Here is a 144,179-nt window from a genome sequence, read left to right on the forward strand (position 1 = left end):
CTGCAGTTACTTGCTCCTGAGGCATATGTTTTGGAGAGTTCACCTAAACTAACAGCAGCCTGTCTTTGCCTGCCTTGTGAGAGCACCTGATGACCTGCATAATTAGTCAAGGACCATAACAGGAAGCTCAGTTTACAAGAGAAAATAGAAACTTGAAAATGGAATGGAAAACTAGTGGCCAAATACTTATTTATCAAGTGCTCTTTTATTTCCCAGTGTGAAATAAGGGCAGGCATGGAACACACAGCCGCATTCTCGGCAAGCTTTCATGAGGGGGAAGTGGAAGGCACGCTCTCTCTCTCTCTCTGGAAGCAGGTGTCAGCTCCAGGATGAAGGTTCTGTGACTCCTCCAGCGGCATGCATTCGCAGGAACTCTGGATGTGTCAGCCAGGCCTGTGCTGTTTGCACTCAGCCTCTTGTCACAGTTTCAAAATGTGTGAAAATCACCAAATTAGACAGCATCATGTGAAACGATGAACATTTTTCTTTCTTGTTTTTCATTGTTAGAGATTGTAATTGACCTGTGTAAGTGATTTCTGCCACACTGCTTAAAGAGCTGAGGTTTGATTAGAGCTGTGTTCACAGATAATGAAGAAAAGGGAATTTGCTTCAGTAACTCAAGTGTGACAGAAATGTCAACTATGAAAAACATAACATTTTTATCCCTGAAACAAAGAATAATTTCTGTGTTTTCCCCCATGTGGCACCATATGATCTACAAATCTGGTCTTGTTCAGTGCTCAGGAAAATCTCATAGATTAGGAATACTCTTGTTCTTCACTAATTACATTGCACAATACCAAACTTAAGTCTTTATTCCTTAGTAAATGGATTTTACTCTAGTTCTGAACTTCTTCATGGCAGTAAGCCAAGACATACAGAAAACCTTATTCATTGAGATGGACTCTAAGTGGGACTAGGGAAGCCTCACTTATTTTTGTCCATTTTCTCTGGTTTGTAACACAGGGTGGTTCTGAAATTTCAGTTTAGTGGCTAGTGCATCTTTCTTACTCCTATAAACTTTAGGTAAGACAGCTGCAGGTCTTAAGATTCTGCATTTTCTACATCAGCAAAACCCAGAGCCTTTGCTATGAAAGTGGTGTGATTCTGTTTAATCACAGTGTTATATAACTCTGCAGATTTGCCAAGGTGTGATGATATTTGAAGGTGAGAGTGAAAGCATTACATTTCCACCAAGCATTATACAGAGAAACTATGCACAAGGAAAGCTGAACTTCCACAAACAGGTAATGGGAACATAATGAACATTTTTTTTCTCTATACAGCATTTTGATCAAACAGAATTAGGTAAGAGTTTGTTATAAACTGAGACACTGTTATAATATACCTACTACGCTGACATAATATACCTACTAAGCTGGCAAGCAAATCCTGCATACTCTCTGTAGGTTCTCAATACATTCATAGCATGGGCATCCTGCAGAGACTTAATAACTCAGATGGACTAGTCCTCTATCATCACTTTTAGCTCATTTGAATAAAAAATGGGTATCTTCCAAAATTCCTTGAGTCATGTTCTTTTGAAATGTTCCTAAAGTTCTGTCTTATCATGATGTCAACATTATTAGTGGAAGTGCTTAGATGGTGTCTATAAAAACGAGCATTTCTCACAAGTATCCTTATGGAACAGATTGAGGCTTAGAAATATATTGTTGTACAGGGAGGAAATTTATGACAGCATGAAAATTTCCCCAGGAATCCTGAAATTATGTGATAACCTGAGATATTAGTGTGACTTATATTAGCAGATGACAGGATGCCAAATACAGTAAGTATGAATTAGGAATGCTGGTTGGAGCACAGAGCACAACATTACAAGAACACAGTGAAAAGCCTGTGAACAAACTCACAAATGTAAGCATAGAACATTGACTTCGAGGAGAGTGAGGAAACAGCAGCAGTTTAAAAACTAGAATTCATCCAATCAGATGTCAATACAGGAAAAAAGCAACTCATTCTCTATTTCAGTTCACAAATAAATAATAGTACTGGGTAGAAATGTGAAAGGCAACAAATAGCAAGGACTCTAGATGGAAACATTAAATAGTGTTTTTATTATTAAGAAACGAAGACCCCTTTTAAATGGACTTGAAAACCCTAACCAGATGAGTTTCATGTGCAGCCACATAACATTCCATTCAATCTAATCAAGAGCTTCTTTGGATAAAAACACAACATGGAGAAAATAAAAAGCGGGATTGATAGATGGTACAACAGGTAAGAGTTATTGTTGCTCAAGCCTGAAGAGTTAGTGTTGCTCAAGCCTGAAGAGTTATTGTTGCTCAAGCCTGAAGACTCAAGTTTAATCCCTGGGACTCAGGAAAAACCTCAGATGCATGTTAAAAATCTGATGGTTGCAGACTCACTTCTTTAAAATATAATTTTTTATTTATTCTTCTCCCATGTATTACAGCCTGAATACAGTTTCCCTTCCCTCTTCCCCTCCCATCCCCTCCCCTTACCTCCTCTCTCATTGAGATCCAGTCCTCCTCTGTTTCCCTTCAGAAAAGAGCAGTTGATATCTCAGGGATATCAACTGAACATGGCATAACAAAGATGTAACAAGACTAGCAGAAATAACAACAAAAAACCATTCCATTCTCCACACAAGTTTACTGCAATTCATTAAGATGCTCAGGCTCACTTCTAGTTCTCTTGCTGTTTGCATTGTTGTGCTGTAACTTTCTCCACTAAAGTCATGAACTAGAGTTAGCATGAACTGCTTCCAAACTTCTATCTAGATTTTTGACTTCCAATCACAAATAATAAAAGCTCAACATCCGTAGTCATCAGGGAAATGCAAATCAAAACAACTCTGAGATACCATCTTACACTTGTCAGAATGGCTAAGATAAAAAACATTGATAACATCTTATATTGGAGAGGATGTGGAGCAAGGGGAACACTCCTTCACTGTTGGTGGGAATGCAAACTCGTACAGCCACTTTGGAAATCAGTATGGCAGTTTCCAGAAAATGGGGAACCAATCTTCTTCAAGACCCAGCTATACCACTCTTGGGCATATACCCAAAGAATGCTCAATCATACCACAAGGACACATGCTCAACTATGTTTAGAGCAGCAATATTCATAATAGCCAGAACCTGGAAACAACCTAGATGCCCCTCAACCAAAGAATGGATAAAGAAAATATGGAGCATTACTCGGTTGTTAAAAACAATGGCATCATGAAATGTGAATGCAAATGGATGGACCTAAAAAAAATCAACCTTATTGAGACAACCCAGACTCAAAAGGACAAGCATGGTATGTACTCACTCATAAGTGGATACTAGATGTATAGCAAAGGATAACCAATTCACAGCTTCAGAGAGGCTAGCTAACAAGGAGAACCCCAGGAGAGACACATGGATCCCCCTGGGAAGGAAAAATAGATGAGATCTCCATGAGTAAACTGGGGATGAGGGAGACCAATGGAGGGTAGGGGGTGGGAGATGAGAATATAAGGAAACAAGATGGTCAAGCTGGAACAGGGATGGAATGGGAGAGCAATGAAAGAGATACCATGGTAGAGGGAGACATCATGGAGATAGGGAGAAACCAGGTGCTAGGGAAGTTCCCGGGAATCCAGAAGGATGACCCCAGCTTAGACTACTAGCAATAGTGGAGAAGGTGCCTGAATTGGCTTAACCCAGTAATCAGACCAGTGAATACCCTGTCATCATAGAGCCTTCATCCAGTAACTGATGGAAGCAGATGCAGAGATCCACAGCCAAACACCAGGCCAAGCTCTATGCACTCTCTAGTGTCCAAGAGAGTGAAGAGGGACTCTATGAGCAAGGGCATCAAGATCATGATGGACAAACCTACATGATGGACAAACCAAACTAGTGAGAACTCATGAACTTTAGATCAACACTTGTGGGGCTTCCACAGAACTCAACTAGGCCCTCTGCATAATCGAGATCTGCTCAAGGGGCTCCCGGGCAGTAGGATCAGGATCCATCCCTGGTGCATGAGTGAGCTTTTTGGAGCCCTCTACCTATGGTGGGACACCTAGCACAGCCTTGAGGCAGGGGGACAGGGTTTTGATCTGCCTCTGCTGCATTATTAGGCTCTGCTGACCCCCCATGGGAGGCCTTATCTTCTTGTAGGAGGGAATGGGAGTGGGTGAGTGGGAGTGGGTGAGTGGGAAAAGGCTGGAGGGGTGGGAAGAGGGAAGGGGGGATCTGTGGTTGGTATGTAAAATGAACAAAAATTTTCTTAATAAAAAATGTTCTTATTACAAAAAAAAAAAATAAAGTAAAATAAAATAATGTGAAATGCAAATCTGGCCATTCTAGTGTCAGATGTGGGCCTGAGACAGGAAATCTGTTCATAGAGCAGCTAGCCTGGAGCAAATAGAAGCTAAACAATAGAGCAACCCTGCCTCTACAAGCTGGAAAGAGACAACACACACACACACACACACACACACACACACACACACACACACACATGCAGCTTAAAGAAAAATAAAGTGAAAAGTGTAGCCAACAAGTAGATAAAGATATTTGTAAAACATATAAATTATTAAGGACTTGAATACAATTTAAAAAGTACAAGCTGCTCAATACAAACTTGCTAAATAAGTATACACCTCCTATAACAAAACACACAAGAAAGTACTACCTAAATCTAACACACTGAATTATTCTTAAATCCTTCCACATTTCATGATGCGGGGGAAGGGGGGATTGAATGCTATGTAATTCTTAGGGAAAACCCTCACTTCAGAAGAAGGGTAGCAGTAAGGATGCTCCAGATCTTTGTGCTGAATGGGTAGACTGTCTCTATGGTGCAGACCAGAAACAGCAAAAGCAGCTCAGATGTGTCAATCCGTGTTTTCTCATGCCCCTCTTTACATCCCACTAATATTTCTTATTAAAATAGAACTGGGCATCTTGGCTATAAGAATGGGCTCAAATTTTTCTTGCATGGTTTTACATCCCTAGGACAGTTTTATTTTCATAGCCCAATGGTTTGGGGAAAATACTGCACCTCTCTAAAAGAGCAAGTCAAAAAAACCTCTGAAAGTATGAGGAAACTGTGTTCCTTAAAGCAGCAAATGGACCTGGCATTCTTGACACAGTCACAGCCAAGCGGGACTCTGGGAACATCTCTTCCATCCCCTACAGTGTGCAACTACACACTTATGAACTACTTCCGTTTCCTGTTACTGTAGATACGGAGCAGTGCCTGTTGGCATGCTCCACCAAAACTCAGCTTCTATTCTGATGAAAACAGCAGCTATACAACCTAATCAAAGAGTTGCTGGATGCATCCTCTCTGAAAATGTCATATACATATATACATTTCCTTCAGTGAAATACAGCATGTTAGAGCTGGCTTGGTCAGGTGCTAGACAGGGAGGTCAGAGGAGACTTGGAATCAAAAGGAATGCAGTGATTTATTTCCATGGTGGTGGTGTGAGGTGGGCTTAATGAACACTGATAGAATTTTCTCAAAACTGTTTATGCCTCAGAAAAGTCATGTGGGATTTAATGATGCCACGTGAAGGGACCATAGCCTCTTTGTGTTGTTCATGACTAAAAGTTATCACACTCATCATTTGTATTTAATGAGTGTCAGCTTTATTTCTCCTTCATATTCTGAGATCAATCTTTTGTTATGGGACTCAGGCTGATGAGGTAGTAGTTCTTTCTATGAATCTCTTCAATATGAAGCAGTACATGTCTGTGCAACAAAAGAAAATGATAGCACCGCTTCCAAAAAGCAGGGATCAGAAATACCACATCCCTCCCCATCTTGTTTCATTGCTAGCATTTGTTGCATGGTGTGGGCTATAGTGAATTGCCCACAAAAGGGGTGTGTTAGCATCCAATAAGAAGAGATATCTAACAGAGACAAGCACTTAATGTCATATGAGTATTTGAGATCTTAATGTAAGTAATTCCACTCTCAGTGTGCCCTAGGCAGAAGTCAGAACTGCTTTTAACAAATTTTATTTCATGGACGATGGAAGGAAAGTAGAGTGATACCTATTGGTAACTTTCTAGGTTAAGTTCTTCTCATAAGGCCTTCCTACAGCCTCCAATATAGAGTATAAAGTAACATCAGCATTCCAATTATCCAAAAGGAAGCAATAATGCTAAAGAGAAACAATGGTATGCCAGAACTCATACTATACTAAACTACAGGTGAACATAATCCTTTAAATCAAGAACATGGGAAGCCATAGTCTTTCTCAAAAGGATTCATTAAGAACTCAAATGTAAAGCCCAGTACATTCAGTTGAGGCAGGTCCAAAACCTTCCCCCTGCATCAAGGTTGTGCAAGGTGTCCCACCATAGGTAATGGGCTCCAAAATGCCAGCTCATGCACCAGGGATAGATTCTGACCTTAGAGGGTAGGCTGGGGGAGGGAGACTGCAGGAAGAGCAGGAGAAGGGAAGAGAGAGGGATCTGTGGTTGGTATGTAAAATGAATAAAAAATTTCCTGATAAGAAAAAAAAAACTCAAATGTGTATAGCAAAAACTACATATGCATAGCTCTACTTTGTGGTTGACAGACTTCGAGGCATACCTAACTCCTAATTATACTTTAAAAAGAAACTAAAATCAAACTTAACATTTATGTGGGACCAACAAATAAAACTTATAGCCACATTGGGGCTAAAAGGCAAAGCATGCAGCTTAGCTTCCCCTCTATTTGATTCTGAAAAATGCTACAAAGCAGTAATCCTCAAAACAGTATGATGTTTACACAGAGTAACAGGAATAAACAGAATAGGGATGGAACAAGGTGGAGCCCAGGAAAGTGAGCCTGCACATCAAAAGTCAATGGATTAACTTTTAAAAGGTGTTCAAAATACACACTGGGAAGTAAAACTTCGTTTTTATAAATGAGGCTAGAAGAGCTGGAGATAGACATTCAGATAAATGAAATTATGCCCCATCCCTTAGCAGTTACACATACAAATACAAACAGAATGAAGGTGCAAGTGAGATGCTTGAAATTACTAGGAAAACAGATGGGTAAATGTTTCAGAACACTGGAGTGGAGAGATTCATCTGTACAAGACCGTAAAACATGGTAAGGGCAGGAAACAAAAAGAGACAGATGGGGTTCGAACAGTTGCAATGCTTCTCAAGAAGTAAGGGAACAATAACCAGAGCAAATAAACAACTTACATAATTGGAGAAACTATACATCAAAAAAGGATTGATGTCTAGAATGTTTAAGGAACCAAAACAGTTCAGTATCAGAAAAACAACTCAATTTTTAAAAATGATTTATAGACCTAAGAAGACATTTCCCACTAAAAGACGTGCATGACTTACAGGGTTGTTCAACAATACCATTTATGGGGAAAATGCAAACCAAATCCACTTTGCTCCAGTAAGCATGGCTGTTGTCAAGGAGAGTGAATAAGTGTTGGCAGGGACATGGGGACTCCTTGCACACCAGTCTGAGGATGAAAATTAGTGCAGCCATTGTGGAAAATAGGATGGCAGCTCCTCAAAAAATTAAAAGTAGATCATATGATTCAGTAATCTCAGTACTGGGTATATATAAAAAAAACAATGAGATCAGTATTTCAAACAGACCCCTATCATACTTCATTGCTACTTCATTATTGGCAAAAAGTCCACAATGAAGCCAGATTATCCATCATCAGCTGATGAATGGATAAAGAAAATGTAGTAAAGATACAGCGTATGATACTATTCAGTCATAACAAAAGTGACGATGTCATTTGCAGCAACAGAGACGGAACAGGAAATTATTGCATCAAATAAACTAAGCCAGAAACAGAAAACCGGCACCATGTGTCTTTCCCACTTGTGGAATCTGAGGAAGTCAGTCTCACTGAAGTCAAGTGTGGGGTGGTTGTTGATGGGGACGAGTGTTAGCAGAGAACCAGAAGGACTGTGGTGGGGGTGGGGAGGGATGGGGGTGGGAGGGTGGGGGTGGGGGCAGTGTAGGGTTAACAGAGAACAGGAGGAACTGTGGGGGGCGGGGTTAACAGAACAGGAAGTTCTGTTTCCGGGGAGGAGCAAACAGAGGCTGTCAATCAGGACTGGTCCAGCTTACTGGGCAGGCCACAAAGACAATGTACTGTACTTTTCAAAGAATTTTGAGGAAGTACTGAGAGGAAGGGCTTTGAAAGTTTTTAAGTATTTGAAATATATATATGTATATTTTTTTTAATTCAGCTTAACCATCATATAATTTAGGCACATATTAAAAAACTGTACTTCATTTATATATAAATTTAATATTCTGTATGAGTTAGAAATAAATGATATATAATGAAAATAACTACATAAAATAACAAAAATAAGCATAAATTCAATGTATAAGCAAATAGGAAAATATTTACACTCCATAAAATAAGTTAGATACAAATGAAACTTATGTATAAAGACTAAAAATAAGATAAAATAGGAGAAATTGTAAAAACAGCATTCAAATTACTATACCATTCATGTTATATCCATTATAAAGCAAATATACATAGAATTCTTATGAAAAAATCTGAATATTTTTAGCTTTTTCTGAATATTTTAGCTCAACAAAACAGAAATGAGTGGCATGTATGTCTCAACATTGCTTTGCTCAGAATCTGTAAACATGACATTTAATAATTATGTACAGGCATATAACAAAAATCTAGTAAAATATGTAACAATTATACTCACAGGTCTCTTCTGTTATAGCAGAATTAATATTTACTTTTAAAAATGTAGTAATTCTCTCTCAGTAATGCTGGTGGTAAACATTTTTACTTTTATTCTCTATGGTTTCTCTGCTCTCCATCTCTTTCTGTTGATTTGATGTACTCTTTAAGGCCTCACATACCACTGTGGAGCTATGGCCCTCCTGGGATTATATTCCTTACCTGGACGCTGGGTCACAGCCTCCAGAATGTGTTTATCACGGCCTAAATGGTCTGCCTCTGCCATCTTCTAGAAGAAAAGGTCATTTTCTTTTCTCTCCTTCCCTGTTTGACTTAACATACCCCGTATAGAAAGGAACCGGGAGCCGGGCATTAAATCAAGCACTCAGGGGAATGGGTTGTCTCTCGCCAGCCATGAGAACTTGGGTGCTGATCCCACATTGTGGCGCCACATCTTTAGAGCACTTTGAGAGGCATTAAATATAAGATTTTATTGTCTCGGTTTAGAATTTTCTTCACTCTCAACTATGGAGTGAATCACTGAGCCTTCTTCTAAATTATTCATTGCAGGTTATTGTGACCCCTGAAGCTAAGAAACTGTGCTTATCCAAGGTGAACTTTCAGATTCAAAGATGGAGAAAAAAAAACTTTCCCCCGCTGATTATGAAGAGCCTCAGCTGATGGAAAAGCTGTAAAAACAGTCCTGAAGACTCAGGACAGTGTGACAGTGTCAGACAAACACAGGACTGCTATAAAAAAAAAAAAGTTCTGGTTTGCTCAATGTACAATATGAAAATTGGAAAGAAGTTTTGCTCAGAAAATAAAAAACTGCTATAATAATCCAAGGTGTGCATATTTCCCCACAAGTAAACAATCATTTATCCCTTGGCGTTAACAGTAGGGTAAGGAGAAAAAAGAACTTTGTTAGCCACGTTTTTCTGTATTGACTTTCACACCCCTGCCTCAAGCCAAGAGCTGTCTGTGTCCACTGACTGTCTCTTGAGCCTACCTGACACTCTGTTCTGTCTTTTCAGCTCTTCTTCTCCTAACCGTGGTCCAAACAGAAGTATCCTTCAAGACCCAGCTCATATAATCTCCTCCTTTGTTCTTTATATATCCTCCAAAGAAAAATAACAAGGCCTCCCAAAATCCTCTGCTACCCCCTCACTTCTCTTGTGTTATTACACAGGTTTCTACCTTACACCACAATTATTTTAATTTTAAAACTAATCAGAGCAATGTCTTTTTTTTTTTTTGGAACCCATTGAATCGAGTTAGTACAGCCCATATATTCAAAAGTGTGGGGACATCCACTAGAACATGGAAAATGTCCTCGTGGCCACACCTTCAGAAATGTGATTCTCCCTCTCCAGTGACTGTCCACTGCCAGTAGCTCTTCAGTATGAGGTGGGGTCTGGGGATTCTCTACCACATCTATGCTTGAATTGGAGTTAGCTTGATCTGGTGTTGGTCACATCTGCTGTGAGTTCACGTCTGAAAGATAACATTTCCCTTTAAAATAATAATTCTCAACTGGTCTCTGCTTTCTGTTGCTGTGATAAACACTATGACCAGAAGCAATGTGGGAGGAAAGGGTTCCTTTTGCTCCACCACCCACAGTCCATCCAGAGGAAGTTAGGCCAAGAACTCAAACAACAAACTTCGAAACATCATGGAAGAAAGCTGCTTTCTCCTTGCTCCTCATGTCTTGCTCAGCTTGCACTTTGTCTAACTCAAGGCTACTTGCCCAGTGGGGACACAAAGGGTTAGAGCCTCTCTCCTCAACCATGCATGAGCATCAGGAGAGAGCACCAGAGCAGGAGCATCAGGAGAGAGCACTGGAGCATGAGCATCAGGAGAGAGCACCAGAGCAGGAGCATCAGGAGAGAGGCACCAGAGCATGAGCATCAGGAGAGAGCACTGGAGCATGAGCATCAGGAGAGGCACCAGAGCAGGCATCAGAAGAGCATGGAGCATCAGGAGAGGGCACCAGAGCAGGAGCATCAGGAGAGAGCACTGGAGCATGAGCATCAGGAGAGAGCACCAGAGCAGGAGCATCAGGAGAGAGCACTGGAGCAGGAGCATCAGGAGAGAGCACCTGTTGAGCTCATTAGCAACCACCCTCTTTGTAGTGCCTCCCAATTGTTAATAGATGAATGAGTGTCAAATATTCTTTTAGCCCTCCTCAGGCGCTGTACTCATCTTATTGTCTTATAAACCACATAAATTTGTTTCTCATAAATTTCAAACTCAAAGTATCAGGAGAGTCGGTGTACAATGAGAGTGTGTTTCCCAGTTCATAGATGTTGACTTCTCCCTGGGGTATGTCTTTCACAAGGACATACGTCAATTCTGAAGGTTCTGCATTTATGACTTAATTATTCTCAATAGCCCCCCCTCCCAAGACCAACTCCTTGAAGGTAAAGATTTGAATATATGAATGTCAAGAGACCACAAGCATTAGTATAGATTGTATTTGTTCATAACTGCAAAATTATGAAATTTATGTGGCTTTGTTGGAGTAGGTATGGCCTTGTTGGAGGAAGTATGTCACTGTGAGAATGGACTTTGAGGTCTCATACATGCTCAAGCCACACCCAGTGTCTCAGTGTACTTCCTGTTGCCTGTGGGTCAAGATGTGGCACTCTCAGCTCCTCGCCAACACCATGTCTACCTGCATGCCACCATGTCCCACCAGGATGATAATGGGCTAAACATCTGAAATTGTAAGCCAGCCCCAATTCGATGTTTTCCTTTATAAGAATTGAGGAGGTCATGGTGTCTTTTCATAGTAATAGAAACCCTAAGACAATACCTGAATAGACAAAGTCTAAAGGTGTTTCCCTGGCTGCTGTTTCTTTTGAGGTTGCCTGTCTATCAGCAATAGGGTTATCCTCTAAAGACAGGAGCTAGCCACTCCCCAATGGATGGGAATGTACTAACCATGAAGCGCTCCAGGCAGATATAAATACCCTTGCAGTGTGAAAATGCGGCTGGTTGTCTTTCCATTTTTGGTATGTAAAAGAGAAGTGAAGAACAGCCTTCGACAGCTAATTCAGTCTGTTAGCACCCTCTGAGGGTCAGGCATGTGTCCATGCCTTTTCTGAGTAGAGGAAGTGGGTGGGGAGCCTTGCACAGCAATCAAGATCAAAATCACAACTCCATGATAAGAAATGCTGTCAGCGTGGTAATGACTTGTTTAAACATTTATTAAATCACTTCACAACAAATAGTAACACATGAAGTGTTATCCTCACATTTCACAGCAACATCACTTCAAAGCAGAAAAAAGAGAGAAAGAAAAAAAGAAAAAGAAAGAAAAACACTAGCCAAACTGTTTTAAATCCTTCATCAAGTTATTATTTAGTTAATATTGAGAGGATTAATTTTTCCTGTTTGTTCACAAACAACATTTTAATAAACAAACTTGGCAACAACATGCAAGCATGGCTGCATTATTGGAGCTGAGAAAAACTCAGCTAATGCCTGAAATGAGGAAACTCGATGTTGGACTCTCCGCAACTGCAATCGTCTTATTTTATGCAACTTTCAAGCTTTCTTCATTTCACTCTGACTTGCAGACATCATAGATCCTAACAAACTTATTACCATTTTCAGAATAACAACTTAAGAAATCATGAGAATTTCATATTCCACAAGAAGTTTCCTTTTTTGTCACTTAAAAACATGCCTTTCAATGAAAAAGGACAATTTTTTTTTTAAACTACGCGTGCTTGTAATTCCAACCCTTAGGAGGCACAGACAAGAGGACTTAGAGTTCAGGTTCAGCCTGGGCTACAGAAGGAGCCCTATTCTCTAATCCATCCCCACAGATATCTCTCCTATTTCTATATGCATATTCCCTGACATACACATGCACAATCTAACATAGAAAATTTCTGGGGGAAAAATAAAAGCTATTAAAATGCTTCTTTTCATTATTTGGATTCTTTATCAACATGGTTTTCAGAATAAGGCTGTGCTACTAAAACGCAAAGTCATGAAGTCCAATGCTAAAAAAATAAAATAAAATAATTTAAAATAAAAACACTAACTTTAGGATGGATCCTAAAGTCCTGGTATGACAAGTGAACATAGCCAAAGACCCAAACCTCCTTCCCCATCCATTAGGGCAATCCCCAACTGCAGTTGCAGGTGAGTTACCAGGATGTTCACCGGATCCTCATTCCACTGTGTAAATGTTGAAGGAGTACAGGGCAAATCATGTCCCCTCTTTGAAGACATTACTGAGAGTTCAGTCAGAAAGAGTGAGCCAGGAGGATTATCACAAGGACTAGCCAGCCTCACCATATAGTGAGTCCTATGCCAGCTACAGCTGCTTACCCAGAACCTGTCTCAAAAACTAAAAACAAAAACAAATCTAAGAGAAAAATAAAACAGCAAAGCTTACCTCTATTCAGATGCTGTTTACATCTCTTATGTCAAACCTGTTGTCCTTATTCTCCTGAACTACAGGATAAAAGAAAAATGTCGTTTTGATTAGGGTCAACTATGTAACCCAAAGTTTTTTTCTTATATTACTAATGAAAATAGAAACAGAGAGACATTTGAAAGACTCTACCCCACTTCATTGTATGAAAAGTTTAACATCTGAATAAACAATAGCCTTACTTTTATTGTGGGATGTGGGACATGTTTTACCTTGCTCTTACTGTAGGAAGTGGGACATGTTTTCTCCTGCTCTTACTGTAGGAAGTGGGACATGTTTTCTCCTGCTCTTACTGTAGGAAGTGGGACATATTTTACCTTCTTTTAACCAAACACTTAATTCCACATGATGCAGAAGCTTCCTGCTCTGATGATCAGTGACTTCTATTTGCACCTCTATGATTTGGCAATTTATTCTCAGAGTTGTATGTTCTGATTTCTGGTCCAAAAGTTCTAAGTGAACTGATTCTGGCTGCTACAGAAACCTGGAAGCTACCAGCGTCCACCATTCATGGTACAAGAAACACAAACAGGCTGTGTTTAGGAAGCAAACAATTTTAAAGCAAGATTAGTTTCAGGAAGAGAGAACTTTCTCTGGATGGACCTAAATCACGTAAGCTGTGAAGAAGGGAGAGACATGTACTGAAAGAGGACAGCCTGTTCTTTGGACAACGATTTTGTAGTAGACTTAAGAACACACAAATACTGTCCTTCCCCAGTGATCTTCCAATATGGAACCTTACATCAATAGAAATCAAAATGGCATGCTTAGGCTAGTATACCACTGATCCAAACAATGCCCTGGGGTACAGGAAGAGGAGGCGAAATCCCAGTGAACCTGCAAGGAGATTTACTGATAGACCAGCTCTACAGGGTGAGATCCATCAGAGCAGGATTATCGGTGTGCACTCTACTATGGCCCCTGACATGTAGCAGGAACCAAATAAATGTTCACATGAGGAATCAACAAGCATTACTATTTATGTGAAGTTCAAACTATGATTGCATTGTATCAATTAAGCTTAATGTTCAGAATTTGTGTACATGTATATATGCTTCTGTGAAATCTGGCCACTTTTACCCCAACTCTCTCTTGCCTCTGACCTCCCATCATGACCACACAGAGTACTGCTCTCCAGACAATAAAACTTCCAAAATATTGACTACTCAGAGTTTGACTGAGCCTAACAGTTTAAGTAGGTTATGCAAAATGTACATAAACAATGCATCTTGGAACAAAGAACCAGACCTATATCCTTTGAGTCTAAATATTATGTTCCTGTCAATACACTGTGTTATTCTGAAAAAAAAATTAATATAAATTTAGAAATCATAAATTTCCCTCACATCTTCTAGAAGAAAAATAGATCCTCTGACTTCAACAATTTTTAAAACTCTGGTGTCACTGCCTAATAATCTGTCTCAAATGGTATCGAGGTACATTGCAAATAATTTAGTGAAAATAAAGTGTTATAGTTCAAGAATGGCTAACTTTTCCATGACTTAGAGTAGATTTCCTTGACACAAGCACTTAGCTATTTGCATTCCAGTAAAGTCTGGAGAGGGGGTGAATACAAAATTGCATGACAGTTAACAGCCATCATTTTCAAGATTTGCACACATCCTTGGACTTCACCAAAGAGATTGGATTTTATGGGAAAGAAGCATTTTTAGGTGTCTTTTGTAAGAATTTTTGAGTTACCATAAATATCTGGGATTAAACATTTTTTCTGATCACAACGAAAATTTATATCATTCAGTAATCAGTAGGATCAATAAATATATGAAGCAGGAAGAGACCTGAGGCTGCTTATAGAAAGGAGACAAGGTGTAGTCCTGCTTGTAGATAAGTACCAGTAGAAAGGGGTATAGAAAATTAAAAAGTAATTCAAAGAATCATCTTCACCTTCCAAGAGCCAGTACAAATTTATTTTATTCGAGGTAGTCTGCAACTACATAAAAAAGTATTGCCCCTCTCTACAGTGTTGTATACATATGTAAAATTATAAAAGTTTTTCTATAGCTATTAGTTGAATTCTTATATTTCTCTCAAACCAAAAATTCTCCTGAAGAACAGGAAAAAATTATTTCATTCACTTTTGTTCATCTGTAATTAATACTCACAAAATGTCTTTTTGAAAATAAAAATGTATAGTAAAAGGACAAAGACAACACAGGCAAGCTGATGAAGGCTGTAGACATAGTTCAGGCAAGAAATTATGCTGGCCTTAAGTAGAGTGAGGAAAAGGAAGCAGAGGAAAGGTGATAAAATGCTAGATTTGCACCATATGTTCAAAGTAGAGCCAATAGGCTCTCCACAAGCTCGTTGTCTATGGGTGAAAAAAAAAGAAAGAAAGAAAAAACAAAGCAATCGAAGAGTACCAACTTCTTGAATGGGACTGTAAGAGGTGTGGGGGTTTTGAAGCCTTGAAAATGCATCATGGAATAAAGGATGGAGCACAGGAAATGATATATGATATAGAGAATTGCAAGTGCTATGATATATAGGAGTGATCAAAGAAGTAGAAAGAGAACTAAGACAGAGTCTGTCCTTGAAGGTAACAGAAGGAGTTATTTTTAAGGAAAGAATTGCTTTTAGTGCAGTCATAGAGGTGAAATCCACTTACTATGAGAATAGAAGAAAAATAGTGAGAGAAAATAGAGAAGCAGTGAATATCAATAACTCTTCTGAAGGATTGTGTTGTAAACAATGAGCAGAGAAGTGCAGCAGCACGTGAGAGACATTAATTACCAGAGTGTTCTTTTTTGGGTTGAACGTGAGAAGTCCCCGAATTAGAGTTGGTGACAAGGAAGGCTTGTGATGCCCCATGGGCACAGGCACATCTCCTGGATGAGGTGGACACTGCAGTACTTGGATGTACAGGAAACATAGTCAGCAGATTCACATTAGGGAGACAGAAGGCTACAGATGTGGCTGTAAGTGCAGATGTGGTGGTTGACATGGTGACAGAACACTGAAGAAAACTGTTACTGGTCACTTGTATGACCTCAGAGCACTAGAAAAGAAGACTATTAGAAAAAATTGAGAAAGAATAGTTGAAGCTTGAAATGACAGGGAAAGAACGGTATTGGTAAAAACAAAGAAAACTAAGTTTAGGTCTACTCTATAGCACTGAATGTCTGATTGAAATAATTCTGGATTTAAAGTAAAATGAGCCTGGCTGGGGTTTTTCTCTATGTCAGTGCAGCTGCTTATGCTCAGGCACAAAGTAGGAATGGTTTAAACATTACTTCACCACTTACTGATTCTGAAATATTTACTTAATATCTACAAGCTCCTATTTTTTAAATTTACTTTTACAGGTGTGTTTTAAGACTCAAATGAGATAATATATGTATGCTGTAGTGATTAAAAGCTCAAACACTGGAATTAGTCTGATTGAGTTTAAATCCTAACTCCTATGTTAGTAAAAGAGAGACAGGTGAGACAAATAAAGGTGTGCATAAAATGATGCTTATAATTTCTACCAGGACTCCAAAGCCTGATATGAAGGGAAATAAGAGCTCAAAACAGAAGGAGTAAACTCAAGCCCAGCACTGGGGATGTTGGGCTTGACTGTATGTTTATACTTGTGGAGTCGAGCTATCAGTGCTGAGGACAGAAGATGACCAGAAAGTAGAATACTTAAACTGAGACTGTGGAAGAAGTTTGTGATAACTGCTCAGAAACTTGGAAGTAACTATCTGATGGAAGATGAGGTTAATGAAGAAGAAATCACAGAGCTATGTGCCTGATAGTGTCATCAATGCCACACTGAAATCAGTAAGAAATATGACCTACAGTGTTGCTGATAAGGAGGACAATGAGGCATAAGCTAAAGAATGCTAGAAAAAAAAAGATGTCTGCCTCAACCCACTTCGTTTTTGTGTGTTTGTTTGCTTGTTTTTTCCTATAGCTGTGATAAAGACAGTGATCAAAAGCCATTTGGGAAGGAAAGGGTTTTTTAGGTTTACATGTCCCAGTCAGTCACTGAGGGAAGCCAAGCCAGGAACTAAAAGCAGGGTAGGAACCTAGAGAGGAAGTGAAGCAGAGAACCTGGAGGAATGCTGCTTATTGATTGTTCCCAATGACCCATTCAGCTTGCCTTTTTATTCTGACTAGGACCACCTGACTAGGGGTGGGCAACCCCCAGTGGCCTGGGCCCTTCCACATCAATAGTTAATCAAGACAGTGCCCTATGGACCTGCTTACAGTTCAGTCTGATGGAAGCACTTTACCAAATTAGCCTGACTTGTGTCAGGTTGACAAAAAAAAACAAAAACAAAACTAACCAGCGCACCACTCAAATCAGTGAAAGAATCAGTATAGCTGGAGAACATTCTAGTCTCATTTCTGTCCAGGGATGTGATACCCAGATGAAAAGATGCTTATGGGAGAGGAAGTTTATTTCAGCTTACATTTCTGGGTTACAGTCCATCATTGTGGGGAAGTCAAGGCAGAAACTCCAAGCAAGTCAGTCATACAAGTCATAGAAACGCATGTATGTGTGCTCACTTTCTTGTTTGATTGTGCCCTGCTCCATTTTTACCTTTCTTACACAGCACAGGAAACCCTGCCTTGGGGATGGCACAGCCCAACTGAACTGGGTCTTCCCACATCAATGACCTTAATGAAGAGAATCGCCAAAGACAAGCCCAAAGACCAACCTAATGTTGACAATTCCTCACTGAGACTAGCTTTTGCAGATGATTCTAGGTTGGAAGAAGTTGTCAATTCAAATTTACCAGCACAATGAGATAATTAGAATTAATCTGATTTGTGGTATCCTGTGGTCTCCTCCTCCTTTTTTGATATTCAGCCTCTGATTTTTATCTTAGTTAATTCAGCTGAAGATCTGTCCATTTGCTTTTATTTTTTAATTTTATTTCATGTATTTACTGTGTGTGTGTGTGTGTGTGTGTGTGTGTGTGTGTGTGTGTGTACCTGTACCTGCACCATGGCACATGTATGGAGGTCAGAAGACAACCTGTAGGAGTCAGAATCTGTTCTCTCCTTCCATAATGTGGGCCCTAGGAAATTACCAGGCTTAGTGGTAGCTGCCTTTCCCTCACTGAGCCGTCTCATTTAGCCAACCCTAATTAATTAATAAATTAATTAATCTTTTTATGAAATACAAATTACAGATTCATTTATCTTTGTTATTGTTTTTCTAATCTTTATTTTGTTTCTCTCATGACCATTATAATTTTGTTCTTTCTTCTAACTTTGGGTTCAGTATTTTCTTGTTATTTTTTTTTTCAGGATGCTTGGGTTATAAAGCTAGGTGATTATGTAGCAATATCTCTTTCATTAATTAATTTAAAAGATAGCTCTACAAGTTTAGGGCTGATTTTTACCATAGCCCTGGGTATTTTATGCTTCCTTTTTGTTTCAAGATATTTTGCATTTGCTTCTTGACACATGGGTAGCTCAATGGTATGCTGGTATGATATTTAACTTTTAGACATTACTAAGCTTTCTGCCTGAATCCTTCCCCCTGTTTCTTTTGGGATGCTCATAATGCAAAGAATTTTTCTTGTTGGTATCTCAGCAGTCTTGCAGCACTTCCTCACTGATTTTTATTCTTTTTCTCTTTTTGTCTGACTGGATCATTTCAAAATGATCTACCATAGCATCCCTGGATTAATTCTCCTATTTTCCCAGGTGACTTCCTCTGCTTTATTTTTTTCAATCATTTGTAGCACGAATTTTAATTGGTCTTATTAATAAAATCTGGGAGCCAGCTATTAGGGTGAAAGCTGAAAGATCAGAGCAGCAGAGTAAGCAACAGCCACCACCTCTTACCTCACTCAGCCTGAGAGATGTGATCCTGTCTACATGAATCCTCAGACTGAATGCCTCTGAGTGCTCAACTGAAAGGGGGGCAGAACTATTTCCTCCCGTCTTATATTCCTTTCTTTGCCAGGCCATATCACTTCCTGTCTCAGCTTTCCTAGTTTTGGGATTAAAGGCACGTGGCTCCTAAGTACTGGGATAAAAGGTATATGCCACCACTACCTGGCCCCTGTGACTAACTCTGTGACTGGCTTTGCCCTCTGATCTTCAGACAAGATTTATTTGTTAGAGCATAGACAAAATATCACTCTAGTCATTGAATTTTCAGCTGCAAGCTATCTGCTTTGATTTTCACTTGGGTTCTAGTTCACTACTGAATTTTTAATTCTCCTCGTGTATTGTTTTCTTATTATCATTCAATTGTTTGCTTTCTTTTTATTAATCACTATGATACAAGAAAGTATAAACAAAATAAAACTTTTTTTTTTTTTTTTTTTTTTTGGTTTTCCAAGACAGGGTTTCTCTGTGTAGCTTTGCGCCTTTCCTGGAACTCACTTGGTAGCCCAGGCTAGCCTTGAACTCACAGAGATCCGCCTGGCTCTGCCTCCCGAGTGCTGGGATTAAAGGCGTGCGCCACCACCGCCCGGCCTCCAAAATAAAACATTTTAAAATCATGTTAGCTCAACATAGCAGGAAAAGTAATAATATATTTGTCACAAAGATAGACAAAACACCTAGGCATGGTGGTGCATGCCCTTAATCTCAGCACTTGGGAGGCAGAGGCACGCAGATCTCTGCAAGTTCAAGGCCAGCCTGTTCTACATAGTGAGTTCCAGGACAGCCAGAGCTACACAGAGGAACCCGATCTTGAAAAACAACAACAATAAAAATAGACAAAGCAATTCTAAATTTTTAAGGCTCCACAAATACTTCTAACAGTCAAAGTAATTGAGACCAGTTAGATTCACTGCAGAGTTATACCAGAACGTCAAAAAAGAATTTAGTGTTGTCTTGTTGTTGTCACTGGTACTGTTTTTCTAAGACAAGCTCTCAATACACAGTCCTGACTGGCCTGAAACTCTCCGTGTGGGCCAGACTGGCCACAGACTTCTTGCCGTTTGCTGATTCTGCTTACCAAGTACTGGGACTGCAGACACGGGCCCGCTCTTCTCAACTGAAAGTCATTACTCAAATAGCCAACCAAAAAGAAAGGAAAAGATAATAATAGAAATAATAACTCTGTGGTTCCTACTACTTGACATTCCCACCTCTGCATGTTTATTTAAGTGAATTAAAGTAAAAACCTTAATGAGGTATTTGCATTGCTTAGTTAAAATACAGAAATATCCTAAGTGCCAAACAGAAAGAAGGGGACTAGACATTGTAACAGATTTACTATTTATATAGTGATAAGCTATATGTGTACTTCATCTTACATATACTCTTATATGAATATGTGAATGGTGTTGGTTTATTAAAAGGAAGAACACATTGTCACTTGGCATATCAGTGAATCTGAAGGATATACGTACTAAGTAAAATAAGTCGAATAAAGAAAGACAAGTAATTTGTAACCGTATTTACTATAGAAAAGCTAAATAAAACAGCTAAATTGTAGAAGCAAAAAGTAGAAAGGTGGTTACCCAGAGCTATGACAGGTAAGACACAGGAGAGGTTATTTAAGGAGTACAGGGTATCAGTTACAGAGAGCAAACATTTTGCAGCTTTAATACACAGCAGAGTGAGGATAATAATGATACCTTACCATACGTGAAATTCTCTGGTAGGGCAAATCATAACTCTATTCATCACACAATAAATAAATATATGAAATAACAGATGGATTAATGGTTTTGGTTGCATGTGGACAATTTCATCATTGCACCAAGCTGAAGGTACTGAATATATGCAACTTTACAGCCACAAGAATGTAGACAGCTCCTATATCCCCCATAAATCTTGCAATGCTAAGTACAGAGACACAGGTATTTCAAATATATACACACACACTAAAAAATAATGAACAGTTGCTTATTTCCATCTAAATATTTCCTGGGGGTCTTGGGACCCAATCCATGACAGCTCTCTACTACCACAATGACCATTCTACCCGATTAGGGAAATTACCCTTTGTTCTGTTGGGAAAGGTTTACGTTTGCCACTGCCACTTATCAAAAATGGTGTTGAAATGATATAGACACAGTCTTGATAAGATTTTTAAATATCCATTGAAGCTATTTCACATCTGGAAGGGCTAAATTGAGGCAATCTTCACAGGAAAATTAAATCACCAAAAATAATACGATAATAAACCATTGCAACACATTGCAGCTTTATATCATGATGCTAAGCTAATGTGAGAAGTGCAGAAATCTCAGCTCTGTAACCATTCAGGACGGAATAAATAAAAACTTATGACAGAACAAATTAAGGAGTGAACAATTTAATACCATAATTAGTAGTGAGAAATGTAAAAATTAGTAATTATTGAAGAAACCATATGTTTAATGTATTAACTGGTGCTATTAAAACTATATTATATTCTTTTGTCAGATTATGTAATGAGTGAGATTTTTCCAGAGCTTAAGCTACTTCCTGAGAGGGAGGAAGATTAGGTTTGAAAGAAGCCTCATTATTTAGGCCATAGTTTACTGTACATTAGTTCTGTATTATTCTTTGCACATTGGGAGGTCTGATTCAATTGTAAAAATAGGATTTTAAAAGTGTTTGATGAGGTGTCCAAAAACAATATTTAGCAACTGGAAATTTAAGGTCAGTAAATAAATCTAGAGTCTCTATTTGTAGCATAAACATGCAAGATTTCAGGAGGTAAAGTTTGCAAGCTTCAGGTGTCCCAGATAGATTCTGAAACTTTTCTATGCTCAGAGATTCCCAGAATGCTGCATGACCTCACAATACTCCCTGGAGTGCCAGTATATGCTAGATGAAGCAATCCAAATCATGTTCTAGAACTTATAGGAACAACTAGGATAGTGGGTCACTTAAAATAGCCAGAATTTTCCTAATTTCCCATGGTTTATTATGGGAAAGAGTCATATGGAATCATATATTAATAAATCACAAAATATTAAATACTCACATGATGGGAATGTCATTCTGTATGCTGTGAATGTGTTGCTCTGATTGGTTGATAAATAAAACGCTGATTGGCCAGTAGCCAGGCAGGAAGTATAGATGGGATAAGCAAACAAGAAGAATTGTGGGAAGGCTGGAAGGCTAAGTCAGGAGACACCAGCCCACCATCCAGGGAGCAGCATGTAACATGTAGTGCACACAGGTAAAGCCACAGAACACATGGCAACATATAGATTAACAGAAATGGGCTGAGTTTAAATGTAAGAGCTAGTCAGTGGTAGGCCTGAGCTAATAGCCAAGCAGTTTTAATTAATATAAGCTTCTATGTGTTCACTTGGGTCCAAGTGGCTGCAGGACTGGCTGGTGAGAGAGATTTGTCCTGACCATGGGCCAGGTGGGACACAGGAAAACTTCAGCTACACTCACATAGTAGTAGGAAAGGAAAGGTGATGTGTGTGTGTGTGTGTGTGTGTGTGTGTGTGTGTGTGTGTGCGCGCGCGCGCGCGCACATGTACATATATTACCATATATCTGGGGAGTTACCTATACATTTTTGTGTTTATATGTGTATAGGTATATAAGAGATTTATATTTTATCAAGGAATATGTTAATATATACCTATAAACTTGAATGCACATGCACATAAATTAATTTAACTCAGGTTAAATGCAAAGAAAGAAATTTATAAGGGAATGTCTAAGTTACATTTCTATTGTGATAAGACAACTTATCAAAGAAGGAGTTTGTTTGGGTTTTTCGGTTTCTGAGGGTGAGTCCACGACTATCATTGTAGGAATTATGGCAACCGGCAGGCAAAGCATGGCACAGGAGCAGTAGTTGAGAGCTTACGTCTTGATCCTCAAGCATGAGGCAGAGAGCTAACAGGGAATGGTGTAGGCATGTGAAATCTCCAAGCCAGCACCCCTCTCCCAACACATTCTGACTAGATCATACCTCCCAATCCTTCCCTATCAGTTCCACATTGAGGGGGACAAAGTATTCAAATATATGAGTCTGTAGGGGTCATTCTTATTCAGACCACCACAGGGACTAAAAACTATAGGAAGTGAGATTTTTCTTTGAAAATTCAGCAAAGATCTCTGAGGAGGTCAGATTAGGAGCACTTGAAAAAAAGCTGTTTTCAGAACTGTGTAGGACAGAACATTCCAGACAGGTTATAGTAGGCACAGAAAATTTGGATAATGCAAGAAACCTGTATTAAAAACAAGTTAGGAAGGAAGATAACTGTCACATCTGCATTCTCCAATTTCCCTGAAAAACAAGAACAATTTGACTGAGGTGGAAGATAAAATAAGCATCAGAATCAGTTAGTTTACAAACAATAACATTAAGCTTAATGAGTGTGTGTGCTTATGTGTAAGTATATGTGTATCATGTACGTGTATGTAAATCTCACCAACATTTAATTTAAAACATTCCCAACAAAGCAGAGTATGGTGTTGCAACCTATCGTTCCAGCCCTGGGAATGCAGAGGAAGAAGACACCTCGGGAGTTTAAGGTCACCCCCAGTTACACAGTCAGCCTGCGTTACAAGAGGCTGAACTCAAAACAAATGAAAGCTTTCTATCTTTTCTCCCCCCATGAATCCAACAAGGTGCCACACATGCTTTGCAATCGAGCGCTAAATTACAACTATTTCTTGAGATTAAGAGTAGATTTGATTTCTAGCAATATCATGTAAATTTCATGGTACACTGTGCGCTTTGAGTTCTTGTTTTCTTTCATTTAGTAGGTTTGTGTGGCTCTTAGGTTCTTTCCCCCTGTGTGTCTTTTGTCACTCTTTGTTGCTGAGCTAGGCTCCATTGGACATAGATAGTCCACTCTGTATTTACGCACTCACTGATAGACGTTGGTGTTGTTCACCTTTGGTCCACTCAGCATAATGATGCTACAAGCATTAACAAATAAGTACTTACATGGACACAAACTTTAGTTAAATACCTAGGAATAAATGTATTTGGTCAACCATTTATTGACTATGATGAATAATTTTTGAATTCTCTACAGTTTGAATTACACAGTGTTAGTTCCTTGGTCAGAGGTCAATCTTACTGAATAATTAATGCTAGAGAGGCTGCTGGCATACTTGATGAAATCAGTATGTTACTTATTTCACTCCACCCTGACATTATAACTAAATTAACTAGACCCTCGAGAGGAAAACAGCAACTCTTGGCATTTGTATGGAAATTCAAGATGGTGAGAATAAAGTAGTCAGCTTGTGAGAGGCTCATGTGAATGATGCATAAAGTTAAGTTCATTGTGTTGATGCAATGTTTGTCGTAGAAAATATTTATTCTTATTCATGCAACTGAGATATGATTGAGTTTAGATATTTACCTTTAACAAACAACGTTCTTCTGCTTTTAGATTCTAATCATAAAATTTCCTTTCTGTGAAGAAATGCTTCCACAATACTAATTATTTGCTATCTGCCCATCATCTAAGTCTGAGAAATGGACTTTGCAGCTACACTTTTAGATCTCAGGAATCTTAAAGGTAAGAGAAACAGCAAAGGAAAGATGGTAAAGCTGATCAGAGACAATGTGCAATGACTTTCTGTATAAGGCAGAAACATGCAGTATACATGAAAAGAAAAAGGAACTAAAAATATCTATGTTATAAAGGAAAGCAAAGCTGAAGCAATTTGTCTGTGCCTCTTTCCCATCTGTGTGGCTCCTCCACTTAAACAGTCAATGTTGACCAATCTGATTTGCTTTCCTGCGATGATCACTGTGGCTTAGCTAGAAGCTATGCTGAGATGTCTAGATAAAGACATCTTTACGTAAATACAACGTGCATCTCACTTGAACACATATGCTTTGACATGTGATTTTTGTACACACCATGTCTTCCTGTCTTCAGGTAACATGGGAGCTGTTGACATTTACCTGAAGGGGAATGTTTTTCTGGAGCCCGGAAAATTATGCTTTCCCCAGAACTATACCGTTCGAGAAGCTGCAGTTAATTATTTGTTCTGGATCAGGAAATTTCCCACTATACCCAGGAATGAACAAAACAAACAAAATACTTTTTATATATACTGAATACTTTATAACTATACATATATCCCTGGACAGAGAAACAATATATGAACTATGGTCATTGTTCATGAAATAGAAGCTAAGAGGTTAAAATGGTATTTTTTCAGTGTTGGTAACTGCCTCTCATAGGAGCTAAACATGATGTTCAGATAGCCTTTCCTTCAGACTAGTGTTCAACCAGCTGACCACTCTTGACGTAAACATTTGCCCTGGCTGGATGTTCCTACTCCTGCATGATTGTCTGCCTGGCACCAAGATGACGGAAGCACAAAGCCAGAATCTCCTTATGTGGGCAAAGCCGCCTCTCGTGGCAGAGCCAATTTGGATCCTGTCCATTGGCAGGGATGTCCCAGAAGCAGCCAATTTTAGTTCAGTCTCTTTAAAACTATGGATTGTAAACAAACAGTAGGATTTTCCACAGTGGAGGGGATGTTAGTGAGAAGATACGGAGGAACTAAAGCTAGCCATTAGTTCACCAGAAGAACGGGGCGGGGGTTGAAAATCAGCTGGAAACTCCCTGCCACTGTAGAACACAACAGATAGTGCTTCAGTTTCACAAACTCTTTGTAGTCCTTTCTTCCTTTACTTTCCTATTCTCTTAATTTCCACACCTCCTCTTTTCCTGGCCTTTTATATGGATCAATCGGTGAAAACTAGACAACTTCAGTGGGTTGATGCTGAGTTGTAGGAAGGCAAAACTGCACATTGCCTGGTTTGCACAGCATTCACGTTTCCATGGATTTTTCAGATAGGTCTTCTATACTGACGATCTTGAAGAACCACAGTGGGTTAGATTCAGTACAGCTTAAGGACGCTCTAGCCAGAGCCTCTGTGTGAATCATGCCTTCTGGAGTCAAGCTCCACAGCACTATGCCTATGTTGCATGCCGCTGCTCAGCAGTCTCAACAGAGCAGTCAATTATCCAGGCGGCCAAGGGCGACCAATAAGCCTCGTTTCCAGCTGACGGTGGGTCGTAAGGCAACGTCCTTGAATTCTGTGAGTCCTGGCTTCTTCTTAGACAAACTGCAATGGTAATAATAATAATAACTGATGATATGTGTCTTATATATTATAAGAGCTAATAACTTCCAGTATGCAATACAAAAGCTATTACTGTTAGTCATATAATTAATTTATTAGTATGTTGCCGGGCGTTGTTGGCGCACGCCTTTAATCCCAGCACTCGGGAGGCAGAGCCAGGTGGATCGCTGTGAGTTCGAGGCCACCTGGCTACAAGTGAGCTCCAGAAAGCGCAAAGCTACACAGAGAAACCCTGTCGAAAAAAAAAAAAAAAAAAAAAAAAAAAAAAAAAAAAAAAAAAAAAATTATTAGTATGCTATTAAAGTGAATATTAAATTACTGATAACCAATTCACAATAGTGTGATCAAAAGAATTTGGCTTAGTAATTGCATAGTGAACTATGGGTCTTTTCTCTCCACATCTTCTTCAATACTTATGAGATTTCTTGATACGAGACATAATGACTGGGATGCAGTGATATCTCAGAGTAGTTTTAATTTGCATTTCATTCATGGCTAGTGATACTAAACAATTTTTAAAAAATTATTGGCTGTTTTTGTTTCTTATTTGAAAACTGTCTATTTAATTAATGTGACCCTTTTTTGATTGGCAGCTTTGTTTCCTTGGTATTTAACTTGTGGAACTCTTTGGAAGTTATGGATACCAGCTTTGTTTCAGAAGTAAAGCTGATGAAGATGGCCTCCCCTTTTGGGACCTCTCTGTTTGCTCTGCTGTGTTTTCCTTTGCTGTACAGAAACTCTTTAGTTTTTCATGGAGCCCCATATGCTAATACTGGGGGCTAATTCCTGTGTGATCTGGAAAGTTACTACCCACCCTGAGGTCTTAAAGAGTAGTCCTCATGTTCGCTTTAGAAGCTGCATTGCTTCTGGATTTAAATAGAAGTTATTGTTCCATTTTGAACTGACTTTTGCACAAACTTTGAAAATAACCTTGAAGTTTCCTCAAATTATCAAAAGCAGAACTCCCATTAACCCAGCTATGTCATTCTTGGGTATATAAGTAGGGAACTCATAGAAATATTTGTGCCCTATATTTATTGTATTTATTGCTGACTTAATCACTATAGCTAGGAAATCTGACCAACATAGTCTTCTGTCAAAAGATAAATGGATGAAAATCTGGTATGCGTATATATACCAGAATATATATATGAATGTAATATATATATGAATACTATTCATCTCTAAAGAAAAATAAAATCACAAAATTTCCAGGAAAATGTATGAACTTAGAATGTGTAGTATTAAGTACTGTCACCCAATTTAAAAAAGAAAGGAACTTCATGTTCTCCATATATATGCAGATTCTAGCCAAAGTGTGTGTGTGTGAGTGTGTGTGTGTGTGTGTGTGTGGTATAGCATGCAGAAAGGACAATAAGAAGGGTAATAATAGATGATGAAGAAGCATTGAGTGTAGGTATTGGACACCAGTCATGAAAGAGTAAATAAAGCTAATTGTTTACCAGTTTTAACTCTGACATAGCTTTTTAAAAATTTTTTGGTGGTAAATAAGTGCATAGAGGTGTATTTAACAGGGAAAGTGTAAAATTCAATGTGACACTCCACAGTTTCAGAATGGCTACTCTAAATGTATACAAATTCACTGAAATATATAGGCTTGGGATCCGTTTTTGATGTGTGATTTTTTTATTTGAAGTTCTTTATAAATAAAGGTTTAATAAATCTGCATTTAATAAATCTTAAAAGTATCTTTGACAGGCCTGGCATAGTGGCACACTCAGAAGTCAGAAGTAGACCAATCTTTGTGAGTTCAAAGCCAGCCTGATCTACAATGCAACTTCCAGGTCAGCCCAGCCAGAGCTGCAGTGAAACTTTGTCTCAAAAAACAAAAACAAAACAACAACAACAAAAGTCTTCTTATCAATTGCATCACAACAAATAAAATAACCACAAATGGACTGCCCATAATTTTTTATGTGCTTTGAGTTAACAAAAAACCACTCAGCATGTAAGAATCACTTTCTATGTATGTGTGTTTCATTGATTGCAGAAGCATTTATATGCAGTTAGAAATGAAACTCTACATTTTAATGTTAGATATAGTTATTTATATGACAAAATAAAGATATTTGGTGTACTATTTGTAGATGGCCCCTACCTAATAGCTCTGTCACTCTTCAAGGCTCCTATAGCACATAGGCTGGCGAATACTGTCAGTTGAGGTCTAAACAGGTTGGCAACCTTGTACATACAGCTCTGCTAGCTAAGTAGAAATGTTATAACCTGCTCTTGCCCAGGATATTAGAAAAGCATTAAAGATACCATGAGACAAATGGAAATGGGATAAACAAGAGACCTTAGGAAAAATACACTCCTTTTGCGTTTATTAAGCACTTGGATCTGATGCATGACACCTGCTTAAAGTCCAAAGAATTATCACAGACTTTGCTGAGGAAGAGGAGATTAAGTCTAGATGCAGGCTCATACTTCAGCAAGTCAGTGTGTTTAAATCAATGAAAACAATCCAATGATTGTGTCTGCTACAAATAGAAAGCAATACAAGATGACATAAAGTATGTCAAGCTGTTCAAATTACTCATGGCAGAATGGCAAGATATATATCCATTAAAATCAAACAGTTACTTCAATGTGTGTTGGCCAACAGAGATAAATAGTGTCTCTCTGAAGCAAATGTAAAATTATTTCTCTCCTCAGAATTTTGGACCTCTAATGCTTTCAACCACAATTATTTTCTGTTTATTAGGGGAATTTTCACTTCCTACCTTCGTTTAGAAATTCTTAGTTTGTCCATCAAAATCACTTTCCACTTCAACTGAAAGGAATATGCATTAGGCATTGAAGTATGCATATTTCTATAGTTGGCTTTCTGATGGTCTCATTCATATTCATAAGTTGATCTTATTAAATGAGTTGAATGTTAATGACTAAAATATGTGGAATGCAAAGGCTACTCTCATAGTAGAATTACATTATCAATACAAGTAGTTGATTCAAAATTAATGGTTTATAACTAAGAGTATAATTATTGAGAGGCAGAGTTATATAAGATTTATCTTTTTTTGTGACTTTTTCAGCAGCATTTCCATTAACAAAATTGCAAAAGGTAATTTTAATACATAAAATTTTAGACATATTTAAAAAATAAAAGCTATGGAGTCACTTTATTTGAAAAATGTAGACAATTTCTGATTCTTAGTGTTTTTAAGAAAAGTAACAGACTAAGAAAGATTTAGAAAAAGCCAGTATTTGTACTGCATAATACTATACATATCTCCAAGATCTTCACATGTGACCTTGTCATTAGCAAACAACAGCATACTGCTCTGGTTGAAATAAAAACACTGCAGAACATTTAAGGAATACAGCTTATTAATTTAGCAATCTTTCAGCAATATAATGTCTCTATTTCTTCGTTTTGAAACCTAGAGTGTGGCCTGATACCTGGGGTCATAATGTCAAATATTAGCAGAGGGTGGAAAACAGTGAAAAGGAAACTTCAAAGTCTCCTTTCAGAGTTAATATTGATCTACAATACTCTAACCCAAATGTTCTCTTTAAGTTTCCTAATAATTTCTTCTCACTTTTCAAAATTGCATTGCTACACTAATTGCCATTTATGCTCAAGATCATAGTACTAGAAAGAGCCTACACTGAGGTATGTACATACAACACAGGTACACCTAACCCTCAAAGCCTGCGTCCCTAACGATGATTTCACCTATGTGGTTTTGTCTTTAGACACATTTCTTCTCCCTTGATGAAATGATGAAGAAACAATCCTAGTTTTATCTAGTCAAGCCCAAAGCTTAGAGATGTCAACCTCTGGACAGACATACACACCAACACAGTCAAGCACACCTACACACACACACACCACACACACACACACACACACACACACACACACACACACACTCACAATAGCTTCCCATTCTATGTAGAATAGCATTTCATGTTCCTACACTAGTATCCCAATGTCCTACTTGGCATGGTCCTTCTCTATCACCCTTACTACACTCTCCTCCTCCCCATTGAGTAAGATCCAGCCACTGCAGTGCCAAACAGATCCCCAGCCATCCAGTTATTGTCCACACTAATGTTCCTCCTAACAGCTTGATTTTCCAACATTGCCTATGGCTAACTCTACTTTATTGTTCACACCTCAATTTTTGTGCCAACTTCCCCCAAGAATCTTTTCTGATTCTCAAAATCGAAAAAGTAGCTCTGTTCTCCCTTGTCATTCCACTCTGTTCTAATTCTCCACATTGTTTCTGATACCCTGTTCCAGAATGATTATTTATTGTGTTTATAACCACCAAAGAATGTAACTTCTTGAATATATTGTCTAATCCATTACTTCATTCACCAAACTACAAATACTCAATTCTCATACAAAAATGCTTAAATGAATCACAATTAGAGAGAACCACTATATTTGGGAAATTTGAACTGATCACCTGCAGGGGGTGACTTTAGACATGTGGATAGTGATTCTCCATGGTAATCATAATTTATAGGTATGTGGTTCTACATCAGAGCACAAATGTAAAAAAAAAAAAAAAAAAAAAAAAAAAAAAAAAAAAAAAAAAAAAAAAAAGACTGAGCAGCTGAGCTAAAATTAAGACATCTACCCAATGGCCCACTTTTTAGTATTCAATTAGTATTCAATTAATTTCAAAGCAAATAAAGTTATCTATTTGAATCTTGTTTCATAGGTTTGGAAGAGAAGAGCAGAACTGAAGATATGAAATGACTTCAGAGTGCCCCAGCTTCTGTCCTGAGAAGGATTTTTACATTAACTAGCAAGGCATGATGGAAGCTTACTGCTTCTTAGAAAAAGTCAAGTACTGACAGAAGATGGCCATCTGTTCTTCACATTGCTAGAGCCAGAACAAAAGGAAAAGAATAAAATGTAGTGCAGCGGGTTTAGATTAGCTCTGAGGAAGGATGCCTACACAGGAAAGCAAGTTGTTACACAGCAAGACAAGCTTTGAGAATGAACTAACTTCAAACTTTTAATGTGGAACTTTTTAGAATTAATTCACATTTGTATCCTGAAATGTTTGAGCAGGGTTTTTGTTATGAAATCAGAGAAATGAAGCTTTTTTATTCCTGGATGTGACATTAATTTGATGTATTAAATAACAACATTCAAAAAAACTTAAGTGTTAGAAATTATAGGGCATGTGTCATGCACAGGATTATTTGTGCATGCGATTGCAGAGACCAGAGACAGAAGTGAAGTCAGTTTGAGCCTCTAGACACTTCGCTTCATTGACATCACACAGAAGTGGTACAATGCATCTCATAGAGCTGTCTGACTGAAGAACATCTCCTGGTCTGCAAGGAAAGTAACAGGAAGCATAAGGTAAGAGGGAGCAGGCCCAACTGCTCTTTTTTCTAAATTTCTCCATAGAAGACTCCCCCATCATGAAACAAGTGTGATTTATTTTATTTCTCTCTCTCTCTCTCTCTCTCTCTCTCTCTCTCTCTCTCTCTCTCTCTCTCTCTCTCTCTCTCTGTGTGTGTGTGTGTGTGTGTTTGTGTGTACAGTAAAGCTCCAACCTTCTGAAGTGTCTCTGATCCAAATTTTTCTTCTCTTACACCAAGTTCTCTAGGTACAATTCACTTCAAACCAAACCAGTGCCCCAAAGAGTGGTGTACAGGCTTTCATAAACCACCTCCCAGCTAAGTGCATTCATTTAAAGCTCTGGAAGTTTTATTTCCTTTATGTACCTTATTTTCTAAAGGGAGTTTTAAGACACAGATAGAGCATTTCTCATCCCATCTCTTGACAAACCTTGGCCTGGTGCATCCAATCTTCTAAAGCAATATTCAAAGTTATATTCAAATAACTACACACCATAAATACTTTTAAACTGTGTGTATATTAAATGTACAAATATTTTCCCTCATGAATATTTCCCAAACAATACACTATAGTAGAATTCAAATTGTATTAAGTATGATAACCCATTCATGAATCAAACACAAATGCTTATGTTACCTATACATAATAGACACTGTTTTATATAAGGTTGTCTTATATTCACAGGCTTTGGGCTTCTGAAACCAATGCTCTGTGGGCACACTAAGAAACTAGAGTATTTACTTCACATTTGTATACAGGACTTATGGCTGAAGGCAGAATATTGTCCAGCATTATTATGAAAGAAGTTATTTAAAAGCTCATAGCTGTGGAAACATAATAACTAGAAAGAACATTCCCTGTTTACACTGTAGGGTAGCCTGAGGATGCTCATCTGACTGTGAGCCATGCTGTAAAGAATTCACTATCAGTACACAAAAAAGACTATGCTCTGGAGAATTTTTCATTTAATTATCATTTTTATTATTCTATTTTCAATTTTGCACATTTTTTCAAACTGTTGTTTAATGTAAATAATAGTAGTTAAGGGAAAATAATTCATTAAAATGGAGAAATTGTTATACTAATTGTGAATTGTTGTACCCATTTCACAAAACCCCCAGAGACCGTCAAGGAGCCAGTTTCCAATGCAAGCCCATAAGGGTCCTTTTATTGCCAGGTTCAACCTGGGCCACCACACAGCAGATGGAGGGAATGCGGTGGCAGCGCTGTGAGCCCAGGTATAGAGTTTTTATAAGGAAAAACCACAAGCCAGGAATGACATGCTTTAACATTTGGGATTGGGTAGAAGGGATATTGGGCAAGGTGAATTTTTGAAGCTATTGAACTAGACTTTGGGTGCAAAACTACTTTTGAAACCATTGATTTAGACTTTTGGGCAGGGAGCCACAACTTGCTGAGCAGGATTATCTGGGTTGCTCAGCAGGATTATCTAGATAGCTTCAAGGGCCATAAACCACAGACAAAATGTCTGTAGGAGCATACTTCTGTGTATCTGTTCGAGTTGTCATGGCACATTCCTGAATTCCTTCCTGGAACTGAGTACAGCAGGTGATCTAAGATGGTGGCCCTACTCTAAGATGGGGGTCTGTATTGTCTTCACAGAATCAGAATATAATGTCATGTGTCCAAAAACATAAAAATTAAGATGATTAAATGACAATCAACACAGTAAACAAAGATTATATATACATATATATGTGCATGTGTGTATGTATATATATATATATACATATACATTGCATTTAAATTTGTTGGTTGAAATTTAGTTTCAATAAGATCTTTTCTCAGTTTAATGTTTGTAAATGGAACTTTATATTCTTTAACTTCTTTGTTTTAAGCTTTAATGTTATAATTATGTAAAATGTATACTTTACTTATGCTTGTACAGTTTTAACACATATTTTCAGTGACTATAACTTGCTAACTTTGAGAAGTCTCTGAGGCATGTTGCATTTTCTTCCTTTAAAGATGTAGCACATTATCTCAAAGAAACACCTATAGGACATATCTCTATGTCTCTTCAAAGAAAAGAGATTTGGTTACTGAATTAAAATATCCTTTATTAACTTTCAAAGAAGTTATCATTATTGTTAAGGCCTTGTTGCTGTGTGCCTTCCTACCTTACTAAAATTATTCCTAAGACTGTATTGCTGACCACAGCACACACTTTGGTCACAGGACATGAAGAAATCAAATTGTACTGATCAGGAACCACCCTACTTGCGTTAGGTAGATTTAGACAAATTTCTTTGTGCAGTTCATAAAGAAAACACAATTAGTCAAAGTACAGGAAGAAGTGTTCATAGGGCCCATCCACAGAGGAGACATGTCAATCACAGAATTTCCACCAAGGCTCAGGGATCATTGCAAAAGAGGACGTAGAAAGGTAGGAAGACTAGAGGTTTGGAACAAACAGTGCCCTCTGAACATAACAGGAGCGCTGCACTCATGACTCACAACATTTGTGATTTCCTGAAGGAGACCTGCACGAGATCATTCCAGCCAATGTTCTAGCTTGGAAGGCCAAGAGGCTCACAATCCTCCACCCTCATGGGGGAGCTATTGAGAGTGGATTGATTCCGCTAAGGGAGGGTCAGTTTTCTTTAAAGATGTGGCATCTGGTAGATGAGCTACTCTCCAGTGAATGGCCTCACATGCTTGAGTATACAATAGGGTCAGGACAAATGTGACTCAGTGGTTTAAACAGAAAAAGAAAACATTTGGGAGGTGACTGGTGGGGGTTGCACTAGGAGTTGATCTGGGATTGACATAGGGAGTAGGGTAGGAATTTTAATATATTTAATATAATCAAAATGAGTTGAATGTGTGTATAAACTTTTCAAATAATTAATCAAAAGATTCTATTGAAAACATACTAACTCTGGCCAGCCACCAGTATGATCTGCTTCAGTATTGTCTGTCTTGCTCTAATAAACCAATGCTGTTTATAAAACATAAGTTTAAGGAGAGAATGAAAGCTATGGTACAGCTTTACTTGGTGCTTGAGAAACATAGGTAGAGTTGACTTTGCTTAATTCTTGGACAATCAGTCAGGTGCTAACTCAGAGGGTGTTTACTTAAAGACTTGTCTCAGCCTTCTGTCATTGGGTGTGTGGGGTTCCTGTGGTTTTGTCATACACATAGAATATCACATCAATGAAATGGATTGAGTTGCAAATGGAAAAACATCTGGGGCTACCCTGCTCCCGCATATGATTTAATGGTACTTGGTCTTGCATCAGTTTTTAAATCTGCAACATCAGGATTGCACATATAACTTTCATTGTTCTTTGTGTATATTTTTTAAGTATTTCTGTTTTGTAGAGTCTTTGCTATCCAAGACATCAGGAAATTAATCTCTCAGCTCTGAAAATGTATTGTCTGGGGTCATTCCTGAGCTACTCCCTTCCACAAGAGATAATCTAGTTACCTTCTTTTGCCCTCAGTTTCTTCACCTATAAAAGGGACTAAGATAAGAATGAGGTTCAATGTAACAAGGTATGCAGCTAAAATAATGACTAGCCACATAGTGACAGAAAGATATATATTTAATTGCTTATCATTTTTGTAAATACTATTTTATGACCAGCTTAATGACAGAAATCCTTGCATAATAATTAGTATATTTTTGTGAATTTCAAAAGTTATAAAACTTTAAACCTGCTCTGAAATGCATTACAAACTAATAAGATTTTTGTTGTGCAATGAAGTAAAAATAATAAAAGGTACACAAAGCAGAGATTAATGTACGAGAAATGAAATGCAAAGAGCTCAGAGAAATGAGATTACCTACCCTACCTCTACCCTATGCTAATGAGAAAACTATTTCCGACAGAGGGCAGTATCTGTGCTAACACATAGAGATAAGTAAAAGGACTTTTCAAGTGAATTTAAAGGGTATAAGAAAAGAGATGATTATTGGGAATGTATAGAATATTTACTGAGCTTTTCTATGTGCTAAACAATCAAGTGCCCAGGTAAAATAGCAACACGTGATAGATGAAAGGAGCACATGGTATCAGGCCCTAAATATCTTAAGTTGAAGTAGGCGCTGAAGTCCAGGGAAGGTTAACAAGGCCTTTGAAAGCAGAAATGCTGTGTTAAGACGACTCTTAAGGCCATTTTTGAGACGTCGGGGCAGTGTTCCTCAAACTGTGGTCTTTGTACCAGCATCATTAGCATCAACTCCAGCCCTATAGAAATGCAAATTCTTAGCCTTCCTTTGTTTACTTTTCCTTATTTGGAAATCTGTATTATGATCCTGATAACATAATCTTTCTTGATGTACAACCATTTACATTTGGTCAAGAATATTTGTTGGGGGTTCTCAACTTTGGTTACATTCTTTTAATTATTCCTTTTATTTTTTAACATTATAATATGTTTAAATCATCTCTACCTTCCATTCCCTCTCTGCAAACCCTCCCATATAGTCCTCCTTGCTCTCTTTTAAATCCATGGCCTCTTTTTCACTGTTGTTATATGCAAATATGGATATGGACATGTTTATATATATATTCCCAAATATAACATGTTCAAATTTGTCGTATTACTCTTGTCAGATAAGCTGAGTCAGAACCCTTGGGGGCACAGTACACTAAGCTTTATAAGTTGTCCAAGTGATCCCAATGCAAGTTCAAGTCTTCCCTACTGCTATGAAGTAGAAAATTGTGGGGGGAAGAAAACAGGTCTGAAATCCATCAGGAGCTCAGTGAAGCAGACAGGAAACCAAGTGTAGGATGCAGAAACCCCACGTGGGCCAGAGCTGAGCTACTTCAGTGTGGACAGAGGACCATGGTTCACACAAGTGGTAGAAAGCAGTCAACGTTCTTGGCCTTGTAGTTATGGTCATTACTAACTTAAAAAATCTACCTCAAAGCTTGCAATCTCTAGTTCTCATGGTGTGAAAATACGAAACTGGACTGATCATCAGTGCCCCTTTTCTCCTTTTCACGGTTGAATTCCATCAACAGAAACAAACATGTCCCCTTGCATTACCCTGGAGATGACAACAGTCCACAGCTCCCTTCAGTCCGCCTTACTAAATCCAGACTCTTCAGATTCACACCATGCTTTTTAATGCTTTTATTTGTGCGTTATTTCATTTTTCATTATATATTGTGCTATTTTGTGTTCCCCATGATTATGTTTTCACTGAACAGATGCACCACAGTTTTGCTGCACCAAATTCTATGATCCATAATTAGATGTCAATATGTTTTCTTTATGAACTAAATACATTTTTAGTTACTTGGACATTAATTAAAATCACATGCTGGATTGTTACATCCTTTCAACACATTTTTGGGGAAATATTTTTGGTTTATTTGAATGCTTTAAAACATTCAATTTTATAATATACAATTCTTTTTACCATAAGAATACATATTGTAGCTAATACATAAATATTAATTAAATAGATACACCACAGAACACATTAATGAGATATAGCCATTCACATATAAAAGAAATGCTATTTGATGAATTAAAGGGAGTATTTTTTAATCATCACTTTAAAAACATATGCATTCTGATGCAACTCTAGTAAAAATAAATGAAATGATTTTTCTCTATAGTGGAAAACAATGACCAATATATCTAACGTAATAATAAAAACAAATTGAAAAAGTTCATAAGCATTCATGTAGAGACAGAAAAACCCAGAATGCTAGGGAGGTACACATCTCATACATGTTAGTAATTCCGGGTAGTAATGTACTGACTAGACATCATGGACTTCAGTGACCCATTCATATGGAAAAACCAGGAACGTGTTTTCTAAAGGAAGAAATGGGCATCTGGAATCCAACCTTAAGAAGTGACTTTACTAATCACTTATTCAAGAAACCCAAATTCATTTTCACAAATATCACCTGGAATTGATCACAGAGAAAGGTGAATAAGCATACACAGATGTTATTTTAGTATACATTTGCCCTTCTGTTTCTGTTGCAAGATTTACTTCTTTAGAATCACATGAAGTTTGCGTGAAAGCTCAGGAGGTATAAAACTTCCTTCGATATAATATACAGCAAATGCTATCACTCCTACAAACACTTGCTCAGGTTTTGCCTCAAATATATGAGGACATAAAGACATAAACTCTGAATTGATAGAAGTGTGCTTGTTCCAAATAACTCCTCCACTTAGTGTTTCTATTAACTTTCTCCTGGGAATACCATAGGTGAAAGATGATGTTTGTCTGACTCTCTGTGAGTATCTTGAGCAAATTACATGAAGTGGTCAAAAGAACAGTGACGGCGTCCAATTCTCAGCATCCTACATGGTTAGGTGGCACCTTCAAAATGTTTCAGAATACGGTAGCTCCACAGACTGACCCTACTTAACACTTAGCGGCATTTACTCAATGGCATCTACATGCATAATTAACAATAAATTTCAAAAGCTAGAAAAAATATTTGTCTTGAGTATTTTAGAAGAATTAGCCAGAAATTATTTTCTGTTGGCAATGAATTGTTCTTTCAAATTCCCCTTATGTGTGGGGTTGTTTCTCTGTTGGAAGAGCAGGAACTAGTCATTTTAGAAATGATGAGGTCTCATGCTCCACCTCATTCTGAGAGAATCAGAGTTTCCCATTTGACAAGTCCTCTAGGAACAGAGTACTGCACAGTGGAGTTTAAGCCATATTTTCCAGAATCCTTTAATCACAATATAGGGCTCGGGTTTGGGGATTTAGCTCAGTGGTAGAGCACTTGCCCAGCAAGTGCAAGGCCCTGGGTTCAGTCCTCAGCTCCAGAAAAAAAATATATAGGGCTCATAAGTAATAGATTCCACCATATCTAATAATACCCTGGATGATTAATTGAAGAGATGACTAGATATAAGAAAATACCAAACATATATTCTAAAATTCATTCATGTGAACTCCAATTAACAGGATTCCTTGTATTTTATTCACTACCATGGCCAGGATTCATGTCATGTTTTTATTCTCCTTGTGATAGATATTGCCCTGTAAAGCTGCTCTGGCCCTCACCAAGGCTAACCTTTCCAAGGGGAGCTATTCATCTTTGTCTGAGTCCCCTGTAGTTCTTCCCAATGAGGAACTTCATACTTCTTGTTTGTCTTTACAGAGCCCATGCTTGTAAAGCATATAAACTATGCCAATACATATAACCTACTAGATCCAAGAGAGACTTTTCTCTTCTCAATGTTACACCAAAGTTTGTCATTTGATATTAAACAGTGCAACTTCCATTTTCTAGCTGTAGGCAGACTCACCTTCTCACAGCAAAACCCAAAATGTGAGATGAATTATCAACTGGAACTGGTTATGTCACAAGAAAATAAGGAGTTGTTGAGCTAAAAATCTCAGCAGACATGAAACCTATGGCATTAAGGTCACTGGATCAAATCTGGGGGATTTACTGAACAGTGCTCTCAAAGACTCCTTGAAATGGCCTTCCAGAATATAAAGGCTTAATAACAAAGACAAAGACCTGCCTAGGGTATGGAGGACAATAGCTACAATCACTATGCCCAGTACATACACACACACGTCACATAAGAATCCAAAATCAAAATAAAATAACTATAATCATCATCATGCTTAATATGGAAGCGTTGATTTACCCTATTGCTTCAGAAGCAAGGTATCTGTAATTGTTACCAAAATCTATTTACTTATATTTTTATGTGTATGAGTGTTGGGAACATGTGTCTCTGCACTGTGTGCCTGCAGTCCCAATTGAGGTCAGAGGAGGGCATCAGATCCTCTTGAACTGGACTTACAGACACTGAGCCACCATGTAGGTGCTAAGAATCAAACCCAAGTCCTTTGCAAGAGTAGTCCGTGCTCTTAACCATCTATTCATCTCTTCAGCACCAAATATCATTCTTTCAATTCATAATTGTACTAGTTGCTGGGGCCAGCATAAAAAGAGAAGAAAAAGAAACCAAATTGTGTACATTGGAAATTAGAAAATAAAGTCTTTATTAATTGGAAACATATTGTTTGATATCTAGAGAATCCTAAATAATAATAATAATTATTATTATTATTAAGAGTCAAATTTGGTAAGGTTTTAAGATAAAGTTCTACAGAAAACAAAAAATTGATACACCAGGCAAGAATTTAGAATATATAAAAATTTTACATGTTAGCATTTTTAACATATAAGAATTTTTTTTTAAATCTATAAAACATTATAGAGAAAATTATAAAAAGTCATTTAAGTTAAAGACAGCAAGTACCATAGATAAATTCATAAATTGGAATGTTTTTATTTTGTAAAGATGTTAAATCTTACAAATTTGTTAGCAAAATTCAGTTTCTAAGTGGGTTTTCTAAAGTGAACATGGAAGAGAAACAGGTTAAGAATTGCTAGAGTTCCACATCTAGTATCTTCCTATGAGTGGGTACATACCATATTTGTCTTTCTGAGTCTGGGTCACCTCACTCAGGATGATTTTTTTCTAGATCCATCCATTTGTCTGCAAACCGTATGATGTCATTGTTTTTCTCTGCTGAGTAGTATTCCATTGTGTATATGTGCCACAATTTATTTATCCATTCTTCAGTTGAAGGGCATCTAGGTTGTTTCCAGGTTTTGGCTATTACAAACAATGCTGATATGAACATAGCTGAGCAAGTGCTCTTGTGGTATGATTGAGCATTTCTTGGAAGACTGAACTGCTACTCACATCACCAGTGAGGCTACCTGGAAAACGGGACCCCAAAAAAGACATGGAGAAATGGATGAGATCTACATGAACAACCTGGTCATGAGTGGGAACAATGAAGAGCGACGGTCGAGGGAAAGAGAGTGGGAGATCCTAGCTGGATCAAGAAAAGAGAGGGAGAACAACGAATAGGAGACCATGGTAAATGAAGACCACATGAGAAGGGGAGGAAGCAGAGAGCCAGGGAGGCCCACGGAGATCCACAAAGATACCGCCAGAAAAGACTGCTGGCAATGGACGAGAGACGGCAGGAACTGACCTACTCCGGTGATGGGATGGCCAGACACCCTGTTAGTTGTGCCATAAACCCCATCCAAGGAAGGTCTGAGGAATCTGGATGCAGACATCCATGGCTGGGCCCCTGGTGGAGCACTGGGAGTCTAATTAGTGAGAAAGAAGAGGGTTTATATGAGCGAGAATTGTTGAAGCCAGGGTTGGATAAAGCACAGGGACAAATAGCCAAACGAATGGAAGCGCAGGATCTATGAACCAAAGGCTGAGGGCCCCCAACTGCATCAGGCCCCTGATCGGGTGAGAGAGTCATTTGGCTTGATCTGTTTGGGAGGCAGCCGTGTGTTGGTGCCGGGTCCTGGGCTTGTTGCATGAGTTGGCTGTTTGAATCCTGGGACATATGCAAGGACACTTGGCTCGGTCTGGGAGGGGAGGGCTGGTCCTGGCTGGACTGAGTCTACCAGGTCGATCCCGGTCCTCGGGGGAGACCTTGATCTGGAGGAGATGGGAATGGGGGTGGGATGGGGGAGGGGGAGGGGGGCGAGAGTGGGAGAACAGGGGAATCTGTGGCTATTATGTTGAACTAAATGATGTTGTAAAATAAATTTACTTAAAAAAAAAATAAAAAAAAAAAGAATTGCTAGAGTTTTCTTAAATGAGAAACTCAAATGTACCTCAACCCAAATTAGAGATTAGTTTCACTTATTGAAATTAAGATGGGTTATATTACCACAAAGATGAGGAATAGGCTGATCAAAATAGTTAGACCCAAACCTCCACATACAAGGAAGTCTGACTCATAACTGAGGTGATGCTTAATATTTATAAAATACAAGATCTACAATGAAAAACCTTTGGGGCAATTGGTTATTGATATGGAAGAACAAGGGAAAATGGATTCTTAATGCACAACCACAGCCAAATATTGATCCCTTGTTATAAGATATCAAACTTTGAAAACTGACAGTTTTATGAAATAATAAAGGAAAATTGTTTTATGAATTTTATAGTAAAATAACTTAATCTACCTAACGCAAAAGGTAGATTTAGGCCAGACCATGAGCCAAAGCAAACCAACTTTCTTTATGAGGAAGCAACCTAAAGGATTTTATTTTATTAACTAATAGAGAATAAGGCAAGATTGAAGACTGAATTACATCTAAACTCATCACTCCTGAAGGTAAAAGACATAATCTAAAGAAGAAAATAATACAACTTATCACAAAGTTTTATAAGTCAGACTTTCCGGTGTAAATGCATGCTTGCAGAGATGTAACATCTCCTAAGCCTTCAGGTGTTGAAATTTCATCTCCATTTTGAGCATTTATCAGGGTGGAATCCCACCCCAACTATGGTGTTTAGAGATGAAGCCTTTGGAAAGTAATGGTGGTTAGATAAGGTCACCTCAGGGAGCCTCACTTTTTGATCCCATTGTCTTTATAAGAACACAATGAGACCAGCCAGATAGAAAAGGAACAAAAGTACTTTTAACTATCTTTTATCATGGAGTTACATGTATGCATTTCTTAGGGGAATTAACAAGCAGCCTAGAGCCAAATGTGTTCCCTCTCCCTTAGGCCAGACCATGAGCCAAAGCAAACCAAGTTTCTTTACGAGGAAGCAAACTAAAGGATTTTATTTTATTAACTAATAGAGAATAAGGCAAGAATGAAGACCAAATTACATCTAAACTCATCACTCCTGGAGGTAAAAGACATAATCTAAAGAAGAAAATAATACAACTTATCACAAAGTTTTATGAGTCAGACTTTCCATACTACTGGAAAATAAGGAAATAGAATAGAATGGTAAGATAAACAAGAAACAAGTTCATGAAAGACAAGCAGACCTGGGGGGGGGGGGGGGTAAGGAAATGTCGGTCAGAGGGCTCAGAGTTAGATGTCGGACAATATGTTCTAGAATTCTACTACAAACCATGATAAAGCAGTACTTTGAAAGCTGAAAAAGAATTTAAATGATTTGCTATTCAAAATCATGTTTGAGACAATCAATCTATTTGCCATAATTTGAACATTTCAAAATGTATGCATGTATCAAAGAATTCCATATCATCCTATTAATAGAATTTTTGAAGTAAAAATAAATATTAAAACAATGAAAGAAAAAATGGAAAACAGGCAAACTAATTGAACAGTTGATTCAGAAAATAAGTACAAATAGATAATAAAAAATGACAAAAGAATAAATTACAGTAATTTCCAGGGAAATAAGAACTGAAAACACAATAAAATAACATTACATGTTTTCTCAGCGAGTATGAAACACAAGTCTGACCAATTCACGTCTGACAAACACATGATCAGCACGATGATACATGCACTCAGTATTGGAAGCTTTACAAAGGAAAACTGCTTTTGAAAACAGTTTTAAATTATTACATTTTTATGTCCCATAAAGTCAATTTTTGAGCTCAAATGTAAAGAAACACAAAACTTACAGATCTTGAGCATAAGTTCAACAACTTTACTATCCATTCAGGCCATTTAAAATATAAATAAGATGTTGAACCTTTCCATGCTCCCCTGATATCGTGATCTTTACACATATAGATTATTTTTGCTTATCCTTGGACCACACATATGTGGAGACATAAATAGTGTTTGTGTTGGCATTTTTTATTTAATATAAAATCATTTATATTTTAATACATCTATAATTTGACTTTGTTTATTACTGTGTACTACTCCACTGCTTGGAACAACACTGTATTTTATGTTCACTCATTCTCAAGACAGATATTTGGAGGAGCCTCCAATTTTGAACTATCATAAAATTGCAAGTTGAGTCAAAAAGAAGACTCATATTTACACAGGAGGAGATACAACTAAAACTAACCATGTACAAGGGAAAAAAACTTCAAAAACAAAATAAATACATGGGTGTTACACACACTAGAATTCTGGAGAGCAACGGAGAATCAATTAGTAATATTTACCTCCAATGTAAAAAGATACATATAATGTTATTCTACTTATACAAAGCTAAAGATATGACAATATATGCATTAATAAAAAGTATCTGTGTACTTGTGTGAGGGTATGTGCATATATGTGTGGTTACATGAGCCTGTGCACACATGCAAAGTCAGAAGATGGTGATAATGTTCCAGCTCTATCACTGTCTGCCTGTGTTTTAGAGGAGATCATTCCCTGTACCTGAGGCTCATGTTTGTTTTGTTTTGTTTTGTTTTGGCTCAGTGAAAGTCAACAAGCCCCCCAAATCCTTCTGTCTCTGTGCCCATCAGAGTTGGCCTTACAAGTATTTACCAGATGCCCAGATTGCTTGTACATGAGCACTGGGTCCTGAACTCCAGTCTTCATTATTGCCAAGCAAGCACTCTGAACCACTGAGCCATCTCTCCAGACAAATGTATGGTTTGTTATAAACTTGATGTTAAACAGATGAAAATAAAAATAAAGAAATGACAAATGAGTTTGAAGGTTTTTTTTTCTGACTTAGTTGAGTGAGAATAGAAGAAAATGGATTTACATGGGAGATTGCAAAGATTGATAATGTTCAATTTAGCAGTTATATATATATGTATATATACAGTATATGTATACATATTGTGTATATATGTATATAAGTATCCCTGAAAATGTTTATTTTTATGTTGCCTATACTTTGAAAGTATTTCCTAAGATATCTTCAGTTGATGGCTTCTAGGGTAGGGTCAGTTTTTGTTAAGGATTAGGCCCCTGATGGGTTAACGATGTTTCAGTAGACGACCACATACCAAGGGGGGATATTAAACGGGTTAATTTTTTTAAACAACACAAAGTTGGAAGAGGATGAAGAAAGGTGAAGATGGATCTCCTAGAAGTAAAGGAAAGAAGTATTGGGTGAAGGTGATCAAGATCACTTTTTAAAATATAATTAATAAAAATTTTTAAAAAAAGACGAATTCACTAATCTTCATGTAGTCAGTACAATTGACTTTGAAAGTAATGTCAGCAGAGAAGTGGAAAATGGAGACTTATAGCTTTAATCTTTGTGTGTGCTGAACACTGAAAGTAGTTTGAGTAGAATCACAGATATAGGCCCCCTTCTGTGACTTCCACTGAATTCTATTCATTAGTGATGAGCTATAGTCTAAAATGTGCATAAAAATCTACAGAATTGCTAGAGCTTTACATTAATTCTGTAAGTATTGGTTGAGCCCCAATTGTATGCAAGATAATATGTGTGGTACTAACCTCTCTCCTTCAGAAGTTTTAAATATACCGCCAGATTCTCTCCCTCTCTCAAGAACATCAAATCTAGCTGTCTTCCCTGTGGCCTCCCAACCCACACTCTACCAAGCAGAAGCCCATATAGTGCCCAAGTTATGATGAACGTTTAACTTCACTTCTCTGATAGTTTATTTTCTTGCAAGTCTCTGGTTCTGTCGGGGCCTGACAGGCAATTCAGTGATTAGAGTTCACCAAGAAGACAAAAGGAAAGCTAGGAAGCAACTCCCTGAAAGAAAACTGTAGAAGCTGACCTGTTGCAGGCAACATCACCCCATGAAACTAAGGCTTAGTATTGCCCACTTTGTGTGAAAATAAACATCTGGACTTTTGACCTGTCACCTCCTGAGTTTTCAAGTGATGACAGTCTCCCTACATGATGGTTAATTTTTATTGTCAACCAGACACAATCATCATGTGTACCAATCTCTGGGCATGTCAGTAAAGGATTTTCTCTATTAGGTACATTGAGGTGAGAAGACCACCCCATGGTCTAGGGTCCTGGACTGAGGAAAAATAATAAAGCCAGGGAAGCACCAGGGCTCAGTGCACCCTGCTTTCTCACTGAGAAGCAATGAGAGCAGCTGACTGCCTCCATCTGCACCATGTCTTCCTGCCATGACACAAGGTATGGCTTAATCCACAGGGAACAAGAAGGAAGACGTAAGTAGCTGTTTGTCAGATATTTCATTCCAACAATAAAAAAGGAACGAACATATTCCATTTTCAAAAACACAAAACACCTGATGATTGACAAAATAGACTCCTTGGCCAACTGCACAGGTGCTTCCTTACTGAGTTCAGAACCTGACACCTTCCATACTCTGTGCTCCGCATCCATCCTTCCTGAGCACACCGTGTTCTGGCCAGGTCCACAACAGGCATGCACTGTGACTGAGGGTCAATCCCCATGACAACCCACTCAACCTCAGGGACTCACCATTACTGCACTCTAAAATCTCCCTCAACATATACAGGGCACTGTCAACCAGGACATACTATATCTGTCTCTTTTCTTTGTTCATATACATACAGGCTGTCCCTGACTTTCAGATTCTCAGCTTCTGAGCAGCCAACACTTTCATGCATTATACATCGACACTCCATAGTGCCTTTTGTATGCCAAATCCAGACTTTCATACATCAGCAGATCAACGAGCATTTTGCACTAATGTGTGGTGGCGCTGCCTGACAGCCAAGAGTTCTGTTTGGGCAGTCATGCCATCTTTGTCTGGAAGAGCAGACTTTATATAATTATTTGAATTTTTTTTTTTGCTCTTTGCCCTTATTATTTTGCCAAACTGAGTAGAAAATGAACATTGAAAATACTGATGATAATGGAAAAAAATCACAGGTCTCATGAGTTCCATACAGTGAAACAAAGAGGAATTCACTCAGTGTTCCTATTATGGCATATCTTTAACCCCAAGTATGGTCCTAGCAGATTTAAATCCAGTCAACTGTGGTTCATTGTAAAGGAAAAAATAAGATTAAGGACTCTGTATAAGATGTTGGAAAAATTGTCAAAGATCTGTGTAAATGGCAAGGTGTAATTAGAGATTATATCTTATATTTAAGCTTTCAAGAAAAAGAGAAAACTAGGTAACATAAAGTCTGCATTTTTTACTTTTCCATTATGAGTCCTTATATGCTTAAGGAAGGCATTTTATGTAAATCAGTGGACATTGGCTAAGCTCTTTCGCTTTTGTGGATCTGTCCCCTGCTCTCTCTTTTGATTATAAGCACTCTCACCATGGAGGACACTCAGCTATGTAGGCTTTCTCAGCCTCCACTGGACAGCCAGGAAGTAAAGTGGAGGATGAAGAACAATTTCTGCCTCCAAAACAGTCGGGGCAATCAAGGAAAAGCAAAGATTGCACATACTGAACAGAGCAAACAGACTAACCAGGCTTTGTGGAATAGGAAAAAGAGTTCAAACAAGTTCTATATGTCTAACTACATGTCATATGTCTGCACGGCATGTTGCTTATTCTTATAAAAACATGTGAGCAATTGACTAGATGAGGAAAATGAACTCAGAGGTGAACTAGTTTATTTGAGATGCCAAACACATGTGTGCACACATATTCTCTAGTTCTCTGTCTCTCTTGCTGTCTCTCTCTCTCTCTTGCACACACACACACAAACACACACACACACAGAGAGAGAAAGAGAGAGAGAGTTAAGCTATAAATTTAAACTGTGTATCTGAATTTAAAATACATCATGTTTGAAAAGTGTGATACCTTCAGTATGCTCAGTGTTCAGATACTGGGGAAGGGTGCTATCAAATAATCCACAGATTTCTGTTCTGCTGGCTCATCCTTCAAACCTGCCCTCTATGATTCAACTTTCTTTTCTAAAAGTCCTACTACGACTTCTCTTAAAAAGTTAATTTTACTAAGCAATACAAAGGAATATATTGATGCTCATCCATGAATAGCATCTTTTTAAATAGTAGATATTTTATAACACAGCTCACTTATAGCCATCATTTACTGAAATGAATTCTTTTATATTCTTAAGAATGAAATTACTACAGGACATGTAGACTGCTCACTCTGACTTCTGTTCACACTTCTGCCTGCTGTACCAGCCAGATGCCTATTACAGAAACTACTGGGATCCCTCCTGGATATCAGGTATCCCTTTTGTCTCCTGCTGTGGATGCTGCTGTTCATATCTCTTAGCTCCAAGAGCCTCAAATTCATAGTTCCATAGGGTCTGTTAATCAACCTCAGCAGAGGTGCCTAAGAGAACCCTGTAGCTGGAGTTTACAGTCCTGCCTGGCCCACGGTTAGGACAAATCTCTCTCACCCCCCAGTCCCGCAGCTGCTCAGACCCAACTGAGTAAACACACGGAGACTTATATTGCTTACAAACTGTATGGCCATGGCAGGCTTCTTGTTATCTAGTTCTTCTATCTTAAATTAACCCATTTCTATTCATCTATTATTTGCCACATGACTCGTGGCTCACCAGTATCTTACATGCTGGTACTCATGGCAGTGGCTGGTTACATCTCCTCACTCAGCCTTCCTGCTCCCAGAATTCTCTTCTCTGCTTGTCCCACTTATATTTCCTGCCTGGCTACTGGCCAATCAACATTTTATTTATGCAGAGTGATATTCACAGCAGAACCCTATTCTATCTGGGTAATCCAGAGTCAATAGATACCTAATGAAGGATATAGAAGCCCAGCCTCCTCAAGGTGTGGCCAACTTTATGATGCTATGTACAACCTGTGAGATCCTGGTGAGTCTGGGCAGTTGAAGCCATCCTTGCTGAGATTTTTCTCTTTTATGTCCCTTCCAACTCTCATATAGACTTCTCTTGAACACAAAATGTCGAGATCCACTTTGTGATATTACTGCTGAAGAGAACAGGCTGGGGAATTTGTAACAAATATTAATCTACTTTCTCATAGTTCATAACACTGGGAGTTCCAAGACCAATGCACTAACAGTGCTGTTTCCACCATGGGAGAGAAGTAAGCAGGGACTATGCTCACTCTTCCATAACGACATTAATTCTACCATTGGGGGCAGCAATCTCACACTTCCATTACCTCTGAAAGATGCCATGCCTCAGTACTGGTACACTGCCATCTCAAGGGCAGCCAAGGTTGGGAAGAGACAAACATTTAAACCACAGCACTGTCTTTTCTGGTGGCAGGTGTTGTTTTAGTTAAGAGAGCCCCACTGCTCAAGAACCTGGGACAACTAAATGCCTTAGGGCAGAGGAGATGCTTAGTGGATAAAAGTGTTTGCTTTGCAAATAGGATAACCTGAGTTCAAACCCTCAAAACCCACATGAAAAGGTGGGAATGTTCATGTGTACTTGTGACCCCAGTCCTGGTGGTACAGAGGTGGACAAGAGGGTTGCTGGGTTCTGCTGGTGACAGCCCATCTCCAGGTTCTATGTGAGACCTGATTTCAAGGGAACACCTAGAGAATGATAGAGTAGGAGACAGGGCAGCCTCCTCTGGTCTCTGTAAATGCACTTGTACACATATGCACATATGCCCCCAACACACAAAACCAACAAGAGGACATATAGTACTTACTGTCTTGATTTTTTTTCTAGAATCAATGCTCATAACCCAGTATATTTATATGATGCCAAGAGTCTACATATTGAAGTATTCTCCCCCCGCCACCAAAAAAAATTGCTACTTCTTTTCAGTATCCAACCAGAGCTAAAAATGAGTGTTGAATATAGGTTTACAAGTTCACAAATTTTACCTATGTACCATTACTTCCTGGCCATCCTTCCAGGATATACTCTACTCCTTGTACCCTTGTCAGATGAGCAATGGTAATCTCTTAGCGTCCTAAACTTTTATAAATCCTTCTGTTACATGACCAGTAAAGAAATGTTATGATACTTTGTAAGTTATATATGATTTATAATCTTATATTTGCTTTTTCTCTCCAATTAGATTAAGTTTTCCTAGAACAGACACAATAATATTCTTCTTAAATACTAATACATTTGCTAGAGTAGAACTTCCACAGCATTTTACGATAAGCAAATAGTATGCATTTATTTAACATGTACATAATGTGTACTAGCCATGCACTGAAACATTCCATCTAGTGTAGTAGCTGTGTTATATTAAAGGACACAAAAGAAAAGTAAAAATTAAGTACATAATAATAATTAACTTATGTAGTAATGACACATGAGTATTTGTGAAATTATTAAGTGTAGTTAATTATTAAATGTAGTTAAAAGGGAGGTTTATTTAGTGGCGTATCTTACAAATGAAGGGATAGGTAGGTTGCACAGTCTAGGAAAGGTGTGGTGCAGTCCGGCCGTGTTCTCTGGAGAACTCTGCTCAGTCTACCTCCAGCGTCCAGGGTCCAGGAACCAAGAGAGATGGTACATCCAGATCTCGGGTCTTCAGGGTCCTCTCTTGGCCCCGCCTTGTAGGTGTGAGAGTTACCAAAGCCTCAATGGGGATTGGAACTTCCAGATCAAGGTTGGAATTTCTACCCACTACACAGGAGGACTGGTAGAAAATGAATGCTATGAAAGAGAAGTGATATCCTTCAGTTAGAGGAGCTAGAAAAGGTTGCCTGCAGGGTTGATAAAGAGAGCAAAGATTATAGGAAGGAAGAACTGTGCATTAGGAAGATGTGATCACAGGTGTCCACTTATCACATTCAGGATCACAAAGAAAAATGTTCAATAAACAGAAAGAATATAACAAGCTTTGTCAGGTTTATTCCCAGAGAAAATTATATACAGGCCAGGAAGAGTTACCAAGGGTCTGAGGACTCTGCCACATCTGTGACACTATCCCCAGAATGTGTAAGACACAGTGCAAAATGGAAATGTGGTACCCATTGACTAAAAACAAGGACAAGAATGCAGTCAGAAATAGTAAGAATTTCCACTTGATGTGACAGTACGTGCTTGTAATCCAGTTGATTGGGAGGCTGGTATTGGAGGGTGACCAGACTGTGCTTCACAGAAAGATCAAGTCTCAAAAACAGAAAACAAAAGAATTAAGAAATAACCATTACAGACTATTGCTATTGCCCTTCATGGCCCCCAAGAGATGGGAGGTGAGTCCCTACTACTAAAAATACCATGTCCTTTAGACACAGGGCCCAGAGACACCTGAACAGGAGCTCACCTGAAAGCCTCTTCCCTGAGAACTAGATTTCATGATACTGGAAAGCACCATGAAAACTTCCAAAGGATGGAAGCAACCAGCAGTTTGCACAGCTATAATTCCTATGAACCACATCAGTGACCATCATGGCATTATAACCCTAAGGGCACAATACTGGCACACACACACCTTAATGGTAATCAACAGTTCCCTCAATGGACTGAAGATCCGACCAACAAGAGGAAAATCATGTCTGGTTCTGGAAACCCAGCCAACTGCCTAGAGCTAGTGAAGTCGTGGATGGAGCTTGGAGGCGAACTTACAACAATTTTACTAAACCAGCATCATCCTGGACTACATTAAGATTGCCATTATACCCACATATAAGCATTGTCTCAACCCTCATCAAAGGAAACCTTCTCTTCGCAACAGACAGAACCATTACAGAAAATCACAATCTATCAAAATGCAGATTTGAGGAGCCCAGTCCCAAGGGGTACACCTACAAAACATCTCTTCTTGCACCTAAGGCTCAGGGAGCATTGTGGAAGAAGTGGAGAGACTGTAAGAACCAGAGGAACAGGGAGTTTTCTGTGGGACTGTGTCTTCTAGGAATGTTAGAACTATACCTATAAAGTCTGATCAACATGGTTGCCTCAATATGAATTAAACAATAGACATGTCAAAGAGAATGTAGCAAAGACTGCAAGACTGTATCCATGCACCAACAAGTATAGGCACCTTGCTGATAGAGGAAGAAATATTCTTACCCAGGGAAGAGCACATAAATTGTTTATCCAATACCAAATGAAAACACAGAAACATACAGACTGAGCAGATTATATTTAGGAATATGTATGTGTGCAAACACACACTCATGTAACAGCAATTAATGAAAGAGAGGCCATGGATTTAAAGAGAGCAAGGTGGTGTATATGGGAGGGCTTGGAGGGAGGAAAGGTAAGGAGGAAATGTTGTAGTCATATTATAATCTCAAAAAAAAAATAAAGCAATCTGTATTCACACTGTAGACACTTGTAGGCTACAGTATAAAATGTTCTCAGCTGTCATCTCATCTAATGGAAAATGAAAGAACCTTAGGTTTTATCATCTTATTGTTTGCAATTATAAGCCAAACCTATAGACAAGACAAAATCAAGCAAAATAAATTGATATTTTAGTGACTGTTGGAAACAATACATGTTTTCAGTGTGGTTTTGTTCATTTGGATTTGAAAGTATTCCTCATGACAACGTATTTCATTTTAAAAGAAAACATAACAAGAAACAAAAAAGCTATGACGCTTTCTTCCATTCTCATCTCAGGCTACCAAAGAAGTGTTTTTCATTTGCTATTCAATACTTCCCTTCCTAATCTAACAGCACTTGTGAGCCCCAATTTACTCCATCCCACGACACAACCTAGTGAATATGTCTAACCCCACACTCTCCCTTCTCTATGGTCCCCTGAAAGACTCAGAAGAGGAAAATTCCACTACCTGAGATTACTGTTAATAGTATCATTGGGCCGGGCGGTGTGGCGCACACCTTTAATCCCAGCACTCGGGAGGCAGAGCCAGGTGGATCTCTGTGAGTTCGAGGCCAGCCTGGGCTACCAAGTGAGTTCCAGGAAAGGCGCAAAGCTACACAGAGAAAGCCTGTCTCGGGAAAAAAAAAATAGTATCATTGGTAAAGAAAAAAGCTCAGTTGTACTGATAGTAATGTTACTACTCAAACACAAAATACTTTAAATATTATTAAGTGGTAAGAAACCTACCTAAAGTGATCATTCTGACTTGCAAGAAACATTGTAATTTCCTAGACATAAAGATATTTAAAAAGTGCTGATGAACCCCTTCCTGTTCATTAATTTTTTCCTTTCGACTCTATTTCTAGTTAAATTCAAAGATTACTCTTTGAGCCAGAATTGTTTCATTTACCATTTAACAAGTACCCCCAGTGTGCCAGGCACACACCTGACTATATTAACTCCAAAATTAAATTGCAAACCATATTATTCTACAACTCGGCATTTTGTAGAGTGCAGTCTTTTGATCATAACAGCTCCATGTCTGTGAAATAAGACATGTGTAGCTTAACACTGCAAAGCTGAAGACAGAAAGATGATTCTGCATATACTGATGAAGGCACCAAAGCCCAGAGCTGGTAGGCTGACTGCTGGAGCTGCTCCGGGGAGACAGCTTCCAACTCAAGGTTGTCTAGCTGTACTAATGGGTTTTCCAGGAGCAATCTTCTATTTCTTCCTGTTCTTCAGTGGAACAGCAAGCCTCTTATTTCTCCACATTTGTGAGTGAGGAAGTACTGGCTAATTACAAGTTCTAAATATTCTTTTGTTAACCCTCTGCATTTTGTAGTTCATCAACTTTAGAAAGTCACACATCAGGGCTATTTGTCTACAAGGGATTTTGAGCATAACGTTAGTAAACCAGGAATATTAGCACAATGTTGACTAGGAATATGACTGCAAGCATGTCACTGAAGCGTTCCAAGCCAAGCACCCAGTTTCTCTGTGATTTAATACATTGAGTACCTTATTTATGAGGCTTACAGATCCTAAAAGCTGTAGCTCCTGTATGCATGTGTTTAAAAGGGTCTGAAGATCAAGCCAGTGATTTTCTGAATACATCAAAAGTTTCACAGCAATCCCAAGCATCTGCTGATTAACCCAGTAGGATATTAATTATGAACACATCTGCCATTCTTACTTTTTGTTCTTTTGCTTTAAATAGGAATGGAGTAATTCAAATCTGTGTGTGTGATTAGGTGTAGCTAGTGGTGCGTGATGAGTTAGATTTAGATACGTTTATGAAACATCAGAAAAAATGAAAGTGTTTACTAAGAAATAACTGCACTAGGTATTGGACAAAGTAAAGGAATGATTTTTTAAGAATAAATTAAAAATAAATTTAGCAAAAAGCGTAACCTTAAATGAAGTGGCATATGGAGAAGATAGATGTGGGAGAATAGACGGCTTCATTGTTTCTTGAGAACAAAAGTATTTATAGTTCCTGATGACTCAACACTGCGCTCTACAATATTTGGGGTATTACTCATAATTACAAAAACGGCATGGGATAGAATAACATTAGCACAAAGGACGAGAGGAAAACATTGGCATTCTTCTTGTTACAAACTTAGGAATAAGAAGGAAAACCTCTTTAATTTTGTCTTTCTTCACAAAAGTAAGGACGTAGGTATAAACAGGTGGTAATGTATATTTCTCAAATCTAAAATTGTCAAAATAGGTGAACTGGAAACAAGGCTAGGGAACAAAAACCCTACTACCTTCCCATTCATTCCCGTTAAATGTGATTGTTTTTTAGGAAGACTTGTACTTGGGGACACAGAAATCACAAAAAGTACCCTTTAACTACCCCTTCCATTTTTCAGACAAGATTAGAATTTGAAGGAAACCGGTGAATAAAATAAATATTGACAGTGGCTAAGAAGCAAGCAAACCAAAAATGCTATTTACAAATGAGGCTAAGTGACTTTTACATAGGACTGAGTTGGGTAAACAGTTCATCTTCTACACTTTTCTCTGGTCCTTTCCAGGAGCAATACTCTAAAATGTGATGCTAAGTTTCCACAAGGATATTAAAAACCCTAAAAGACAATTACTGATTGATTATAAGTTGATCTAAACCAACCACTTCTGGAATACAGAGAACAGGCATGCCCACAGCTCCTACACCAGGCGCAGCGCTGTAGTATCCCTTCCCGTGGAAATGATGGCCTTTCTGTTCATGACTTTCTGCCTTTGATCACAGCTGCCCATGCGAGGTAAGTTCTGTTTCCAGCTCTTCACCACCTAGCTTCTCATCCCAAGCCCTTTGACTTCTCACACTTACTCTGAAAGTTAAGTTCGTATTGGCATACTGGAGAAATAACATTTATGGACTAAAACACTGGGGGAAATTGAATCTTAAATCTTGTTAGATACCTGCCATGAGTTGGAAGTGCTTCAATGGTATATATCACATATTCACACCCAAACAACTGAAATACAGGAGTGTGTGTGTGTGTGTGTGTGTGTGTGTGTGTGTGTGTGTATCAATATTCAGAATATCTGGTTTCCTGCCAGATGTTTAGCTACCACTGGATAATGGCTTTATTTCTTAAAGTTTAAATCCTGGTTGTTCTAAGTAAAACTGAAGGTGGCAATGGCCTATTTTGATCCTTCCAAAAACTCTTGAAAAATTCTGTAGTGATAAAAGCTTCAGGACTGTGTACTGAGGGATAAAGTTCTCAATCTTCACCTCCTTATCATTAGGAGCAACACAATATTGTGTTGGACTGGGTTCCCTATTGCACTGTGAGCTGCTCAGTAGCATCCCCATCTCTACCTAACAGATACCAGTAGCATTAGTATCCACCATACCTACCTCTTTTTCATAATTACTAAAAGTAAAAAAATAATAATCATAATAGTAACAATAATGTATCCAAACCTAGACATCTCCCCACACGGCGTTAAAATCAAACATGTAGATGACTCCTGTATTTCTGCTAACATCTCTACTACTTCTCCCAAAATCCATATCATAAGTGGCCAGCTTCTAATATATATTATGAGTTGATAGAGTTATTTATTGCAGAAATGAAATTAGGATATACTCTTACCTGTTAAGTTTAATAGCCTCAAGATAACAGTTGAGAGAGAAATGAGTAAAATTGAAAGAGAAAATGAGATGGAGAACAAGGACACTCAGACTATTAGTGGGTAGTGACTGACCAAAAATGATTTTAATTTTGGGTGGGCTGTGAAATTTACTGGAAGTATATAGATTGGAAAACTATTAAGTTTATAAAGTTACTGCATTGCCAAAAAAAGAATGACTGGTTGAAAAAAATAATTCATGTCTGCTCCATACTTAAAACAACTCTGGCTACCAGCCTGTTGTAGCAGGAAGTGAGTTGAGACAAGGTGCTCCAGTTAAAGTAGGCACATTCCTTTACATCCACTCCACATAGGATCACTAAGAACAATGGGTAGAGGAATCGAGCAGAATCATGACCTAATTAAGGAAGTTCCCACCCTGCCCCTGCCCCTGACCACCCTTCATCCCTTGCTATGAACCAAGGACTGTGGGCTATTTCCAGGCCTTTCCCTTTCTAATTAAAGTGCCCCATTGTTTGTCTGGGGTGAAGGGCAGATAAAATTTGTCTTTCAAGTTCATAGGATGCTGGAATGAACAGAGACACACTTGGAACTGATTCAGAGGCTTTCTTGAGCCCAGGATTTCTGGATTTACGTGCCTCTATTGGATGGGTTGAACAATTCAGTGACTGAACAAAATTTAGACTTTCCCGCCTAGCTAAGGATCTAGTTTGTTTTTATGGGTAACAGAAAAGAAGTCAAGGGTCATTTTGTCAATGGATAGTGAGACTGTCACACAAACACTCAAATATCCACATGGACACCTATACTTCCCAACCTGTATTACAGTTAGATTCGTGCTTTGTGACAAGTTCTGAACTTTCAAGGCTATGAGAAGAGGTACATGATTCACTTCTAAACTAAGATGGTCTAAAGTAGAGACACCTACTTTAAGCTCTTTTCGAATTTTTTGGTTTCTTTGGAAATCAAGGCACAGAAGACAATAACCCAGGATCTTTCTTGAACTAAGTACTATGGTTAAAAGTCATATTTGCTACTGTAGCATGGACTAATCTCTCTGTCCCAATTCAGCTGTCTAAGATTTCCACTATCATTACTATCAATTATTGAGATGGATATGTCACTGCTATTGGAATTAGCTACCATCAGATGGCTGCTGGTGTATAGGTGTATTTAGGGTTTTATATAGAAATCACTAGTTTGTGTCTTACACAGACATGGAGAACATGACTCTGGAATGATTAGGAGCCTACAACCTACATTTCTGCCTGAGAAATGTGCTACCCACAGTGTTATCCTTGATATTATATCCTTTGGCAACTGAAAGATGTCTTTGCTTTTCTGCACAGTATTTTAAAACCACAAGCTTCTTCCACTTTTAACCATGCAGGTGTATTTCCTGCAACCAATCAAAACTATCCTCTCCTCACACAAGAGTTCCACTAGCCCTGCTCTTCTGCACTGTGACCTCCATGTCGGACTCTGCTGGGGGTTTTGGTATTTTTGCTCTTAGGTGGTGTACTGGCTAGTTTTATGTCAATTTGACACAAGCAAGAGTTGTCAGAGAAGAGCTTCAGTTGAGAAAATGTCTCCATAAGATCTGGCTGTAGGCAAGCCTGTGGGGCATTTTTTTTAAAATTTGTGATTGATAGGGAAGGACCCAGCCCATTGTGTGTGGAGGCCCCCATTGGGCTAGTGGTCCTGGGTTCTGTAAGGAAACAAGCTAAACAAGCCACGTAGAGCAAGCGAGTAAGCAAGACTCTTCCATGACTTCTGCATCAGTTCCTGCCTTCAAGATGCTGCCCTGTCCCACCCTGACTTCATTCAATGATGAACAGTGATGTGGAAGTGGAAGTAAATAAGCCCATTTCTCCCCAAGTGGATTTTGGTCATGATGTTTCATCATAGTAATAGTAAACATAACTAGGATATGTGAACAATAAAGTTTCTTGTCCGATTAAATTTACACTTTCCAAAGTTTCCAAAGCCCCGTCCTTATACATGCAATCATCAACAACAAACATTCAGTCAAGTTTTATACTGCTACAAAAAAAAAGTATTCAAAAATAACAAAGACAGAAACACTGTTGTAGCTAGAGTTTTCCTGCCTTGCCCACAGTCAGGACAAATCTTTGTCTCCCACCAGTCCCACAACCGCTTAGACCCAACCAAGTAAACACAGAGACTTATATTGCTTACAAACTGTATGGCCGTGGCAGGCTTCTTGCTAACTGTTTTTATAGCTTAAATTAATCCATTTCCATAAATCTGTACCTTGCCACGTGGCTTGTGGCTTACCGGAGTATTTACATGGTGCTTGTCATGGCGGTGGCTGGCAGTGTCTTTCTGCCTTCCTGTTCTTTCTTTTCTCCTCTCTGTTAGTCCTGCCTATACTTCCTGCTTAGCCACTGGCCAATCAGTGTTTTATTTATTGACCAATCAGAGCAACAGATTTGACATACAGACCACCCCACAGCACACTGCAAGCATACTTAAGTATAATTTAGTTGTATCACTTTTGCTGGAGATGCATGCATTCTCCATATGCATTTTAATTTTTCTGTCAGTTTCTATTAATTTTTTTCTCATACTTGATTTCCAGCTTCTTTCAGGGCAGCTTCATCTGGTTTCTGCTTTGTACTTTCAACGTCAACATATTGAACACCCATATCCACCTAGCAATGTGCTCTCGATCCTAATATTTCTATTGATGTGTGCCATTCATCATTTTCCCACTCATTCATGTACAGAGCTAAAAGTTATCTCTCCATACCCACCCTCCCCCCATTCTATAAGCTGTGATATTCGAAGTGCAATGGAGTCAATGATACCAGCCTCTCAGATCTAAGACTTTGTCTCCATTTGGGTTGCCTCCATTATCACCAGAATCCAATTATTGAGACCTTTACAAGTCTTCTGAAATGACCTCCCTACACATAGTATTTTCTTACTCAATGCATTCTTTATACCTCTACAAAATACTATTATTTTAAAATCAATATGCCATTTTCACTTAAAATGTGTCCATTTTCTCCTATTGCCTATAGCTCTGAATTTTCACTTTGTTTCCTAAGATCTTCTTCACTGTAAAGTCATCCTGCCTCTTCTATTTTACATTCCCTTTCTTCCTGTCTTTAGCATACTCATTGGGTGACATGGTGGCTCACCAATTCCTGGCTCTTTGAAACCAGCATTTTTGCTTATATCTTTGGCTAAATATTGTCACAGCTTCTCACAGACAGTGTTCCTCACCTTTCAAAACCCATGTCAGTGATTAGTTGTTCATCAAAATTTTTTATGATCTCATTAGTTAGAATTATTTTTGATATGCATTAATTAAAAATCAGCTTTATTATACTGTTGATTATCTACATTACTACTAATTTATAGGTTATTGGGTAGAAAAGGCTAAAATAAAATAAAAGTTAAATCCATGAAATGAACTGTTATACAGGAAAGGCCTAATCAGTCTGTTATATAATGTACCATTGGGCTTTCCAGCTTTTGTCCATTCTATTTTATTCTCCTCACCTTCACCATAAGTGGCCTCTTCTTTTTAGGAGCACCATAATCTATATGACTTTACAGACTTAATACACCTACTGATCATGCTGTGGCATCATGCAATACCTCCGCTTAAGCAAGTTATACCTGGGAGTCCTGGCTACTTAGGGTCTGCACGTTGGTGAGCCAATGCTTCCCACTATCGATTGCTCAGTTCCTCTGCCATTACAGGACAGCACTGCATCAACTCTGTTCAGCTCAAGAAGGAGCATCACACAAAATGTATCTTCATGAATATTTTATTCAATTGATTCAAGCAAGATTCCAGAAAGACTCCAATGCTCATCTTGGTTTCTGCATATAGGACAACTTTTGTAAAGACAGTCGCATACTTTTTATATCGATAAAGATATAAAAATCAGTCCTTAAGATGAATCATGCATTCTGCGGATTTCTTTAGACAGAATAACACCTCCTTTTATTATCCAGAATCAGACCATGGAACACTGACTGCCCAAGAGTGTCAGTGACTTTCAGTTTAATTATGCCTTGACCTACATCCCAAATGCTCTTATGGAAAAGAACGACAGTGTTGCACCCATGAAAGCAGCTGGCATAGTCTAGGGATTTTGATATCCAATGCTTCTTCTCCTCAATGAATTATCTACCCAATAGTTCTAAAAATCAATTTAATACAATTAAAATATAAAATTTTATATGTATTTTATACACATTATAATAAAACACTTGGTTAAGTACAGTTCATGCTCTTAAATCCAATAGAAGTCCTATGAGATAAAGAAACTGCGAATCATAGTACCATCACATCTATTTCTCATGGAACTAACTGTCCTTTCTCCTCTGGTCTAAAGGGTTCCCTGGGACAAACCACTGCCACATGAAGAGGGACTACTGTGCCCTTTACAAAGTATCAACATCAATAACTTCAGTTCTCTGCAAAATCCAAAAGAAAATCTGTTTTCTTTGCATGTCCATACGTTATAAAACCAAACATCTCATTTTAAGAATGCCATAATATTCAGTTTCATCAGTTTTAACTCTTCTTCCCAAATAATTTAAGTTTCTGGATCTTGAGCCTTAAGCTAAAGGACTCTAAGAAGCCAGCTGCTCTCTGTGATCTGCGCTAGCTGAGGGATCAGTTTTCTCTTGTAGCTTCTGTCCCAACTCAATCACGAAATCAAAGAAAAGTTGTCATAGAGCAAGAGGCATTTTAAACCTCAGATTCTTCTCCTAGCTGAACCGTTCCATTTATACATCTTGGCAGTAGTCATTAGCAGTGAGAATCCTAAGGAGACAACAAAAGAAAATGTGCAAGTCTTTTTTTCAAGAGCTTCTGAAGTGTTGAAAAGTGTTTCTATTTAAAAGCTCCTGACAATGATTGGCAGGATCTGAGAAAACCTCACAAGATGAGCCCCACCCTATAAAAATTAGTACTGGGGTAACAGTGAAAGGCTAACACCTAACCCATTCTTACTGCAGTTGGGAGATTACAAGCTGATTGCTAGTTTGTGGCCCCCCTCAAAGGCCACAGATGAAAATGACAAAGCACAGGTCATGGCTGAGCACCCTGTGAAGGCTGCCTACTCTCCACAAATGGGAGAAGCATAATATACCACATTAACCTGACACAAGGTTAGCAAGGGGAAACATGTATTGATTGACGGAGTGATTACCAACAGACCCATTAGACCAGTGTCTTCCAACAAACCTTAACACTTAAAACCATTTTTAAAAAGTCAGAGAGATGTAATTTAAACTTTGAGGGACTTAGCAGAGGTGTATATATCGATCCAATTTTTGTGCAGACAGAAAATACAGAGAGAAATGGAAATTACAGCCAATTCAGAATAGACATAATGAAGCCCATTTACATTTGATGTAATAGATGTTTAGAATATTAATGATACACATAACAAAATCGGAGCTACTGACAATGAAATTAAAAATCACCATTGAATTTTCCTTGCTTTATACAAACATCCACTAAATTATAAATATAAATAACCATGAAAAAATAATAAAAAAATTTACCAGCCAAGTAATTGCACTTTAGGCCTTAGACAAATGAGGGTAAGCTTTTCTGAGTAAGTAATGCATAACTGTGATTCCCCTAAGGAACTATCTGCAAAGTTAATTCTGAGTAGCAAAAGTTGGTGGTCATTATCATCATAGCTTGGAGAAGGAAGCAAAAATGGGTCTTTGACATTTATCATCAAAGAAGCACATGAATGTGTGAATCATTTGTCTTTATCCATCTTTATGTAGTAATCAAGGAAGATGCCTTTCTGAGTCATTTGGTTTGTCAACCAGGCAAATGTACATTTAATCTAAATGAAGAAAGAAATTACTTGGAAAATAGAGAGTCCAAGAAGATGAAAAACTCACACATGCTCAAGCAGCTAGATTTCAAATGTTACGTTATAAAATACATGCCTAATCAGACAAAGAGAAAAAGAGCCATTCCTTCACAAGGGACAGTTATATTTAGGCACCAGGTTAGTGTTAAGATATATTACAAAGGTTCTAAAAAGCTTTGTAAAGAAATTGAGTGGTAGATTATAAATTGTACTTACTTAGAATTGGTTTTTCTATGTAAACAAAAATCCAACAAAAACTGATATGTGCTAAACACTGACATTATGTAAAGAAAAGGTCACAAGTTAAAAGCCCTGATAATTAAAACGTGTTCAGGAACAGGTTGAGCATCTTGGACTCAGGCACAGTGAGAATAATAAAAACTGACTTCTACTGTAGTTATGTAACTCCTGTATTTATTCTCTCACAACAGACGATATTTGTTTTTCTGTCTCATTTTTTTCCTTGCTAACCTGAGTCACAGGCCAGATTCTCCTCCTCTGTAACTCTACAGGGGTTCTTTGATTGGTGTCTTTTTGTAATTCTGTTCAGCATTTTAAATATGGCTTATTCTCTTGGGATTCAAGATACCTTCCCCTCACTGAGTCCCTTGGATCAAGAATAGTCTTATTAGCAGGAGAAATCTAGGTGTATTATTGATTTGGATTGATAGGAATTATATATCTATTTCATAAACACTATGAACTTCTTTGAGGGTGAACTGTATCATTTTACAGTTTAAGCTGTAATCCATGAGACACGTGGCAACTCTTCATCGGTTTAGGTGGGATGGATACAAGGCTTCAATGGTGCCACTTCAAAAACAACTTAACACAAATCAATTGCAATATTCTTTCCATTATAGTCCAAGATTTCTGAAAAGCAAAGCTGAATTTCTATACTGGCAAACAATAATAACTTTTTAATCTAAGAAATATAATTCTTGAAATAAAATATGTTGTGTGCAGGCATGTACATGCTTGTGTGTGTGTGTGTGTGTGTGTGTGTGTGTGTGTGTGTTGTTCTACACAATGTCCACAGAAGATGGAAGAGCCAGACAAGATTTATCTCTGAATAAACACTAATTAATGTCATAGATCTGTGTCACACCCCTCTCCATTGACTTATATGACCTTTCTTGGAGAGTTCTTGAATTTTAAAAAATACTGAATGCTTGAATTTTTATTTTCAATTTTTATTTTATTTATTTACATGTCTCTATGTGTATATACATCGGTGTATGTGCCCTTGTGTGTGCAGAGACAGGAAGAGGGTGTAAGACCTTGTGGAGATGAAATCTCCATTGTCTGTGGGATTCCTGGCTCACTACTTGGATGCTGGAATCCAAATTCTCATCCTTGTGTTTGTGCAAAAGTGGTTTTAATGGCTGTGCCACCTCCCCAGTCCAGAATTTTCCTTTTCAATTAAAAAATCACAAATGCATAAAATCAAGTGTGTTCTGATAGGTTTGTTGTGTTCAAGAGATAGCAACTTCTGTGCTCTCAACTATGGAACTGATAATGGTGTGTTAGAACTGGAAAGCAGTAATAGAAAATAATGGTACTAATTATCCTAAAATATTAATGCCTTTGATTACATGGGGCTGTTAATTTATTGGACATGGAGATGAAATCTAGAAAAAAAGCATAATGAGATCATGTATTCAGGCAAATACAATTTATTTCTAATATGTTCAATGTTATTATTTGCATGTCATATTTGTCTGATGGGCACACAGTCTTGAATTATAAGACAGTAATTCCTTTGTATTGTTTTATGTATTGGTATATTGCCTCCATGCATATCTGTGTATCATATGTGTGTCTGATGCCCCCAGAGAACATAAGAGAGGGTGTTGGATCCCCTTGAATTGGAATTACATGAATTTGTGGGACACAGTGTTGGTCCTGGGAATCAAACCCTGGTAAGATGGAAGAGGAGCTGAGACATCTCTCTGACCCCTGTAAGTCAATGGTTCATGATGTATGTTTCCTGAACCAGTGCCTACAGCATTCCTTGGGAGATTGTCACCAGTGCAAATTCTCAAGCCCCCAAAGAGGTCCAGAGAATTGGAATAGCTGCAAACCATTAGCATGAAAGTATCCTCCTGGTAACTCTAGTTCTTGGGTTTGAGAAATAGCATACCATGTTATCATTTTTAAGAGACAGAAAGTTGCATGGTGGCTAGGTCAATAGTCTATTTTGCATTTGAATAAACAATAAAAACATTATTTAATATTACACAGATTTGTAAATCACAAAAATCTTTCAACTGCATTCAGCTCGTGTGGTCTTTCAATATCACTATGAAATGGACAGGAACTTTCATTTTTAAGACTGAGTTTGCCAGATATAAACAAATTCATCAACTTCATAATCCCTCTTAATGGGAGAGCAGGGTTTGAATCCTATCTTCAGATAGTAAAATATACAAGTGGCAAATAAATAAAGGCAGAGACGACCAGGATTAATAGTGAGTCAGACTGCTTAATGTTTTTAATAAAATACTTCTTATTTATTTATTTACTTATTTATTATGAAGTTATCCATTGGAATCAAAACAATGTTGTCAATTTTTTAAATGTTAAATTATCACTCAATATGTTTAAAAGTCTTTGAGTGAGTTTACACTGTATACCCATAATATAAAAAGATATTAAATTTGAGCTATATCTCTACCCAAATTGGTAAACCAATTCTACTATATAGAAAAGATCCAGTTAATGAGGTTTCCCCAATAAATATAACAAACATTTATATTTGCTTCTATTTCAAAAAGCAGTTTGAGGACATAAATAGCTTCACGGAATTCAGTTTTGATAAACTCATGGAAAAGGATTAAATTTATGAGAATTAAATCATTTAAAATGCAATTATCTAATTAACAGTTTAAAGAGCATTATATGCAATTACACCTGCTAGCCTACAAATGACTGAGAGGAATAGTTGGAGCTTCAGCTGAGAGTCCCAGGATTCTCCCCACCTCCACTTATAATGAAGAAACATCAGCAGCCAACAAGTGTAGTCCTGATGGAGTCCATCAAACAGACACAGCCAACCCAATGAAGAAGGTAGTTGTTTGACTGGGAGAACTGTGTTCTTTATTTCTTCCAGAACTTCAGGTTTTTACCAGTCACTTTGTTCTGAAACAAATTTTATCATGACCCAACCTCTTTTAAGGGATTCTTTGTGATTTTAAAAGTAGAATTTGAGAATGTTAAAAAGCTGACACATTTTCAGTTCAGATTGACACTACTCAAGACATAGGCATAAATGATGTTTGTTCAAAAAATCATTTCACAGAAACTGTGAGAATTCTGATATCCATAGAAATATTAAAGAAAAACGTGGGGAAACATATTTCAGATGGTTGCAGATGTTCTTCAATCCAATAGCATCTCTAGAGGAAAAAAAAGATGTGTGTGATGTTTCCTTGAATGACATTGAAGGACAATTAAAGATTCTACCAAAGATCTCAGATGAGGACATGAGAATTTTCTCTATCTATTCTACATGTCCATCATTTCACTGGTGAACAACAACAATAAAACATCTATTGTCAGTTGTGTGGGAGTGGAGAACTTTGAAATAATCATTCTTTAAACTACTTTTAAAGATTAAATATGTTTCTTAAGTTTCTTAAGTCATGTTTCCTTAATACAGGGTTCCAGGAGATATACAAAGGTAAAATACACATGAATTTGAAATACGTCTCAGGAGATAAGAGTTTGTACTGCTCATGCAGAGGACCATAGTTCAGTTCCAAGACTCATGTCAAGTGACTCACAACTACTTATAAGTCCAGCTTCAGGGGTATTAGAAGCTTCTGGCCTCTGATGGACCCTGCACTAATATGCCCATATACATATACAGACATACATACATAAAATTAGAGTAAAATACATCTTAAAAATTGAATGTCTTTTCATAGGGTGTATTCACCATACCAAGGTAGAAAAAAATATATTAGTAGAAATTTATTGACAGGTTCAGACCTGATGGGATTTTTACAGGCAAAATAATTCTTTACTAAAAGTTTAGATAAATACGGAATTCTATCTTAAACACATGTAAAAAGACAGAATGGCAGTTATGCAGTCTAGCTACTTTTCATATTACATTACCTTGAACGATGTCCCAGTTGACAAAGTAAGAACATTCCAGCCCAACATAGAAGAATATTATATCACTAAAAAGTGTTTGAAGTTGATGAAGCAGGATTATAATATAAATCAGATTGATTTTTGTGTTGTTTTATTATTGCCTTAAAATTCTAAGCAGATCTAGATGCTGACTGCTTGGGCCAGAGCAGATTATTTCCTCTGTCCATCCCTCAAAACACTGCTGCAGAGTTCATGGGATATGTGATCCATTTAGAGGTCTATACCGGCTACTGTATAGGCAAAATTCTCAGTGGGAAGATAACAGCTCCATTTGGAGATAATCTTCAAGAAAAACTATGCAAGGGCTGGAGAGATAGCCCAGGAGGTAAGGGCACTTATAGCTCTTTCAGAAGACACCTGTTCAGATCTCACCACCCACATGGTGGCCAAATTCTTCAGTGACTCCTGTTCCAGAGGATCCAATGCCCTCTTCTGATCTTCAAAAACACCAGTTATGCACTCAGTATATGTACATACATGCAAGCAAAATGTTCATATGCATAAAATAAAATAAATCTTTTTTTGAAAAAAAAAAAAGATAATCCAAGTATGTGGCTACTTTTAACTCCCAATGATTAAAGGAGAGGACACAAATATGCTGCAGGCCACAGAATATGAAGTAGGAATTCAGCTGATTATAATAAAGGTATACCTGGAAGAAGCAAAGAGCCTTTCCAGAGAATAAAGCCAAGGCTTAAGGAGCCTTGGTGATACTGGCTTTTGAATATTAGCCATTTCCTATTATGAATTTCTTGTGTGTTGTTGTAGCTTTTTCATTTACAAAAGAGTGTGTTTGATCATTCATTGGACACAATTTTCCTATACAATTAAAGTATTTGGATATACATCTCCCAACTGTGCTTAAAGCAGTCACACAGCCAGATTCATAATTTCAGGCCTTTCTGTAATTATCGTCATTAGCAACATCCAGCCAGGACCTTCTCTGGAGAGTATCTTATCTGAAATATTTCCCAGACTTTCTAAGAACTGACTGCAGACAGATAAGCATACAGACTATCTGTTAGTAAAGGCCTGGAGGATGTGCTAATTAAGCTTGACCTTCCTTTCTTATTATCTCTAATTCTAGATCTCCCTTTAACAATTAACCCAGAACTAAAGGGCTTTTACTTACGAGGTACATCTAGCTGTGACGCAGGTGACCTAGCTACCAAGCTGGCTTGCTCCCACCTGACTAGAAAGCAACAGAGTCAGAGAATGTATGTGTATTTAAACTAGACTGGGGAGAGAGGAAGGGAAGATTAGAAGAGAGGGCTAGAAGAACAAGATGGAAGATGGAGAAGAGCTAGAAGGGAAGAACAAGATAGGGGAAAAATGAGATGGGAGAATTAAGATAGAACTCAGAGATAACAGCAGAAAATTGTAGAGAGAAATTGGGCAAGAAAGGAGTTAAGTTCAAGAGCAGAAAAGAAGCATGGAGAGAGAGAGAGAGAGAACTGACTCAGAAGAGTAAAGTGAATGGACTAAAGAGTTTCTTGTACATAGATTTACTCATGAACCCCTCAGATTAATTCTTGCTGCTGGTAACATCTCTTCTGGAATCCTGGGAGAAGACTATAGAGGGGCTGGACCCCAACAGTCTTTGTTACCAACCTACTAAAAGAAAGTGAGAAATTCATACTCTCAGTAATTGTCTCCAAAGTCTGTGTTTCACTCTGTTCTCAATAATTACATCTATGGCATAAACCCTGGTCAAACCAAATGGATTAGCCAGTGTCAGAGAACAAATTACAACTGTGGAAAGAAAAAAATCTGAAAGGAATTATGATGTTTTAACTGAAGGTGCCTATTTTAGCTCATGGATAAATGATGATGGATGGATGGATGGATGGATGGATGGATGGATGGATGGATGGATGGATGGATGGATAGATGGATGGGTGGGTGGACAGACAGGCGGGTGGGTGGATGGATGGACAGATGGGTGGGTGGGTGGATGGACAGACGGACAGATGGAGGGAGAGAGGCAGGGGGGGAGGGAGAGAGGGAGGGAGGGAGGGATGGATGATGGGTAGGTTGATGTAAGGTAGGTAAATGACTGATAGATGATAGATAGGTAAATTTCTGTGGACATGCTAAGATGTGTTTACTGAAGTAAACTAGAAATGATGATACTCTAGTAGCAGTAACCTCACCTACACTCAAGCCTGTTTATAAAATATGAGGTTGGACACCTCCAACTACGGACAAAGAAATAAATCACACCTGTATTCCCTCAAATGAGGACATCACACACACACACACACACACACACACACACACACACACACACTACAGGACTGAATGTGTCTCTAATTAGTTAAGACTAGGAGAAATTATATATCAAAATAAATAATGATAATGCCTTATAATTCACTAAAGTTAATTACTGTGAAAATTAACAAGGTCATTATAAAACAAATATGTAGTTATTTTAAGGAGAAAAATTTTACCACTATATAAGTATTAACTATAGAATAGAGAAAAATACAGAATTAAAATTCTACTATACTACAATAACTATTGTAATATGTGATTCTGGCATAAGACATCACTGGATACTAAAACCAGAGTATGACTATTTTATGAAATAGTATATTCTTAAAATCTAAAAGTATCTCACCACAGAGTCTCATTAATTATGAAGGGGGAAATATTAACATTATGGGTGAAAGCTGACAGACACCACCTTCACCAAGTAAGCAAGTCAGTTCACCAGTAATGGCATAAATAGGCATCATGTGCCTCCTGAGGACCCGCATCACATTTGTGGTAATTCCTGCTAAAAACGTATGGCCCAATTCTGAAGAAATATTAGATAAGCCAAAAATTGAGGGAAGTGCTACCAAAGTATTTATCCTGTATCTTTGAAAATGACAAAGTCATGAAAAAAAATAACAAATGAAAGCTATTCCAGAATAAAGGAGACAAAAGTCACACAGCAACCAGCTATGACAGCAATTCTGGACCAGAAGACAATATTGTGCTTCTAAGGACATTATTGGAAAAACTGAAAAAAATTGCATGTTTTGTTTTACTATTATTTACTATTTATTTTATTGCAATAATAAATTACTGTATTAATGCCAGTTTTCTGATTCAACTGGTCATACATAGGAACATTGCCGAGGAGATACAGAAGCAGGTAGATGTACATGGGCAATGCATTTGCCCCTACTTCTGGCAATTTACGAAAAGGAGTTAGAGGTGAGGGTGGTTACCATATAAGGAGTCCAGAGAAATGTTAGCTACTCACCATTTTTGCAAACTTTCTGTCATTTTGGAGTCATTTCAGAATAGGAAGTTAAAATAAAGCATATTCTTCTGATAGGATGGACACGTAAAATGTGCTACAGAAAGTGCAGCCAGGTTCCGGCTGTACTCTCCAGGGATGTGGGTACGATGGCCAGTTTGACAGGACGGGAAGAACGAGAGGCTTATCCTCTCTGTGGATTATCACTGTGATGTATAAAAAGAGCAAAATAAACACTGAATTCAGAAGGGAAAATTGCAAAGGCATGGTAAGAAAGCATCTTGTCATGTGACTGCACTTAAACTATTTAAATAGATGAAAATCATCTCAACAACCTGAAGGGCACCTCTGAAGCTACCTGGAGAAGGCGACTTACTCAACAATGTTGGTGTGAAAGTAAGCCCATCCCTGGTGAATTTTAAGAGACCAAGACATCAAGGAGAGAGAGATATTTCAGTGATATTCTGAAGAAAAACGGATGTTTTACTACTCATCTTACAAAATGTAGATCCTAGAAAGAAGAAAATGTTGCATTTAACATTATACAAACAAAATCCTAGAAATTATTGAAATATTAAAGTACTGTGGCCATGAAAATGTAGAGATTAGGTGATTGTGTGAGCATTACTAAAATCTTAGTGGAAATAACTTTATTTTCACGAAGTTCGTCAGGCACAAGTTGTCTCATAAGTCAGTATGAAATCTTCACATATTACTTTTGCTTCCCAGGTGCAATTGTTTATATTTCATGGCAAATTACCATATATTAAAGAGAGTACAGATTGATTCCCACTTTCTAATACAAGTGAAAGAAGTTTTAAATCAAATTATTTTTGAAAAGTATGATAAAGTTAAAAAGAATGGTCTAGCACTGGCAAAGAATTATCTTATTTAGAAACTGTTTGATTAACAGAGAAGTTCACCAAAATCATCAAAAACAGCTGCAGAATTTAACTACATGAGGCCAAGTGAAAAACATTTCCTCAGGTTGAAATTATTTTAAAAATTCAGTTTGCTATTTTTTAATTGTGTGTGTGTGTGTGTGTGTGTGTGTGTGTGTGTGTGCACTTAGTGCATGTGCCTGCAAAAACCAAGAAAATGCACTTTATCCCTCCAGAGCCAGAGATAAGTAAGGGTGAGACCCTCAATATAGGTGCTTGGAATTGAACTCATGTCCTTGGTAAGAGCAGTATGTGACCTTAACCACTGAGCCATATCTCCAGTCTTCAAGTGGAGATTGTTAAGAGAGCAAGGCTATTGGTTCTGTAAACTTTGCATAGCTTAGTTGTGAAATATAGAAAATAGGAACTTACTGATGTTAATAAAAGTAAAAATTGCACTGATGAGCATGTGAGTGGGAACTTTCTGGTGAACTGACAGCATGTGCTTTCACATTGTGTGCAAGAGTGCTTGTAGGTGCAAACACTGCGTATTCATTCCCTGGATCAGCGTGTATACAAAGCTTGTCCACTAGTGTCTGGCACTATTCTAAGCACCGAAGACAGACAACAATAAACATAAACAAATAGATGCCCTTGAACTCATAAAATGCAGTTGACCCACAATTTAAAGGTTTCTTTTATTCTCCTGAGACTTCTTCATGTTGTTAAATATCTGTAAATGGTGGTGTAGATTTAATATTTCCTGAATTTCATCATCACTCATTAACTCTTTCCAATTGTGGGATATGTAACTACTTTCAAACTTTATTAGAATAAAGACACTAAAAGGTGTTGCACATTTATAATTAATGCCATTTCTTGTTCAGTCCCTAAAGACATGATTCAGGAAAGTGTATTAATGCTTGGCTCTTCTTGTGTGTTTTCCCACTGGCTCTTGCAGGACCATAATTATTTATACAGTAAGTGTAAGCATGGATTTCATGTACGTGATATCCTTACAATTAATATTGAGACAAAACTGGAAAATGAAATAACTGTTTGATTAGCTAAAATGTTTCACTATTGAAGTTTCAGTTTATGTTTTTATTATAACTGAGAGCAGAATTTGTGTTTACTGCACATTTCATTTATTTTTCTGATTTATTCATATACTTTCTTTATTAGTATATGACACTTTTTTCTTGTTCACATTATTTTAAGCACTCTTTATATGGGTAACAATAATCTTTCGACAAGAAAACTTATACTGTATAAAAACGGGAAAATATGCAAAGCAATCATGAAAGTAATGCTTGTTGATACACTTACGTAAACACAAGTTGGAGAATTTCTGACCTGATGTGTTACATCTTGGCTTCAAATGGTTCAGGCAGCACAAGCTGAAGAAGGACAACACTGAAATACACCAGGGAAAAAAGTCCACTTTTATTTTAAGGTTTTTATATTAAGAAAAGACATGTGTTAAATGTGGGAGGAAACACTTTTACTATTCTTTAAATGTGAAAAGGCCCACTCATATTTGGATTACATTTTAAGAGGGATAGGAACATAAAAGGCTTTTCTAGAGGAAAGTGAGAATCGGAATAGAGTTTAAAATTAGACCATCTTGGGGAAAGAAGTAGGGCTATTTACCTTGGAAAAAAAAATGCAGCGTTTTCTCTATTTACCGATTAATATCCCAGGATTGATTTTGAGTAACTTTGTGATGCTCTCAAGCTTTCAGTGAGTGTCAACTCTGTGAACAGTGGAATTCCAACAAGTGATTATTGAGTGTTTTAAATGATGAAGGAATCAGTGAAGGAAAGAACCACCAAATGAGCTGAGATCAAAACCACAGTATCTGCTTACCGTGACCTTTCTAATAACAAGGGTTTCCAAACAAAGGAGTGACTGCCACAAGAGATAATGAGCAAGAAGTACCCAACAGAATCTCTTAATGAGAAGTGGAAACGAAACTTGGGAGACAGTGACAAGTTAGCATTCTCCAATCTCTTCAGTAAGGACATTCTTATCTTCATAATCCTTGGTTTCTCTGGAAGAAAAAGAGCTACTCTGTGTCAGTTACTAATGGAAAAAAAAAAAAAAAAAAAAAAAAGGAATGGGCAGGACAAAATGAGGATCCGAGAAGTACTCAAAGTTTTGTGATTTCAGCCTGAGACGGTGGGGAGGTTCAGGAAGATGTTGTTATGTACACAGAATATTTGAAGATATATTTCAAACGGGAAACCTGAATGTCAGAAACTCAGATTTAAAATATCTTTTGGATTAATTTAAATCATTTTATATCATTCTTTGCATTTTAGAATGGAATTATGTATTTGAATGTGACACTTCGCCAAAATACTGAATGAAGAGAACATGCTGATGAAGTACATCTCGTTCACATTCAGCTTTGTGGACGTCCTACGGGCAACAGAAATTAAATAACTATAAGATAATGTTTCATTACCATTAACATTTATCAGAGCTGGCTTGTCAGAATGAGTTGTTCTAGAGAATGGGTATAATTGAGATAAGAATCTTTCCCTGAACTTTTATACCTAAGACATTAACTGCAACCATGTCTCTAGCCAAATTAATCAAGCAGATACATAAACTATTTAAGACGTTTGAGTGGGAGAGCCAGAGCCGCTCTTTCTAGGCTAAGTCTGCCAAAAACCATTGGAGGCGTCTCTATTTCTAATATTAGATACTACAATTGGACCTCCGCCTCCTGCCTCCAGATAACTATTCAGTGGGGCCGACTCTCAGCTTATGTGAAGATATAGGAGAACAGAATTTGTGACATCCTGGGCGTTTGCCAGATTTCAGTGGGTGGTGGGACCAAGGCTGAAGGCCAAGCGACAAACCCACTAGAAACACGCGCAAAACATACCCTCACGCATTTGTTGACTAAAAAGATACTTTTTTTTTGATGGTGGGGGTAGTGAGGAAATAATCTAGTTACAGTGTCTCTCCAAGAAAAATAATTCCAAGTTGAGGCTGGTATACTGTGAGGGGGGAAAAAACTAAACTAAAAAAGCTTAGCTGTAGTTCATTAACTTTAATTGGTTTTTGTTGCCTCTCCTCAGGTTTCCTGGATCTTTCCGCCATCTCCTCCCCCAACTCTCCGCTTCCCCTTCTTCCACCCCTCGCCTCCTCCCCCTCCAATCTGGCTACCCTCCTTCCTGGCAACATTTTCAGCTTTAATTTGATAGTAAAAAACTGAATCCAAAGTTACAGAATTCTTCAAATTCAACTTCTTTGAAGAAAAAGAAGTTTTAGAAAAAGAATAGCAACCCCAGCTGAGATCCAGAACTACATCAAAGGCACATGTCCCAACGCGTGCCAACTGTCCTCGAGGACAAAAGGACTGCTCTCCTCAGGAAATCACTCACTCCTTTAGAAGTCATTGGTGGGACACTTCCTCAGTACCAGCACATATCTGTGCCCCAGAAATAAGCAGAGACCCAAACAAGGTCTCCATTATTATCACGGATTTTAGATGACTAAAAAAGAAAACATATAAAAACAAGCAAACAAGCCAATATATTTTGTTAAGTGTAGATGTAATGAAAAAGCAATGGCCTACAAGATTAAAGACAGTGTGCTACTTAGAGTCGAAAGTCTTCTGTAGGATCTGCACTTTGAATACACCTCAGAAGAACGCAAGGATTTGAACACAGCACACTTTCTTCAAGAAGGATCTTCAGACAGGGGCAAAGTGAACTGCGTAAAGAAGGCCAACATATATAGAGTACAGTGAATAAGACAAGCATGAGAAGGAGGCCAACAAAAATGAAAAACAATGAAACAAAACAGTTAATTGGATACCTTTGTACTCATCCCTACTGCTACAGACTTCCCTGTATGTATGGGTTTTCTGCAATAGTCAGCAAATCTGTCAGGCACTAAGCACTTGCTATATTGAAATTTTATGAACAATTAATTCTAAAATCTAATGCTTTTTTAAAACTTTGCTCCAGAGTACCTACTCTCTATCATTTCAAAATTGTTTTACAATCTGGATTCAATCAAGAGTTACTAAATTTGGGTATAAGATATAAAGGAAGATAGGAAACCTATCTTAGTCAAAATAGTTCATTCCTGTGTACCAATAATGATCCTACCAAAATTAAATTTAGTTACATGAATGTGCAATTCTTTTACATTTTATTTCTATTGTATTCTTCATGGTTGGAGTTAAGTTGATGCATACATGATCCATGATATCTTGATATCTTAAGTATACACGCACACACACACACTTCTATTTTAATATACATACATATGAACATATGCACACATGTACTAAAATAGAAGTTCATGTGTGTTGCTCTAAGTGTGTATGTTGTGTATCGCATATTTTAAGACCATGAAAAATATGGCCAAATGCATTTAATCATCTACATTGTGCTTTTATATTTAAAATGCTGCTTCAGAGAATGTAAAGCTATTTTAGATCCACTTCTAACTCATCAGATATAGAGGTTTACTCCCAACCAAAGAAGAAAATAGAAAAGAATATTCAAATTTTAGTTCGTTGGAGTATTTCCATTTTAATTCCAAAGCATACACAAGTGCTAATTTCATCACTAATGTGGTCAGATCTGATGTACCCAGGCAAATGTACCTGAAACTCACATTTAATCCCAGAATCCCTAAGGGGAGTGGATGTCTAATTTGGAAGAGAAAAAAGGGGGGAAAACAAAGCATGGCAATAATGATTGGGTGAAGTATAAAGTCCTGAAACCAAGAGAACTCAATTCTAGTTCTCTTATATGACAAACTGACTAATGGAAAGCTGTTTTACCTTCTGGACCTCAACACCCTCATATTGACCATAAGACTATATTGAATTCACAGTTTTAAAGACAATGTAGTGTTTCAATTCAGCTATTAAACTGTTAAATAGATGCAAAGACTGACAATAGACAGTTGAATAATAAATCTATATCCATAGTTCTCCTTCAGTGGCACCATATTGATGAGAATGTTGATTATTTTCTTCATGCAAAATAGAATTTATATTAATAAGTTGGAGAGGAAGAACAAATGGGAAAAAAATAATGGGACCACACAATCATAGCTGAACCACACAATCATCACAAACTGAACCGCACAATCATCACAAACTGAACCGCACAATCATCACAAACTGACACCATACGCTCCAGTAGACCCTCCCCACTTAGTTATTTACACCAGACACTCTCATCCAATGAGAAGAAAGCTAATGTGATCATTTCAATGTAACAGGAGACTCGTCTCCTACAAAATGGCTGGTTCTCTAGCTGAGAGAGTTCTGGAAAGGTCCTTTGTTACTCACAGAATAATTGCCTTTCCAAAATCAGACACTGAAGAACCCATCCCCAATGTGATGGTATTTGGAGATGATACTTTTGGAAGATGATTAAGCTTGGATGAGTCCATGAGGCCAGAGCCCACATAGTTAGTTTAGCGTTCTTATAAAAGGAAGAACAGAGTGCCATCTCTTTGCTATTTTAGGATATATCAAAAAGATAGCTTTTTTCTGCAACCCAGGATGATAGCCCTAACCAAGAACCAAATCTGCCAACTCCTAGATCTTAGATAGTATGCAGAACTGTGGGAAATAAATAGTCATTGTTACCCTATTTGTTGCATTCTGTCTCATTATTCCAAATTAACATATACCCATTTTCATATTATTCAATGAGTCACTAGATCTCAGGTCATTCACTGAATGAATGAATGAATGAATGAATGAATGAATGAATCCAGAACCACTTCACAAACTTATGTCAGAGAAATAAAAGAAAGAAAAAAAGCATGGCAAAATCTATCCATATGTTCAAAAGTGCAGTACTGGCCTTTGAGTTTTGTCTGTAATTAACAGCCTTCTAATTGGACTAAGGCCTACTCAAGAAGAGAGAGAGTTCATGTGTAATACTGTAAACCCAGACAAATAGCTCTGCTGGTTAGGCTAGGGAACCTAGAGAAGAACCTACTACTGCTACTTTCCTAAACCACCATGATTCTAACAATATTCTAAATATTTATCTTTATACTTGTAGACGAGTATATGTTGTTCGAATCTTAAATGGTCTTTTAATAAAAAACCTGGAGCCAGATACTGGGGTGAATGCTAAAAGATCAGAGAAGCAGAGCAAACCACAACCACAACCTCTTACCTCACCAACTCCACGAATCCTCTGACTGAAATCCTCTGAGTTCATATCAAAGGATCTCAGCTGAATTGCCTTAGTTCCTGTCTCCTCACACCTTATATAATTTTCTCCACCCTGCCACCACTTCCTGGGATTAAAGGCGTGTGTGCTTCCCAGTACTGGGATTAAAGCTGTGTGCCACCACTGCCTGCCTCTGTTCCCAGTGTGGCCTTGAACTCACAAAGATCCAGATGAATCTCTGCCTCCCGAGTGATAGGATTAAGTGTGTGCGCCACCACTGTCTGGCCTCTATGTCTAATCTAGTGCCTGGCTCTGTCCTCTGATCCTCTGCCAAGCTTTATTGTGGTACACAATATATCACCGTAAGTATAACTCTCTCATTCATCATAGAAGCTGCTATTTGCAAAAGACTGAGACTGTCACAGAACACCACAGTAGATCAAGCTGCAGAGAATGAATGACTGTGAGGTGTCCAGCCCCAGCTGATAAGTCTACGACACAACCCCTACACATAGGCCTCCAGGAACATGCGGAAGACAGCGGAAAGACGACAGTAACAGACGACAGATGGCTAGGAGGTCTGCAGGGTGACTGTGTCTTCTACACAGGCTAAGGAAGCTGCACCTATGAAATTTCAACAATATGGCGACCTAAATGAGACTTTTCCTATGACATGTGAACGAGAATGAGGGAAATCTCCCACTGTCCCACCCCTACCTAGATGAAGAACAATAGCCAATTCCAGCTCCTGAAAGAGGGAAAATCAGTCTTCTGCAATAAGTCTCTTAATTGTTTATTTAATACCAAACGGTGAGCCTTAAAAACACATTTATTCCATCAACACTAAATTGACTCAGCAGGTTGTATGTGTATGCTTATATGTAGTTATAGATGCAGCAATAATAATTATAAAAAATGAACAATAGAGATAACACGTAATGGTGGAAGGAGGGTTTAGGTTAGAAGGGAACAGTGGGAGGGCGTGCATGATGTTATAATAGGAGATTGAAGGTGATCAAAATATATATGGGTATGAAATGTGATAACAAACCCATTATTTTATACAAAATTAATAGATGTTTATGAAAATGAAATAAAAACAGAAAAAGCAACTAGAATCAAAGAACTAGAGACGGAAAGGACCAGAGCAACACAGTGTCTTCTGGACAGGACAGTAGCCCTGCACTCATGAACTCACAGCAGCTGTGTTTGTCTACACAAGGCCTGCACCAGATCAAACCGATCAGCACTCTAGCATGGAGCAGGGATACTCACAGTTGGTGGCTTCTAGAGGAGAAAGAGTTTTCTTTATATAAATTGGTCTGGTGGGTTGATCAGGCTTCAAGGGATGGGCCAAACCACATCTAGGAGTAGAGGAGTAGTGGAAATTGAACTCAGTGTGCTATTTAAGAGGCGGGGGCTGAAGGGGCTAGGGAGTTGGGTAGTTCACCTAGGAGTTAGGAAGAGCAGTTGAGGTGAATATGATTAAATTACAGTATGTGAAAGCCTTAAAGAATTGATAAAGATATTGTCTTTATAAAGGAGGTTGACAACTGAACCTTTCTCTTTCCAAAAGACCGTTGTCTCATTACCTTTCAAGTGGCATATGGCTTCAGAATTAATGTTCAGTCAGTAGCCCTGAAAGAATTTGACATAGGTCAAATTACTGAAATTTTGAGTAACTGATCAAATGTCCTAAAAACCCTCAAACTGTGCTTTGAATGAATATGTGTACTCTGAGATTATTTTTTTCCTTCTTAATCTCCTCAACCCGCAAATAGCACCTGAAACTCATATTCATCCAAGTTTTGTTCTTCTGTACATTTGCTTATTATTTGCCTGTTAATAGCTTCCGATCGAAAGGAATTACATCCTTGGAGTGGAAGTTCTGATGGCTTCCAGAACGGAGGATGTGATTAGAATGATGAAGGTGAGCAAGGAAACTGACTCAAAGACTGAGTGAACACAGTCAGAACATCTGACGTCTGAAGCTAGAAACCACTCACACTCAGGCCCAAGCAGAGGTGTGTCAGGAACACTGGAGACACCATTCCTGCCGTTCTCAAAGTTACGTATTTATACACGTGTATGGATGGATGGATTTATTTCCTCTACAGCTCTTCAGAGAGCTTGGCCTAGTACATGAGAAGTAGAATTCATACAAATTGTTATTTCCTGGAAGGCTGGTACATTTCTGTCAATATGCCCTTAATACTTGTCCCCACAGAAACACAAACATCAGAACCAGAGTACGGACACTATTCAAAGCAAATTCATATCAGTAATTTGATGGCAGCTAAGACAAGTCCAAAGAACTGGGCCTTTAACCTGGGGCTAATTTTTGGCTCTTTCTGTAACAAATCTTTAGGTTTTAAGGGAATGTTACTGACGGTTTCTAGGTCATGACTATCTACTTTCTGAAAAATGGTTAATGGTACTACACTGAACTGTGGTGGCCTGGGGAGTATGACAGCCGATAAGAAGGCAGGTGGAGAGTGTATCAGGTGCAGATGTTTTCTGTTAACCTCTTTCACTTTTTCCTTTCACACACAGAGGTGGCTGGACAGCCATGCAAAGGCACCACAGTGTGTATGGAGGATGCACGCATTATTGCTGGCTACAAAGACTGCAGCATTCATGGGAAAGGCCATGTTCTGGAGCTCACTGGCTGCATCTTTCACATTTACATCTGCAGAGCAAATTCTGATCCTTTATTACCTGAAGGGCAACAATTCATCCCAAGGCTTTTTCAAGGCATCTTTCTTTTTCTTTAACCAACTTAACTAATCTTTCAAATGTGTTATACGCACTCCTCCTTTTACAGCTAGTATTATTATAAGTATAATTCTTTCATAATTATTCATTTTACATTTTGAGATATGATATAATTATATCATTTTCCGTTCCTTTCCTCTCTCCAAACACTCCCATACATCTGCCCTTGCTCTCTTTCAAAATCAGGGCCACTTTTTTATTAGTTTTTGTTATATACATACATGTATATACATATATATTCCTAAATACAGAAACAAACTTGTTCATTTGATATAATAGTACTTGCTTTATGTTTTCAAGTCTGAACGTTAGCCAATTAATGAATATAATTATGTACATCCATGAATATATATTTAAGGAATTGCTCTATGTCAAAGCGAGATACAACTTTTTTCACAAGTACTTAATATTAGCATGCTTTTAATTGAAAATAAGTCCCCCACATTCTCTCTGGACAATACTCTAAAATACAGTAAAATCTAGTGAGAGTGTTAGCCACATACCTTGGCTGGCGTAAAGGGGTTCCCTTGCGGAGACAAAGGCTCTCCAGAACTTCCCACATGGTTTTTACATTGTGCACATCTTGTCTTGCAAGTCCTTCCTGGAGGACACTGAGGCTCAGAGACAGAGGGACTGGATGGAGTCAGACTATAGGAAGATACACAGGAAGGGGCCAGAAATCCATCACTCCTCCAGATGAGATATTGAACTTTTGATTAACGATCAAAATAAAAAATTCAAAAGGTTCCACAACCTTCCCAGAGCTCACAGCCCAGGGATTTCTAAGGAGGGCCCTTCTCCCTCAGACACCACAAAAGGCCAGTGTGCCTGTGAATGGGAGAATGCGGCTTTAGCAGGACTGGAGGGGGTTTCAGTGAAGAGATGGCATTTGAGCTAGGTCCTACTGCGTGAGTGGGAGTTTGCTCTGCTCGGAAAGGAAGGAAGGGCACTCCAGGAAAAGAAACAGCATCTGGGACAAGACAGAGTTTCAAAGAGTGGCATATTCAGAATGCAGTGAGACATGCCTTGTGGCTGAAGCGTAGGGGGCACGTGGGAGAGGAGAAGACAGGAAGATAGCAAGTTTCAGAGGAAAAGGCTGGAGAGGCTTTGTGGATGATAAGCACCACCCCAGCAGGCTTTGGGGATGATGGACTAGGGCATTGGCTAGCATCACCTGGTGCTTTCTGAGATGTCCCCTGGAAGTTCAGACAGACTAGAATGTAAAACCAACTGATACCCAGTTTCCAGAAAAGTAATCAAGTAGAAGGTCTTGATTGCCATGCACGGAGAGGTCACACTTGAACACTCTCTAACCTGCGGAACTCTCTGATGATGATTTAGAAGGAAGAATACATGTAGAACTGTGGAGTTGCCCCTAAAACAAGCAGCAGCAGCCAGGACGGGGGGTCGGAAATGAAGAGACACTAAAGAGGGAGCATGAGCGGCTGAGTTACAAAGAGAGAATGAGTGCAAAGCCACGTCTCCGTAAAGCTCCAGCAGGGCTTGACTTGGGTGCTGCTTAGCGGAGGTGAGAGGATGAGGAGAAAAATGGATTTCTGGAGTTGATAAGATGCACTTCATTTACATAATACATTCCCACATGGAAGCATCCTAACGATACAGACATTTTGGGCCCTCCCTGTTTTTCTGGTGTTGTGTGTATGTGCTCTGACGCACTTGTTAGTGTGGGTGTGTGCGTCTGTGCTTGAAGGTGGGCATTTGTGTGGAGGCTGGAGGTAAGGACCAGGCATCCTTGAAGATTTAGCTTTGTGTTTATGTGTATGTGTGCATATGTTCCTGGAGGCCAAAAGTGGGTGTAAGATCCTTTAGAACTGAAGTTAGGAGCTGCCTGGTGAGTGCTAGTAATCAAACTCAGGACCTGAGGAAGAGCAGCAGGCACTCTCAATAGCTAAGACATCTCTCAAGACATCCCTTAAAACAATTTGACATCAGGTGTCTTTACTCAATGACACATCACCTGTGTATTTTGAGACAGTTTCTTTAACTGAACCCAAAGTTCATCTGTTCAGTCAGGCTGGCCGGCCAATGAGTTTTAGGGATCCACCTGTTCTGTGCCGCCCCTCCCCTCCCTCCAGTACTAGGGGTTGCAGGTGCACACAGCTGTGGCTGGCATTATATGTGGGCTCTGGAAATCTGATCTCACACCCTCATGCTTCTGGCGGCAGGCATTTGATTGACCCATCCATCTCCTTGGCCCTTCTCTGTTTTTCAAATCTTCCTTGTCCCAATCTGTTAAGAAAGCATCAATGTCATTGCCCTGTGCTGTCAGAGCCTGACATGGTCTGCAACAGAACTGAGATTAAACACAAAGCACAAGGTGGAGGCAGAGACTCTCCGGATTTCAGATACGCAGTCGGTGAGGTGTCTCTGCTACGATTCCTTTCCTAACCACTTATTAAAGCTTCTATCACAGTGTATTGAAATTTCCTGTTTCTACCTCCAGAAATAACAGGACTTTACTCTAAATAGTCTTGATATGATTTAAGGAAATAGACATGGTTGGTTTTGTTTTGTTTTTTAATTATCCTTTAATTAGCAGTATTTCCCTTGAAATGATTGTATTTTATTTTTTGATGTGCTATTTATACTAACTATTCACATTTGGAATGTCCAGGGTCAACTCAGCCATTTTTGTTTCTTCCTCTGAATTCTCCCAAGACCTGTGGACAGCTCCAGGAGTATTCCAGCCAGCTCGGACACTAAGACACTTACTGAGAAGACATCCTAGACATAGGCTACTGTGTCTAGCCAAGGACTGAGGGAGACAGGTTACCGGGCAGATAGCAGCGATGTCCTTCAGAGCCCCAGTGAGCAATGAGAGAGAGGACATTGGCTTCATGTGCCTGGACATGCTGCTCCACCTGTCAAGAAGTATCAGTCAGTGAGTACTAGAAATAAAAGATCAACAAAAAACAAATATAATGACAGCAATGTTAGCCAGGAAAGGGAGACAGCAGTAAGTAGGTACATTATCATTGATTGCTTTCAGTTTAATAGAAACATTTTTGTTTCAGCAACTTGTTATGTAGATATTTATGATTGTAATTGCCATCTAAAAAATAATGAAAGCTTCTCTCCCTCCTTCCCTCTCTCTGTCTCTCTGTCTCTGTCTCTCTGTCTCTGTCTCTCTCTCACACACACACATTTTTTTCAAGCATATAATCAAGTCATTTTAAGGAAATTGTTTTAAAGCATGATTTCTTTCTTCCAATTATATAAACATAGCAAGGATTTTCTCATGATTTTTTAAAATTATTTTTATTATTCCATTTTTAGATCCCTAATTAAATCAGGGGGCTTTTTACAAAAGTGGGTTTCTGAAAAACCTCCATTATTTGCTCTTCCTAAATGTTTTCCATTGCAAGGATTAGAGGTGATAAGTCACAGTCGGTTTATCTCCTACGGTTTCTTCTAGCACATTGTCAACTCCCCTCTCACCCTCATACGCACACCCCCTGCAAAGTCACTGCATATGGGACAGTGTAAAGGCTGGGGGATAAGTGACACCATTAACACAGTGTGGTGGCTTTGATGTGGAGCTCTCAGCAGGGTTGCCAGGAGAGTGACAGACTCCTGCTCTAATGCAGAGACTATTTCCTATCTACTGGCTTCCCTTCTAATGGTCTCTTATTACTATTAGCGGCACAAAGCAGGCAGGCGCCATGGCTGCAAAACCCACTTTCTTGGGATTAGCTTCTTATTCTGTGCTCCTATTTTCTGTATGCACCAAGTTCTTATAAATACAAATTATTAAACTACTTGAAAGCGAATAGGTATCAAAATGAAGCCAATGATTTTTTGTCTGGATTCAGATGAAATTTGTATTATATCCGACACCACCAAGCCCTTACCCATTTGCTGAGGCATGAGAATCTAAACATTCAGTTTGTTTTTGTTTTTATTTTTGTCAAAATATCTGTGGTCAATGTTATCCTAGTCTCTGCACACTGGTGTTCCAAAAATTCAGTTTTGCCAGTTTCTAGTCCTTGAATAAAATATTAAAGACTAATGTAAAATCTTATATCTAAAAATTAAATTGTACGGTGGCTGAAGAGGAAGAGGGTAAGCATCCAAAGCACTGAGGATGATAAAGTGGGTTATACTATGAAAACAAAGGACAAGTTAACCAATGAACAGTTAACCAGTAGGTTTAAAACAGAAGCCAAACTACCCACAAGAGTGAGAACACTTTATGTGCAAGACTCTGTTAAAGGGGACTTAAAAGAACAGAAAGTACCCTTCGTTCCCCTAATTAACTTTGAAGAGTCTAATTAAGGGCAACACAAAAGCCTGAGAAATGCTGGTTATTAGGCATGTACTTTAAGTTGATCAGTGAGATGGTATTCTTGTAAACAAAGATGCTAATTTCACCCAGCCCGAAATAAACTTCTCTGCAAATATCTCACAACATAATCATGCAGTACCTTGGGAGCAGAGTCCTATCTAGTGCAGGCTGCCTCTTGAGGTTACTAATTCTAGGCATTAATGGCACTCGATTTGAAGATGTAATAGAGGAGAGAGAACATTCTGATAATGTGTGCATACACCACTCCTCGGTCTCCTTTCTCTTGTCTTTAACTTGACCTCAGCATCCCAAAGAACTGACCATTTCAATCCTACATATGCAGAGTTTCATCTCTAAAATGGAGGCGAGTAGGAAAAAGTTTAAGAACATTCGTACCTTATGAAAACGCCGCCTCCACGTGATTGTAGAGTCCCGGGCTTTGCTGTGGCTTTAATAATATCACTTGGGGTTTTAGATTTTGTTTTACCACTCAAATTTAGAAGGAAGAAATAGCATTTCTTTGTAAAAAGCATTCTGACAGTAGTGTAAAGACAGGAACAATACTAGAAGGGGTGATAAAATTATGATTTTTATCTCGTTTCCCTTGAGTTACTCTAAATGGAGTGAATATTCATCCCAGAGTCAAAAGCTTTGACTTCTGGGAGCTAGCTGCACATTTGGATTCAGTGAACAGCAGTGTTTCATTAGGAAATGCAGATCAGATTATCTTCTGAGATGCTTCACCAGGATGCTGCAAAGAGATCACTTTGAAGAGCCTTGTATTTCTTGTAAATAGGGACTTTGGATTTTTATTCTCCCAACACTAGTATTTAGCACCAGTGTGTGTGAATACAGACAATTGTGGTGTGATGTTGTGGTCACCCCAACAGGTATTCCTAATGTTATTTCATTGTTAATCATCCAAGGGCTAAAGTGGCTGGCCTATGCAGCCTTATGGTAGACATGCTGGAAAAACCAACCCTCTAGCTGGGGTGAAAGTATGGCTTCTGTCTTACCCTGAGACTTTTATTCCAACATCTACATTTAAAAAGGCAGTTCTCAGATGAGTGTTCGTGGCACATGCCTTTAATCTCAGCACTTGGAAGGCAGAGCCAGGTGGCTCTCTGTGAGTTCCAGGCCAGCCTGGTCTACAAAGCGAGATCCAGGACAGGCACGAATGCTACACAGAGAAACCCTGTCTCAAAAAAAAAAAAAAAAAAAAAAAAAAAAAAAAAAAAAAAAGGACAGTCTTCAATAAAGATAGCATCTAACAGCCTTGAGACAGAGGACTGGAGATTGTAGATTTTTTTGAAAATATATTTTGACATACAGATATCTCTAAGAGTTGTACCCTGGTGGACTCTCCAGAGCTGATACTCTAAGCTTCCCCTAAAACAAAGCCTGGAGGGAGGGCTTTGCCCAGGCTCAGAGATCAGAAACTTCTGCATCTGGAGAAACAGTTCAGTGTAGAAGTTACAGGTCACTTTAGCTCTTTGTTTCTTCCTTTTTTCATGTGGTCTTCATTTACCATGGTCTCCTATTCCTTGTTCTCCCTCTCTTTTCTTGATCCAGCTAGGATCTCCTGCTCTCTTTCCCTCAACCCTCGCCCTTCATTGCTCCCACTCATGTCCAGGCTGTTCGTGTAGATCTCATCCATTTCTCCGTGTCTTTCTTGGGGTCCCATTTTCCAGGTAGCCTCACTGGTGATGTGAGTAACAGTCCAGTCATCATTGTTCCACATCTAGCATCTTCCTATGAGTGAGTACATACCATATTTGTCTTTCTGAGTCTGGGTTACCTAGCTCAGGATGATTTTTTTCTAGATCCATCCATTTGTCTGCAAACCTCATGATGTCATTGTTTTTCTCTGCTGAGTAGTATTCCATTGTGTATATGTGCCACAATTTATTTATCCATTCTTCAGTTGAAGGGCATCTAGGTCCACAGAAATCCACAAAGATACCCCCACAAAAGACTGCTGGCAATGGTCGAGAGACAGCCGGGACTGACCTACTCTGGTGATGGGATGGCCAAACACCCTAATAGTTGTGCCATAAACCCCATCCAAGGACTGAGGAATCTGGATGCAGACGTCCACGGCTAGGCCCCTGGTGGAGCGCTGGGAGTCTATTTAGTGAGAAAGAGGAGGGTGTATATGAGCGAGAATTGTTGAAACGAAGGTTGGATGAAGCACAGGGACAAATAACCAAATGAATGGAAACATGAACTATGAACCAAAGGCTGAGGGGCCCCCATCTGGATCAGGCCCTCTGAATAGGTGAGACAGTTGATTGACTTGATCTGTTTGGGAGGCATCTAGGCAGTGGTACCAGGTCCTGGGCTCATTGCATGAGTTAGCTGTTTGAAACCTGGGACTTATGCAGGGACGCTTGGCTCAGTCTGGGAGGAGGGGAATGGACCCGCTTGGACTGAGTCTATCAGGTCGATCCCAGTCCTCGGGGGAGACCTTGATCTGGAGAAGGTGGGAATGGGGGGGGTGGGCTGTGGGGAAGGGAAGGGGGGCAGGAAGGGAGAGAACAAGGGAATCTGTGGCTATTATGTAGAACTGAATAGTATTGTAAAATAAATAAAAAAATATATAATAAAAAAAAGAAGTTACAGGTCACAAAAATGACAGAGAGAAATCACAATGAAAGAGCTATGCTGAATAGAATAAAGCACCCAAGAATTACCAACATAGTGGCCCGGGACTACCGTTCTGAAAAAGACACCTGACTATACTTAGATGCCTTTTGCATCGCTTTAAACCATATACAAACACAGTTCTTCCTGTCTGCAAATCATCAAACTTTTGTTTGAAAAGCAGCAAAGAATAGTGCACAAACACAGTGTAAGAGGCAGGAGGCCTTCCAGAAAACTGAATGGTTGAGCCCTCTTCTTTAAATCCAGGTCTGTAATCAAGCAGCTTTCAAGTGAGTATGAGGACAGTATTATATCCATAAATACTGTATTAGACTGCTCCAAACTCTGGCTATCCTGAGGGTGTCTGCTTCATACCTAGTCATGTCAGTCTCCCTCTGTTCTAATTGCTTCCTTGTTTAGGTGAGACAATGAGATCACTTTCTGGAAAGGAACACAGAAATGTACATTAACTATATTAAATTTTCTGATCAAATATTAACGAGTATGAAGGGTAGAACGCATTCATTCATATTCATTGTCAAGTGTGTTCAAACATCACCTGAGATATTGAAAGCTTTGATCATAGTTTTCAGGGATGTTTGCTTCTTCATATTCCTAATCCGTCTTAAGAGTTACCTCCAATAAAGGCATGAGAGACAAAAACCAGTTTTGGGGTGAGGAGATCCAAATATGAAGATTTTGAATGTCTTTCATTAGGCAATCCTCTCTAATACAGCGTGGGTGTTTCAACATATTTCTCTGAGACATTGGGCTACAATCTTTTGATGCACTCAGAGGGCTCCGCATGCCGTACCTGCAGAGAGTCACTAAGTTAGTGGTAATTGGTGGTCTCTTGTCAAACAGTCATGTTGTCTGAAGCCTGTGATGTCTGTAGCACAGGAAGGAAGGATTACTCAGCAAACATGCATATTTATTATCCTTTTTCTCTTCACTCAGCCTGAAAATGGACTCTTCCTGCAAAAGTTGTGTTGTAAGGAAAACATAGAGCACAGCGGGAGAGACTACTCGGAGAAGAGTGCTTGCTGTGTAGACCTGAGTTTGAATCCATAGAGCCAATGTAAAAGCTGCTGGACAGTGAACACCAGCAGCGCAGTGCTGGGCTTAGAAACAAGTGGATCCCAGGGATAGACTGACCAACCAGTCTAGCCAAAACAGTGATTCCCAGGTCCAGGGAGAGACCTTGTTTCAAAAACATAAAAGTAAATGAATAAAACATCCCAATGTTAATCTCTAACCTCCAAGTGCACTTGAACAGGCAAACACACACACACACACATACACACACACACACACACACACACACACACACACACAATGTTAATTAAGATAAAAAAAATTGGGGAAGAAATATGGTAAAGAATTCAGAAGGTTAATGATCTGTGGATCTGTACTGAAAATCATTCTTGATGCATTATGTAGTTGTAGATCTATTTTTAAATTACACTCTTCCAAGAGAAGAAGCAGTTCATTGAACTAGTTCTTGTCAGAGGTTCTAGTATTAAATGAGAGGGCATGGAGCAAAGCTTGGTGTTCTTCTTTCTATAAAAATGAAATTTCTGGGGCCACACTCAGTGGCATAGTGACTAGTGTGTGGAAGGGCCTAGGTTCAATCCCCAGTACCACCCAAATAGATTCACATGTGAAAATCTTGTGTTTTCTTCACTTTAACAACAGATTCAATAGATAATCTAAATTGTAAAATATTAAGAAGTCTTAAGGAGATTACTACTATGAGTTGAGGGATATTAGGGAACCAACAGGATGGATGCGGGGAAAGCGGGAGAGTCAACAACAACAACAAAAAATTTGAACCAACACTGCCTGGATGGCTGGGAACTGAAGACTGGCTAGCCCAAAGACCTAGGGTAGAACAATACCAGCCAGGGAAAAAAAGAAAAAAAAAATCTATGAAATTATTCCTAATGTTCTATACTCATAGATCAGTGCCTTGTCCAGTTGTCATGAAAGACATCCTCCTGCATCCAATGGGAGCAGGTGCAGAGACCCACAGTAAAGAGAAAGTCTAAGTTGGAAACTTCTATGGGGTCCCTCTTCTCAGAGATAGGCGAACCCACACAGAAGAAGAGGAGGAAAAACTGTAGGAGTCAGAGGGAATAGAAGGGACCAGGAGAACACGGCCCACCAAATCAACTAAGCAGGGCTCATCTGGGCTCTCAGAGACTGAAGGGGCAAGCTCAGGGCCTGCTTGGGTCTGCACCAGGCCTCTGCAGGTCCTCTGTATATGTGTTATGGCTGTTAGCTCAGTGTTTTTATGGGACTCCTATCAGTGGGAACATGTGTATCTCTTACTCTTTTGCCTACTTTTGGGACTCTCTTCCTCCTATTGGTTTGCCTTGTCCAGCCTTGATATGAGGGCCTTTGTCTTGTCTTGTTGTATTGTAGGTAGAAGTTTTCCTGTGTCCCGCCTGGTCCCCACAGTCCCACAGTCCATTTATAAAATAATCACTCAGAAGTTTATATCAACTATAACTGCTTGGTCATTAGCTCAGGCTTATTACTCACTAGATCTTAAATTTAAATTAACCCATAATTCTATATGTTTAGCTACATGGCTTGGTGCCTTTTCTCAGTTCAGCCTTGTCATCTTGCTTCCTCTGTGTCTGGCTGGTGACTCCTGACTCATCCTTCCTCTTCCTAGGAAGAGGATTCTCATCTACTTGCCCTGCCTATGTCTGGCTACCAGCCAATAGGCATTTTATTTATCAAACAATCATAGCAACACACATTCACAGCATGCAGAATGACACCCACAGCACTGTATCTTGTATCACCCTGTTTGGTTGTTGTCTCTTGAAGGTCTGCTCTTTTCTGATGGGAGACAGAGCATGAGTGAATCCAGGGAGATGGGAGGTGGTGGCTAACTGGGAGGAGTGGAGGGAGTTGAAACTGTGGTGAGTATGTATTGTATGACAGAAGAATCTACTTTCAATTAAAAAATAACTAATGCCATTTGTGCCAATTAAAATAATAAAAGTGAAGTCAGATATTCTTTCAAAACAAAGTGAAAAAACAGCCCAGTTTTCTTTCTCAATGTTTTCCAATGTATCTGAAACATGACTATTATGATGTCTTACTCAGCATGGATCTAATGCTGCCAGAACAGTTGTCCAGTCACAGTCCTTCCTAAATGACACTGTGATGTGGCATAAAGTAAGTAGATATGAACATGTAGCCATCATTTCCTACCATGGGTAGAAGGAAATTCATGAATAAACACACACACACACACACACAGAGAGAGAGAGAGAGAGAGAGAGAGAGAGAGAGAGAGAGAGAGAATCTCCTACTCTCCTACTAAATATGTATATAAAATATCAATTCACTTTTTAGAAGATATAGCAATATTGAGAGAAAGATGCAGAGTTAGCCCATATGTTATCTGTGCTTCCATATGTGGCATCTCCTTTACTCTGCTCATCTCCTCCCATGGCAGAGTGGTGCATTTGTTACAACCGAGGAACCTGTGCTGACATGTCATTATCACCCATAATGGACATTAGGGTTCACTTTGGCTCTGTGTATTTGTTGTGTGTAGAAAAGAGTGTAAATACATAGACCCACCATTACATTATTATGCATAGTATTTTCAATGACCTGAAATCCATTGTTCCTGCCTGTTCATCTCTCTTCCAACAACTTCCGGGGAAACACTGATCTCTGTAATATCTCTTTAGTGTTTTCTTTGTTGGTTAGTTGTTTGGTTGGTTGATATTTCTTGAGATAGGATGTTCTGTAACTTACTATATAGCAGAGGAGAATATTGAATTTTTTATTTTGTCTCCAATACCTAAATGCTGAGAATATAAGCATGAACCATGATGCCCAGACCACAACAATTTTGACTTTTACAGAGTGCCACATAGTTGCAATTAAACAGTGTATAGCCCTCTCAGGCTGGATTCTTTGATTCAGTAGCATAGAAATTTAAATTTTCTCTGTATCTTCTCAAGGCTTTATAATCAGTTTTTAGTGATAAAAATGCTTCATTACCTAGTTGTATAGTAGTTTATTTAACAGTTTGACTACTAGAAGGCATATGGTTATCTTCCAAATTTTGGCAATTATGATTAAGACTATTAGAAACATCCATTTACAGGTTTGTATAGATAAAATTTTCAATTCCTCTGAGTTAATGCAAGGCATATAATTAGTCTATCATATAGAAAGAGTATGTTTAGTTTTGTAAGCAACTGTCAAAGTGTTTGAAAATGCCATAATGAAACCCAATACTTTGCATATAAATTAAAAATTATAAAAGTGAAATAAGATATTGTTTTGAAATCAAATGAAAAGAAACCAAGTTATCCATCTTGTGTTTTTTCCTAGGCATCTTCCAAGGTGGCTACAGCCTGACTTCTAATCAGCGAAGACTGCAAGCCCATTGTTCTGCATCCATCAGTGTTTAATGTTGTCTCTTTTCTAGATTTTCTGCCTAATAGTCATGCAGTGGCACCACATCTTCACTGGTATTTTTGTAAAGGCATGTCAGGAGGATGCTCTTTGCCAGTCTTGTTCCATCATAAGTGAGGCATCTGTTAAAGTCTTTAGCCCACTTTTGAGTTGGCTTGCCTGTTTCTCTATTGTTGAGTTGTAGTTGGTTTTTTTTTTTTTGCATGTTTTAGAAAAAAAGTTCATCAGATAAGTCTTTTACAAATACTGTTCATAATGTGTGGATTCATTTTACATTATTTTGACAACATCAATTACAGACCCAGAATGTAAATTTAATAAAGTTCAACTTAATATTCCTTCTTACATATACCATACTTTTGGCATTGACTACATCTAAAAGGTTATTTTACATTATCTATGTTTTCTCCAATATTACATTTTAGGTGTCTTATATATTTGAATTTTGGATTTGATTATGTGATTCATATTGAATTACCTTAAGGGTATGTTTGTGTCTATAAATATTTAATAAAGCTATAGATGTTCAGTTGGAAAAGCACCATTCACCTGTCTTTCACCTACTGTTCTCTCTTTACTCTTTTATCAAGGATCAGTTACCTGATTCTTATGAACCCTTTCATAGGTCTCTAGTATGTTCCATTGATCTATTCAATTATTTTTTCACATATACCATACTGTTTTGATTACTATCACTTCAAAGTAAGCCCTGATGCCATGTACGGAAGTCATCTGTGATACACATTTCAAAGCCTTTATATGAATGAAGGAATGATCGATGATGACAAACTTTGTCCCCTGCCTCTTAGTCTCCCATTGTGGGTTAATTGCTCCCATCCAGGACAGACAGAATAATAGAATAGAATCAATCTGCAGCCATGAAGCAGAGAGGCGGCAACTCAACCTCAGGAATAGATGTGACATCATTGAGAAAATGATCTATTAAGTTTCTAGAGCTAACCATTCATACAAGGGAAAGATTGGTACTGAATTAAAATGTAGATAGGCCAGCTCTGGCTTTTGATTAGACTTACCATGTATCAACCATTCACAGTGACACATCCTAAGAATGGGTTTCAAAATGCATGCAATAGAGAGTCTACACAAATAGAGGGAGAATATAAAGATAAAAGTACTGACAACATGCCATGTTTAAAAGTTATTCATTATTAGCATTGTGAAATACCTGAAAAACATTTGTGATTTCTGTATGGCTTGTTTTAGTTTTTAACAAAAATTCTGCGTTGGTGTTAAACAGATTTTCAACCCTCAACAAACCAGATGGCTAATCCAAAATTATTACATGAAATATGAATAGCAAACTAAGAACTGTACTCTGCTAAAAGATAATGAGAATTTTTTAGCATTTACATTTTTACCAAATAACTTATATTTCTATTTCATTGGTATCTACTTTGGAATTATAATGAACAGTCTCAGTGATAATTACCAAATATCTATATTTAGAGAAAAGTAGCACATGTGTATCATAAATAATAGCACAAATTCATATTTCTGAATTGCCTGTTTTGCTAGATATAGACATTTGGTAATTATCACCAAGGTTGGCATGTAAAAAGGTGTTTATACAATTTCAAAAATGCATATTGCCTATCCAATAGACCATGCAATCATTATGTTTTGCAATTGAAACCCATATCCAGGTATGTTAGAATAAGGTGAGGTCTCGGCTCATTAGATGAAAAAGGAAGGTATGTACTTCAGCTTGGTGAACACGATTGCTTTGTGAACCTCTGAGACAGCTTTGTCTATGACTGATAAATCACTTACTAATCCAAAGCTAAAATGTTTACTGCTCACATATTATTTTTGTACCTTGGCACAAAGAAGTTCATTAATTCTGCATCACTTAGTCTCCTGTAGCTTTTAGTTCTGACTTATTGCCTGATTGGCAGAGAAACTTCCAGCAGAGAAGGTTTAGCATAACCTGGCCCAGAAAGGGCTTGCTTTTGGCTCCTCACCTGGTATAATGGATGTCCAATCTCTGTCTCTGTCTCTGTCTGTCTTTGTCTCTCTATTTATGTCTCTCTGTGTGTCTCTGTCTCTCTCTCTGTTCTGTCTATCTCTCTCTCTCTTCCTCCCTTCGTCCTTCACTCCCTCCCTCTTGCTTAGGTAGTATGCAGAGCATACATACAGAAAACACATGCAGGAAGCCGTTGGAAGATATGCTCGATTCTATATATTTAGTGTTGCCAGATCTTGGCAGTTATTATGTTGAACACAGAAAGACACATGAAACACACTCGACGTTACCAGGTGATACCAACAACAGTGATGGCAGCTGTGACTTGGACAATGGAGACCAACTGGCTGGCAGTGAGGAAAGAAAGTCAAGTTACTAAACTACAGCTACCTTGCTTGTTGCCAAAGCAGGAAGGTGGTGCATCTCAGCGGGTTGCTAATGAGAAGCAAAGGAGAAAGAGAAAGGCAGTGCCAAGAGGTGTAAGATAAAAGGAGGGAGATAATTAAGAGGTAGAATTTAAACTTCAAATGTAATCCAAATTTTTAGCAGTAAGAATAAGGATCCGGGCCAATTTGAATTAACTATTAACATGAATTTGACAACTGTGTGTGAGATGCCTAGAAGAAAACTGTATCATAGTAGAGTAAAAGGAACAGAAAATAAGACCAATGGGAGTCAAACCTTAGTTAACATAACAATTAAAGGAACTGTCATAACAACTTCCAGGATAAGTCAGTATGACATATTTGTGAGTTCTTGGCAGGGTTCTAGGAATCACTTTTTTGCGGTGTTAAATATCTTTACATATTAATCCATCCTATATGATGAAATGCAATATAATATGTTACATAATTAACTACAGTATGTATTGAAGAGCCATTCTCTTTCTCTCATACAATGATTCAGGTTATCCTTGATGTTATCCATTACATCATGGTGTTTTGCTACTGTAGTAGTCTTCAATGAATGCAGAATAATGACCTCATATTCTTACATGAAACTCTACAGTCACCTCTTTCTCCCGATGTTCACTTGCAATGACTTTTTTATGATGTGCTATGTCAAAATTTTTGGTTAATATTCAGTCAAATATCAACCGAGGCGTCACATGAAGGGAATTTTCAAAAGTAATAACAAATCCATAACCAGTTGACTTCTGGCCCAAACATCATCCCGAACATCCTTATCTATGGTTAGAAAAACTTTAAGAGCAGAGCATAGGCTTTCATGAGAAAGAAAGCTATGTTCCCTTCACCTCTACTGGCCCTCTTTACTTTGTGTTCTGAAAAGTGATTGGCTGTTTATCAGTCACTATTTATTGGTGTTTCTTTCTTTTTTTTTTTTTTTGTTTTTTGTTTTTTGGGGTTTTTTTTGTTTGTTTGTTTTGTTTTTCCAAGACAGGGTTTCTCTGTGTTGTTTTGGTGCCTGTCCTGGATCTCACTCCTCACTCTGTAGACCAGGCTGGCCTCAAACCCACGGAGATCCTCCTGGCTCTACATCCCAAGTGCTGGGACTCAAGGCGTGTGCCACCACCAACTGGCTAGTGTTTCTTTTTAAGTTCTTTATGTACTCTAAAATTCTCCCCTCTAGGTGTGTAATTGTCAAGGATTTTCCTCCCTCCTATAGACCATTTCTTCACTCTGTTGTTTCCTTTGTTGTAAAGAAACTTTTTAATTTCATGTAATCTCATTTGTCAGTTATTGAAATCTTTTTCTAAGCTACTGGAGTCCTACTTCAGAAAGTTCTTGATATACATGTACATTTAAGTGTCTTCACTGTTTTCTTACAGCTGTTTACAGAGCTTCAGATCCTACATTAATGTTTTTAATTCATTGAAAGCTGGTTTTTTATAGACTGAGAAAATATTGGATACAAAAACAGAACAAAATCTGAAGAGGCTGTTGCAGTCTGAGCAAGCCCCTTCTACAAGGCTGGTGGGTATACAAATGAGTACAGCCTCCGTATCACCCAGCTACTCTGCTCCTAGGAATGTACCTAAAGGTTGTTAGTTGACAACCATGGACACCTGCTCATCTGTGGTTCCTGAGCTCTACTTCAAACAGCCAACTTACAGAATGAGTCTAGGTGTTCACCAACAAATGAAGAGAAAAAGAAAATGTGGCATATACATGCAATGGAGTTTTAGTCAATCATAAAGAAAAACGGAATTTCCAGGGAAATGAGTGAAACTAGGGGTCATTACATGAAACAAACTAAGGAAGACCCAGAAAAAGACTTTTCACTTGTTTGTCCTCATATGTGGGGCACACATGAAAACAGAAGATGAAGGAGACTGAAGAAGGGAATGTCACAGTATCGGATTACCTGGAAAGAACATCACTAATAGAACCCATTGCTCCTTATTAATCAAAATTGACTAACAGGAGAAAAGAAGTCCTCCTGCAGCCAGAAGCTTTGGCCTGTGACAGCCCGTGTAGGCTCCCCAAGACCTCTCTGTACTTGTGGCATCCTCTGTGGAGTTCACCTTGTTCCCTTTAATAAACCTGTTGCTACTAACTCTGCTTCTCTGGCTTAAAACTGGCTGATACACTCAACTAAACAGACAGACAGACACACGCACACACACACACTTTGGTAGGTTAAACCTCATGATACAGGAACTCACAAGTGAGAGCATAGTATGTCACTCTCTGAGTCAGCTACAGTCCAGGTACAAGCGTCTCCTGTCTCTCCTTTCTTAGTGACAGTATTGAAGCCACAAGTCATGCTAGTCAATGCACCAGGCAGAAGCAGCCTGCGCTCCAGTGACAGGGTTCAAGGCAGTGCTGCCTGGCATGGCAGAGGACTCCATAAGGACGAGAAACCTACCCCTTTTTGATTAGCTTCAGGTTTGACAACATCACATTAGGACTTATTTACCACCTAAGGGTGGTCTGTTGTCCCACCGAATAGGCATTCGTAATTTTTCACAGAACTGTCTTTCAAATGACTATATACACAGAAGGGCAGTACTTGGAAAACCACTGGGCTTGGCCTTTTTTAAAAGTTACAACAAAGTAGCATTAGAAGAGGATGACTGGCATTTTCCTGAAACCTGGAGAAGGGAGAAATCAGTATTGTAATTCACATACTGATTTCAAGTATTATCAAGATCGCATTACTTTAGCAAACACATTTTATACTTGTTTGACCTTAGTTTTACCACAGATCACACTTATAATCCACAGTTCTTAATGATTAAAGATGAAAATCATCACCTCACTACAGGAAGAAGGAAGAGACATCCAGCTAATGTTGTCCCATAAAAACAAAACAAAACAGAAGAATCCCTAACATTAATTTTAGGAATCAATGGGGGGGATCCCCTTTTCAGCTTTCTTTGGTCCTGTTCATGTAGTTGGCTTCCGGGTGCACACTTTTACCTGGAAAGACACTTAGACCAGTCTAGAGGGCTGGAATGCTACCGAGTTGTAATAGATGGATTTCTGTTTGTGCTCTTTACTACGCTTTGTTGATTAATACAAGCACATTTCTACAGCTCTGATGGCATGTTTCTCAATGGACGAGAACAGCGTCAATGTGGAGGAGGGGTGTGCCTGTAGTCCCAGGCGCTTCAGAGGTTGAGAGGGAGCATTACTTTAGGTCAAGATTTTGACAGCAAGAAAGTTGTGACCTTTAGAAAGACGAAAGGGAAGAAGGAAGGTAGGGGGAGAGAGAAAGGGAAATGAGGAGAGAGAGGAATTAAAAGGCAAGTGAGAGATAAAGGGGCTTAGCTTTCCTATTAAAAAATCACCATCATGGGTGCAGACGCATACATACATACATACATACATACATACATACATACATATAGTAGACAGAAGCAAAATATTAAAATTTTCACATTTGTGAAATAATGTAATTTAAATTCTTTTCTTAACCTTTTCCTATTTTTCTAAATTGAAGATGCATTACTTTCAATCAGTAAAGACCTTTATACTATAACCAGCACATCAATTAATTTTATATGAAGTATTTGATACAGATAGATAAGGAAATTAGTACTATCAGAAGAGGACCTGAATTTATTTAGCACTTCTCAGACAACTTTCCATCTACACGGTTCCATCTTTGGATAATTAATATACACCTTTTTTACTGAATTGCCAACAGTAGTTTTTAATGAACATCTAATCCTTCCCTAGCAACTCATGATTATCTTATGCAGTGAATGTAACTCTAAATGCACACTCTCATCTTAACGAATATCTACTCAAGTTCCTTAATGAAGTGCATTTTTAAACAAATGGATCAGACCAAGTTATAATTAATATAATCAAATGTTCTTTATATTAAAATATGCTGCTAAATTCTTGTGCGTAGATACTTTATTTCTATTCAGTGGAGCATGATGTCCAGCTACAAAGTTTATAACTGTAGTTCTCACAGCCTCTTCTAGGCTGATACAGTCTACTCCATGATTTCTTGACCTGCAAGGACCATGTGTTAAGTTTAAATTATCAATATTAGTTTGCAGCTTTATTAGTCAGTGTTTAATTTTGCAGCATCCCCAGTTTTTTTCTGTGAGTTCTGTATTGCAGAATTCTACCTTACAGAGTGAAGTATGCCACTCTGTCTGTGACAGTTGCCAAAAGCAGAGCTCTGCTCTTCTGTTTCACTGTCTCCATCAAATGTGAAGCTGATAGCAATCTAGCCTCAGGGGCACAGAGTACATATGTACACGCATACATATAAATACACAATGTACACACATAAAAAAACCACTTCAACACAAGAGGCAGAGGGAATGAAGAAGATGGCAGGAGAGACTTAGAGGTTCAGTCTTAGGAGCCCAACCGCAGGGGACTGAGAGCCTTGGCACTTCTGATGTTTTAAAGTCCCTACAAGCTGAAAGGGGAAAAAAATGACAATTCTTGTCTGAACTGCTTTCTAACTTTGGTGACACTTTTCTGGTTCTTTTTTTTTTCCTTATCCTTGATTATATACCAACCTCCTAATGCTCATGTTACCTTGCCTGTTTGAAGATGTCAGTGTCAGGACCAAATATAGCCCTGGTTTAATTTGTTTTACCAAAAGAGCTCTGGAAGGATTTTGAGGTGTTTTGTCAACTAACTTTGGATTTGTGTATTTCAGAGAAAGTCTTTAATGTTTTTCAGAAGATTGGTAAATAAGATAAATTATACTATTTTTTTTTTTTTAATGAACTGAAAAAACCAAGGGTGTCGTAAGGCTGTAGCATGAAAGCTAAGGACAAGAGCTGTCTCTTTCTACAGTATCATTGTGGTTTTGCTGTTGAAGTCCTGGGGGGGGGACTGTCTGCATCTTAATAAATATAGCATGCCATCCCTACTGTAAACATGTGTACAGGCCTACCGCCAAAGAACTACAGAATTAGTGACTTCTGAATGCCTACCAATTCACTTAGACACCCAAGTGGACTGAAATACCCGTAGAACCATGAGTGGCTTTTGAAACAGTACAGCCACATATATTTCCATCCTTACATACAATGTGTGTACAGAAACACAGCAAAAAAAGCCACATGGCATTTTCAATGAGTACTTTCCCAAAATACCAATTGACTATTTGCTGTTCTAAGAACTGTTTAGTGAGAACGAGAGATAAATATTAAAGTATAAATAAACATACAAAACAGAGAAAGCAACTTCATAGTTTGGGGGCAGACAGAGCTTATGTTCACCAAGTGTGGTTGGAACAAATGTAGTCAACATTTATTTAACTTCTAAAAAAGAAAAAAAAAAAAAACTTCCCAGTTATCCATGGAGCACAGGGACTTCTTCACTTTAATTTTTTGGTCTCATGAAGCTGAGAGTTAACTTGGGCTTTATTGATGACCCAGAGATGAGAATGAAAAGTTTCATGTGATGGAGAAATTAAATAATAATGACCAGAACCAACCTATAAATCGACAGTTATTGGCTTAACAGGCAGAGTGTCATTTCTTCCCAGGGATTTACTGACAGAGGAGGAACTACTTCAGATGACAATTAGCACAGTTAAACATGCCAAGAGATGCTCCTGTGCTTCTGAAGTATATTCAAAATGCGCTAAGGAGAAAACATGGTTCGTTATCATTCATTAGCTAGCACGCCATAAAACCCAGAGACAGCGTTTAAGATTTCAGCATCACATCATAGCTGAGTGTCTTCTTTCTCCATAGGGGTCATGAACAATCCTCATCCTCCGGCTATTGCTCCAAGTTAAAGACCACAAAACAATCATTTTCACGCAACAGCCTGTTACCCTTTCAAACTGTCGGCTGGAGACCTCACTCTGCTACCTGCCTTCACTTGTTCTTCCACGTGGGTGATATTTTAAAAATACTGATTACCTGATGCTTGGCTTTGGGGATAGCACACAAGGAGGATACCGATGGGAAGAGCAGTGAAAACAGTTCAGCCTTCATCCTCGAGAACAGGATGCTTGACTCGTTTCGTTGTTGTTCCTCAAATCAACAGACTTCCGGTTCCGCCAGATCCAGTGGCTTTAAAATGATATGCATCCCAACACATAGCACAGAACAGGAAGTAAGTGGTAAATGTGTGTGTTTAATTATATTAAATCTACATTATAACAAGACCAAAAGTACTAAAAAATTGTAATAAATATGAAAAGAAGTGATTTTTTTTCTTTAGCTGGCAGTTCTTTAGCTACCCTGGTGGAAGAACTTACTTTCTGAAGAGGTCTCTTCCACTAACCATATCCACCCACTAACTGCTTTTCTTGTGGTATACAAGCAATGCATCATTTCCTGTACCACAATTGTTGACGATTAGCTGTCAAAATCATAAAGTTGCACCTTCATTTCTGGAAGCTTCCTTTTTAAATATGAGTCTTTTATGATCCTACTTGAATTGCACATCAGAATAGTGCTGCATTCTATATTTTTTAGAAATACAGCAAACTGTGTTTGGCTATGTTGCTCAGGCTGGCCTGGGATTCTTGAGCTCAAGAAATCCTCCTGCCTCGGCCTCCTGAGTAGTTAGAACTTTTGACTCATGCCAAGCTTGGCAGGCTTCTGATTTTTGAGAATATTGTAGTATAGAATTAGATTACACACATATGTAAAAATCATTTATAGATGTGTATAAATGTTCTCTGAAGTATACTGTACAACTTGGAAGGATGTCTGGTTGAATTTGAATCCTAATTCTTCAAAATATTGGGCAACTTACATAATCTATGTGTTTTAAAAATTGGAGATCAGAAGTTTTCCTATGCAATCAGGCTGTTTGAGGGTTTTTTGTTTGTTTGTTTTTGTTTTTTTATGTGTTAACAAGTATTTAACAAAAGCAGAACTGTACTTGGCATGTCTTGAATCAGTAAGTGTTCCTGTTCTATCATTATCATTTACATCATTATCATTGACACCTTCATTACCAAAACCACAAAAATCTTACCACAAGTTGCCGATAATGAAGAATTGAAATATTCCAGGTCCATGGAGTTCAAAGGCATCTTCAAAGTAATGCAGGATTGGAACACACAAACTCCACTCTCACCCACATCCACCGTCATTCCGATGGAAACATATCGTCTTATGTTGGTTCCAAATAGGTTTCTCCTAAGTTTATTTTTACATAAATTTTATATTCTATAAATAAATAAAAGTTATGTCTGTGCATAGAGGCTACTTTTATTTTGAAACTCAAAATCTTTAATTAACTTCCATAATTTCTACAAATTTTCTACACAGTAAGATAGGAGCTGGAAAATGCCATTTTGATAGTTTGGACCAGCCTCCGTGAGATCTAGCCAGCTCTGTCTGTGTGTGAAAATACAGCCAGTATTAGGCAAAAGAAATAAATCAGGTTTGGCCTTTTATCATAACCTGTTGATTAACTACTAGCAATCTATCATGCTCTGGGTCACATTACTACAGAAAATGGAGCGTCGGCTCCCAGAGTGCCCCTCTGAGAACCTCAAGTTCATGGGAATGCACAGTAGAAGGGACCTCTGAACTCTTTCCCACAGTGAAATGGCAGCTGTGATGCTCTGGCCTCAGCTGCCTCGGTGTTGACTCTGTATGAGGTTGTGGTGCTTCCCTCACAGTGCCGCAGGCCAGCTCTGGTTGTCGCTTACTCTGAACAATTATTGAAAGATGTATGGTCTTCCTATCACCCAATTTGATTTAAAAAAAAAAAAAAAAATCCAGCTTCTTATATTGAATGAACAAACCAGAGCTGAAGCATGAGGTGGGAGTGTGTGGTCTGGCTGCCCTTTGCTGTTTCCCTGAGTCTTTAATCCTGTCTTTAGAAAACCACAGGAGGCTTCATTTTACCAAAAAGTCTCTCACATCAGAGTAATGGGGTGGGGGGAGGGGGGATAAAAAGACAAATGAAAACTCCAAACTTTTAAGGAAAGGATTGAATTACAATCTTTTCAAGGTCCTACTGAAGTGGTGAAAACCATGGGAAAATTTTCCATCTCTAAAATGGAAATAATTTATACCTTAGAGAACTGTTGTGAAATTTAAATTACAGCCGTGGGACAGTAGGTACAGAACTTTAGCTCTTATTAATACCTTCATGGGACTCTAATGGCACAAGCATCCAGTCTGGTCTTTGTTGGAGATTTTGTTTTATTTTATTTGCTAATTTTTAAAAAGCATTTTAAGCTTACTTAGCTTGCGTGCAAATTCAGCCACTCAAAACTCAGAAATGAACCCTTTAGTTTATTTTATTCTTAAGTACCATAACTAAGTGAATGATTAATATTAGGTTTTTAAATTTTACTTTATGTTTATTTTATTTTGCTTAATGGTATTTACTCATTAGACAAATTATTATGGTGAGGCTTTAAATACAATTTTCATTATCAGTATTATAAATTTCCAAAGCTATAAGAAAACCCTTATCTTCATGAGCTTCGTTGCTATTTTCCAAAATGTGAAACATCTTTTATTATAGTAGAATAAAGTTAATAAATGCAAATTAAGTTCCTACCTGCTCTAGATGTGTTATTGGCATTAGGCACTCAGCTATAAAAATTCAAAGTCTCTATTTATTGAACTTTACATTATAGAAGGTGGACAGTAACTGCCTCATAATGGTTCATAAGGGAAATAAGACAAAATGATTAATAGAGATTGACACTGTGAAGTCATAGGGCAAAGCTGTTACATGGGACTTAGGTAGATGGGTTTATAGGGGTGAGTCACTACAACATAGCATCACAAGTGACTCACATGTCATATAAGGAGTTAGCCACAGAACTGGGAAGCGGTACTCCAAGGGATGAGGTGTCAGCATGGCTATGACTGTTGTTTGCTGGAGAAGAAAAAAAAAAAGACAAGAAGAGACAGACAACACAGGAAGTAGAAGATAATGGAGAGGAGTTGATTTTATCTCTGGGGTTATGGGAAAGCAGTGCCTAAGAGGGACTGTTGTCTTTAAACAAGTTTAAACCAGAAAGGAACTACAGGGGCGGGGGATGGGGGTGAGAGAAGCATGGTTACTATGGTTACTTCTTAGGAATATCATAACCAAGCAGAGGTGCAGGGCAAGCAAGTATGACCAGGAAAGAGTGTGAGAAAAATCGCCCTGCAAGAAGGCAGAGAAGTGTCAGAGTCTTAAGTGGGAAGGAAGGGATCCCGTCCACCCTCTCCCACCCCTCCACCCTCACCCCTCCTCCACCCCCCACTCCCCACCCCCTGTGAGAGAAATTAGCGAGGGCACTGTAGGACCCGATTGAGACATTAAAACAGAATAGGTAGCTCCCATGTCCAAAAGAAAGTCAATGGACTCAGCCTAGGACTTACCCAATGCAGCATCACCCTAGGCTTGGAGAGGGCAATGGGAGTCACCAAGTCTAGGCCTCGTCAGTCCTCCACCAGGCTGAGGAGTTCAAAGGCCAGAAGAGTCCCAGTTGCTGATGTTGGTGAGTCTGGACCTCCATGGTGTGGCATAGAGGACGAGCCTGTATGGGGGCATTCTGATTTCCAGTGCCCAGGCTGTCAGCAGACAGGAAATGGCCTCCTGGGCTGCTGGGGGTTCAGGGCTGGCCACATTGGAAGCAGGCTTCTGGGAGAGTTGACTTGGGCTGAGCTCCAACGGGATGGAACCTCTGTGGTAGACTTGCTTGTCCCCTTTGTGGGGGCCCTGGTGGCCTCAGGGCAGCTGCTAAGGCTTGGGCTTGGAGCATCGCCTTCTGTTTTTAGTCGTGTCTGTTGGATTGACGTAAGCTATCTCTTCTCAAGCAGTAAAAACTGTAAAAGCCATTTCCACCAATTCCTGTAGGGGAGTTTGGGGACCCTCCTCAGTGTTTTAAAATGTTTTCCTAATATCTAGCCCTGGCTGAGAAATGAAATGGGTAACCAGGATCATGGCTCCCTCTGGGGAGGCTGGGTCAAGGCAAGTATACTGAACCATGGTCTCTTGTAACCGGTTTAGAAAAACGGCCAGGTTTTCATCAGCGAGCTGTATAATCTCTCAGAGCTTATCAAAATTAACAGTTTTGTCCGAGACCATCACCATACTTTGGAGGAGGCAGTGAACCACGAGGCCTCTTCTCTGTAGGCCGTTTTGAGCTGGTTGGCAGTCCCAGTAGGGCTCTGTAGCTGGCACCACCATGTCACCCACAGGGACTGTACTGTCCACAGGTGGGTTTGGTCTGCATGCTGTCTAGCTGCTGCCTGAACTCGAGTTCGCTCCTTGGGAGCGAAAGTGGAGGCTGGGGTCACATAAATTAGGTCATGCCAGGTCTGATGGTAGGGCTGGGACAGATAGCAGAACTCCCTGATATAAACAAAGGGGTTAGCAGAGAAGGAACCCAATTTCTTTTCTCTTTGTGAAAGGTCCTGAAGAGAGAAGAGCACAGGACAATTCCATGGGCTCCAGCTACCTCTCAGAGAGGGCAGAGGAGGGCAGGGGTCTGACGAGACCGAGTATGAGAAGAAGCAGGGGAAGATTGGGGGCATCGGGTCAGTGTGTAGAAAAAGAACCAGGATGTAGGTTGAGGCATTGGGGGGAGTGTAGGGGGGAGCCATGAGGAGGGAGGAGGACAGGAAGGCAGGTAAGAAGGAGGAATTTGGTCTTCAACCTTTATCCCTGAGGGGGAAGAAAGGGGAGGGGTGGATAGAGGGAGGAATGTGAGGAATGCTGGCCACTGAATGGAGCATGTGGCCCCATAGGAGGGGGGTGGGTAGGTAGAGTTGAGGGAAGTGGGTGAGGGCTAGTGTCTCTGGCAGTATGGTCTGGGTGGAATTTCAGGGTCCCAATTCCCAGATAGGCCAGAATCTGGAGCTGTGACCCTGTCCAACAAGACTTGTGCTGTGAGACACCAGGGAGGGCAGGAACACAGAACCCAAAACCCCTGGAGGGAGGGCAGTTCTGTCCACTTCTCTCCATGACGACAAAAATGTTCACGATTGCAGAGGATGGACAATTCTAAGATTTTTCTCAGGAGGCCATCTGGATTGGTTATCAAGAGCATATTGTGGTCAGAGAAATAAAGCGTTCAGGACAGATGGTATCAGATAGCCCCAATTTGAATAGTTTCTGTAAAAGACACCCCAGAGGTATTTGTGATTCTGACTTCCAATGGTGAGTGCCCATTTCACAAGTCTATGCCAGGACCCCGAAGCCTAGTGCAGTGCATTCACCGTGGTAGGCTTTGGGTCAAAACAAGGGTGTGTGTGGGATATTCCTGTCAACGGGATGTTTTCTGAAGGAGGGGTCCCACAGAACAAAGGCAGCCCTTTGTTCTAGAAATGGGTCAGGGACCTGGCATAGCCATGTCTTTGGCAGGACACCCCAAAAATCAGAGGAGGCCCTGGGCCTCTAAGGCAATGACTTGGGGAAAGGACAACTTATCCAATCAAAAACTGATCTTAGTCTGGCAGAGAGCGGGTGTCAGGGATAAGGGTGTTTTCCTACCACAGAGTCCCCTCAGTGGAACCTCTAGATGAAAAGTTTTTGCACCCCATAAGCCCCTTTACAGACACAGCAATCCAAGTCAGACTAAATTAGAAAAAGCCCCGGTTTAATGGGCAAAGTGTTCCCAGGTGATCTTCTAGCCCCTCAGAGAGGAGTCGGAAAAGAGAGACTGAAAAACCACGTGTCTATTTTCTGGGGGTTGGGGGCAGTTTAAATACCCCATGGGAGTGCTCTTGAGAATCTCTGGGGGAGGATCTGTGTTCGGTGGAACTTTCTGAGGAGCGGGGTCTGGGCAGAGTCGGGGCAGAAAGGTGAGGCTTCCACCAGAACACGTCTCATTTGGTGTTTATATGGATGGCAGTTCCATGGGGGACACTCGGGATGGATAAGCAGGGTGGAATGACCCAGGATCAGGGGACTTCAGAGTTCCTCTTCTGTGATCAGATGCACAGTCAGCTCTCACAAGCTCACGAAATGTGGTGTCTCCATCATCTGTGCCTGACCTTGCTCTAAACCTCCTTAACCTCATTTTAACAAAACAACTGACAAGTAACCAGGTATAGCTAGTTGAACTTATATTGAATCTTTTACTTGGTATTTTTGCTGCTTTTCTCTAATAAATAGCCTAATGATTGCAAAATACAAAAAAACAAAATTGCTGGGAAGAAAAGGCAGTGTAGCAGTGATGTCCATGTAGCCCGAATTTCCAGATACGCAGGGGTTTGCAAATGCTAGCAGCAGGAGGACATTTGCCAAACCTTTCTAGGATCAGTTCTCGGGATCTTTTAATACAAGTCAAGATCATTCTTCACACAAAGAACTCTCCTCTTCACAAAAGAGGAGAGTGTCTCCCGTGTTGGGGGAGTGTAAGAGAAAGGTGGGTATAAAATGGGTGTAGCAGAAGACATGTGGTAATACGCTCCAAATACTGTTTCAGTGCAGCACAGAATCACAGCATCAGTGCAGCGGGGCCCTGGTGGTGCTGAGATCGTGGTGTAGTTCAGCACGAGGCTGCTGTGTTGTGGGGTAGCTGAGGGCTGCAGTCCTGCCGTGGAGCCAAGACAGTTACACACTTTTGGTCTTCCCATCTGAGCCGCGACACAGGGAGCGGGTTTGGAGTGAGTTCTTACAGCACAAAGCCGTCATGACTGGAGCTTGATGCTCCAAACACAGACACATTCTCACTTCCACAAATGTTTTAGTAAAATGCGAATGTGCTGAGCGAGGAAATTATTGTCTTTTTGTTTCTTTCCTTTCGTTCTCTTCTCTTGTGAAAGCACACCTCGTATGGTGTTTTGACTTAGAGAAAATGAAAAACAAAGATTAATTCTGAAACTGCTAATTGTGTAAAAGCATGGATTTTCAAAGAAAGTAAAAGTTCTTTTATTAACACAGAAGAACTTTTGAAGAAAAAGCATCAACCATTGCTTTTTCTTAGAATTTTCCTTCCTAATAAAACAGACATTTGGACAAGCTTCATCAAAATATTCTATCAAACACTTTTGTCTTATCAAGTTTACTTTTAAGTTTCTATAGGATCACAATTAGTATAATTCATAGTATAGAAGAATTTTCTTTTGGAGCATTTGATTTTTATTTTCTTTAACAATATATTCAGATATTCATAACCTGAATTAATGTAGTTAATATTATTTATACATCAGTGTTAACGGTGTAGAAATAAGATGTCCATTTATCCTAGGTGAGAGATAAGGGGACAGAGCTGTAAAATAGTGAAAATATTTGCTTGTGGTTAACTATTACCACAAATTCCCTTTTAGAACTTAACCCCTGACGTTTCCTGGAGCTGCCTCATCCTATCTCATGGATTTGACAGCTCATCTATGAAACTCTAAGAAGGCTCCTCCCCCGGGTGATTATTCCTGACAGTCTTTGGGGAAGGGCCGAGATACAGAGAATGTCATTTAGGTAGAGCGTCAGCATCTTTGTGACGGTATATCTACCGCGGGAGGATTTGGTGCACACCGGGGATGTGCAGAGCTGCCACCGAGGAGGCTTTTACCCGAGACTGGTATCCACAGCCCACTCTGCCAGGTGGAGGGAAAAAATCCACGGGCCCAGCTGGCTTCTGAAGTAATTCTCCTGCCTGCAGCACCATGGTGACTGGGCATTTATGACATGTCACCTTTTCCTCTTATGAACAGATATACCTGAATATTGACCTCATACAATGTGAAGGAGCCAGAGAGATGCTTGTTTCCCTAAAGCTCTGTGAATAAGAAGCTGATCACTTATCATTCACGGCAAAACTGAAACAAACAGCCTAAAACAACCTTCATCATGGATTGTAGAATTTGATGAAGAGCATATATCTCAAAGAGCTCTGATTGGGGGAGAGCGGTACCTATCAGAATTAATGAATAAAACACTCCGGCTCTGTGCTTCCAACATATAATGCATCCTCTGCTGTGTTAGCCCTTCAGGAATCACGCTTCTCTGTAGGCTGCAATTCCTCCTCAGCCAGTAAACTTATCACACTGCCATTTAGTCCAACACAATTGTAGTCACAAGTACAGTGTGGCTCAGTCAGCAAAACCACCATTCTGTCCAGGGAGGCAAAATGCCTGTAGGATTTGGGCACTGCAGAACTGGGGGAGAATAAAATTCCAATGCCACCAGTGCCTGCACTAAGGAAAATATAGTGCTTCCTTTTCCTAACAGGAACAAGCTAAGTACATCATCAAGTGAAAATGCTGAGGAAGGCCCCTTGACACGTGCTAACCAGGGTGATTATTGAGAGGAGACAGAAAGTACCATAAACAACTTCAGGACTAAAGAGCAGTTTCATCAGCCTCAGCTTTTAGTGGTCAAAGCACATTCTCTCTCATTCTCTCGCTTTCTTCATCTGCTTTACTCCAGGAAAGAAGAGGTGACTCATTTCTGTCCCCCTTTACAGGTTGTTTTCAGACATAATTGCACAGAGAAGAAACTTGTTCAAAGGTTAAAATATAATAAAGTTCCTCAAGTCACATGAAATATCAAATAGCAAATGATCTAGTTTCAAATGAAAGCTGAGAGAGAGCTGGGGGATGTCGCAGATGCTCAGCAGTGAGAAACCCTTGCTGCTTTTCCAGAGGACCAGCATTCAGTCGCCAGAACCCACTGACAGCACAGGTACCTGTAACTCTAGCCTCATTGCCTATGACGCCCTCTTCTGGCTACCCCCCCAAGCACCTGCATGCACATCACATAAATAAAAAATAAATCTTCAGGTGAAAGCAAAGCAAACATCCATTTCCTTCCAAAAACGTGTAATTTGTTTCATTACATGTGATATACCCAGTAGAATTATTTGACTTTACATCAAGATTTTTCTAGGAAATACATAAAACTCAGTAAAAGGTGGACTTTTGCAAATACCTAAAAATCCAAAAACACATTTTAAAAGCACTGTTTGTACTTAGAATGTATTCTAACATAAAGGGTAAACTATTTTAAGTAGATATTATGTTTCTAGACTTGCTAATGGTAACTTCTTATTAATGCCTATTTGTGGAAGTGTTCAACAATGTTTGTAATGAAATTACAACTACTCTATGCTTAAAATACTAATAATGCATGCCGATGGAAATCATCAGTATTTTAAAATGGAAGCCTAGAAATAAAAAGCATTTTAAAATACAAGATTTAGTATGTGTTATAGATGTGTTGCCTATTTCTAAGATTGATCCAAAATTTAAGGGTGGGATTTGGATACTGTGAAGAATTAAACAAGTCTCATACCAGTTACATTTTGAAAAATTAAAGTTAACATCACCAGTGTGTGTTTAATTGGCATTCATCTTCCAGTTCCCTAAAATAGCAGCACAGCAATTCCCCCTGGTTTGCCTTCGATCTCAATGGTTAGTGTAGATTTTCAATCCTCATTTGACACAAGGTAGGTGAAATTGTCTCTCAATCTCTCAATGGACTAACCGTTATAACATGACTTTGAAGGGCTCGTGAACCTTACTCTGAATCTTACAGCTGGCCAGTGACAGTATTCTACCTCGAGATACCAAGTTACACTTTCCAAGATCTACAACAACCTTCGGTGTCGGGGAATCCTATTTGGGACACTTGAAGATTAGCCGCAGGAGGTGGAAAAGGACAAACTGTGTTTACATGATGTTTGTGGAGCAAGAAAGAAACTGTCGGCCACTTCCTGCGAATGCTGCTTGCTCCGATGGGCCACGTCCACTGAAGCCGCGGGAGCTCCGTGAAACAGCTGCCTGGCTCCGTCTTATTCACTGGCTTCACATCTTACTTAGAACAAAACTGGACTCAGTCCACCGAGCTCCTTTACGGCCTGGCCCTAGTCTCTCCCCTGTCTCCCTTCTCCTCCTTTTCTCTCCTCCAGTCCTGTAGACCTGAAACGTGCTGAGCCCTTCCGTGTCTAAGTATCTAAGTGGTAGTTACTCGATTCTTCTGCCTGAAGTACTCTCCCAGGCTTAATACAGCCAGCTCCTTAACAGATTGCCATTTCTTATCTGACCACACTCTTTAAAATGGTCCTTTTCCCCTTTGCTCTCTCTATTTAAAACAATTTATCACTCTTCTGAAATCATAATTTTTCTTCCCCATTTTTATTTATTGCTGCTTCTCCTCCATGATAACATGAACTTCATGAGAGGCAAGACTCTTTAATCTTCAAGAACATAGCTCCTGTATCAACTAGCCTTATGTCTGATGCAAACAATGTGTGCATGCAGAAATCATGTTACATTCATGGAGTGCTGACGCTGAGACATCCTTGAATGCAGGCGTCTTATTACTGTTAAATTATGATAAACCATCTTGTAGCCTAGAGGAAGAATTCTTCACCCTTTTCAATAGAAATGCCAAGTTTGAGAGGTGAAAGTTCAAGTTGAAAGGAAAACACAATGTCTGAAAGTACTTTAAGCCCATTCTTTAAAAAAAAATTAACTGAAAAGAAAGGTTAAAGGGATTAAAGTTTTTTTTTCACCTACCAAATGGGGACCTAGGAGATTAGTTAATTATTACCTTCACATTTTGAAGACATTTTATCATGGAAATGTCAAGCTTTTATCTGTCCATGAATGGGAAAGAAAAGAAACAAATCTAAATTCATACTAATGATAATTAGAGTGAACCCAAGACATGGTCAGTCCCAAAGAGTAGGCTCCTAAAAGGATTCTGGGGAATACGTGGCCAAAATTCTGACATGATGTTTAAAATATCTATATTGAATATGTGAAAAATACCTGGTGTGAGAGGTGAGGACAGTAGGAAATCTCCAGTCACCTTACTTGGCTAAGAAGTGCTTTTAAAAAATAGCATAAATGGATATGTATGTATACAAATGCAAATATGCCAACACATTCTTTGTTCTTTTGTACTTCACTCTGTCCAGTTGATACTCTATATCTAAGTCTTCAAAGAAGCATCTGGTTTAATAAGCAACATCAAACTAGAAACTGAGCACATCACACTTTGGTCATAGATGATTTCTTCTCCCTCCTCCCTTATTTGGTTTTTTAGAAGCACCTGAAGAAAGAGTACTAAAAGGTAAATGTCCAGTCAAACTTACTGACAACAGATAAGTATAAGTATTTTTGAAGTTATTTTGGGAGAGTAAAAACACTGTTTTCTTTTATTTTTCTTGAGACAGGCTTTCACTATGCAAGCCCAGGTAGGCCTTGAACTCAAAATTCTCCTGCTTCTGCCTTCCAGTGCTGGTGCTAAGCTGTCATCATGAATTTCTAGCTAATATTAGCCAACGATATTAATCATGATCTATTGAGTATCGGTGATCTGGCAATCCTATTCTGGGGGGCATACAGGAATAACATTCATCTCATACTTAATTGAGGGAACTGAGACAAAGCAAAAATAAAAAATAACTAAGTGGGTGTGGACAGGAGACAAAACCAAACCCAGAACCCCCTCAGACTACACTGCTAATTTTGAGCTATTCTCTCTTAGAATAAGCTGGAACAGACTAGAAACAGAAAAAAAAAAATCATTACAGAAGTAGAATTTTCATTTAGGACAGAAAATTAGTATGTTCTCAAGTCCCATGAGAAAATGATTATCTGTCTCCTCCCAAAGTCACTCCCTAGAGAACCACTTCCCATCTCATATTATTCAACCTGGCCAGCAGCCAGCCATCATTCAGTCAAACCATCCTCAATGAACTAGCATGTGCAGGCACAGAACAACGCAATGTGAGCGAAGGGATAAACACAGCATCCAGGTCTGTCTCCAGCATCCCTGGCTAGGATCCAGATGAAATGCCCCATCAGGGTAGAGTCAAGCAAAGTCTATTTTCATGAATTCACAAAGACTGAAAGGCAATATTATTCTTGTGCAAGACAAGAGGTACCATTCTGGTTGGGCTTTCTCGTGATCGTACAATTTCCTAAAAAATGCATAAGGGTTGCCTAACAACTTTTTCTAATGAAAATGCAAAGGATGTAATGTAACTTGAGTAGCAAGTTCAGTTAAAATGGTCTTTGAAGTGTTTACATCTTTAAAAGTAAGTGAACCCAAACAACACTCCTCACCTTAGTTAAGTTAGTCCTGGTATATCAGTACAGGAGCATTAACGTGGGGTTGGAGGGATGGTTTATCAGTTAGGAGCATTTACTGTTTTCTAAATTAAACTTATTTATTTTACATCCTCACCAATTTTCCCTCACTCCACTCCTTCCATTTCCTCCCTTCCATATGCCCCCTCCCCATCCACTGTTTCTGTTTCTGTTCAGGAAGGGGGAGACCTCCCGTGAGTATCAACAGAGCATGGCATATCAAATTGTAGTAGGACTAAGCTCTTCCCCTTGCATTAAGGCTGGACAAGGTAATCCAGAATGAAGAATAGGTTCCCCAAAAAGCAGGCCAAAGCATTAGGGATAGTCCGTGCTCCTACTATTAGAAGTCCCACAAGTAGACTAAGCTAGAGAGAGAGAGAGACAGAGACAGAGACAGAGAGACAGAGACAGAGAGAGAGAGCACCAAGGTCCATTCCACACAGGCTCCAATGGTTCAGAGGACTCAGACTCTGTGAGCTCCTATGGGCCCAGGTTAGTTGTTTTTCTGTGGGTTTTCTTGTGATGTTCTTGATTCTTCTGGCTCCTACAATCCATCCTCCCTCTCTTCAGCAGGATTCCAAGAGACCTCAACTTAATGTTTGGCTGTAGGTCTCTACATCTGTTTCCATCAGTTACTGGATGAAGGCTCTTTGATGACAGTTCAGGTAGTCACCAATCTATGAGTATAGCATAATATCATTATGTATCATTACATTGACATTTTTTTTTCCAATAGTGTTTGGTTCTATCTTAGGTCTCAGGGCCATCTATCCTCTGGGTCTTGACACTCCAGGCAGTGTCAGGGATGGGCTCACTCTCCTGGCATGAGTCTGAGGCTGGACCAGTCAATGGTTAGCCACTCTACTACAGCTCATAAACACCTTTAAGTGAAGTGGCTGGATACAAGATTAACTCAAAAGAAAAAAAAATAGCCTCTTATATACAAATGATAAGTCGGCTGAGAAAGAAATCAGTGATATAATACTGTTGTGGAAATTACTCTAACTATGTAAAGATTTGTTACATTTGTTTATGCTGTGAAATATTACTTTAATTATGTAAAGGTGTTACATTTGTTTATGCTTCCTTTGGTAATGATGCAAAGATGCATTACATTTGTTTGTGCTGTGTTTGTTTAATTATGTGAAGATGTGTTACATTTGTTTCACCTTGCCTGCCCACGATACCTGATTGGTCTAAGAAAAAGATGAATGACCAATAGCAATCAGGAGAGGGGTAGGTGGGGCTGGAGGGCAGAGAGAATAAGTAGGAGAAGAAATCTAGGCCCAAGAGGAGAGAACAAGGGAGAAAGAGAAGGATATGTACAGGGGCTAGAAGCCAGGCAGTTGCTAGGCAGACATGGAGACAGCAGGGAAGTAAATATATATGGAGAGAGAAAGAAAGAAGAAAGGAAGGACGGAATGAAGGAAGGAAGGAAGGAAGGAAGGAAGGAAGGAAGGAAAGAAGGGAGGGAGGGAGGGAGGAAGGGAGGAAAGAAGGAAGGAAGGAAGGAAAAAAGATAAAAAGCCCCAAGGAAAACATGGATAAAGAGAAACAGATTAAAATAACAGCTAAGCTAAGGCCGAGCATTCAAAAATAAGTCTCCATATCATGATTTGGGAGCTGGTTGGTGGCCCAAAAGAAGTCTTGCTTCACAGTACCCTTCACAATAGCCACAAACAATATAAAATATCTTGCAGTAGCTCTAACCAAGCAAGTGAAAGACCTGTAGGACAAGAACTTCTAGCCTTTGAAGAATGAAATGGAGAAGATACCAGAAGATGGAAAGAATTCCCATGCTCATGGATCAGTACAATTAACATAGTAAAAATGCCTATTTTACCAAAAGCAATACACAGATTCAATACAATTCCCATTAAAATCCTTACACAATTCTTTACAGACCTTGAACGAATAATACTCAATTTTATATGGAAAAACAAAAGAAACCAGGATAGCTAAAACAATCCTATACAATAAAGGAACTTCTGGAGGTATTACCATGCCTAATTTCAAACTCTGCTACAGAACTATAGTAATAAAAACAGCATGGTGTTGGCATAAAAACAGACAGGTAGATCAATGGGATTGAATTGAAGACCCAGGCATAAATCCCCACACCTATGGATACCTGATTTTTGACAAAGAAGTCAAAATTATACAATGGGAGGGGGAGCACCTAACACAAATGGGACTGGAATAACTGGGTGTCGGCATGTAGAAGAAAGCAAATAGATCCGTATCTATCACCATTCACAAAACTTGTCCAAGTGGATTAAAGACCTCAACATAAATCTAGTTACACTGACCCTTATGGATGAGAAAGTGGGATATAGCTTTGAATGCATTGGCACAGAAGACAACTTCCTGAACCAACCACCAATCACATAGGCACTAAGATCAAACATAAATGGGACCTCATGAAATTGAAAAGCTTCTGCAAGGCAAAGAACACTGTCAATAGGACAAAATGGCAGCCTACAGAATGGGAAAAGATCTTCACCAACCTTGTATCCAACAGAAACCTGATAGCCAAAATATATAAAGAACTCAAGAAACTAGACATCAAAAACCAAGTGATCCAATTGAAAAATGCAGTACAGACTTAAACAGAGAATTCTTAACAGAGGAATCTCAAGTGGCTGGGAAACACTTAATTTAAGGAGATGTTCAACATTCTTAGCCATCTGGTAAATTCAAATCAAAATGACTCTGAGATTCCATCTTACACCTGTCAGAATGGCTAAGATCAAAAACACTAATGACAGCTTATGTTGGAGAGGATGTGGAGCAAGGGGAACACTCCTCCACTGTTGGTGGGAGTGCAAACTTGTACAGCCACTTTGGAAATCAGTATGGCGGTTCCTCAGAAAATTGGGAATTAATCTTCCTCAAAATGCACCTATACCACTCTTGGGCATATACCCAAAGAATGCTCAATCATACCACAAGGGTATTGCTTAACTATGTTTATAGCACATTTATTCATAATAGCCAGAACCTGGAAACAATCTTGATACACCTCAACCAAAGAATAGATAAAGAAAATGTGATTTGTTTACACAATGGAATATTACTCAGCTATTAAATAAACAATACATCATGAAATTCGAAGGCAAATGGATGTAACTAGAAAAAATTCATTCTCATTGAGATAACCCAGACCCAGAAAGACAAACATGCTATGTACTCACTAGCTGTAAAGTAAAGGATAACCATGCTACAATTCACAGACCCATAGAGGCTAGGTGACAAGGAGGTCTCAAAGCGGGGATGCATGGCTGTCCCTGGGAAGGGAAAATAGGAGAAAGTTTTTGTGGGTGGACTCGGGGAAGATGGGGATGAGAATTCGAGGGATCAGTTGGGGGGGTGGAGAGAGGGGAAAAGTACTGAAAGAGATGACTGGAAATGGGGTGCATTTCTGGGTCAGGTAGAAATCTGGTGCAAGGGAAACTCCCGGGAATCTATGAGGATGATGCCAACTAAGCCTCCTAACAATAGTGGATACATAGCCTGAACTGGCCATCTCTTGTGACCAGGTAAGACTTCCATTGGAGGGATTGGGGCACCAACCTAGCCACACAACCTTTGACCTACAGTCTGTCCTGCCTATGGGATGTGCAGGGCAGGTGGGGGATGAGGGGGTGTAAGGTAGCACTTGCTTTTAAGAACTTTTGCTCTAACAGAGAATACTAATTCAGTTCTCAGGACCCACAGAGTGGCCACAATTATCTATAACTCTGGTGCCAAGGGTTCTGACACCTTCTTCTGACATACCTGGGCCCTAGACATAGTATATACACATACATATAGTCAAAACACTCACACATAGAAAATAAATTAATTATAAAAAGCTTTTGAAGGGAGAATTAATATCATGTCAGGATTGTCAGTTTCATTAAAAAACATTCAATCTGAGCTTTCAAGTCCCGTGCCTATATTTCCAGCTATTGGAAGGGTGTGGCAGAGCAATAGCTGGAACCGAATGATTTACCGGGGTAACAAAACTAGACCCCAACTCTTTACTCCATTTATAAAATCGTGGCTGTACGTGATTACACTCCCCTTAGCAATGAATGAATGTTCCTCTTTCCCCACAACCTCGCCAGCATCTACTGTCATTTGTTTATTGATTTTCCTTATTCTGACTAGGGTAAGGTAAAATCTCAAAGTACTTTCAATTTGTGTTTCCTGGATGGCTAACTGTGTTGACAATCATTTTTAGTGTGTTTCTCAGACATTTGTATCCCGTATTTTGAGAGCTCTCTGTTTAGTTATATTCTGTTTTCCCCCACTCGGTTGTTTTCTTGACGTTCAGTACTTTTAGCTCTTTGTGTATTCTAGATGCCTACCCTCTGTCCGACATGCCCCCTTGTGCAGCGGTGGCACAAATGTTATGGGAGTAACCAATTGCTTCTCTCTCTCTCTCTCTCTCTCTCTCTCTCTCTCTCTCTCTCTCTCTCTCTCACACACACACACACACACACACACACACACACACACACACACACTTAAGGTCCACTTGGTGAAACAGAAGCCATACTTGACACTGTTAATAAGGCTAAGAATCAGAGATTAGATAGGTCATGGCTTCTAAGGAAAAGCTTATTACTATTATTTTGCCAAATGAACATAGCAGCAAACTGATTTCTCATGACATATTGTTACACCCACAGGTAAGTTCATTGCTGAAACCTCACCAGAGAAGGAATCAACACAGGGATCCATGACTGGACAATGTACAAGGAATGAGACACTGAGGAGCGCACCACCCTTACTGATATGCTGTCCTGACACCCCTTCTCTCAAGGCTCAGGGATCTAGACGGAAGAGAAAGTAGATTTTAAAAGCCAGTGCTGGGAGGACTCCAAGGAAGCAGTGTTTTCTCAACACAATAGGGTTGATGCACATATGAACTCAGAGAGACTCTGACAGCACACACAAGATCTTCACCAGTTCAACCCGGACAAAAACTCAGCACAGAGAAGAGGAAGGAAACACAAAGCCTCATCTCTAATCAAGAAGCTACTTGCAATTGATGGCTGCTGGGAGAAGGAAATCATTGACATAACAGTGAAAATATCAACCCCACTCCACTGCAGGCTTCGTGTTTGAGAGGGATTTCTCAACACAAAATGGAGCCGTGTGTGTTCTTCTTGTTTTGTTTTGTCTTGGATTAGTATTTTTTTGTTTTGTTTTTGGTTTTTTTTTTTTTTAGTAGAGAGAAAAATAATGAATTTGGGTATGTTGGGAGTCTAGAAGAACCTTGAAAGAGTTCAGGAGAGAAAAGAATATGATTAAAAGATATTGAATATATGAAAAAAATTTAAATGAGTTTTGAAAATGCATTCATATTATATTAAATGAAAAGTCAGTAAATAAATCATATTCATTTATAGATCTACTTTTGCAAAGTAGCATGAAAATGAATATAAGCAAGTATAAACCTTGGAAAAACCTCATAACTTCATTGAATGATATATAATGATGACATGTGAATGATAAGATGATAGTGATAAAAAATCAACCATAAGCAATATAAAAATATTTTTAAAGCTGTATAAATTAATAATTTATATATAAATTTATACTTTGGAAAGATGACATTTCAAAACAGCTGTAACTTTGAGACTATTTAATAACCAGCATTCAAATAACAGACTGCTTGTGAAAATCAGTAAAAGACTGGATCTTTCCTTCTCATCATCTATACAAGTAAATCTAGTTTATCTTAAAGATGCACACAAATGAAAGCAAATTGTTAAACCTTTTAAACATCAGGAAAAAAAACAGCAATAAAAGTGCACATTTGCAGGGAGGTCAATGGAACATAAGAAAATGGCATAGTGGATTAAGTGCTTACCACACATACGTAAAAGGCAAGCAGATATGTAACACCAGCATCCAGGAGGCAGAGACCAGGACCCCCATAGCAAGCTGGCTACCAGGACTCACAGGAATTGCTGAGCTCTGAGTTTAGCAAGATGCCCTTTTTGATGGTTAATTTCAACTGTCAATTCGGGTGAGGTCTAGAGCCAGGTGAGAGACTGGCTTCCGGGTATGTCTAGGAGAGGAAGACATCCTGAATTAGTTAAGAGGTGGAGACATCCTCCCACTGTGGATGGAATCAACTCCCTGGTCTGCAACTCTGGACCGTATGAAAAGGAGGAAGTGAACTGAGGCCAGACATTTGCTTCTTTATGTGCCTTGACCATGGTTGACAAGCTGCCTCCATCTCCTGCTGCTGTAGGTAGCAGCATCCCATAACCATAGGCCAGGAACCTTTACTCTCTTACATTCCGTTTGCAAGAGCATTTTGTCACAGCAACAGAAAAAAGAACTACAATGCTCTGCATCTACAAAGACAGTGGAGGATAGCAAATGACCAAGGAAGGCACCAAACGTGTGCTTCAAACCTCGCCAAATAAATGGGTGCATAAGTACACACACACACACACACACACACACACACACACACACACACACCCTCATGCACAAACATATCTGAACATTAATACACACATGAACACACATAGAAGAAAAGGTATATTTTTTTACATTTTTTATTAATTTGTATTTTTCATTAGTATTCATGAAGAAGGGTGCTTACCCTCACCAACAACCGAACAAATGGAATTTAACAATAAGACGACTCGTTTCTCTATTAATCAATTAACAAAGTTGGCTCAAACTTGAAGATATTGATGAAATAGACATTGCCATGTAGCTGGGTTGTACATTTTTTAAAGAATTTTTTACCTCTTCCGGGTCTTTTTAGATTATGATTACATTTCCCCTTTCTCTTCCCCCCCTCCAAACCTTCCATGTATCTCTCCTTGCTCTCTTTCAAATTCATGCCTTTTCCCCCAATTGTCGTAATATGCGGGTGTGTGTGTGTGTGTGTGTGTGTGTGTGTGTGTGTCTTATCTAGGGTTAGGGCCCCATGAGACTTCTCCCTTTCATGTTTGTGTTTATTGGCATCATCTTTGTTCAAACCCTAGTCCTGCGATCACATAAAGGCATAGAAGTGGCATTATGTGGACGGAGCACGCTGTATTTATGTACTTAGGGACACGCACACACTCATGCACTGAGACCTCAAGTTAAGAAGAAGCTGCCGTGAGTCTGAAAAGAGCAAGGAGGCCCGCGCCGGGGAGATGGGAAGGATGAAAAGGAAAGGGGAACACGGCCTAAATGTATTTCAATTTCAAAAATTAAAATTAAAGTACTTATTTCTATGTATGTGTATGTTTATGAGTCTGTGCATACACACGTGTTTTCACACATGCATGAAGTTTCCTATGGGAGTCCAGTGGACAGTATCAGATACCCTGGAGCTGGAGTTGCAGACTGTTGTGAGCCACCTGATGTGGGTGCTGGGAACAAAACACGTGGCCTTTGAGAGAGCAGTAAGTGGTCTTAACCACTGAGCCATCACTCCAGACCCTGGATTGTAAGCTCACATCCAGAATAACACTATCACAAAAAAAAAAGTAGCTTCAGGGTAAATGAGATAACTCCATAGGTAAAGGTGCCTGTGGCAAACATGGTGAGTGGAGTTCAATTCTTGAGAATCATGTAGTGGGAGGAAAGAATCAAGTCCTATAGGGTGTCCTCTGACCTTCAGACATGTACTGTGGCATACATACAAGAATGTGCACACTCACTCACACACACACATACACACACACACACACAAAACTGTGCACACACATGAAAATAAAATTATCAAAAAGTTAACAGTGCTGTGAGTGAATAATTAAGAAAATCAAATAATAAATATGTAATATCTATATAACATTATTGCTTGTGGTGAATCTACAGGTTGATCAGCATGGGACTACTTAGGAAAACATACCTTACACACATGCATGTGTACACACACACACACACCCCAGGCCTATATGCATTTGCTATATTTTGTATGTGTGTACATTGATAAACAGAAATATAAACCCCCAAGCCAAGTGTCTGCCCTCTGTGAGGGGAGAAGGAAGGTGGTGCCCGGGGTAGTAAACACGCTTTGGCAGAGGGCTGCACCACACAGGCAAGTGCACCTTTCCGCCGCATGGGCAAATACAGCACTCAATGTCACATAAGACTAAAGAACCTGACTTGTTCTACATACTAAAACCAGAACATGTTGTCATGAACTCATGATTTTGACTCCAGAGGAAGAAAGGGTGGAACTGAGTAATATTCTGAAACAGTTGAAGGCCTCCTAGGAGCCATATCAATAGTTTGTGCTGCTGTGGTGGTAAGTACTCTATCTTCTCAAATTTTAAAAGCTCTGTGAATTCAAAAGCTGATTCAGTAATTGTCAGAAATCTTGGAGGTGAGATGTTCTTACCACAAATCACGTGCTGATTTCATGCAAGGTTGCTATGCAGGTTACATTTGTTTGTGAATGTTGTGATATATCATTTATTATCAAAAACATTGCTAGTGCAAAGACAATACAGAAAAAGAGAGAGAGAAGCCCTCTTCGCATGAATCCCCTCTCATCAAAGCCATTCACCTATGCACTCAAGAGTGAGACCTACAAGGCCCAATGCGGTGACTGATCTGCACACTCACTGCAACTGTGCTGCCCTGCGGCTCCTGGGAGGCAGCCTCACCCAGCGTGGAGGGCACTCGCCTAACAATGACTCCCATATTGGCTTCCTGTATTTAAGGTGCTTGAGAAAATAGAACTGTTCATACCGATCAAGCACATTAGGAATTAAAATTTCAATGTATTCAGGCTTCAGGGATCCAACTGGACCATGACATGGGGAAAACTGTAGAAACTGGAATAAATGAAATACTGCTTTTGAAAAATGGGAGAAAGCTATCCACGTGTTCCAAACCACAAAGTAGTGAATCCAGAGACTCCAAAGAAAAGATGTTCCAAGTTTGTTCAGAAAACTTGGAGATAGCTCATTTCACAGACTGTGACAGAAGCCCCTAGATAAGAAGGCATCAGAAAAAAGCAGAATGAAGGGCAAATACACTCAGGATTGGATGCAGTTGTACTCTATGGACAGTGGTCATTGCTCACTACATGGGGCCTTAAGACGGTCATCATCATTTTCACTACAGGTAAATTCACAATCTCACAATCCTCCCTAGGACTGAGGAGTCCAGGCAGCAACTACTAGAATTTCAAAGGTAAGACCAAATGGGAAACCTTACCACCAGATGATCTGATGAAAAAAATCCAGAAACAAGCTCTCTCTAAGGCATCTACTCACTAGAGCAGAATTCAGTAGGCACACTTGGTTCAGACTGTGGTTACACATTCATAGGTTGTACCCTAAATGTAAAATAAATTCCTGTCAGTCGCTTTCTACAAGCAAATGTTATAGAACTGAGGTGAAAAATCTATATACTCAAAGCTTTAACTAAGAAAAAAGTCCACCTAAGTTTTTAAATTTTAGCAACAAAATAAATAGCCAAGTAATAGTGCAGAATTATCCAGTGTTGGCAGGAATACAGAAGACCTTATTGCAGCTCACAGCATCCTCGTTATGGCTTCTCTTAGAAAGACTTAAAGCAGGGATTACCAGCTCCCCTGACAAACCCGTCAGCCCACTCATTCCTAATCTTGCAGAAAACAGAAATCTGGTGCCACACAGCATTCTGTGGAGGGGACAGGATTTCTGCTCAAGAGATCAGAAGAGCAAAGAACTGCATTCTTCTTAGAGAAAGCTCTTGCAAAGTTTCTGCTGAATTGAGCTTTACATGCATGTGGAAAACCTAGTGTAAGGGATGTGGTTGCATTAATTATAAGATTTCAATTTGACAGTTTAATTAGGAAAAGGAGAGTTAGTGTAGGGCTTGCAGAATTCATGATGAATCACACACTCCAATAGACTTCATTTTCATATTTCAATTACACACATTTCTAACTGATGAACAGCAACATAGCATTTTCTGTTTAATAAATGTGATATCTGTTGGAATTGATAACATTAGTTCAGTAATTACTGAGCCATTATTGTCAGCCTTTTAAAAAACATGGGAAGAAGACTTAGTTATTAAAGTTTAGCATCAGCACAAACTACATTTGAAATGTTCCCACTACAGGGCTTTGAACCGAGTATTAGGCAACCCTTACCAAGAGAAGAGGAGAATTCATTAGCAGGTGTTTGCATGAGGTTGATTTTGATCTAATCACACCTTAATCACTCTCAGACATATCAGTGCAGTTTCTATGTTCATTTTACATCCTTATTCAAAAAAAAAAAAAAAAAACAGGAGCAAAGCTTAGGTTTAAATCATGTGATTTAATGTGAGATCAGGCTGAGATTCCATGCCTTCTCTAATAATTCTAACAAAACAGAAGGAAAATTTATTTTCATCTGTCTAAAGAGAAATGTGGATTGAAAGAGGACAAAGCTTTAAGTTGCCAAGTCTATCAAAACACGTGCAAACTTGTGTGTCCTTTCCCAGAGAGCTTGTTCTGAGGACTGGGAACAGGACTTGAAAGCCGAGGATGTCATAGATTCATTGGAGTCTTTTCTTTCATGGGTTTCAAACAAACAGAAGTTCATTAAATCAAATACAGATGTCAGTTTCCTCAGGGACTGGGAAAAAGATCCTGCCCTACAATAAACACAACCACACACACTGGAAACGAAGCATACTTCTGTGGTTTTAATTATGTCCAAATTTGTTCAGATGGATCTCTATGTGAACAGTATCTCGAATTCTATGTATTTGAACTACATGCCTGTTCCTACATGGGAATGATCCTGCTGCTTTGCTGAGATGAAGCGTATTGATGCTTGCAGTGTTGCATGTTTATGTTTCTATGTGTGACATGAGTATTTCTAATCACGTTCGGCCTAGACAGTCGACAAGAAAGCAGAACGTCACTTAGTCCACGTTAGGGTTACATCATTTGTATTTTAAGCTTTCAAGTTTCTCATTTTTAGCAATCCATTCCCGATGGTTTCAGGAAAACTGTACAATTAAATATATTTTGATTGCTTTAGAAGTTTACATAAGAAAATGATCATAAAATGACTAGCACAGTTCTTAGCATGTTGCTCAATATACGGTATTTACTTAAGAATTGGAAATTTCACTGTTCCTTCAGCAAAGAGATTTTGTGCATAATTACAAAAACTAGGAAGTGTAGGAAAAAATTATATTCTCGCATAATGAACTGTCCAGTTTCACAACAACTGTTATAAGTAGACAACATAACCCTGGAGATGTTTAAAACCATTTCATTCATTTCATAAGGTCAAAACTAGTTTTCTAACCATTATAAGATCTTTCAGTAATTCAGTCTACTGATATTTCACTACTGATACAAAAACATGGTAGCTAAAACTTTGAATAAAAGCTTTGACACCAAACTACACAAGTACTTAATACAGTTTTAAGTGCCACACTCTCATCACAAAAGGTCATAAATTAAAAAACCTGTTCAGTGCACATTGACCTTTGAATATATACATTTTAATATCCTTTATGGGAGACCAGGTGGGAACTGTACCAGATGCATGCCTGCTTATGGGAGGGTGGTGTCTGTCCTGAGAGAAGGCATGAGATGAAGCTAAATTTCTATCATGGAACTTTTTTTCAAAGAACATAATGTTTCTTGAAACAGCAGACGCTGTATTCGGATTTGTTCATTTGCTGTCTATTTTCTTGAAAATACCAGAAGCAACCCTGTCACTAGCTCAAAATACACAGTTGGCACTTTGTTTCCAGCGGTAACATTTAATCTTTCAAGCAGAAAAGAGAAATTTGGAAAATTCTGTATTATTTATCAAGGTGTATTCCAGAGTCCTACCAAGCCTTCCAGTGAATTATCTGTGATATTAATGAATGTGATTTATAGGTGATATAAAAGCCCATGCCTCCATGAAAGATAAACTTAAAATCTAAACTAGACTAATGAATCTTAACAGAGCATAAAAAATTGGCATGTATGTAGATTGTATTTTGCAAATATGCTTCCAAAAATTATTGCCACCTACCAAATTTTTAGTATCAAAGAATATCCATAGCTATCAGAATTCTATTAAAATATCCCTCCTTTTTATTATGTTAGTTTATGAAAGTAGATTATTTCCATCACCTATGGAAATGTTATGTTCCAAGACAACATAAAGGAGTAGACTGAACACAGAAACATGTGTGAGGATTAATCTACTTTCTGTTAAACCAAAGCTAAAGTTATTAAAAAACATGTAAAGCATCGTTATGTGTTCACTAAATATGAACATGTTGGAAAACATAGGAGTATTTTACAAAGTATATTATGATGTTTTGTATGTATATAATGACTTTAATTTTTTTTGTTAAAAGTTTAAAATAAAAAAGCTAAAAGAGTCTTCTGCTTTCTTAGCTATAATTTTGAATGCAGTATATATTGATATTACTCACAGAAGGTTATTTTAGTCCTAAAGAATTGGAAAACCACTGTCTTATATTGTTCATAGAAATAGCAAATGGGGGAGCTGGAGAGATGGCTCAGAGGTTAAGAGCACCGACTGCCCTTACAGAGGTCCTGAGTTCAATTCCAAGCACCCACATGGCGACTCACCACCATCTGTAATGAGGTCTGGCACCCTATTCTGCATACATAATAAATAAATAAATCTTTTTTTAAAAAAAAAACCAAATGGGTTTCAAACAGAAAAAAAAATATTAAATCAACTGATAGTGACTGACAAATACTGGTAGGGAAAAATTAAAACTAAGAAACCATGTTTCAGAGCGATGAGACTTGTGCCCTATGCTCAGAGCTCGCTGCAGAATACTATTACCCACTTAGAGTACCTTAGAGCCCGCTCACATTGCCCGTGACGTCACACATCCTAAACTACTACCCACTGAGAGTACCTTAGAGCCTGCTCACATTGCCCGTGACGTCACACATCCTAAACTACTACCCACTGAGAGTACCTTAGAGCCCGCTCACATTGCCCGTGACATCACACATCCTAATCATGAGGTAGGCATTAAGGAATGTTCATAAATTTTACTAATGGAAAGGTTTATGCTATTTGCTCTTTTCCCAAATTCTAACACAAAGCAGAGAGTTAATGGTTACTGGTCTAAGAAGCAAATGCCAAACCAAAAAAAAAAAAAAAAAAATCCCCCCAAAAGAATCTTAAGGTATGAAGCAGATACACTAGACAACTATGTAGTTTGCGTGAGTTTGAAAGAACAGAATATATTCCTCCCCACAAATGAAACATTTTATACCTCATAATTGATGTCTGAATTCATTATTATAATTGGATATATGGCCTTTTATTCTATAATAAAAAATGTCAAAATACAAATATTCAAAAAAGAAGCAGCTTATTCACTCAAATTCACAATAAATTTAAAATGATTGATATTACACAGGTTTCCAAGTGACATAGTCAAGTGAAAATAATAGGGTAGGAGCTCTCAAACGAAAGACACTTAATAGATGGTGAGAAGAAAGACGCAAAGTAGAAAAATTGGAGGTTTAAAAAAAACTTTATTTCATAATTTAATACAAAATGAGTCATGTTTTAGAAATCTTTCAATGCCACTCCCCATTAATAAATTACTAATCATGAATTTATAGACCTCCCGTAATCCTATATTTACAGAGAAAGAAAATGTATTCAAAGAACTCACTCTTGGCCCACAAACTAAATCAGAGCTTTGACCCCTCGGGCACCTGTATGTCAGCTACTACCTTGTGAAGTTGCTGCTCTGTCTTTCCTACATTCAGAAGTTCCAGAAGTCTCCTCCTTTGCAATGGAAAGATGGTGTGCTCTTAAATCAGCTGTGTTGGTTCAGGGTAGTGGAGGGGGGGCTAGAGCAGAAAGATGGGTTACCCTGGGTCCACTCTTTAACTGTCATCTTTGTCATGGTGGACAAGAATGTATGTTCTTTGAGCCTCAGTTTCCCTTCAGAGAAAAGTAGCAGTGATTTTTTTTTTTTTTTTTTTTTTTTTTTGGTTTTTCGAGACAGGGTTTCTTTGTGTAGCTTTGCGCCTTTCCTGGAACTCACTTGGTAGACCAGGCTGGCCTCGAACTCACAGAGATCTGCCTGCCTCTGCCTCCCGAGTGCTGGGATTAAAGGCGTGCGCCACCACGCCCGGCTGTAGCAGTGATTTTTATTCTCATTGTCAATACTACTTCTACTAGTCCTAGTACTGCTCTACTACTACTACTACTACTACAACTACTACAACTACTACTACTACTACTACTACTACTACTACTATTTGAAACATGAAACACCACTATATTACTTTTAATTATTTAGAAAAGAAGCTGACATTTCTCTCACAAATATTATTTTTAACATGTCTTATTGGAATTTTGTAGAACAATATTTCCTTCAAGGAAAATAAGAATGCAGAATATAAAGAGAATTTTAATGAGACAAATTTGTCTCATGAGGAGAAAAATCTATATTTAAGTAACTCGTTTGTTTATCTCAGTTTCTTATTAACTAGTTAAGAACATGGACTCATCCACACAGCTTTCTACAGCAATGCCCAAAGGGTTTCCTCCCAAACAGTAAAAGAAACACATAAAGAATTTAAAATGAGAATCTGTCTCTATCAAAATCCATCTCTGGCCATGTCCTAGAGGAATTCTAAGAGGTCAAGATATCACAATCATGCATTTTCCACCCCTTATAAAACTGTCCTGCAGTATGGATGGAAACTTGGCCATGCACATGTTACACACTACATATTACTCCTCCTACATCAAGTTCTTTGTTACTCTCTCCCTATTAGGTACACAGACTTGTTTCCCTTGCAAGTGGAAAAAGCAGTCTTTGGAAAAGAAAAACCTACTTTCCTATATTTTGCCCTAGTAGTCTTGGAAATCTCCTTGCATTCTAATGGTTGTGTTATACCAATACATGGATTTAAAATCACCAGCATCTATGCACAAGAATTTACTATGCCTTTCAAATGACTAGTCGCCTGAAAGTCTCCACCTGGGATACCCACGTTGGTTGCTATGTCTCATCTTCCCTCAGGGTTTTAAGTTATCTTTTCCACCTGCAATTGACATCTGTTTGTATATGTTTTTGAATCTTTGTTAGTCCAAAAAAAAAAAAAAAAAAAAAAAAAAAAGCCCTGCTAACTTGAAATGTAATTAAATACCAGAAACAAGGGAAGGGCTGTCAGATCATCACAAGATTACAATAGATTTATTGGGAAAAGTTCTCCCTTTTTCTTGCCAAAGGCTGCATAACTGATAGAATTATTGACTCTGTGCATGAGATGAAGAATAGTCATCACTAAGGATCATTTTTTTAACCCACTTAGTCAACAAAGACTCATTCGTTAGTCTTCGTTCTCAGTAGTACATGGCATTAGTACTCCAGACCACAGGGTTTTTTCTCTGTGTGTAGTACTACAGAAGGTATTGCCACTGTGCTAGGGATTACAGTTCTCACCTTGAGGCTGTGTAGTCTAGAACTAGACTGGTTACTACAAGTTCTGGTAGCTCCTAACTCTGATAGTCTATTATTAATTTCAGTGCATTAGGATTGAAATAGTGCTCTCCAGTCTCAATTTACTTCGTAATCATCTTTTCCTTCTACTTTCAACAACAAAAATATACACATTTAAGGCAAACTGTGTTTTGAGACATATATACATTGTTACATGACTACTACTATCAACCTAAAATCAATATATATCCAGCCATTCCAAAATGGAACACATCCCCCTGACTCTGTTCATATGTTAATATGTTATTATTAACTGAGGATATCATGCTGTAAACATACCTTCAGAACTCTCCCATCTAATATCTGAAAGTCTGTACCTTTTGATGTTCTTTTTAAAATAGAAGTTCTAAATTCTTCTAAAATTCCAAGAAAACAACTCTAACAAATATAGAAGTCCTTTAAGGTTTTGGTGTCCTTTAAAATGCAAGTCAAGGATCAATTATCAAAACAAACCCATTCCATTAATCAGTTTACTACGGTGCAAATTGTTTATCAGAACACAATGCCAGGGAAGCCGCTTTGTTTAATGACAATCCTAACAGCAAGAATCCCTGGGGCAGGAAGCAAGTAATCAGGAATCCATCTCTGAAACTTGGAGAACTCTGGCAGCAGTCTATTCTAATGCATGGTTACAGGGAGACCTTGTACAGAGAACAATACACTGAAATAGACCAGACCTGTTATAAAACGGTAAACTTAAAAATAGCTCTGGACCTAACACAATTAAGAAATTTTTGCCTTCTAGGATCAAGTTTAACACTCTAGGCTGTTCCAAATAGATTTTTATTGCCCACTTTGTGCACCCGAATACACATAGCACAGCCACATTTTCACATAGAACTTCAAGATGTGTGAGTGTCCATGGAAGTTCATGATGACCCCAGACTCAAACTTGAACTCCTAAATGTTTGATGTATAGATAGATCAAGGAGATGTTTGAATACTTCCATGTACTTATCTTTGTTAGACGGAATTTAAAAAAATACATGAAAAAGTTATGATAATCTTATAAACATACCAGCAAGATTATGTATCCGAGTGAAATATCAAGTTAAAGTCAGATGATTTCAGGAGAAAAGAGGGAGAGTGGACTTAGCTGACCCTCCAACAGACATAGCAGTACTTGCAGAGGAAGGACACAGAGAAGGAAGGGCTGTCTGTCCTGTTGAAGGGACTCTGAGTCCATCATCTGGGCTTGAGGCAGGGCTACTGAACTAGGAGTAGTACAAGATGAATCCAGAAGACGACAGGTTCAGGCCCAATTATGGGAATAAAGCCAGCCTTCCAAACACAAACCTTTTTTTTTTTTTTTTTTTAGTGCAGTCTCATGACTGAGGGAGGGCTCTCAGAGTTCCATGATGATCAACATTTCCCTCAACTTAGAGGTGGGGTCAGGAATGCTGGGAAGAGGTCAGGGTCACTCCGAGAGTGACACAGGGAATGACGGAGAGTCCTGTTTCCCAGTGCAGCCATCTCCGAGCCAAGATACACTCCAGCCTCCCTCTTCTTTCCCAGGTTCCAGAGTCCCGCGATGGAATGACCGGCTGGAAGCTGGAACTGCCCCTTATTTTTTCCTATGCCTGTGACAAGAAAGAGAATAGAGGAGGGCCACTGAACTTTAAACTTCCTGATAAACTATAATGTGGGAAAGTGCCATTTTTAGGTTTACATGAAGGAGCTACCTCTGAGAACGGCCTCTTGGCTTGTGAAAAACTAGAAACATCCCAGGAAGTCACTGCAATGCTGTAGTACTGTGAGAAATTGTATAAAAATAAACATTGGATTATTTCAGGCCTAGTCCCTTGAGAAAATGAGCCAGAATTACTCAGAACTACCAGCCTAATCTTGACAGAACAGAGGAAATTAACAACTGAAGCCAGATTTTTTTTCTCCTTCTAAAAAAACTGGGGGGAAACTATTTATGATATTTTGGAAAATGAAAAAGAATCAGGTTAACCGTGTGATTCAAATGACCCTGAGCTCAAGATGGCTGATATTCGTGATGAGAAAAAGCAGAGGGGCTCAGTGCCTTGGGAAGGTGTCTGCTGAAGCCAGACTCAGGACCGCCTAAACTCTATATTCAAAGAAGCACACCCTCTGAAAACTTGATTCTCTAGAGCTTGGTGGCTTCTTTTAAAGGTTTGCTTAAATATTTGTTTTTCCTTGGGAGAAATAAAGATTTTAAAGGCTAAAAGGAAGCACACTCTATCATGATGTCACTATGGGAACTATCCTCAGGCATGACCAAGAAAGGGCTTCCTTCCCACTGAAAAATAACTTCCCATTGAACCACTGGTTTAAAAGAAATCTACTCACTGAGAAAGCCAAAAACAGCCGAGACTTAATTCATGTCAGTAAGAGTGACTAAACAATAGCTCAGAGTAATATGTTGAAATGCCAAAAGCAATTCCCTCTTAAGTGCAATCACTTTCTACAATTTAATCAACACTGTACTATTCTAAGTCCAACTATGCGAGCTGCAGCCTCTGCTCAAGGGACAGAGTAGATTCTTTATATAAGCAGAGTTCTGGGTTTTCTAGGTTTCCTCTTTGTATGGGACAGAAATCAGAAATAATCTAGAGACATGACAAAGCGTAGAAAACAAAGGTATCATGCCTCTTATTCTTTATAGCTAACTTGAACCTCAGAATCCCACATGAATTTTGGTGCAGAAGGCCTTTCTACTGCAGACAACTGAATGGTTGGACAAGCAGCTCGAAGCTACTACATCTACACAATCTACATTCTCAGAAAATAAAGAGAAATATGAATAGCTGGCTGCTTTGTGTTTATGCTTGGAAAAGGAGCCACTGCTCTCGTCACATCTTCATTACCTATGACAGTGAACTCCTCCAGAAAAGAGATGCTAACATAGTGTTACAACTAACAGCCTGGAGTAAGTGAGGGCGTTTCTTTTTGAGGAATGGCAGTAAAACAGTTGGGCGGGGCCGGAGGGGGAGGAAACAGGGCACCGCGGAGAGCCCTAAGCTCTCAAGCTGTGCCTCAATTCTAACAGCTAGGAGAGGAGGTCCAAATACAAGGAGAATTAGCCACACGGGGTCTTCAGTACAGCATAGTCTAGAGAAAGTATCAGCCACAGTGATCACTCATGGATAATTTTGCAGTGGGTAGGATATCTAAGCCCTGACACTCCCTCCTTCTCTATCATTTCAGGTCTACAAGCAGTATTCAGTTTCCTTTGGGCCCATTCTATATATCTCCTTCACGCTCCTCTTTCTCCTCTCCCGGCCTTGGCGATCTTCCCGGTGTTATGACCCAAACACGAATTCCTAAGGAATCTGAACCCTAGTGATCATTTCCTTCTCAGGCTGGAGTTTAGGTTTATGGAATCACAGTAACAATAGGCAAAGGAGAGGGGCAGGAAGTACCAAACAGATCTTGATTGGGTATATCCCTACCTGCCGTAATCCAGTAACCCTGTCTGAACTTGCTAATCAAGTCAGTCACTTCGGCAAGGCCGAATACCCTTCAGACTTGTTGATTCTCGGGCACAGAGAAGGTAGACTACTCGGACAGCATTCAGACATTGAATTTCAGTGAAATCTCACTGGGTGTCTTGGAAGTGTGTGTTCCCTTTCATCTATCCACCAACCCCAGTGCTAGGAGCCGGTCATACCTTCTCAAATGCTCATGATTTCATACACAACCTCATGCTAACGCTTCTACAGAACGACGACCTACTGTTTCTCTTAAAACCCCAGCGTTAGGAAGCTTTGTCTGAATATACCTTGCAATTCAACCACGTCCATTCTTGGTTTAACCCACATACTGAATCATTCTATCCAGCACCAAGCTTTGACTTTTTCTCTTCCTCCAGCCTTCATGATTGACACTCTTTCTTATCTCTCTTAAGAACATAGTCATGAAGTAAAGAAGATTCAGGTAATACTTTATGGTTGACATGAAGAGGGGCAAAATATGCTATTAGCTTATACTTCCCTCATGCTTTCTTTCTTTTTCACTTAGATATATTGTAAATTTGTCATTTCTTGTGAACTTCTACTAGTTATGGTCAACTTAACTCCATGGGAGATACAACTGAACAGAGCTCATATGGGTCTTTACAGAGCTTAGTAACCTGTCAGGAGATTTTTCTCAATGGAAGAGTTAGTCCTCATTGCAAATGCCATAGCTCTGCCATAGAACTCTAGGGCCTAAATATGTGACTTGCACTGATATGACAGAGACCATCACTTCTGTATCTTTAAAGTCCTTGAGGATGATTCCAATCAGTGGCTTTCCCCTCAATAGTAATGACTGTCTTCAATTCCCTGTTTCAGCTGATGGAGCAGGCAGTTCAAAATTCTTTTGCTTTTCATTGTTCATTCTAATGGCTCTCACTCCATAAGCCAAAATTTCAATTTTGGTTATTCCAAACTTTTGAGTACTGAATTTTAGGTTGTACGGTTGGGTGAGTGAGTAAATAAAAACCAGGTGTGCTCAAGAACATATTGGACCTACACTAAGATGAACTTTGGCCAGGACCCCACAGATCTCTATATCTGAGTAGTCCTACCACACTAACGGGAACATTGTAACCTTCAGATTTCCAGTTACAATACCGGTTAAGACCCTGTCCACATCAGTCTTAGAAACGTTTAGCATTCCCATTCCTCAAGCATGAGCACCTAGGTGAATATCTACCCAGTTCCTTTACAGAAAACAATAGGAATTATTACAGTACATTGCTGACACTGTTTCATCAAGGGGTCTGTCTCTTAGGGATCCAGGAACCTCATCAGTCACTGTATTTTGTAGCTAGAAACTGAGACCCTGAAGTTGGGACCCCCTGCACATTAATATTTGTTTTTATAATGTGTTAAATATGCAATCACTATCCTATTTTTATTTAAGATTGCTGTTGCCTATGAACACTATACTATATACAGTCGTTTTAGCTATCTCGGACTGTGCCAAACCCGAGCATCATTCATATCCTTTGACTTTTGGTAGTCATCATTCTGTGTCTGTACCACTGCTTCAGCGCTCCACCAGCCCATGAGCTCCTGACGATCTCTGCTCTATGACTGCCAATCCTGCCATCAGTGTTTCCTGTAGTAAAGAAAAGAGCCACCACCAACTTCTCAGTGATTCTGATTTTACTTCTCAGCGAAGCCCTGATGCTTTCGATGATAGTTGAGTCATCCAGGTCTTTTCTTATGCTTCTTTTGACTTTCTATACTATGTGAATCCTAGCATGCCCACCTCCCAGAGCCCTGAAACTCCTTTCTTCATCGTCTACAACTGCAGTTCAGCGTTTCACTTCTTCAGTGGGAGCCATCACTCTGCCCAAGCTTCAAAGAGCAATTCCAGCAATGTTTTCCTTTTCTCTGGACTCTTTGTAAAATGTTGGATACCATGTGCAGACAAATGCTTATGAGTTAATGAACTTTTTCTGAACCACTTTGTGTTCAAGTTTCCTCACCAAACTCATTAAAAACCGATTTCATGGCTTCTAACAATACATGCTAGCTAGATTATTCAATTTCCTCAACATAACTGCTATAAATATACAAATTTTCGTATTCTCAGATTCCAAGTGTATTAGTCACCTATATTTAAATACAGCCACCATTCTTATTCTTATAATAAAGGATATCACCATTGATTTCTGTTAAAATAGTTAATTCTAAAGCAATGTGTATATATGTATATATACTATAGAGTAAGCATCAGACACCACCATTATGTCCTTAGGATCATATTCATCCTAAAACTGACTCTTTCGTTGTCACAAAATGGCTACCAAAAACAAATGAGCCTGGCTGCTACTTTGTGTCCAGTCTGAGGGAGAGAAAATTTCTTCTCTATTTTCCTATCTGATAGAGAAAATATGGAGCTTATGCTCAACATTGTCACAATACCAACCATGGGAATCAATGGTTATTTGAGTCTCTAATATAAAAGCCAGAGCTCCAGCAGCCTCAACAAGCTAGATTCTACCACCCATGAAGATATAGTAGTGAACAACATGAATGGAGGTTAAAAATTAGAGGAAAAATATTTAGTCAAAGAGATGCAGTAAGCCTGAGTCTGTCTTGAGTCTCTGACTTAAGACTTAGGGCTATTGAGTCAGCAAGAATAATGGATACTTAAGCAGTCCTGGTAAATGTGTGGTTCTAGCGATCATCTCCAGTACTTGAAGATAGCCCTTCCTTCATAATGACCCATAAAAACTCATTTGTCAATCAGTCTCACCTTCTCTTGTGGGGAGGCAGTCCTGTCAGAAGATGCTCTAAGGGAGAGAGATCCAGCTTTTGAACTATTTTTAGTTATTGAGTAGGACCAAATGAAAATTCATAGGTTTCCGCTTGATTGGTTCCATTTTGACTAATTTATTAATACCATTTTAAAAAATGAAAGGGATTTTTGCTTTTCTGCGTATTTGCTTTAGCTTTTTTTTTTTTTTTTTTTTTACATTTTTATATGTTTTTTTAAATGTAATTTCCACACATCTAGCCTCAGTGAATAAAACTGCTTGGCAAGCATTGGTAAGCACTAAATATTTAAATGAGGTCAATTAATGTAGCCTTTGAAACCTAGAGATAGGGTGGATTTCTAAGAGCACTGAGGAAAGAGGAAGGGAAAATGGACTGAAATGATCTTAACTTTTGTTCTAATTTGAAGAATACATAATATATAATAATTCTCTCAAACCATGGACTACTCCATTGCAATCCTGACTTTTATTTGTCAACCTGACTGGGCTAATGGGCAGCCATAGTGAACTAATGAAACATCATTTCTTGATATTTCTCAGAGGGTATTGTGAAAAGTCATTTGCAGTTGAATTCATATATTGAGAAAAGATTGGCAGAAGGATGTAAGAGCCAAACAAAGGAGTAGTATGCATTTTCTGGGAATGACATCATCCTTGTACTCCAGAATGCAAAATGTTTGTGATGACCTACACAAGATCTGTGCAAGATCGGGTCTCTCAACATTATGTCATGGATAATGAGGTCAAGAGACTCCCCTCCTTCCTGAGGATTTGTAAGTAGTTAATGGTTGCTGGGGCAAGAAGAAACAATTTCTTCAATGGTGTAACTACTAGCAAGTTACCAAGGCTTCTGTAAGTAAGTAATCCTAATTAAAGTCATTGGGTCATTCCTGAAAAAGACTTGAAAGTAAGAAGGGACTTCTTATGTTCAGGAATCAGAAAGAGAATCAGCAGAGTATAAGGAGGATTGGAGAGGATAACGGGCTGAAGATGTTCAAAATACATGTATGAAAATGTCAGAATGAAACCCATTATTATATATTATTACTACATACTAATAAGAAAATTACTCTAACCAGAGTCCATGAATAACACTGAATTGGATGAGAGACCAAATTGAACAAAAAGACAAATGGAGAGCAAATTCCTCTCTCACAATTGAAACATATCTTCACCTTCCTCAGATAATGGTGCTCGGTCCTTGGAACTCAATCCAGAACTTAACAACAGCAACTACTCCAGCTGTCAATCAGATTCAGACTGATTTCCAACAAAGGCTGGCATAGCTTCTAACCTTGAAAGAGCATTCTCAGGAACCAAAATCATCCAAGCCAATTTTCACAATAAGTCTCTTCTTAAATACCTATATTATCCTATTGGTTTTGTTTCTTTAATGATCTCTTGCTGATACACACATCTATTTCAGTAAAATAAACAATTCAACTGATGAGCAGAATTCATCACACAAATCTTCTGCATGTAACATTTGTGATTCAGTTTGAAAGTATTTCGTTTTCTTGGTATTAATGAAAGTTAAGGAATTTTTTTTCTGTTTTAAATTATTAGTACTTTACAAGTCTCTTAAGGAGATATTGTGCTTTTAAAACCATCATCTATTCATATGTCTGATATTTGAAACAATCACTCTCTAGCAATGTAACATCCAAAGTAAAAATTCAATATCTTCTACCATTAACAACATCATTAATAACAAATGTCTGTTTAATTACTCTTGCTAAGATTAAAAAGGCCATTATTCTTGTAACTTGAGAAATTCATTAGCTGGAAAAGACTGTTTAATGCCAAATGCACTCCTTAAAGATGCAGTCCCCGATATTTGAAGGTATTTCTGACATTCATGCATTTGTATTACTTTAAAAAAACACTACCCAACTGTGCTGAAGATCATGCTGGGACAATAAGCAAGCACTGTAACATTTCAAAATCAAAAATGAAGCTACAAGACATTTTACAGTACCATACAGAGTCTGTTCTTTGGAGTATTTAAACTCTCCACACTGAACCTATTATTCATCTCACATTTCTCACTAATTCTGTGCTCCAGTTGAGTCTCACATCAACACAGTGCATCCTAAGGTACAGGTAATATTCATAAGCATCTCCTCAAAGTGATTCAGAACCGTAACTTAAGGTTTCTGAAAGTCAATTTTAATGTCTGAGACTTCAAGGAATTTAGACCCATTAAATGAAAATTAGAAGATGGGATATAGAACAACATCTTTCTTAATCCACTGTTTCAACTAAATATATTTTTAGCATAGAAACTTGCTTAATATTTAGTAAGAATTAGAACAGTGACAGTACTTTCAGAAAGCAACTCAAGTTGTTTCAGTGGTAACAGCTACATGCCATGTTTTGTAACAGCTTTTCATTTCTTTTCACTGCAAATAGTAAGGCAGTCATAGGATTAGCCATGCTGAAGCATTTCTCCTTACAGTAGGATGCATGTACTTAATGGATCTGATGACATTTCATACTCATGACTTAGCCTCAAGGATACAACATCTCAGCAATACAGGAGCACAAAGAACAGCAGGATTCAAATAACTATGGTGAATTATTATCCAGAATAAAGATGCTGCTTCTAAAGAATTCAATTCCTTGCGATAGTAAATGGTTCTCTCTTCTTTTCTTCCTTACTTTAGCACATGCAAATGGATTGCCTCCTGAGTGTCAGCAGCTATGATAAGGTCTACCTAGAGTTGAAAGTGACTACATATCTATCATGGAGGAGTTTTTACACCCTGCCTGAGCTGGTAAGCCTTTCAATCAGTAGAGGCAATCTTGTAGGCAGGTGCCACACTGATTATTTGTGCCTGTTGCTCAAATCCTAAATGGTCTTATAATAATAATAAAAAAAAAAATACACAGAACCAGATATTGGAGTAAATGCTGAAAGATCAGAGAGACAAAGGAACAAGCCACAACCACGTCTTTCCTCTAGGACTCCTCAACCTGAAAAGGCTTTAGTTCCTGTCTCCTCACGCCTTATGTACCTTTCTCCACCCAGCCATCACTTCCTTCCTAGTGCTGGGATTAATGGCATGTGTGCTTCCCAAATACTGGAATTAAAGGTATGAGATCTCAAGTGCTAGGATTATAGGCATGTGACTCCCAAGTATTGGAATTAAAGGTGTGTGGCACCATTGCCTGGATCTGCTTTTCTCCTAAACTGAGTCAATCTCATGTCTTCCAGGGTGGGTTTGAACTCACAATGATCCAGACAGATCTCTGCCTCCCGAGTGCTAGGATTAAAAGTGTGTGGCACCACTGCTTGACCTCTATGTTTAATCTAGTGGCTGGCTCTGTTCTCTGATCTTGAGGCAGATTTTATTAGGGTACATAATGTATCATCAAATTTCCCCTTATTTTGTCTAAAATAATAGAAGGCTATAACTAATATAAGAAAAACTATATACAATATGTATATACAATATATACAGTCAAGAATTACATTAACAATGTCCAGTCCGTAGACATTTGACAAATTCAGAGAAAATACTCCATTATCTATCCTATTTTGCTGAGTCCAAAATGTTGTACCTAATTCACATTCTATTCTAACTTGAATTACCAACCCAAAACTATCTTTTGATGTCTTTCAAACTTATACATTTTGCACCTCTTTAGTAAAGTTCTTTTTCTGAATTGGTTAACAAGGAAAACTATAATTATAACTATTTAGTTTCAACTCCCTCAGAGACCCAAGAAGGAAATAAAATTACCTAGTTAAACAGGAAGCGCAAACAAGCGACTTCCAAAAAATGTGAGGAATGACAGAAACAACTGGCTACCTAGACAGTCACCCAAGTTTCCTCTGCAATGTTGGGGCATCCATCTTTGACCTATAGGCCTAGTATTTCTGACAGACTTATCTGTGAAGCAGGATTTTCTGAAGGATCTTTCTACACTGTCTTGGCAAGGTTTAGCAGTCCTCTCTTTTGTGCCCTGCTTATCCATTTTGGACAGCATGCTGTCAGAAGTTGAGGCAAGGGCATTTTCTTTCCCAGTGCCTAAATTGCCATAAAGAAAGCAAACTCCATATGGAGTTTTATCAATGACCATCATCTTCTCTGAAGTAGATTAGTGCTGCCAGGAGCAGATATGTCCCATTGTCATAAAAAAAGAAATCTATGCTATTAAAACGTCTTAACTGTCATAAGAAATTTTAGTGCATGAGCTGGCTTTTTGGAGCCTGGGGCCTATGCTGGGACACTTTGCTCAGCCTGGGTGAAGGGAGGAGGGGACTGGACCTGCCTCTACTGAATCTACCAGGCTGAGCTGACTCCCCAGAGGAGTACTTGCCCTGGAGGAGATGGGAATGGGGGGTCGATTGGGGGGAGGGGTACAGGAGGATGGAGGACAGGGGAATCCGTGGCTGATATGTAAAATTAAATTAAATTATAAAATTAAAAAAAAATTCTACACACTCTACATACCACCCACAGATCCCATCTCCTCCCTCCTCCCATCTCCCAGCCCTCCCTCTCAAGCCACCCCACATCCATTCCCACATCCCCCAAATCAAGTTCTCCCATGGGGAGTCAGCAAAGCCTGGCACACTGAGCCTAGGAAGGTCCAAGGCCCTCCCCACTGTACCAAGGCTGCCCAAGGCACCACACCATAGGCATCAGATTCCCAAAAGCCTACCCACGCACCAGGGAGGGATCCCAATCCCCCTGCCTGGGTGCTTCCCAAATAGTTAGAGCCAAACAACCGTCTTCCGTATCCAGAGGGCTACTCCAGTCCCATGGGGGCTTCACAGCCACTATTCTACAGTTCATGGACTTCCACTAGTGTGGCCGGTCTTCTTCCCCTCATAATCCTGATGTTTCCCACCTGCAGAATCCCTCCTATCTTTCATCAATTGGATTCCCAGAGCTCAGCCTGGCACCTGGCCATGGATCTCTGCATCTGTCTCCATCAGGCACTGGACAAAGGCTCTATGATAGTAATGGTATTTGCTAGACCAGTCACCAGAGTAGACCAGTCCAGGCACCCTCTGGACCACTGCCAGCAGTCCAAGGTGGTGTCATCCTTGTGGGTTCCTGAGAGCCTCCCCAGCACCCTGCCTCTTCTTTATCCCATGATGTCCTCATCTATCATGGTATTTCCCTCCCTGCCCTCCCACTCTGTCCCTGTTCCAGCTCTATCCTCCTATTTCCCTATGTTCTCATTCCCCACTCCTTGCCCTCTGCCCCATCCCACACCCAGTCCGCTCATGTAGATCTCATCCACTTCTCCTTCTCTGGGTCATCCATGTGTCCCTCCTAGGGTCTTTCCCTATTAGCTAGCCTCTCTGGAGCTGTGGGTTGCAGTCTGGTCATCCCTTCCCTCACATCTGGTATCCATTTATGAGTGAGTACATAACTATGTTTGTCCTTCTGAGTCTGGGTTACCTCACTCAGGATGATATTTTCTAGTTCCATCCATTTGCCTGCGAATTTCTTGATATCATTGTTTTTTACTGCTGAGTAGTAGTCCATTGTATATATGTACTACATTTTCTTTATCCATTCTTCAGTTGAGGGGCACCTAGGTTGTTGCTATTACGAATAGTGTTGATATGAACATAGTTGAGCATGTGTCCTTGTGGTAAGATTGAGCATTCCTTGGGTATAGGCCCAATAGTGGTATAGCTGGGTCTTGAGGAAGACTTATTCCCAATTTTCTGAGATACCGCCATACTGATTTCCAGAGTGGCTGTACAAGTTTGCACTCCCACCAACAGTGGAGGAGTGTTCCCCTTGCTCCACATCCTCTCCAGTATAAGCTGTCTTCAGTGTTTTTGATCTTAGCCATTCTGACAGGTGTATCTCAGAGTTGTTTTGATTTGCATTTCTCTGATAACTAAGGATGCTGAGCAATTCTTTAAATGTGTTTCAGCCATTTGAGATTCTTCTGTTGAGAATTCTCTGTTAAGCACTGTAGCCCATTTTTTAATTGAATTGTTCAGTATTTTGAAGTCTAGCTTTTTGAGTTCTTTATATATTCTGGAGATCAGCCCTCTGTCAGATGTGGGGTTGGTGAAGATTTTTTTCCCATTCTGTAGACTGCCATTTTGTCTTACTGACCTTGTCCTTTGCTTTACAAAAGCTTCTCAGTTTCAAGAGGTCCCATTTATTAATTGTTGCTCTCAGTGTCTGTGCTACTGATGTTATGTTTAGGAAGTGGTCTCCTGTGCCAATGCGTTCAAAACTGCTTCCTACTTTCTCTTCTATCAAGTTCAGTGTAACTGGATTTATGTTGGGGTCTTTGATCCACTTGTACTTGAGTTTTGTGCATGGTGACAGATGTGGATCTATTTGCAATCTTCTACCTGTTGACATCCAGTTATTCCAGCACCATTTGTCGAAGATGCTTTCTTTCTTCCATGGTACAGTTTTGGTTTCTTTGTCAAAAATCGTATGTTCATAGGTGTGTGAATTAATGTCAGGATCTTCCATTTGATTCCATTGGTCCACATGTTGGTTTTTATGCCAGTACCAAGCTGTTTTTATTACTATAGCTCTATAGGAGAGTTTGAGGTCAGGGATCATGATGCCTCCAGGGGTCACTTTATTATACAGGATTCTTTTAGCTGTCCTAAGTTTTTTGTTTTTCCATATGAAGTTAACTATTGCTCTTTCCAAGTCTGTGAAATTTTGATGGGTATTGTATTGAATCTGTAAATTGCTTTTGGTAAGATTACCACTTTTACTATGTTAATTCTACCTATCCACGAGCATGGGAGATCTTTCCATTTTCTGATATCTTCTTCGATTTCGTTCTTCAGAGACTTAAAGTTTTTATCATACAGGTCTTTCACTTGCTTAGTTAGAGTTACCCCAAGGTATTTTATATTATTTGTGGCTATTGTAAAGGGTGGTGTTTCTCTGATTTCTTTCTCAGCCCATTTATCACTTGTATTTAGGAGGGCTACTGATTTTTTGAGTTAATATTGAATCCTACCACCTTACTGAAGGAGTTTATCAGGTGTAGGAGTTCCCTGGTAGAATTTTTGGGGTCACTTATGTATACTATCATATCTTCTGCAAATAATGAAAGTTTGACTTCTTCCTTTCCAATTTTTATCCCCTTGATCACCTTTTGTTGTCTTATTGCTCCAGCTAGAACTTCAAGTACTATGTTGAATAAGTATGGGGAGAGTGGACAACCTTGTTTTGTTCCTGATTTTAGTGGAATCACTTTGAGTTTCTCTCCATTTAATTTGATGTTGACAATTGGCTTGCTGTAAATTGCCTTTATTATGTTTAGGTATGTTCCTTGTATTCCTTATCTCTCTAGAACCTTTATCATGAAGGGGTGATGGGTTTTGTCAAAGGCTTTTTCAGTATCCAATGCGATGATCATGTGGTTTTTTTTCTTTCAGTTTGTTTATATGGTGTATTGCATTGACTGATTTTTGTATGTTCAACCATCCTTGCATCCCTGGGATAAAGCCTACTTGGTCATGGTGGATAATTTTTTGGTGTGTTCCTGGATTTGGCTAGACAGTATTTTATTGAGTATTTTTGCATCAATGTTCATGAGGGAGATTGGCCTGTAATTCTCTTTCTTTGTTGCATCTTTGTGTGATTTGGGTATCAGGGTGACTGTAGCCTCATAAAAGGAATTTGGTAATGTTCCTTCTGTTTCTTTTGCGTAGAACAATTTGAAGAGTATTAGTATTAGCTCTTCTTTGAAAATCTGGTAGAATTCTGTGCTGAAACCATCTGGTCCTGGGCTTTTCTTTGGTTGGGAGACTTTTAATGACTGTTTCTATTTCCTTAGGGGTTATTGGTTTATTTAAATAGTTTATCTGGTCTTGATTTAACTTAGGTATGGGGTACCTGTGCAGAAAATCATCCATTTCTTTCAGATTTTCCAATTTTGTGGAGTATCGGTTTTTGAAGTATGACCTGATGATTCTCCGGATTTCCTCTTTGTCTATTGTTATGTCTCCCTTTTCACTTCTGATTTTGATAATTTGGATTTTTCTCTCTCTCTCTCTCTCTCTCTCTCTCTCTTCTGCCTTTTGGTTAGTTTGGATAAGGCTTGTCTATCTTGTTGATTTTCTCAAAAAACCAACTCTTTGTTTCATTGATTCTTTGTATTGTTCTCTTTGTTTCTCTTTTATTGATTTCAGCCCTCAATTTGATTATTTCTTGGCATCTGTTTCTCCTGGGTGAGTTTGCTTTTTCTTGTTCTAGAGCTTTCAGTTGTGCTGTTAAGTCACTAGTGTGAGATTTCTGCGACTTCTTTATGTGGGCATTTAGAGCTATGAATTTTCCTCTTAGCATTGCTTTCATAGTGTCCCATAAGTTAGGGTATGTTGTACATTCGTTTTCATTGAATTCTAGGAAATCTTTATTTTCTTTCTTTATTTCTTCCTTGACCCATTGGTGATTCAATTGGGCATTATTCAGTTTCCATGAGACTGTAGGCTTTCTGTAATTTTTGTTGTTAAAAATCTAACTTTAAGCCATGGTGGTCTGATAAGATACAGGAGGTTATTTCAATTTTTTTGTATATCTGTTGAGATTTGCTTTGTGACCAAGCATGTGGTCGATTTTGGAGAAGATTCCATGGGGTGCTGAAAAGAAGGTGTATTTTTTTGTGTTAGGGTAGAATATTCTGTAGATATATATTAAGTCCATTTGAGTCATAATGTCTGTTATTTCCCTTATTTCTCTGTTAAGTTTCTGTCTGGCAGACCTGTCCATTGATGAGAGTGGGGTGTTGAAGTCTCCCACTACTAGTGTATGAGGTTTGATGTGGGATTTAAGCTTTAGTAATGTTTCTTTTACGAATGTAGGTGTCCTTATATTTGGGGCATAAGTATTCAGAATTGAGATTTCATCTTGTTGGCTTTTCCCTGTGATAAACATGCAGTGTCCATCCTGATCTCTTTCGACTGATTTTAGTTTGAAGTCTATTTTATTAGATATTAGGATAGTTACACCAGCTTGCTTCTTAGATCCATTTGATTGGAAGCCCTTTCCCAGCCTTTTATTCTGAGGTAGTGTCTGTCTTTGAAATTGAGGTGTGTTTCTTGTATGCAACAAATGGATGGATCTTGTTTTCATATCCATTCTGTTAGCCTGTGTCTTTTTATAGGTGAATTGAGACCATTGATATTAATGGATATTAATGACCAGTTATTGTTAATTCCTGTTATTTTTTGGTGATGGTGTTGTATGTTTCCCTTCTTTGGTATTTGTTGATGGGGGACTATCTCTTGCCTGTGTTTTCATGGGTGTGTCTAACTTCATAAGGTTGGATTTTTCCTTCAAGTGCATTCTGTAGGGCTGAATTTGTGGAGAGATATTGTTTAAATCTGCTTTTATCATGGAATATTTTGTTAACTCCATCTATGTTGATTGAGAGTTTTGCTGGGTATAATAATCTGGGTTGGCATCCATGGTCTCTTAGTGTCTGCATAATGTCTGTCCAGGACCTTCTGGCTTTTAGAGTCTCCATTGAGAAGTCAGGTGTTATTCTTATCTGTCTGTCTTTATATGTTACTTGGCCTTTTTCCTTTTCAGCTCTTAATATTTTTTCTTTATTCTGTATGTTTAGTGGTTTGAATATTATGTGGTGAGGGGAGGGTTTTGTTTTGTTTTGTTTTTGAATCCAGTCTGTTTGGTGTTCTGTTACCTTCTTGTATCTTTATAGGCATTTCCTTCTTTAGGTTAGGAAAGCTTTCCTCTATGATTTTATTGAATATATTTTCTGTGCCTTTGAGTTGGTATTCTTCTCCTTCTTCTATCCCTATTATTCTTAGGTTTGGTCTTTTCATGGTGTCCCAGATTTCCTGGACATTTTGGGCCATAACTTTGTTGGTTTTAGTGTTTTCTTTGACTGATGAATCTATTTCCTCTACCATATCTTCAACACCATATATCTGCTCTTCCATCTCGTTGGTTATGCTTGCATCTGTAGTTCCTGATCGTTTCCTCAGATTTTCTACTTCCAGCATTACCTCAGTTTATGTCTTTTTTATTGCCTTGATTTCAGATTTCAAATCTTGATCTGTTTCCCTCATTGGTTTAATTGCTTTCTCTTGGCTCTCAAGGGATTTACTGATGGCTTCCCATTTTTTTGTTTGACTTTTCCTCTAATTTTTTAAGGGAATTTTTCATTTCCTCTTTAAAGATCTCTATCATCTTCTTAAGGTCATTTTTAAGGTTGATTCTTTCTGTTTCTTCTATGTTGGGATGTTCAGGTCTTGCTGATATAGGTTCTCATGGAGCCATGGTGGGTTTTTTGCTGTTGACTATAATTTTGCACTGACGTCTACCCATCTCTTTCTCTGCTTGGTGCAATCGGTGTCTGTATCTGAGGAAGGCTCTCTTGGTCTGATCAATACTCTTGGTCCAGTGGGAGCTCTTGGTCTAGTCAGTGCTGATGGACTATTTGTCTCAGGGAGAAGCTCTTAGTCTAATTGGCCCTTGTGGGCTCTGTCTCAAGGAGTAGTTGTAATCTTGGCACTCAGGTAGGTTGGGAGGGGTGGGGCTTGTAGGTTACAAGGTCTGGTGGGGGATGGTGGTAGTCTGGCCTGTCTGCAGGAGGTCTACTTGCCTGACTGGCCTGAAACTGGAACTGCAATGGGTGGTGGTGTAGGGGCACAGGGTTGTGCCCCTGGGTCCCACCTAGACAAAGACTCACCTCCTAGTCCAATCGGATGTTGGCAGTCTCTGTCCCAGGGAACAGTTTCAGTCTCAGAGGGTGGGTGGGATTTGGGGGACGTGGGGCTTGGGTTACAGGGTCTGATGGGAGATGGAGGTAGTCTGACCTGTCTTCAGGAGGTCTGCCTGCCCAACTGGACTGAAACTGGAACTGTAATGGGTGGTGGTGTTGGGGTGCATGGTTGTGCCCCTGGGCCCTACTTAGGCAAAGACTCACCTCTTAGTCCAATCAGGTGCTGGTGTTCTCTCAATAATCTATACTTTATTTTTATTATTTCTATATTTTTTCAGAGTAGGTTCAATAATCTACCTTTTATCTTATATCTATATCTTTATCTTATATCCTCTTTTTTTCTTTTCAGAGTAGATTCAATAATCTACCCTTAGATGCCATCATTTCTATATTTTTAGAGTATATTCAGTAATCTACCCTATCATTACTGTATAATGCATTTCTATATCATATTTCCCTTTCTTCTTTTAGAAAGAGACCAACTATGACTAATAACAATCTGTAATCAACCCCTTGACAAAGAAAAACATCCATAATCCACTATTTTGGGAATGTGAGCATAATTTTCTAAGATACTTCCTGCTGATTTGGGGTGCTGGTAATCTTATAGAGATGCAAAGAAAATTGAGGATAATGGTCAAGTCCTGATTGGAGTAGTCTGTAAGGCTATATCATCTCAGCCAGCCATCTCAATATTTTCTGAGCATTTTGTAGTCCAAAGCCAATCTTTGGGTGGTGTCTGTCAGCTTAATGGCATTATCATTGCCCTGATGGAATCATCATTGTGGGGTCCCATCATCTTTTTGGAGACTTCAAAGTTGCTGTTAGGTGTGGTCATGGTTCACTGCAGAAAATCTTTTTTGTGGGACATTTTTTTCCAGATGATTTGTCCTTTTTCTTCAGATCTCTCATTTGTCCAGTGTTCTTCAGATTTCTTAGCTGGATGACTTCATTCTCCTAAAAGACAAAAACAAATTCCTTCCCCAACCCTATTTTTTGGGGAAGTTCCCTTTTGGCAAGTTATAGTTATACAAATGAAAAGCATTTCTAGTCATATACAGTTAGTTTAAATTGAATGGTCACACTGGTTGATGAACTATCACCTCTTCTAATTAAGAGGTCTCTCTTGTTCAAGTCAAACCTTTATCAATTTTGATGGTATTCATAGCTTTTCTTCTCTGGTGGAAACAAAGGCAAAACCTCGTCCCCAACACAACACATATCCTGGTTTCCATTATGAGATCAGCACATCTTTCAATTATACAGACTGATTTAATCCTGTAGTTATTTTCTATTAACTAATGTCTCTCCACAGCTGTTGTTCATTTCTCATTAGCATTGAGAAAATTCAAAGTTAATAAAGCATTATATAATCTATTTCTGGGGGTCTTTGTTTCTCCTTTCTGTTTATTTAGCATATCCTTTAGAGCTCAATTTGATCTTTCTATGCTGCTTATCCTGTAGGATTGTGTGGTATGCCTGTAATATGTTTTATAGTATAATAAGCAAAAAAACTGTTTCATTTTACCAGAGATATAAGCTGGAGCATTGTCAGTCTTAATTTGTACAGGCATACTTATGATGGTCATAACTTCTAGCAAATGAGTGATTACAAGATAAGCCTTTTTGGAATTCAGAGCAGTTGCCCATTTAAATCCTGAATAAATATCAAAGATGTAGTATACATATTTTAATTTTCCAAATTCTACAAAATGAAACACATCCATCTGCCAAATTTCATTCCTCTGAGTACCCTTTGGGTTACATTGTTCTGGTAGAGGAGTTTGAGTGTATCAAGAACAAGTAGGACATTTTCTTGAGATTTCCTTGGCTTGTTGCCAGGTTATAAAAAAAATCCTTTTTGAAAAGCCTTACTATTGACATTATGTTTATTTATGAAACTCTTAGGCTTCCAGTACATT

The 144,179-nt window shown here is 38.8% G+C and overlaps 1 long non-coding RNA gene across 6 annotated transcripts; it reads right to left on the bottom strand.

Moving 5' to 3' along the window:
- Positions 1–22,689: 22,689 nt before the first annotated feature.
- On the bottom strand, positions 22,690–79,043 carry LOC119088743. 6 transcript variants are annotated; one of them, XR_005092456.1, is made up of 6 exons: positions 78,560–79,043; positions 76,557–76,645; positions 70,441–71,164; positions 68,607–68,741; positions 68,234–68,436; positions 57,574–64,217 (listed from the first exon to the last, which is right to left on the bottom strand). It is a non-coding gene; the product is annotated as an uncharacterized LOC119088743 (long non-coding RNA). The 6 variants fall into 6 exon arrangements; XR_005092458.1 differs by lacking the exon at positions 68,607–68,741 and having other exon boundaries at positions 70,441–70,867; positions 70,981–71,164; positions 78,560–79,041; XR_005092457.1 differs by lacking the exon at positions 68,607–68,741 and having other exon boundaries at positions 70,441–70,527; positions 70,765–71,164; positions 78,560–79,040.
- Between the last annotated feature and the right edge of the window lie 65,136 nt (positions 79,044–144,179).

This window comes from Peromyscus leucopus, chromosome 11 (genome assembly GCF_004664715.2).
Source record: "Peromyscus leucopus breed LL Stock chromosome 11, UCI_PerLeu_2.1, whole genome shotgun sequence".
Lineage (NCBI taxonomy): Eukaryota > Metazoa > Chordata > Mammalia > Rodentia > Cricetidae > Peromyscus > Peromyscus leucopus.